General features: G+C 45.3%; 1 protein-coding gene across 7 annotated transcripts; it reads left to right on the top strand.

Annotated features, from left to right (window-relative positions):
- Window positions 1-10679: 10679 nt before the first annotated feature.
- On the top strand, window positions 10680-111981 carry PNPLA4 (patatin like phospholipase domain containing 4). 7 transcript variants are annotated; one of them, XM_043895529.1, is made up of 7 exons: window positions 10680-10837; window positions 13502-13694; window positions 16896-16990; window positions 18700-18835; window positions 33814-33879; window positions 48647-48799; window positions 111839-111981. In XM_043895529.1, exons 2-7 carry the CDS (start codon window positions 13515-13517, stop codon window positions 111896-111898), a joined length of 690 nt encoding a protein of 229 aa, XP_043751464.1. In that variant the 5' UTR covers window positions 10680-10837; window positions 13502-13514; the 3' UTR covers window positions 111899-111981. The 7 variants fall into 7 exon arrangements, with proteins under 7 accessions (XP_043751464.1, XP_043751460.1, XP_043751458.1 ...); XM_043895525.1 differs by lacking the exon at window positions 111839-111981 and adding an exon at window positions 56143-57332; XM_043895523.1 differs by lacking the exon at window positions 111839-111981 and adding an exon at window positions 50930-51389.
- Window positions 111982-144179: the final 32198 nt, after the last annotated feature.

Genomic DNA, 144179 nt, shown 5'->3' on the forward strand with positions numbered 1-144179 from the left:
AGAAATCATAGCTGCCTTTCCCATGTCAGCCTGGGTCCTTTCAAAATTTCACTTTGACCTGCATTTCAGACTTCTGGTCCATTTTGCTTGTTTAATTTGTAGCTTTCCATATAGAGAATGCATCTGTATAGTTTTTAATATTATGTCACTTTCATCCTAGAAATTCTGTGAAGATGTTGTAAAAGATGTTTTTGAAACTTTATGTTACTGGCATTTTTGTTATGGCTTTAAAATATGAAATATGTTAGTGGACACTGACTAAATGTGGACTATACTCTTTCCCAATTGCTCTGAAGTGAGGGATGACGGGAAGACATTTGGGATCACTTCCCACTCTACAAAATGTTCTTGGGAGAAGGGCACTGTCAGTATTTTCACTGAAGTCAAAAACAAACATTTATTTAGCATCTACTTGTTTGACCCTACGTACAGGATGAGATGCTTGGTAGCACACCTATAGAGTCACAGCTTCCTACAGGGAAATTTATCACAGGGAAAAATTGGCATCCATTTATACCGATTTCATCAGCAATAGTCTTGTACCATTTCTAATATCCCAAATAGCCCAGATAATGCAAAAAAGAAAAGAAAAAAAAGACAAAACTATTGTTGACTTCATGCTGAACATTTACACCAAATAGCATGCACAGCTCTTGTAAAGGTATCGAAAATCGCAACTAACTTTTCAATGCACCAAACACCCCTTTTATATTCTTATTTGTTTTGAGGAAATACTCACCGGATGAATGTGTATCGTGAATCTTTATATATCTAGAGGACTGTTTGCCTGTTTTACATAGAGATTGCATTCTTGCTCAGGCACTGGGTTGTGTCCGACACCTTTGGAACCCCATGGGCTGTAGCCCACCAGGCTCCCCTGTTCATGGGATTCCCCAGGCAAGAATACTGAAGTGGGAAGTGGGGTGCCATTTCCTCCATCAGGGGATCTTCCCGACCCACGGATCAAACCCAAGTCTCTTGTGTCTCCTGCACTGGCAGGCAGGTTCTTTACAGCTAAGACGCCCGGGAAGCCCGTATCAGATGCCCGTAATCTACACCATAACTATCTCAGACTGCAATTAGAGGGTTGGGCCTTTGTCTTCTGGGTTTTTCAGTCACACCGTGTTTCAATTGTCCTTGCCTGCCCTTCACTCTACCCACTCCAGTGTTCTTGCCTGGAGAATCCCAGGGACAGAGGAGCCTGGTGGGCTGCCATCTATGGGGTCGCACAGAGTCGGACACGACTGAAGTGACTTAGCAGCAGCAGCTCTTCACTACCCTGGGTACCCCTGATGAGTGTGAGAATTCTTACTTTATTCCAGCAAAGCACTGAGCTCATTTCTTCTCAGTTCAGTTCCGTCGCTCAGTCGTGTCCGACTCTCTGTGACCCCATGGACTGCAGCACAACAGGCCTCCCTGGCCATCACCAACTCCCCGAGTTTACTCAAACTCATGTCCATCGAGTCGGTGATGACATCCAACCATCTCATTCATCCTCAGTCGTTCCCTTCTAACTTAGACCACTACCTTCTCCAGTGCGACTCTCCATAGAGCCTGGACTCCATGGAGATGCGTGAAGGGCCAATACTGAGTGGGACCGGGGTCAAATGTGTGTGATCTGGTTCATGAGCCAGCATGCTACGTTCACAGGAGAGGAAGTCCCAGCTCAGAGACGGCCGCGGTTGCTGCTCAGCCGCTCAGGTGTGTCCGGATCTCTGCGACCTCATGGACTGTAGCCCGCCAGGCTCCTCTGTCCATGGGATTCCACAGGCAAGAACACCAGAGTGGGCTGCCATTTCCTTCTCCAGGGCATCATCCCGACCCAGGGATGGAACCTGCGTCTCTCATGTCTCTTACATTGGCAGGCAGGGTCTTTACCACGGCACCATCGGGGAAGCTGTTATACAGAGATGGCACCTGCAAGTTGGCTTCTTTAACTCAACAAATACTCCTCAGGTACTGCAGAGGCAATCATGGCTGAGACTGCCAGATCTCCTCCCCGGGAAGGCCTGACCGACTAAGTCCATCTGGACTTGGCGATGCTTTCCCTCACTGCATATCCATCCTCTGGGGTACTCGCTCACCCCATCACGGGCCCATGTCATTGTGTCAGGACTGGCTGCTCACACGGACTCTTCAGAGACACGCATGTGAAGGAAACAGAACCAGCAGGAGTCCCTTCCTAAACCTGAGAGGTGGGCAGTGAAAGAACTTTTTCCCCTGACGTGCCGAGAGGCTGCCGACAGCCTCCTGGGAGAGGTCCTGACTGCAGGTGGAAACCCAGACGAGAAGAGAAACCAGAAATGGCCCAACGGTGGCCTTGCGGTACCGACTGGATGCCTGATCCCGCCACCTCTACGCTTGGTCCAACCGCTAAACCTTCTGATGCTTGTCTTTTCATTGGAGGGTGACTGCTTTCCGGTGTTGTGAATTACGGCTGTACAACATGAATCAGTCGTGAGTGAGTGAGTGGGTGAAGTCGCTCAGTCGTGTCCGACTCTTTGCGACCCCATGGACCGTAGCCCACCAGGCTCCTCCGTCCACGGGATTCTCCAGCCAAGAGTACTGGAGTGGGTTGCCATTTCCTTCTCCAAAAGTGAAAGTCGCTCTGTCATATCCGACTCTTTGCAACCCCATAGACTACACAACCCATGGAATTCTCCAGGCCAGAATACTGGAGAGGGTAGACTTTCCCTTCTCCAGGGGATCTTCCCAACCCGGAGACTGAACCCAGATCTCCCGCATTGCAGGCAGATTCTTTACCAGCTGAGCTACATGTGAGTCTGCCATATGCATACATATGTCCCCTCCCTCCTAAGGCTCCCCCTCCTCCCCCCACCCCACCCCTCTAGGTCATCACAGAGCGCTGCGCTGAGTTCCCTGTGCTAAACGGCAGCTCCCCATTAGCTGTCTGTTACGCACGTCAGTCATACATGTCAGTGCTATTATCTCGGTTCACCCCACCCTCTCCTCCTCCACCGGGTCCACATATCCCTTCTCTACGTCCGTGTCTCCATTTCCACCCCGCACACAGGTTCATTGGTACCATTCTTCTATTTAAACCGTCTTGAAGTATGAATAAACATCAAGCAGAGTTGAAACGCGAAGATACTTGCAGCCAAATTTTCTCTTTGCCTCAGCCAGTTAGATATACCAACTAAAGACTGGATGAAACACACAACCTAAAGATTCATAACTCTTCTACACAGTTATTATGCGTTAACTACCTCCTAGATGCTGGCAGCAACCAGTCCGTACGAGACAGTCCCTGCTCCAAATCAACTCTGAACACAGAAGGCGGAGGCAAAACACATCTCTCACCAAAACAAGAGGTGATAAAAGCTGTCACAATGCCCCTTGCGTGGTAGCAAAGAGAAGAGTGGGATTAATATTGATAGAAGTTGTCTGAATTTAATCCAAGAGGGCCCCCTGAGACAGAAGGGTTTGTTTAGGCCTTGAAGGATAAGCAGAACTTAATAGAACAGACAAATGTGAAAGTACATTCCAGCAAGCAAAGACAGTGAGCTAAAAATGGACAGTTTATCCACCAAGATTTGTTTTTTAATTTTTTAATGCCTACTCCAGTCTTTGTCATATATTATACACTACATAAAGTTTATATAAAGAGTGATGAAAGGCAATAAAGACAACTGATTAGATATATGGTATATCTGGAGGTAGGACCTTGGCCAATGACGTGACCTGCTTTTATAACACTGTTCCTAATGCAAATTTTGTTCTCATTACAATAACCAACTTTACGACAACTTCCAAGAAAAGCAGTCATCAGTTACCACCGTAATTGGTAAATGCAGGAAGGGTTGCTTTAGTTAACTGCTACTCTTGACTTTTTTTTTTCCTTTTCCAGCTGTAAGCATGTTTCCCATTAATTAATTAACTAATTAATCCCTTTTACTATTTTGGAGGGCTTCCCTGATGGCTCAGACAGTAAAGAAATCACTTGTAATGGAGGAGATGTGGGTTCGATCCCTGGGTTGGGAAGATCGAAACGGCAACCCACTCCAGTATTCTTGCCTGGGAAATCCCAGGGACAGAGGAGCCTGGTGGTCTACAGTCTATGGGGTTGCAAAGAGTTGGACATGACTGGGTGACTAACATTTGGGTTACTTTACCACTTTTTTGTAAAATTATAAACAACTAATTGTTGCCGGGGTCCAGCCTCGGCAGGATCCAGGGAGTACCCTCGGGATGAACGGCGTCGGCGAGAGAGAGAGAGAAGACACGTGAGACTAGCCTTGATAGGGCCAAGTCTGTGTTTTACTTTTTGACAACCAGTTTTACACCCTCACTCAGAACGTTTTCAAGGTACAAGATGCTTGCTCATGCTTACACAGGATTAGTATTACATCATTTTGTTTTTTAGGAAAAGCAGGATGTTTTTTGCTTTCTAATTCTATAGTAATTCTTAGCACATGATCTTCTGGCCTTGGGGCTTATTAACATTTTATGCAGGTCAGGTGAATGTAAACCTATTTTCCGTTTCTATGGTGACCTTAACTGAAAGGTAGCAGTCTCACAGGGCAACAGTACAGAGTAGAAATATAACCTTGTTAATACAAAAATTAATCCTTCTGCAGAAGTTGTCAGTTGCGTTTATCTAAGAAGTTTACCCCACACTGACTCTGCGACTTTGGTGAGGCAGCCTCTGCCTAGCACTCCTGACTGACAATTAACAACCATCTCATTGTTACCACACTAGGGCTAAGTCCTTATTTCTCTAGATCTTAAACTATATTAACAATGGTTTCTATAACACTACCTTAGTATATAAAAGCAAAACACAGCAAGCAAAACACAGCAAGCAAACGTCAACCCAATAACCACCTTTAGAATAATTTTTCTTATGTTTTCTAATAGGACTCCTTCACCCCTCAAAAAGGCTCTATGTCTATTAGGGCTTTTATATAATCAGGTTCTTTATGCTATTTTATGATTAGGATAATATAAGCAATCATGCATATTAGTACCAAGGGCATAAATGCATTTGGCTAACAAACTACCAGCAAAGGAGTTTAAATTAAAACACTCCTTTCACCCTGGATAATCTCATAAAATACCACCACCTGGGAAACTTACTGATGAAAATTCTAAGTTGGTTCTTATTTGGGAAGAGATCGGGGAAGGCCTTCTGCCTGTGTCACAGAAATTAGGGAGTAGTCTATTGAGGCAGGCATCAGAAAGACAGATATCATCTTTAAGGTGAGTGCCAGGGGCAGCTTTTCGGAATTCCTGAAAACCTGATCTGCCTTGCCTGTCAGGCTTTCTCCTCGTGACCTTGTCATGGGTGGGATCTCGTGAGCTGGCCTTTTCGAAAACCCCTGAAAACCTGATCCGCCTTGCCCGTCAGGTTTTCTCCCTTACGGCCTTGTTAGGGGTAGGGTCTTGTGTGTTGGCTCCCGACAAATTGTGAAGACCATATACAAACTCTGACCAAGGAAAGGACTGAATGGATAACAAGGTTCTGATACTCATAATGGCCAATCAGTGCAATCCTGGGCACATAATGAGAGCCACACATATTTACATATCTCATCATTGAGATTATTTCTCATTTTTGAGCCAATGCAGGGAAGGAGGGACTGTGTACAGGCTTTGGAATTAGGGAGACTGGGGCTGATAATCTCTGCCTCTGGGTGGATGTGGGAAAACCATTTTAGCTCTAAGGTCTCCCTTATCGTACATACCCACTTGTCATCACTGTTGTAAAAGTTACAAGAAGCCTTGGGTATAAAGGACTGACATGGGATAGACAGTCAGTAGGTATAATAATTATTAATAATAGAATTCCAGCAAATAGGAGTACAGGCTAAAACGAAATAGACCAGAATTTTTATTTTCTCTGTTTGAAATGAGGTGATTAGATAAGTGGATGTTTTGGCAATTACGGTATTTCTTTTGATAACAGTGTCAGTAATGATCAGATCCAAATTAAAACAGAGTGGTATTTTGGTGAATCTGATGACGCATAAGTCACCAAAGATGACATTCTGTGTACTACTCAGCAACATCACTTTTCTGACACTGATCTAATTTCCCCAATAATTCCCTCCACTGGAAGATAATTACGTGAAGGATACCAAGAAGGCCTGTTTGCAAACATCTTTACAAATTGCGGATCTCAAACAGTCACGTCAAGGGCAGCGTTGTTTAGCAACAACAACAATGAAAACAAATTTTAAAAAAACAGGACAAAGAATACAGATTTTCTTTTATTGGGCTTTAAAAAATATTTAGGACTCTATCCTGCACTTGGTACCCTTCTCCCACCATCACCCCCAAACACCAACACCTAGCTACCAAAGATCTAAACTCCTTTGGTATAAAAAGATATTTTTTAAGTACGAAAATTTTGAAAGCTTATCTGCTCCATCTCACAGTTATGCAGAATATCAACTGCAAGCGGTATAAATAATAACAGAAACACTTGGAGAAAAAACCTTTCCATTTCTGTTTCTCAGTTCAGTGTATATTGTATTTGGAACCCTTCACCTGTGAAATTAAAACAAAGTTTATACATAAAGGTTACACCTTAAAAATGCTTCTCTAATGGAAAAAGTTTGATATTTAGTTTCTAGGCTATGTGAGGATCTGTACTGTATATTTTCAGATGGATCAAACAAGTAATTGACACTTCTTAAGGACCCCTAGTTTTAAACTGTTTTGAGATGTTACTATCGTCTTCTGTTTTACATATATATACACACACATTAAATACATACATTTGCATATACGCATGCATGCCTGCGTGCTACATCGGTTCAGTCGTATCCCACTTGGTGGCCCTATGGACCTTAGCCCATAATGCTCCTCTGTTCAAGGAGATTCTCCAGACAAGAATAATGGAGTGGGTTGCCATGCCCTCCTTCAGGGGATCTTCCCGACCCAGGGATCAAACCTGCATCTCTTATGTCTCCTGCATTGGCAGGCAGATTCTTTACCATTCTTTACCACTAGCACCACCTGGGAAGGCTATTTATATATATACACATACATATATATGTGTGTATATACATATACATACATATATACCAAAAATACATTACATGTAGAATTCATACATGGTTTGAAAATTTTTTTTTCCATTTAGAATAGAGTCACCGAGTTTTACTTCAAGTGGTCAGTTCTTCTAGCTTATTTCTAACAGAACACAGGTGTAAGGGAAAAGGCACTTATACTATGAAGAACAGTTCTGCTTGCAAGATTTAGAAATTCAGTTTCAACTCATTCAAGAAAACAAAGAGAAAAGGGTGGGTGTGGTATGGGGAGGAACCTCCCCAGGCCTAACAAATGCCATCACACCTCCTAGGCCAGCTTCCCTGTCTGTGTCTCCCAGCGTGGTGCTGTGCTGAGCTATGCTCACTCGCTCAGTCATGTCTGACTCTCTGCAACCCCATAGCCCCCCAGGCTCCTCTGTCCATGGGATTCTCCAGGCCAGAACACTGGAGTGGGCAGCCTTTCCTTCTCCAGGGGATCTTCCCCAACCCAGGGATGGAACCCGGGCGTCCCGCATTGCAGGCGAGCTCTTTACCAATGAGCCCCGGGGAAGGCCCGGCTCTGCGCTAACTCCCTCTAAGCCGCCTTTATTCCCAGGCTGGCTCCCGCCCTGTGGTCTCATTCACCGCCTGCCCTTCCTCCTGAGGGACGACGACCAGTGGGAAGGAACGCAGCCTCCGTCTCTGTGGGTTCCCAGGGCATGTTCTACTCCAGGACTGCAGAAGTGCCTTCCTCAGGACTCCATGGTGGTCTCGACACAAGGAATGCTTTCACCAGGCCATGGCGACCTGCGGTACCACCGTGATGCCCTGGGGCAAGGGCACTGCTGTGTGGGCCAACGCTCTGGCCACAACCCCCAGGAACTGAGGCCTGTGATTTCCTCTTTCAACTCCATCAGGCTCAGCATGCAGAGCTCTGGGAGGAGGTGACAGGGTGAGGAGCTGCCACATGGAGGACCATAAGGGTGTCACACGAATGATGGCATGTCCCACAGACCTCTTCACCTATGCAAAGATGCCAAGGCTGGAACACAAATCCCACCACGTGGGCAGCAGACTGGAACAGGAGAGACTCTGAGATAAGGCCCTGTCCTTGGGGCAGAGGGGTGGCAAGCATCCCTTGCCGGCATCTTTCTCCCTGATGAAAACACGTGATCAAATTTTGTAGGAGGAAGTTGAAGGACTGGCTGGTCCTTCCAGTTAGCTGGTCCAACCAGATAACTCAGCTGGTAAAGAATCCGCCTGCAATGGAGGAGACCCCAGTTTGATTCCTGGGTCGGGAAATCTGCTGGAGAAGGGATAGGCTACCCACGCCACGATTCTTGGGCTTCTCTGGTGGCTCAGCTGGTAAAGAATCCAACTGCAATACAAGAGACCCTGGTTCGATCCCTGGGTTGGGAATATCCCCTGGAGAAGGGAAAGGCCGCCCACTCCAGTATTCTGGCCTGGAGAATCCCATGGACTGTTTATTCCATAGGGTTGCAAAGAGGCGTACACCACTGAGCGACTGTCACTCAAGCTGAGGACAGGGAAAGCCTTGGGCACTTTGCTTCTGTGCCAGCTGCTCTCGTGGGTGCCTCCCAGAGCTGAGGGTTCACTACGCCCCAGTTCAGTGTGGACACGCACAGCATCTCGGCATGGCTGTGTACCAGCGCACGATCATGCCTCTACAATTACACATTGACTGCCTCCCTGCCCACTAGGCTCTAAGTGAGGAAGAATGAATTCCTGTTAACTGGGTGTGCCCGGTACCTGCACTGTGTCTGTTAAACAAATGGATCCTTATTAAATGTTTGATAAATGGCTAGTAAGTAAGCCAGTTCAAAACTAAGTTACTAGGGAAAACGGAGAGACAAAAACAGGCAAAAGATTTACTGAAAAAAAAAAAAAAGACCTTAAAGGGTAATTAAAGTACTATTTACTCACATCACAAGAGTAATTTATTTAAACCCAACAATCACAGCAAATATTTATTAATCATGCACTATATGACAAGCACTATGCTCGGAGCTGAGATTATGAAAACAAATTTGCTTAAATCTGATATTCTTCCTTATCTTAAGGAAAGGAAAGGTAACTGAACCTTTTAATTAGTTGCATGAAAATGAACTTTTTAATTAGTTGCATGTAGGTATGACAAGGGCTATAAAAAGGAGAGAAGAGGGATGTTTCTTTATTTTTTAAAGAGTTTAAATTCTTAAGAGTTATATTATGGAGCCTGTGAACACTTTTCCCTGACCCTTAAATGTGGTGGGATTGCACTCACCGGCAGGTGATCTCCTTTTCCCTTTTAACAAAGGATCTCAAAGTCGTGGTGTTCATCCTTGCTGGCCCAGGGACACATTTCTCATCTGTCTTCTGAGAATCAACGTGCTTGTTTTTGTTGTTGCTCAGCCATGTCCGACTCTGCGACGCCACTGGACTGCAGCACACCAGGCTTCCCTGTCCTTCCCTATCTCCTGGACTTTGCTCAAACTCATGCCCATTGGGTCGATGATGCCATCAACCAACCATCTCGGCCTCTGTCGCCCTCTTCTCAACGTGCTGGCAGTGCCCAAATGCAGGAAGCAGCTGGCCCCGCCACCACAGATTTTGGCCCTGCGGACCTTATCCCTTCTTACATTTGTGATGCCCCCACATCACTTTAAGCCAGACCACCCCAGGCCTTAGGCCAGGGCTTTGCCAACTTTAGCACGCAGAGCAACCTCTGGGGATTCTGCTAAAGCGCAGACTCTGCTTCAGGAGATTTGAGGCCTGGGGTTCCTCCTTTCCAGTAAGTTCCCTGGAAGATGCTCTCTTAGGAAGACCACACCCTACCAGAGAGTTAGAAGGCAGCGGAAGGATGAAAGATTGAACAGCACGTCCTTCTACATTTCCTGATACGCACTCCCCCTGCCCTTCACTAAATCCTAATGGAGTCAAGAATTCAGCATAATGCAGTCGTACTATGCATAGTTGTTAGGATGTCTTCGGGATCGGCTGTTTACAAGGAAAAAAAAGAAAAAAATCGCCTCCTTAGTCATAACATCCGGGGTTCTTGCTTACAGAAAGTGTCCTCGGGCAGAGTGCAGGGCCCTGGCACTTCAAATGGGGGAGAAAGAAGAGGCGCAGGGGAAAGGCCATTTAGGAGAGCTCCCGCCCACTCCCTCTCCTGCTTAGAGACACTCTTGGCATCTTTCAGATTCTCTTCTGTAGCTTCGGTGGGAATAAACCTGTCTTCCAACAAGGGGATCTGTGCCACCTTCCACCACAAAGCCCGCCAATTCCTCCAGGCTTGGTTGTTAGGATTAGACAGGGACGACACTGTTCGGGGACAGAAGGAGCCGCCGCTCCTTTGCCTCTGGATGGAAATGCCAGCCGAGTGCGGGCCGCCACGCTGAGGTCTATCCAGGGGCAGCGGTGCCCGCTGACGAAAACAAGAGGCTGGCCCATTGCAGCCCGGCTCTGCAGCACCAACTTCCACGAGTTAGCGCCAGCTCGCATTTTGCCACCCCGTTTTGTAGAGAAGTCAGCTGGGAAGCTCAGAAAGGTTAACACAACCTGCGTCCACACAGCCTAAGGCGGCCTGAGGAACCGAACGCTGCCCAAAGCCGTAGTTCGGCCTCTCCAATAATGCTGAAGGACAACAAATCACAGGTTGCCTTGCAAAAGCCGAGGGACGGCCCGCCCCAAGGTGGCCTCTAGAGCCCGCCCAAACACTGACCGTCGGAACCGCCTCGAGGCGGAGGAGACGGGAAAGCACTTCCGGGAAACGGCCGGCCGCAGAGCCAAGCACTTCCGGTGCAAGGCACAGGCAGGTGGTTCGGAGGTTAGCGGACTCGCAGGTAAGGGCCGACCCTAGCTATCCGGAGACGGTACGAGCCCAGAATGTCGTCTCCCTTACCCGCGCGAGAAGAAACACCGGGGTGAAGCGGGCGGAGCGCGCGCCGCCATGCTGAGTCCGGCATTTTCAACGGAGCAGGCGGGGCCGAGCGGACGCCGGCGTCAGCGCGATGACGTCCTAGACCGGGCGCCTGCCTTCAGTCCGCGGAACCTTCCTGGGCGGGCCCAAGGCGCGCGTCGCCCCGCCCTGATCGGCGGGGCCAAGTTGAATGACGGCCCGGCCCTGCCTTCCTGTTCCGGTTGAGGGCGGGAGGATGCTGCTCTGAGCGGAAGTGCCTCAGACCTGCGTTGGTAGGGGGAAAGCGAGGGCGGGGCAGGGGCGGGGCGAGCCGCAGGTTCCGGACTAGCCCACGTGTCTCCAAGGGGCAAGCGAGTCTGAGTAGGGGGCGTCCTTATTCCCGCCGCAGCCAGACCTCGGGGGTGGGAGGCTGGGCTTGGGCTTGCTACCGCTGGGCCGGCTCCTTGGAGGCTGAGCACCCAAACCCTTCTCCCCGCTCCATCCTTAAGAAATTAAATCCAAACCAGGGCTCGGCTTCAGTGGCTGAAGGCGCAAGGCCTGGCTCCAGGCATCAGGGCCTTCAGTTCAGTCCCTCAGTCGCGTCTGATTCTCTGCGACCCCGTGGACCGCAGCACGCCAGGCCTCCCTGTCCATCACCATCTCCCCGGAGCTTGCTCAAACTCATGTCCATGGAGTCGGTGATGCCATCCAACCATCTCATCCTCTGTCGTCCCCTTCTCCTCCCACCTTCAATCTTTCCCAGCATCAGGGTCTTTTCACATGAGTCAGTTCTTTGCATAAGGTGGCCAAAGTATTGGAGCTTCAGCTTCAGCATCAGTCCTTCCAATGATCACCCAGGACTGATCTGCTTTAGGATGGACTGGTTGGATCTCCTTGCAGTCCAAGGGACTCTGAAGAGTCTTCTCCAACACCACAGTTCAAAAGCATCAATTCTTGGCATCAGATGGCCAGAGTATTGGAGTTTCAGCTTCAGCATCATTCCTTCCAATGAACATTCAGAACTGATTTCCTTTAGGATGGATCAGGGCCCTAGGTTCCTAAATTCCAGGCCCAGGCCAAGTACCTAATCTGAAGGTACCAAAATCCAGTGTGACACCCAAGAGCATTGCTAGGGTAAATGTTTTATACACATAGTGAAATTGTGCCCCCAGAGGTTTAGGGGCGGGAAATATTTTACAGTTAAATTTATTGCAAACATCAGGTGGTGCAGGTGACATTTCTTTGAACCTTCAATTGCCCTTGACAGTCGCCATCTCAGTTTGTCTTGAGAAACTTCCCTATGAAATACATTGCATTGTTGAATAATTCAGTATTGCATTATGGAATAATTGTGAGCATCAGTTTAAAAACAAAAGCAAAACAAAAAACAAGGGAATGCTCACAAGGGAAACGGGTAGGGAGCCAAGCTGTCTATTTTAAATTTACTGATGCCACTTACAAAGGGCAAATGTGTCTCTAATCTGGAATTTGCTACAAGCTGTAGTGATGTTACTAATGTTACGAATCACCTAGGCCCCCAAATGTTTCAAAAGGTTAATAAAGAAGGCCAGATGCCTTGCCAGTTGAAATTAATCCATTTGCTTTTTGCCAAGTAATTAGAAAGTAGGCTGCATAATCTATGTACTGAACAAATATAAACTGTTGTTAATTTTTTTAAAATTAATATGATTATCTTGGGTCAAGGTGAGCGAGGAAAAAGAAAGTGTTTCCTTGAAAGATTTGGATGTTCAGTCAGATTTTGATTGAAAATATGCTTAGACCAGAAAATTTGCTTTTGAACTGTGGTATTGGAGAAGACTCTTGAGAGTCCCTTGGACTGCAAGGAGATCCAACCAGTCCATCCTAAAGGAGATCAGTCCTGGGTGTTCATTGGAAGGACTGATGCTGAAGCTGAAACTCCAGTACTTTGGCCACCTGATGAGAAGAGCTGACTTATTGGAAAAGCCCCTGCTGCTGGGAAAGATTGAGGGCAGGAGGAGAAGGGGACGACAGAGGATGAGATGGTTGGATGGCATCACCGACTCAATGGACATGGGTTTGGGTGGACTCCGGGGTTTGGTGACGGACGGGGAGGCCTGGCGGGCTGCAGTCCGTGGGGTCACAAAGAGTTGGACATGACTGAGTGACTAAGCTGAGACACATATACATACTCTTTGTGACCCCACAGACTATATATACAGTTCATGGGATTCTCCACGCCAGTGTACTGGAGTGGGTAGCCTTTCCCTTCTCCAGGGGATCTTCCCAACCCAGGTCTTCTGCATTGCCGGCAGGTTCTTTACCAGCTGAGCCACAAGGGAAGCCCAAGAATACTGGAGTGGGTAGCCTCTCCCTTCTCCACCAAGCAGATCTTCCCAACCCAGGAATCGAACTGGGGTTTCCCACATTGCAGGCAGATTGTTTACCAACTGAGCTATATGGGAAGCTCAAGTACATATATATTTGTGTGTGTGTGTGTGTATTTATATATAATTAAACATACATAATTGTATTTATATCATCACTTCTAAGGAATGATGACTATCATCCGTGTGGAACAAACTATACCACCTTACGGACATTTCTTTCTTGGGTTTTGTTTCCCCAGTTTTGCAGCTAGGATGCCACACATCAACCTGTCGTTTGCAGCGTGTGGGTTTCTGGGCGTTTACCACTTGGGGGCAGCATCGGCACTTTGCAAACACGGCCGAAAGCTGCTGAAGGATGTCAAGGCCTTTGCCGGAGCTTCTGCGGGATCCTTGGTTGCTTCAGTTCTCCTCACGGCGCCGCAGAAAATAGAGGTAATTAAGTGGTAACTAGGCTGTGCTGCTCATCAATAAATTAAGAACAAACAGCGAAGATGATTGTTTAACTCTATTAAGTTAACTGCATAGAAGTCCTCCTTTGCCTAGGAAACCAAAAAGGTTAAGACTTCTTTTAAAATGTAACCGTTAGAGAGCTGTGCTCCCCGTTTGGAGAAGAAGATTATTCGGGGGGTGCCAATAAGACAAGGAAATAAAATGCCTTATTTTGCTCATGAGTGTTTCTTTAGTCTTAAAACTCTGGCTTGGTTTCTTTCAAGCCAAGGTTTACTTCTCCGTTAACTGATCATGAGAACACAGGGCCTGTTCTCAAGGCCTGGAACACGCGGCTGATAAAGTCTTTTCTTGCTTCTACTTACAGACAGGCATATAAACTCAAAACGTGACCCTGTAATTTAAGAGGAATGATAGTGGAATTTAATACCTTTTTCATTCCCACGGTAAGAAGCCCTGAATTTCAAGCAGTGTATCTAGTAGTAATAATAATAAGCTTTCACTAAGTGTTTCATTTTTAATGCAGTCTATATTTCTAAGCCTTCCATGGTGGCTCAGTAGTAAAGAACCTGCCTGATGTTCAGGAGACCCGGGTTCAATCCCCGGGCCCAGAAGATCCCCTGGAGAAAGAAATGGCAACCCACTCGAATATTCTTGCCTGGAGAATCCCATGGACAGAGGAGCCTGGCAGGTTATAGTCCATGGGGTCGCAAAAGACTTCAACACAGCTTAGCGACTAAACAATAACAACAAACACTGTTTTTAAAATCTGTTTCTGCTTCTAGACAGTCGGTTAAAGGACAACAACAACAGTGTTTTTAAAATCAATTTTCTCCTTCTAGACCGTCGTGATGCACTCTGTGACTTTGAGAACTGGCCTCAGCGGGTGGAAAATATTCTATTTGTTAATTAAGTGCATGCTCTTAACCACTTGCAATAGTCATCAAATAATGATTAACACTTCCATGCCTGGGGATGAGTTTCAGTTCACACTTAAGTGTTCAAAAGCACAACATTTTAAACACAAGGGGCGTATTGGGAAGGGACGCCTGGGTGGAGAGCAGGTGAGTGAGGGAACCCAGGAGGACTACTCTGACATGTGGCTTGCAGTCTGGAGATTCAGGGTGATGGGATTGGTCTCCGGGTTGTCTCTGGGCAATCCGTCTGACTCACGGGCCTTCCTGTTTGTGCATGCATTGCTCAGTCAAGATGAATGCCAGCAAGGAGGATTCTGGGAGGTGAGAGGACATGTGGTGTCCTCCTTTTGACCTTTCCCGAACTCCTCCAGTTGGTGGAGGCTTGTTAGTTGGACGTTCCTTACCAGGAACCTCCTGTCGTAAAATAACTCACGTAAACAGTTAGTATCGGGCCGAGTTAGGATGGGCGGTTTCGGGCAGTGTCTCCCCTGACACAGGGGCTCTGTGTATCTCGTGAATCCCAGTGCCTAGCCCAAGGCCTGAGGCCAAGTAGCTTGCTGGATGGATGAACTAAAAAAATCAAAGATGGATCTGGGTTCAGATCCTGGCTGTGACACTCATTCTTGATGACATAGTAGGAAAGATGCTTAACCCTACAAACTTCAGTTTTCCTATCCGTCCTGTGTGGCCATTGTATCCACCTGGCATTCTTTTTTTTTTTTTTCCTTTTTTAACCTTTATTTATTTTTAACCGAAGGATACTTACAATATTGTGTTGGTTTCTGCCATACATCCACATGGATCAGGTAGGTATACATATATCCCCTTCCTTTTAAAACTAACTCCCAACCTCCCATCCCACATTCTATTTTTCTTATTTCTTTTTAGTGAAGTATAGCTGATTTACAGTTGTTATTCGTTTCTGTTGTGCAACAAGGTGACTTAGTTATACACACACACACACACACATATGTATACATATATGTATACATTAATTTTTAATATTCTTTTCTATTATGGTTTGTCATGGGATATTTTTTTCCACTGGTGTATAGTTCCTTTCCCGGCTTCCCTGGTGTCTCAGATGGTGAAGAATCCGCCTGCAGTCCAGGAGACCTGGGTTCAATCCCTGGGTCGGGAAGATCCCCTGGAGGAGGGCAATGCAACCCACTCCAGTATTCTGGCCTGGAGAATCCCATGGACAGAGGAGCCTGGCGGGCTGCAATCCATGGGGTGGCAAAGAGTCAGACAGGACTGAGCAATTGCACAGCACACAGTAGTTGTCCAACGTTCTGTTAGTTTTTGCTTTGCCACAACGTGAATCAGTTAGAAGTATAACACGTCCCCTCCGGCTTGAACCCCCCTCCCACCTCCCTCCCCATCCCACCCCTTTAGGTTGTCACAGAGCCCCAGTTTGAGTTCCCTGAGCAAATTCCCACTGGCTCTGTATTTTACTTATGTTAACCCACCTTGCATTCTTTTACGTGGGCACGTGCCAACAGAGGATCCAGCATTGGCTTGCCTGTTAGACCCCACTTAGGGAGCAGGGGGGCTTTTGTTGAGCACCTCTGCCCCGGACTAACCTCCAGAGACTGTGATCTGCTCTTTGCAGACGACAGTCATCACAACTCCTTTCTCTGTTGTCAGGGTTTGTGTTAATTGTCAGCGCTATTGCAGAGCGGCAACTGAAATGTTTCTGAGGCCACAGAATTGTCGTGGGAGAGAGGAGTTGCCTTAAGAGAAGTCCGTAGAAAAAAAGTGCTCAGTTAGCATTGGAATCCAGCCTTCAAGGATTTTCCAAAGGTGATTTAAAAAAAAAAAAAAAGAACAGATTGTAATTGGGGGAACACATAGCTTGCCTGGGGACCAGGAATGGTGGGTAAGGACCAGAAGGAGGATCAGGCCCAGAAGAGATTCTAGCCTATGAAGCACCCGACATCTGGGGTTAGCTTTGTAGGGTCCAGGTAATTTGTTTGGCAGGGTTCCCTGGTGACTCAGATGGTAAAGAATTTGCCTGCTATGCCGGACACCCGGGTTCAATCCCTGGGTTGGGAAGATCCCTTGGAAGAGGGCATGGTATTCTTGCCTGGAGAATCCCATGGACAGAGGAGCCTGACGGGCTACAGTCCATGGAGTTGCAAAGAGTCAGACGGGACTGAGCAACTATCACTTACTTATATAATTACCTTGTGTGGTGGGCACAGAGTTCTGGAACCAGAATGACTTTTTCTGACAAAACATAGGGTGACCTGTTACTTTTCTTTTTCAGGAGTGTAACAAGTTTACCTATGATTTTGCCGAAGAAATCCGAAGGCAGTCTTTCGGGGCACTAACACCTGGCTATGATTTCATGGCCCGACTAAGGTACGTATTTTTATATTTATCAATCAGTTCATTTCCATCATTCAGTCGTGTCCGACTTTTTGCGACCCCTTGGACCGCAGCACACCAGGCCTCCCTGTCCATCACCCACTCCCGGAGTTTGCTCAAGCTCATGTCCATTGAGTCAGTGATGCCATCCAACCATCTCATCCTCTGTCGTGCCCTTCACCTCCCGCCTTCAATCTTTCCCAGCATCAGGGTCTTTTCCAATGAGTCAGTTCTTTGCATCAGGTGGCCAAAGGATTGGAACTTCAGCTTCAGCATCAGTCCTTCTGTTGAATATTCAGGACTGATTTCCTTTAGGATGGACTGGGTGGATCTCTTCACAGTCCAAAGGACTCTCATGAGTCTTTGCCAGCGCCACAGTTCAATACCACCAAAGCATCAATTCTTCAGCACTCAGCTTTCTTTATAGTCCAACTCTCACATCCAAACATGACTACTGGAAAGAAAAACCATAGATTTGACCTTTGTTGACAAAGTAATATCTCTGCGTTTTAATATGCTGTCTAGATCGGTCATAACTTTTCTTCTAAGGAGCAAGTGTCTTTTAATTTCATGGCTGCAGTCACCATCTGCAGTGATTTTGGAGCCCCCCAAAATAAAGTTTGTGACTATTTCCCCATCTATTTGCCAGGAAGTGATGAGACCAGATGGCATGATCTTAGTTTTCTGAATGTTGAGTTTTAAGCCAACTTTTTCACTCACCTCTTTCACTTTCATTAAGAGGCTCTTTAGTTCTTCTTCACTTTCTGCCATAAGGGTGGTGTCATCTGCACAGCTGAGGTTACTGACATTTCTCCCAGCAATCTTGATTCCAGGTGGGAATATACATATTCCCAGGTGGCACAGTGGCAAAGAATCTATCTGCCAATGCAGGACACACAGGAGACTCGGGTTGGATTCAGAAAGATTCCCCTGGAGGAGGGCGTAGCAACCCACTCCCGTATTCTTGCCTGAGGAATCCCATGGACAGAGGAGCCTGGCAGGCTACAGTCCATGGGGTCGCAAAGAGTCGGAAATGACGGAGCAGCAGGGCGTGTACATAGTACGTTTCACCGCAGAGCGTGTGTAACCGGAATGCTGTGGATGAACCGTGGCAAGCTCAATCAACATTGTCGCTCCTTGGATTTTTACAAGGAGGCCAGTAATCAAAGGGGAACCGTGCGGTGGACAGTCAGGCCGCTCAAGATGGCAGTTCTCTTGCTCTCTGTACGTCCCCCGGCCGGACCAGTCCTGGCTACACGGGCAGCCACTCTCGTCTCCTTGCCTGTCTCTGCCCTGTGATCCTCCTCATCTTTAGGCCAGAGGGGCTCCACCTGCTAGTTTCCTGAAGCGGGATGGCTGCCCTCCACGATGGTTGTTAACCTCCAACCTTATGAGCCGCTCCCTGCTGTCACCAAGGAGCCCACCTGACCCAGTGCCCCGTATAAATGGTGACCTCCCCTTCCCGCCAGTCTCGGCTGTCTTGTCCCGTCCACGACACACGGGCGGGGTGTTGCTCCACCGCTTTTATTTTATTTTATTTTTTTTTATGGCTTTGGACGTGTGAGATTCTGCAGCTGCTAAGCTTCTGGCGTCCCTGTCACTGTGCCTGGGCTCTCTCCCGTGGGATTCGGGTGGGGGCCGCTAGGAGGCTCGCAGGCCCGAGGGGGTGCAGTCCTGCAGGCCGCTCCCTTTCTCTCCTCCAGGAGCGGAGTGGAGTCGATTCTCCCCGCCAACGCGCACGAGCTGGCCCACGACCGCCTGCACGTCTCCATCACCAACACCAGGACCAGGCGGAACTGCCTGGTCTCCCGCTTCCCCTCCAGGGAGGACCTCATCCAGGTAAAGGCGGCCGCGTCCCTCGTTGCAGGAAGCCAGCCAGCGTCGGTGTGCGTGCTGATCACAGTGAGCGTGCGGGGTCTTTAAATCGGCGGTATCCAATGTTTCGGGTGCCAGAGATGGGTTTCATGGAACACTTTTTTTTTTATTTTTCCTTAAAAGACTTTTTATTTTGTATTGGGGTATAGCTAATTAATAAACAATGTTGGGATAGTTGCAGGTGGACGGCAGAGGGACCCAGCCACACATGTACATGTATCCCTGTGGCTCAGCTGGTAAGGAATCCGCCCCCAGTGCCGGAGACCTGGGTTCGATCCCTGGATTAGGAAGATCCCCTGGAGGAGGGCCTGGCAACCCACTCCAGCATTCTTGCCTGGGGAATCCCCAAGGACAGAGGAGCCTGGTGGGCTACGGTCCGTGGGGTCACAAAGAGTCGGACATGACTGAAGCGACTAAGCATGAAGCACATTCTCCCCCAAACTCCCCTCCCATCCAGGCTGCCACGTGACATTGAGCAGAGTTCCCCATGCAGGACAGCAGGTCCTTGCGGGTTCTCCACGTTCAATGCAGCAGTGTGTCCATGTCCATCCCACACTCCGCAACTATCCGTCCTCTACATCCTTCACCCCCACCGCGTTACCCAGCCGTAAGTTTATTCTCTGTGAGTCTGAGAGTCTCTTTCTGTTCTGTAAGTTCATTTGTATCACTGAGGACAGTTTTCCCATGGACTGGGGAAAAGTGCGGGAGGATGTTTTGGGGGTGATTCAAGCACGTTACATTTATTGCCCACTTTATTTGTATTATTGCATAAGTTCCACCTCAGGTCCTCAGGCATTAGATCGTGGACGTTGGAACCCCTGCTCTAAATCCGGCTTTGCCTCTCAGGCCTCACAGATAATGGGCGCTCCATCAGTCTTGCGTGGATCCCGATGGATGGATCTCAGTGTTCCTGAGGCCACAGCACAGCAGGCGGCTCCCAGAGGCCTGTGGACGAGCCCAGTGTGTTTCCTCGTGATGTTCACTGTGGACACGTTTACTGTGTGGATGAGCTTGAGTACGAATAACTGTTCTTTACGTGGTTGCACGTTAATGCTCCGCAGTTCACGTGAGACTTTGTGCGTGGACTACCACGTTCGGCCCTTCTGTAAATCAGGCAGGACAGGCGTGATTTACGCCTCTTCTGTTGCTTCTTTAACAGAAGAAAGGGGCGGAAAGATTGTATGTGACACGCCCCAGGGTGTACCGATTGCCAGTGGGAATCCGGGTCTCTTAACCTTTTCATTAGAATGTTCCCTTTCGTTTCTTCTGTTCGGCGCTGACGCCTTTCTGTCCACACACATGTGGAAGCTGGTTGAGAATTCATGATCTCTGGGAGCTATTTCAGCTGACTTGCAAATAGCAATGTATTGGTAAGGGGATACATGACATTTTAAATTGGTAGGGACACAGTAGGGCTTCCCTAGTAGCTCAGAAGGCTCACTTGGTAAAGAATCTGCCTGCCAATGCAGGAGACCTGGGTTCGATCTCTGGGTCGGGAAGACCCCCTGGAGAAGGAAATGGCAACCCGCTCCAGTATTCTAGCCTGGAGGACCCCATGGACAGAGGAGCCTAGCGGGCTACAACCATGGGGTTGCAGAGTCAGAAGGACTGAGTGACTAATGTGCAAGAATGCACTGCTCTTAGAAACGCCAGCCGATTTTTCTTTTCCTTCTGTGGGTATTGTGGGGCTTCCCTCATGGTACAGATGGTAAAGAATCTGCCTGCAATGCGGGAGACCTGGGTTTGATCCCCTTAAGAAGGGCATGGCTACCCACTCCAGTACTCTTGAGTGGAGAATCCCCACGGGCAGAGGAGCCTGGTGGGCTGCAGTCCATGGGGTCACAAAGAGTCGGACACGACTGAGGGACTCACACTTTATCTTTCTGTGGGAAACACAGCAAGCCTCTGGTGATAGAGAACATGTGTGTGCAGATAGCAGCCGGTGATGGATTGAGCGTGAGAGCTAAAAGTCCCACGTGAATTAAATGATAAATGCATTGTGTTTTTTTTTTAACTATTGAATCTCCCTGTTTAAATTTTACGTTTGAATGATACGATTTGAAATACCTAATGAAGTGTTGAGCTGACAAGTTACTCTGCGACTTAAGAGATTAGAATATTTTCCCTCTGTGTACCAATCACTCCTGTCTCACTCATACACTGATGCTCAATCTGTCTTAAGAAAATATTTTTCTATAATGTAATTGCTAAGCTTGTGGAGGTTTAAAGACTAGAAAGGGGGAAGCTGGTAAATCCATGCCTGAGTTGTCACAAATCGTCAACCCCAACCCAGAGACATCAGGCTGGCAGTGGGTCAGAACACCTCTTCTTGTGCGTAAGGGGACAAGATTGTAAACAAGGGACTGTCATCCCATCATAAAACAGGAGGGGAGGGACTTCCCTCGTGGTCCAGAGGTTAGGACTCCGAGCTTCTACTGCAGGGGGCCCAGGTTCCATCCCTGGGTGGGGAACTAATTCCCACATGCTGTGCAGTGGGGCCACCAAAATATATATTATATATATGTTCTTTTTTCTAAAAAGGAATTCTGCCCATGGTTTCTACCTTTTCATTGAGTCTGTGCCTGGCTACTCTATCTACAGAACCCCTGATATTTCCTATCAGTTCAGTTTGGTTCAGTCGCTCAGTCCTGTCCAACTCTCTGCAACCCCCTGGATTGCAGCACGCCAGGCCTCCCTGTCCATCACCAACTCCCGGAGCTTGCTCAAACTCATGTCCATCGCGTGGGTGATGCCATCCAACCATCTCATCCTCTGTCGTCACCTTCTCCTCCAGCCTTCAATCTTTCCCAGCATCAGGGTCTTTTCAAATGAGTCAGCTCTTTGCATCAGGTGGCCAAAGTATTGGAGTTTCAGCTTCAACATCAGTCCTTCCAATGAATATTTAAGACTGATCTCCTTTAGGATGGTCTCATTGGATTTCCTTGCTGTCCAAGGGACTCTCAAGAGTCTTCTCCAACAACACAATTCAAAAGCATCCATTCTTCAGCACTCAGCTCTCTTTATGGTCCAACTCTCACATCCATACATGACTACTGGAAAAACCATAGCCCTGACTAGATGGACCTTTGTTGGCAAAGTAATGTCTCTGCTTTTTAATATGCTGTCTAGGTTGGTCATAGCTTTTCTTCCAAGGAGCAAACATCTTTTAGTTTCATGGCTACAGTCACCATCTGCAGTGAATTTGGAGCCCCGCCCAAAAATAAAGTCTCTCACTCTTTCCATTGTTTCCCTATCTATTGGCCATGAAGTGAGGGGACCAGATCCCATGATGTTAGTTTTGTGAATGTTGAGTTTTAAGCCAGCTTTTTCACTCTCCTCTTTCAGTTTCATCAAGAGGCTCTTTAGTTGTTCTTCACTTTCTGCCGTAAGGGTGGTGTCATCTACATATCTGAGGTTATTGATATTTCTCCCGGCAGTCTTGATTCCAGCTTGTGGTTCATCTAACCCGGCATTTTGCATGATGTACTCCACATATAAGTTAAATAAGCAGGGTGACAATATGCAGCCTTGACATACTCCGTTCCCTATTTGGAACCAGTCTGCTGTTCCATGTCCAGTTCAAGCTGTTGCTTCCTGACCTGAATACAAATTTCTCAAGAGGCAGGTCAGGTGGTCTGGATATTTTCTGTACCTTGCACCATGAATCACTGACCACTGTTCAGCATACATTTGTGACTGCTCTGTTTAACCTGGTTTTTGTCTGTCTGCCCTCACTAGAGTGTAAGCTCCACGGAGGGTCAGGGACTGCTGCCTTCTGTCCCCTGAGTCCCCAGACCTCACACTGTGCCAGCTCCATTAATGTGTGTTCCATGAATGAAAATGAACTAATAAATCAATGAACTGAGGTGGCACCTACTAAAAGTATGAAGAAGCTGTTATCCTTCACGTTCAATGATCTGGACAAAATAAGGGAGCTAGTTTAGTGGCCCCACAGCACTCCAGGTGTCTAACATTCTGCTTGGTGGCCATGCTCCCGCTCCGCCGCTGCTAGATAAAATCACCCTCTTAATTCCTTTCATGTGGGAGTGTGACTAACATCACCCCCTCCCCACTAAAATGTCCATACTATACTCCCTAGGACCTGTGAATCTGGCATCTCGCTTGGCAGAGGAGATTGTGTAGACAGGATGAACATGAGGGTCTAGGTGGTGCTGGGATACGTGGGCGGACCCCAGCTAAGCCTGTGTGGGTTTAGAAATAAGAGACGCTTGCAGATTCTGAGATGCAGGAGACTTTGCATAAGGAGGTCACAGAGGGTGTGCACCCCTTGGACCAGCCAGTGACGCTGAGGGACCACAGTCCTACAGCCCCAGGAACTGCGCCCTCTACCAAGATCCAAATGAGCAGGAAACCCAGTCTCCCCAGGAGCCCTGCCATCACCTTAATTCTTTCGCTCAGGTGGATCCAGCCCATTTTGGATCCCAATCTCCATCCCCTAGGGTCGTCCAAATATTTGTCTTGTTTTCAGACTCTCGTTTTGTGGTTGCTTGTTAAAGCAGCAAACCATGGTGGTGGTTTAGTCGCTCAGTCGTGTCCGACTCTTTGCAACCCCACGGACTATACCCCGCCAGGCTCCTCTGTCCCTGGGACTTCCCAAGGCAAGATGCTCGAGTGGGTTGCCATTTCCTTCTCCAGGATAGCGAACTGTGGCCATACGTAAACTGGACTTTTTTTTTCTTCTGATTTGCTTTGTTTTGGATAATAACTACTCAGAGAACTAGCGTAATTACTTGAGTTCATTGAACGGAAGAGAAACAGTTGATACAACTGCATAATACCTTGTAAGGAGAATAATTGAATAATTAACATGTATCCTAGGTTATACGAGATGCATTTTAAATGTTGAGTAGAATGCTCTAACCTTTTGCAGAAACTGGGAAAAAAAAAAAAAAAGGTGGTTAGTTCCTTGACAGCAGATGGTGGTGATAATAATGTATGAAATATATGCCTGGAATACACATGAGTATGTAGTTCAAAGAGCAAGATTGGTGAAACCTACAAGAGGGAAGAAGAAAAAAGCATCATGACGGGAAAAAAAATAAATAAACCCTCCCGCTCTGGGTGGTGACATGCTGTGTTCTGATGAAAGAGGCCAGTGGGAACTGCTATCTGAGATAGCTGTTCTTTCCTATTTTTTTTTTCAGTCTAAAGCGAAAAGTGAAAGTGAAGGTCACTCAGTTGTGTCTGACTCTTTGCGACCCCGTGGACTATACAGTCCATGGAATTCTCCAGGCCAGAATACTGGAGTGTGGGTAGCCATTCCCTTCTCCAGGGGATCTTCCCAACCCAGGGATCAAACCCAGGTCTCCCACATTACAGGTGGATTCTTCACCAGCTAAGCCACCAAGGAAGCCCTAATTCCAGTTAATATTTAATAAATAATGAAGACATAGTAACCGAAGCCACACTCATCACTGCTCTGCACTCCTGTGTGAGTCTGTCATGAAATTAAAGCCCCAGCTTTTATTTTATTTCGCTGACTTGATAGAATTCACCCTTTCCTAAACATTCTTTTACTCCTATCTTTGTTCATGAGCAAAGTGCTCACGTGCACGCTAAGTTGCTTCGGATGAGTCCAACTCTTTGCGACCCCGTGGACTATATCCCGCCGGGCTCCTCCCTCCATGGGCTTCTCCAGGCAAGAACGCTGGAGTGGGTTGCCATTTCCTCCTCCAGAGGATCTTCCTGACCCAGGGGTCGGACCTGCGTCTCTTATGTCTCCTGCATCGGCAGGTGAGTTCTTTACCACTAATGTCACGTGGGTGGCTCACCTACGTCTATAAAACCTTGGGAAATGGATTATTACTACTGCTTTAGGCATCTGAGTTTTACACCTCTCACCATTGGCCTGGTGCACATTCACCCATGTGCTTTTGTGTGATGATTCACACTTAAATTAACTTCGTTTTTGGCACAGTGGAAAAATTCTTGTTTCGTCTGAGCTACAATGATAGTTTAGTCTTTTCTAAGAATCTCTTTTTAAAAAAAATATTTGACTGCGTTGGGTTTTAGCTGGGGCATCGGGTATCTTTAGTTGCAGCGTGTGGTGTCTAGTTCCCTGACCAGGGATCGCACCTGGGCCCCCTGGATTGGGAGCGCAGAGTGTTAGCCACTTGACAGCCAGGGCCGCCCCTCAGAACGTCTTTTGAAACATATGTGGTCCAAAGACTCATCTTATCTGCGATTGGATTTCCATAGTATTCAGCATCGTGTGTCCCTGGTGATGGAACTCACTGCCGTGGCCTGAATGTATCCCTCCCAAATTCCCGTGTCGAAGTCTTAACCCCCAGTACGATGGCGTTTGGAGGTGGAGGGTCTTTGGGAAGTGATGAGTTCCTGAGGGTGGAGCTGACATAAATGGGATGAGTGCACTTATGAAGGAGACCCCCGAGAGCTCCCCTCACCGCTTGCAGCTGGTGAGGACGTAGCAGTGGGTTCTCAGTAGACACAGAGGCTTGTTCTGCTGAGATTCTAGAACTGTGCGAGGGAAATTCCTGTCGTTTCCTAAGCCTCCCAGTCTGTGGGATTTTGTTGCAGCAGCCTGAATGGACTAGAACAGGGGACTGGCATTGAGAGGCAAGCAGCTGCTATAACAAATACCTAAAAGTGGCTCTGGGACTGAGCTAATGAAACCAGGCAGAGCCTCAGTGAGTTTAGAGGCGCAGGCTAGCAAAAGCCTGCACTGCCGTAGCGGGTTCCCGTGAGCACTCGGAAAGAAAACCGTAAACAGCGGAGAGAGCCTCCGTCTTCTTAGAGAAACCTGGAGCGTGCAGGCCATGTAGATGAGGTCGCAGACGGAAGCGAGCCATTTTGTTGTTGTTGTTAATTAGTTTATTTGACCGCATCTGGCCTCAGTTGCGGCCCTTGGGAAGTTTGCGTTGCATCACGCGGGATGTTTCTTTGCCGTCCACGGGCTCCCTGGTTGTGCTGTGTCTGGTCCGGAGCACGTGTTCTCAGAAGTCGCAGCGCCTAGCCTTCGTGAACAGGATCCCAATTCCCCTACCAAGGATTGAACCCACGTCCCTGGCGTTGCAAGGCAGACTCTTCACCACTGGGACCGCAAGCAGGGTCCCTGGAAACCAGGGAATCTTAGGCAAACGGTGGAGGAAAGGTCATCGTTGTCATGAACTGACCAAGAAGACTCGTGTGTGCGTCTCCCGTGTTTTGTGGATGCTACAACTTGCTAGTGCTCATGTTGGATGTTTGGGGCAGTTTCCAAGCACAGCGTGGAAGGAGCAACCTGGTTTCTCTTGACTACTTAGAGTGCGAGACGAGAAGGGGGAAGAGACTTCAAGATGGAATTGTTCCGCAAAACGGAAGTAGGGCCTAAAGGTTTGGAACGTTCTCAGCCTGGGCGTCCTGGAAAGAAGGAGACTGCCTATTTAGGATACCACGGGAAGGGTGTGGCCATCTGCCCAGGTAACCTTGCGATGACGGGGTCAGGTGAGTTCGGCCGTCTAGACTGAAGTCAGGCCCTGTGGTCCCAGAGCGTGGGAGAAGGCCTTTCAGACAGCGTTGGGGGCTCCTGCCATCAGAGGTCTGAGAGTACCAGGCCCTCGCCAACACAGGGCACAGCAGAGAAGGCGCTCCCACAAAGGCAGTGCCCTGCAGAGCCAGGGGGTGCAGCTGACCCCCATCCCACCCCATGACCCCAGCCCTGGGGAGACTCTACCAGGAGACCCACAAGTGCCCAGTCGTGTCCGACTCTTTGTGACCCCCAACGCCATGGACTGTAGCCCCGCCAGCCTCCTCTGTCCACGGGCCTCTGCAGGCAGGAATACTGGAGTGGGTTGCCACGCCCTCCTCCAGGGGATCTTCCTGACCCAGGGATCAAACCTGGGTCTCCTGCATTACAGGCGGATGCTTTAACACCCAAGCCACTAGGGAAGCCCTGGGGGACCCAGCCACAGAGGCAAATACTTGTCACGGGCCCTTGGTTTGGTTGCTTGTCCAGTCACCCGGTCGTGTCCAACTCTTGGCGACCCCATGGACTGCAGCACGCCAGGCCTCCCTGTCCCTCACCAACTCCTGGACTTTGCCCAAGTTCATGTCCATTGCATCCGTGATGCCGTTTAAGCCTCTCATCCTCTGATGCCCCCTTCTCCTTCTGCCATCAATCTTTCCCAGCATCAGGGACTTTTCCAGTGAGTCTTCTGTTCACATCAGATAACCGAAACACTGGAGCTTCAGCTTCAGCAAAGGTCCTTCTGGGGAATATCCAGGCTTCATCTCCCTTAAGATTGACTGGCTTGATCTGCCGTCATGGGTCCTTGGCAATTCCTTTATCTGTGGGCTCCTTTGCGTTGCATTCCCCCAAATGTCTGAATGCATTCACTTCAGTCCATGCCTTTTACGCTCCAGGTTTTACTGTGAGCTATTTTTCTTCAAAAGGAAACATGCAATCAGGAAATCCAAACACGTTGTAATATTAGCCTTCAGCATAGGATACGTAGAGAAGTAAATCCTTTTTTTAAAACCAAGTCATGTGTTTGTTGGCCATCCATATGTCTTTTTTTTTTTTTTTTGGAGAAATGTCTGTTTAGGTCTTCCAACCATTTTTTGGTTGGGTTTTTTTTGTTTGTTTGTTTGTGTTATTGAGCTGTATGAGCTGCTTGTACGTTTTGGAAATTCCTCGTTTGTCAGTTACTTAGTTTGCAAATATCTTCTCCCATTCAGGGGGTGGTCTTTTCGTCTTGTTTATGGTTTCCCTGCACAGGAAACTCAGCTCTGGGCTCTGCAATGACCTAAAAGGGTGGGGTGGGGAGATGGGCGGGAGGCTCCAGAGGAAGGACGTGTATGTATACCTGTGACTGATTCACTGGCTGTTGTATAGCAGACGCTGACACAACCATGCAAAGCAATTATATTCAAAACAAAAGAACAACAGAAAAAGCATAGTAAATCAGCTGTATCTCAATAAGAGAAAATAATTTTTTAAAAGTCATGTATCACCCCCACAGCTGAGCAGAAACGATTTTGAAATTAACCATGCCACAGAGGGATGGGGATCCCCCGGTGGTTCAGCCGGTAAAAGAATCCGCCGGCAATTACAGGAGACACAGGAGACGCGGGTTTGATCCCTAAGTCGGAAGATCCCCCTGGAGAAGCCAATGGCAACCCACTGCAGTATTCTTGCCTGGAGAATCCCACGGACAGAGGAGCCTGGTGGGCTACTGTCCATGGGGTCGCAAAGAGTCAAACACGACTGAGCTACTAAACAACAACAGCAGAGGGATAGAGCTTTGGCACCTGTCTGAATTGGTACAAATCGTGGAATCCGTGTTTAAAGGCAACCCACTGGGGTATGCTCTGAGATGGTCTCTCGACATCCACGGATGCTCTCTGATATACACACACCCAGGAGGGCGTCCATGCAGAATGGTGTCCCTCTCGGGAAGAAGAACCCCGTCTCCATCACTACGATGCCCTCAATTTCCCCTGCACACAGTGAGCGTGATTGTTTTTTTTTAGGAACATCTCACATTTAGCCTTGCGGAGGTGAAATAAGGACTGAATTTAAGATTGGTCATTATCTTGGAAAGACTGGGGAAGATAAATTTGAGCCTGTCTTTGAATTTCAACTACGCCAGCAGGCTCTGGATAAACAGCCAGATTCTCATTAAACACCACAGTCAACTTTAGGCATAAATGAGACTTGTTGAGAATTTATTCTCCAAGGAGGCCAGGCTACATCATTTTCTAAACACCTCTTTTCTGTGCAATGAAAATGAGAGGAGCTAGTCCTAACGTGCGTGGAATATGCACTTGGCCACGGTTTATACAGTTGTCAAGGGAGTCAATAACTTTTATTCTTATCATGGTGTCCTTGCGATGCATGCGAGCGTGGTCAGCCAGTCGATCATGTTTGACTGTGTGCGATCCCAAGGACTGTAGCCTGCCAGGCTCCTCTGTCTGTGGGAAATGTCCCAGCAAGAATCCTGAAGTGCCATGCCCTCCTCCAGGGGATCTTCCCGACCCAGGGATCGAACCCGAGTCTCCTACATCGCAACTGGATTCTTTACCACTGAGCTACCAGGAAAGCTCTGGGAAACAAAAGCCAAATTAGTGGTTTAACATACATGGAATTCTTTCCTTTTTTTTTTTTCTTTTTCTTTTGGCTGTATCAGGTCTTACTTGTAGCACACGGGATCTTTGCTTTTCGTTGCAACATGCAAGCTCTTTAGTTGAGGCCTGTGAACTCTAAGCTGCGGTGTGTGAAATCTGGTTCCCTGACCAGGAATGGATGCTCCCTGTTCTGAGAACACAACAGTCTCAGCCCCTGGACCACCAGGGAAGTCCCAACACAGGTGTTAATTCTTACAGTGCTGGACTAAGTGATGGGGAAGGAACAGTAGGTTTCTGCCTTCTGTGTCAGTCCTCTCAACCAAAAAGCATCCCCAAGACGTGGCTAAATATCCCCAGAGGGCTCAGACACCCCTACTTGAGACCCCCACCCCCACCCCCGGCCCTAGACGTATCGAGATTTATTAAGAAACATTTCACTGGGACGCCGGTGAGGTTAAGGCAGTAAAAGAGCATATTTACCTTAGTGTTTCATATCTCATTAACCATCTCCCTCCTTAGAAAAATCCTATTTGCTTGCAGTAAGGTGTCAGTAGGAGAAGCCGCTTAGTTCCTCTCTGTCGAAAGCCAATTTTGCTACTAACCACAGTTTGATACACAAATGAGCAGCCAGAATAAACTGTGACAGAACAAATACATTGATTTTGGGGGAAAATGATGGGTATTTTCCAGTTCACTGCACTCTTCAAACCAGTTCAGAGGATTCCTAACTGTTCCTATCTGTGACAAAGTAATTGCATAGCATTTTTTCATCTCTCAATACCTCAAAAAGAGATTCGGGCATTAACTTGTGCACTTCACTGTAAATCTTGACACGAGGGATGGGGGAACCCACAAAATTCAGCTTCTAAAGGTAATGCTGTTTTTTAAATTTTCTTTGTTTTTGCAAGCTATATGTCTGCATAGCATAGTGAAATGAGCTGTTACAGCGAAGTTAAGGGCTTGCTTCCCAGGCAGAACAGTGGTGAAGTTTCCGTCTGCCAAGGCAGGAGACGCAGGTTCGATCCCTGGGTCGGGAAGATCCCCTGGAGGAGGAAATGGCCACCCACTCCAGAATTCTTGCCTGGAGAACCTCACGGACAGAGGAGCCTGACCGGCTACAGTCCGTGGGGTCGCAAAGAGTCGGACACAATTGAGCAATTGAGCCCGCACACACAGTGAAATAAATGACTACAGTCATAGAGTGTCTTTGGTTGTTTAACGGCCCCTGTGGCAGTGATTTAGTCACGTAAGTCATGTCCGACTCTTAACGGCCCCATGGACAGTAGGAAACGAGTCCCCTGCATTGGCAGGTGGATTCTTAACCACTGGACCACCAGGGAAGTCCTGTAATAAATTTTTTCCCCCCAGCACTGCATCCTTTGTACCTTTTTTTTTTTTTTCACAGCTTTCTTTTTTTTTTTTAATTAATTTTAATTGGAGGATAATTGAAAGTGAAGTTGCTCAGTCTTTTCTGACTCTTTGAGAGCCTATGGAGGATAATTACAATCTCGTGATGGTTTTTGCATACATGAATGTGAATCAGCCAAAAGCATACATGTGTTCCCCCACCACCACCAAATCCTGAATTCCCCTCCCATTTCCCTCCCTACCCTATCCCGCTGGGTGGTCCCAGAGCACTGGCTAGAAAGTGTTAAGTCACTCAGTCGTGTCCGACTCTCTGCGACCCCACAGACTATAGCCCGCCAGGCTCCCCTGTCCATGTGGATTCTCCAGGCAAGAATACTGGGGTGGGTGGCCATTTCCTCCTCCAGGGGATCTTCCCCACCCAGGGATCAAACCCATGTCTCGCGCATTGGCAGGCACGTTCTTTACCACTGAGCCACCAGGGAAGCCCCTGTAATTACGTTTTTTAAAGGGAGTGGGCAACTGATTAATTAGGGTGAAGGCCGTGACCATAACTGTGTCCAGTTTTGTTCTGAAAGACCCGAGATGCCCAGGGCAGGGCGACTGGGGGGCTGACCAGGCTGGGCCCGAGTTTGCTTGGTTTCCGTCCTGTCGGCCCCGCTGATGGCTGTGATCATCTGCAGACCACCAGAGAGGATGCCCACCCCGGCTCGCACCTCTCTGGGGAGGGTGCGGGTAGCGGCAGGCATGGCACCCTATCTTGTCACGTCCCCACTGAAGCTGAGATTTTGGACATGAATGCCTCAGTGAGGGCTCGTGGGCGCCGACCCTCCTCAGAAGGCTGCGACCTCTCCTGCAGGGTTCTTTCATGCCTCGGGTCCGTGCTTTGCTCTCGACACCTCGCGGTTCTTCTTTTTTCTCTATGTTTCACTGGAGGATCACTGCTTTACGATATTGTGTTGGTCTCTGCCATCCAATCAACGTGCATCAGCCTTAGGTACACACACGTCGCCTCCCTCTTAAGCCTCCCTCCCACCTCCCACCCCAATTTCTTCTTTTTTTCTTTTTTGTTTTTATTGGAAGTATAGCTGATTTACAGTTGTTGTTATTTTCTGTTGTACGGCAGTGATTCAGTTATACACATACACACATATATATGCACATTCTTTTTAATATTTTCTGTTGTGGTTTATCATAGGATTTTGTTTTTACGTTGGAGTATAGTTGTTTTACACTGTGTGTTGGTCTCTGCTCTACAATGAAATGCATCGGCCATATGTATGCATCCATCCCTCCCCTCACATGGCATCCCTCTTGAACCTCCCCCCGCCCTATCCCGCCCCTCTACGTCATCACAAGAGCGCCGAGCTGAGCTTCCTGTGCTAATGCAGCAGCTTCCCACTAGCTTTCTGTTTTAGACAGGGTCGTGTCTGTGTATCAGTGCTTGACTCGGTGATGCCATCCAACCATCCCGCCCTCTGTCGCCCCCTTCCCCTCCCGCCCGCAGTCTTTCCCCAGCATCGGGGTCTTTTCCGATGAGTCGGCTCTTCCCACCAGGTCGTTATGCTGGTGACTGGGCCTCTCATCATTTGCCCTTCAGAATGAATCAGCTTGTGCGAGCTGGCCGCACAAATCACAGGTACAGCATTGTTCCTTTGGGGGAAATGCCCTTCTGATTTCTAAGTAACTCTTATTGCATCCTGTGTCTGCTCAGTCGCTGAGTTGTGTCCGACTCTTTGCAACCTCATAGACTGTAGCCCGCCAGGCTCCTCCGTCCATGGGATTCTCCAGGCAGGAATACTGGAGCGGGTTGCCATTTCCTCCTCCAGGGGATCTTCCCAACCCAGGGATTGAATCCACGTCTCGTATGTCTTCTGCCTTGGTAAGCAGCTTCTTGACCGCTAGTGCCACCTGAGAAGCCCTAATGGATATTGCACAAGTCATTTTAAAGGCCATAATCCATCTCTGAATAACTCCTGCTGTGGAAAGAAGCTTGATGAAATCTTTCACAGCAAACAGCCATGGAGTCTTGACTTATCAACTGAAGGATTGGAGCGTAAGTATTCAGAATCTAATGCTGTATCTTTCCTGATAGAACACAGCGATTTGCAAACTGCATTGCACAATTGACTTGTGCATGTCAGGAAAGCTCCCCAGAACCCAGCTTTTTCTGTGGGAGGAGACGGTGATATTTGCGACGGCAGTCTCTTTCGAGTTTTTAAATGGAAGGTAAAGTATACTTGGTGCTCCTAGCAGCCGCTGTCTCATTACATATCCAGGGCATGTCCCTGGCATGTAACATGTTTTCTTCCCTCGGTGACGGCCTGGTGACAGAAATGCAAACATCCCTCAGCTGCGAGCTAGTCACTGCCATGACAACCAGAGGGGTTTGTTCCTCTGGAAGATTGAAACGTCCAAATGATTCTCACAATGTGGGATAGAACATCGTCAATAACTGACCTGCAGCCTGTACACACGTGGGAATTTAGACACACCTGGACTTTTATCCGTCTAGTCAACAAAGGTCCGTCTAGTCAAGGCTGTGGTTTTTCCAGTGGTCACGTACGGATGTGAGAGTTGGACTATAAAGAAACCTGAACACCAAAGAATGGATGCTTTTGAACCGTGGTGTTGGAGAAGGCTCTTAAGAGTCCTTTGGACTGCAAGGAGATCCAACCAGTCCATCCTGAAGGAAATCAGTCCTGAATATTCATTGGAAGGACTGATGATGAACCTGAAGCTCCAGTACTTTGGCCACCTGATTCGATCAGATGACTCATTGAAAAGACCCTGATGCTGGGAAAGATTGAAGGTGGGAGGAGAAGGGGACAACAGAGGATGAGATGGCTGGATGGCATCACCGACTCAATGGACATGAGTTTGAGTAAACTCTGGGAGTTGGTGATGGACAGGGAGGCCTGGCGTGCTGTGGTCCATGGGATCACAAAGAGTCGGACAGGACTGAGCAACTGAACGGAACTGGACTTTAATCATGCAATGACTCAGCCACCTACCATTAAAGTGCCAGTGCTTCTCGGGTGAAGTCGATAGTCAGAGGACCATGAATTGTGCCGATGTCTTTAATGTCTTTTCTTATATGAAAAATTGTATCTTCTGTTTAAGTACATCCTGGTGGCTCACTTGGTAAAGAATTCTGCCTGCAACACGGGAGACCCAGGTTCAATCCATGGAGTGGGAAGATCCCCTGGAGAAGGGAATGGCAACCCACTCCAGTATTCTTGCCTGGAGCATCCCTTGGACAGAGGAGCCTGGGAAGACCCCAGTCCACGAGGTTGCAAAGAGTTGGGCATGTCTGAGCTACTAACGCTTTCGCTTTCACTGTGCACATGAAATACATGGACCGTATTTCATTTTTATGGTAGACTTTTGTGTTTAAATGATTGCAACCTGCTAGTAGGTGATGTGTGAAATAGATGGTAGGGCGTGTTGCTGTCTCATTTCACGAGCTGTGTCTTTATTTTGTCCACTAGGTCCTGTTAGCCAGCAGCTTCCTGCCCATCTATGCAGGGCTGAAACCAGTGGAGTACAAAGGGCAGGTAAGAGTTCTATGGCTGACACAGGATCTGTGGTTCCTGGGGTTATCCATTCCCTTTTGGAAGATCCATTATTATTGTTATTATGCTGGTCGCTCCAGCTCTGTTCCTGTGACTTTAGTCTCATAGGTTTGTTTCTGTTTCACAGAAGAAAAAAAGTCCAGTGCAGGGGCCATGGGACCCTAGAGTTGAGATTTCGTGATTGAGAATGGTTGACTAGGGCCCTCCTTTTTTCATCTGGTTTAAAAAAAAAAAAAAAAAAAAACAACTTTACCCTTATTTTTAATATGCAACGAAGCAAAAGACTTTTTAAAAATTTATTGAAGTATAGCTGCTTTGCAGTGTCGTGTTAGTTCTACGCATATGTGTGTGTGCTCAGTCGTGTCTGACTCTTTGTGACCCGCCAGGCTCCTCTGTTTGTGGGCCTCTCCAGGCCAGAATACTGGAGTGGGTTTCCAGCCAAGAATACTGGAGTGGGTTTCCAGCCAAGAATACTGGAGTGGGTTTCCAGCCAAGAATACTGGAGTGGGTTGCCATTTCCTTCTCCAAGGGGTCTTCCCCCATCCAGGGATCGAACCCGTGTCTCTTGCATCTCTTGCACTGGCAGGTGGATTCTTTACCCCTGAGCCATCGGGGAAAGAAAGTCAAAATGAAGTTTGTCAGTCGTGTCCGACTCTTTGCGACCCCGTGGACTGTAGCCTACCAGGCTCCTCCGTCCATGGGATTCTCCAGGCAAGAATACTGGAGTGGGTTACCATTTCCTTCCCCAGGGGATCTTCCCAACCCAGGGATCAAACCCGGGTCTCCCGCACTGGAGGCAGACGCTTTAACCTCTGAGCCACATCGGGGAAGCCCTGTGTCAGTTCTGACGCCCAGCAAAGGGAATCCGCTGTGTGTTTACAGATATTCCCTCTTTTCTGAATTTCCTTCCCACACAGGTCACCACAGAAGGCTGAGTCGAGTTCCCTGTGCTGCACCAGTAGTCACTCATTACTCATCTATGTTAGACACAGTGTCAGGCGTGTAGATCTGTCAATCCCAGTCTCTCAGGTCATCCCACGTTGCTGCCTCTCCTCTTGGTGTGCATACCTTTTTGTTTTCTAAGTCTGTCTCTCTACTTCTGCTTTGCCACATAAGTTCATCGGTGCCATTTTTCTAGATTCCACGTGTAAGGGATCTTATATGTGTTTTTCTCTTCTTGAGGTATTTCAGTCTATGGGACGGTCTCTAGGTCCGTCCATGTCCTGCCAATGGCACCATTTCATCCCTTTTCGTGGCTGAGTAATAGTCCATCGTTGCTGTGTACCTCATCTTCTTTATCCATCCCTCTGCTGATGGACATCTAGGTTGCTTCCACGTCCTGGGTCTTGCAGATAGTGGGGCAGTGAGCATGGAGGTGCATAAGTCTTCTTGAATTATGGTTTTGTTGGGATATGTGCCTAGGAGTGCGGTTACTGCATCATGTGGTAGTTCTATTTTTAGTTTTGCGAGGAACCTCTATGCTGTTCTCCATAGCGGCTGCATCAATTTACATTCTCCACAACAGTGTAAAAGGGTTCCCTTTTCTCCACACCCTCTCCAGCGTTTATTGTTTGCAGATTTTTTTTTTTTTGATATTGAGCCGCATGAGCTGTTTGTGTATTTTAGAGATTAATGCCTTGTCAGTTGCTTCATTTGCAAATATTTTCTCCCATTATAAGGATTGTCTTTTTGTCTTATTTATGAATTTGTTTGCTGTGCAAAAGCTTTTGAGTATAACTGGGTCCTATTAGCTTATTTTTGTTTTTATTTTCTGTCTTCTAGGAGGTGGGTCAGAAAGATCTTAATGTGGTTTATGTCAAATCGTGATCTGCCTGTATTTTCCTTTAAGAGTTTTATAGTGTCCAGCCTTAAATATATGTCTTTGATCCATTTTGAGTTTATTTTTGTGTTTGATGTTAGGAAGTGTTCTAATCTTTTTCTTTTACATGGGGCTGTCCGGTTTTCCTAGTGCCACCGAGTAAACAGACTCTCTTTTCTCCATTATATCTTCTTGCCTCCTTTGTCATAGATTCCGTTCAGTTCAGTCACCTGGTCGTGTCCGACTATTTGAGATCCCATGGACCGCAGCACACCAGGCCTCCCTGTCTATCAGCAACTCCCGGAGTTCACCCAAACCCATGTCCACTGAGTCGGTGATGCCATCCAACCATCTCATCCTCTCTTGTCCCCTTCTCCTCCTGCCTTCGATCTTTCCCAGCATCAGGGTCTTTCAAATGAGTCAGCATCAGGTGGCCAAAGTATTGAACTTTCAGCTTCAACATTCAGTCCTTCCAATGAACACCCAGGACTGACCTCCTTTAGGATGGACTGGTTGGATCTCCTTGCAGTCCAAGGGACTCTCAAGAGTCTTCTCCAACACCACAGTTCAAAAGCATCAATTCTTCGGCGCTCAGCTTTCTTTATAGTCCAACTCTCACATCTGTGCATGACAACTGGAAAAAACCATAGCCTTGACTAGCTGGTGGCAAAGTAATGTCTCTGCTTTTTAATATGCTGTCTAGGTTGGTCATAACTTTCCTTCCAAGGAGTAAGCGTCTTTTAACTTCATGGCTGCAGTAACCATCTGCAGTGATTTTGGAGCCCCAAAAAATAAAGTCAGCCACCGTTTCCACTGTTTCCCCGTCTATCTGTCATAGATTAGGTGACCACAGATGTGTGGGTTGATCTCTGGCTTTCTATCGTGTAGCATTGATCTGTTTTTGGGCCAGTACCATGCTGTCTGGATTACTGTAGCTTTGGAGTATGAGGTTCAGGAACCTGATTCCTCCAGCTCCATTTTTCTTTCTCAAGATTGCTTTCGCCATTTGGAGTCTTTTTTTTTTTTCCCCCATCTCACCCTCTCCTCCCCTCTCCCCGTGTCCATAAGTCAATTCTCTATGTCTGTTTCTCCACTGTTACCCTGTAAATAAATTCTTCAGTACCATTTTTCTAGATTCCGTATATATCCATTAGAATACAGTCTTTATCTTTCTCTTTCTGACTCACTTCACTCTTGTCCATTGACAGATGAATGGATAAAGAAGTTGTGGTATATATAAACAATGGAATATTACTCAGCTGTAAAAAGGAATGCATTTGAGTCCGTTCTAATGAGGTGGATGAACCTAGAACCTATTTGGGGTGTTTTGTGTTTCCATACAAACTGTAAAATTTTTTGTTCTAATTCTCTGAAAAAATGCCATTGGTGTTCTGACAGGGATTGCCCTGAATCTGTGGATTGCTTTGGGTAATATAGTCAGTTTCACAGTGTTGATGCTTCCACACCTAGAACACGGTATGCCTCTCCATCTGTTTGTATCATCTATGATTTCTTCCTTCAGTGTATTCGGCTTTCTGAGTCCAGGTCTTTTGTCTCCTGAGGCAGATTTTCCTAGATATTCTTTTTGTTGTGATGGTAAATGGGATTGTTTCCTTAATTCCTCTTTCTGATATTTTGTTGTTAGCGTGTAGGAATGCGAGAGGTGTCTGTGTATTAGTTTGGTGTCCGGCAGCTTTACCACACTCATTGATGACTTCTGGTAGTTTTCTTGTGGCCTCTGAGGTTTTTCTATGTATCCTATCATGTCATCTGCAAACAGTGACATGATACTTCTTTTCCAATCTGGATCCCTTTTATTTCTTTTTCTTCTCTGATTGCTCTGGCCAGGACTTCCAAAACTATGTTGAATTAATAGTGGTGACACTGGGCACCCTTATCTTATTGCTAATCTTAGGGGAAATGCTTTCAGCTTTTCAGCATTGAGAATGGTGTTTGCTGTGGGTTTCTTGTATATGGCCTTTATTATATCGAGATAGGTCTCCTCCCTGCCCGCTTTCTGGAGTGTTTTTTTTTTTTAATCATAAATTGGTCTTGAATTTTGTGAGAAGCTTTTTCTGCATCCATTGAGATGATCATACACATTTTATTATTCAGTCTGTTAATATTCTGTATCACATTGATTGACTTGCATATGCTGAAGAATCCTTGCATACATGGGAAAGATCCTGCTTGATCATGGTGTTTGATCCTTTTACTGTGTTGTTGGATTTTAGTATTTTGTTGAGGACCTTTGCATCTATGTTCCTCAGTGATGTTGACCTGTTATTGTCTTTTTTTGTGTGGTATCTTTGGTTTCAGTATCAGGGTGATGGCCTCGTGAAACGAGTTTGGGGGTATTCCTTCCTCTGCAATTTTTTGGAAAGGTTTGAGAAGGATAGATATTAGTTCTTCTCTAAATGCTTGATTTAATTTACTCATGAAGCCATCTGGCCCTGGACTTTTGTTTTATTGGTGGATTTTTCAATCACAGTTTCAGTTTCATTCCTTTTGATTGGTCTGTTCATATTCCCTGTGTCTTCCTGGTTCAGCCTTGTACTTTTCTAAGAATTTGCCCGTTTCTTCCAGATTGTCCATTTTATTGGCATATGGTTGCTTGTAGTAGTCTCTTATGATCCTCTGTACTTCTGCATTGTTTGTTGTAACTCTTCTTTTCCATTGCTAACTTTATTGATTTGGGTCCTGTGCCTTTTTTTCTTGAGAAGTCTGGCTAAAGGTTTATCAATTCTCTTTATCTTCTCAATGAACCAGCCTGTAGTTTCATTTGCTATTGTTTTCCTCATTTCTATTTTATTTATTTAATCTTTATGATTCCTTGCCTTCTACTAACTTTGATTTTTATTGTTGTTCCTTCTCTAGTTGCTTTAGGTATAAAGTTAGGTTGTTCTCTATTTTTCTTGTTTCTTGAGGTTGGATAGTATTGCTACAGACTTGGAGAAGGCAATGGGACCCCACTCCAGTACTCTTGCCTGGAAAACCCCACGGACGGAGGAGCCTGGAGGGCTACAGTCCACGGGGTCGCTAAGAGTCGGACACGACTGAGCGACTTCACTTTTACTTTTCACCTTCGTGCATTGGAGAAGGAAATGGCAACCCACTCCAGTGTTCTTGCCTGGAGAATCCCAGGGACGGGAGAGCCTGGTGGGCTGCCGTCTATGGGGTCGCACAGAGTCGGACACGACTGAAGCGACCTAGCAGCAGCAGCAGCAACTACAGGCTTGCTTCTAGGATTGGTTTTGCTGCATCCCATGGGTTTTGGATCATCTTGCTTTTTGTTGTCACTTGTTCCCAGATACTTTTTGATTTCCTCTTTGATTTCTTCAGCGATCCATGGGTTATTCATTTAGTGGCATATTCTTTAGCCTCCACGTGTTTGTCTTTTTTACACTTTTTTTTTTCCCTGTAATTTATTTCTGGTCTCATACCACTGGTATCAGAACAGATGCTCTTGGATGATCTTCTTTAATAACATCCTCTTGGAGGAAGAAATGGCAACCCACTCCAGTGTTCTTGCCTGAAGAATCCCAGGGACAGAGGAGACCGGCGGGCTGCAGAGTCGGACACGACTGAGCGACTGAACTGAGTGAATTCCCGCCTGCTCTCTGCTGTCCACACTGCCCGAAGTCACTTCTGCCAGCTTCCTTCTGCGTCCTGCAAAACATGTTTGTGCTATAAAATTTCACCATCCAGTCTGAAGCTGCTCTTCCGTAGCCTACACACCAGCGCACACATTGATAACCAGACACAGCGTCTACTTAATGCACACCAGAGATAAGCGTTTTACCGTCAAACACAGTGGCTATTTATCTGTGTGTGTGCTGAGTCGATCAGTCATGTCTGACTCTGCAACCCCACGAACCGTAGCCCACCAGGCTCCTCTGTCCATGGGATTTCCCAGGCAAGAATACTGGAGTGCATTGCCATGCCCTCCGCCAGGGGATCTTCCCGACCCAGAACTCGAAACCTGCGACTCTCTAAGTCTCCTGCACTGGCAGGCAGGTTCTTGACCACTAGTGCCCCCATTTTCTTAAATATCATTTGGCTCCTCTGTGTCTTTGTTGCAGCATGCAGGATCTGTTATTTACAGCGTGGGAACTCTTAGCAGGGGTTTGTGGGATCTAGTTCCCGACCAGGGACTGAAACCATCATGGCCCGTGGATTAGGAGCTTGGAGTCTCAGCCCCTGGGCCACCAGGGAAGTCCCAGACACAGTAGCCATGTAACACACACTACAGATGTATATTTTGTAATCCCATGCACTGTGTAACACCTACTCAAAAGCAGGCACGTATTCATGGATTATTAACGCCATGTATTTTGTAGACATTTATATATAATTTGCTCTCGTTGTTCATTTATAAATGTGTACATGAAAAGCGTTTTAATAGCTCCCATTGGTTCATTCACTTTGAAGAGCCTGCAAAAGGCCTATGCTCAGTGAGCGGATGGTCTCAAAACCAGGGAATCGATTTTTACAAATCTCTTGGCTAATGTGTTTGGGGATCTGTCGGTATTTGGACCTTGTGAGGCCTCATGATTTTCTTCCTCTGAGTTTTCCTGGCCATCCCAGCCCTTTTCTGTGCTTCTCACAGGATTCCTGGCCAAACCAGTGTGCCCTGGGATGATTGTCTAAAAGGGGCAGTTGAGAAAAGTGAGGCTGAGTCACGGGATGAGGTCATGGAGAGGCAGAGACGGAGAACCTAGAAGTGGTCTGCCTTGTCCAAGTTGAGCTCTCTTTATTAGCCACATGCACAAGCATTATTGGCAGGGATGGGCTCCCATGCTGTTGGCTAAAACCCTCTCCGTGACCGCTCAGAAACATCGTATACACTGATTTGTTTTTTTTCTCTAAAGCAGCATAAACGAAAGCTCACAGAAAGCCGTTTTAAATATTCATTTATTTGTCTGCCCGGTCTTGGTTGCGTCACACGGGATCTCTTAGCTGAGGCACGTGGGGTCTAGTTCCCTCACCAGGGATTGAACCAGCGCCCCCCACTTTGAGAGCAAGCACTCTGAGCCACTAGCCCACCTGGGAAATCTCAAAGCTGGGTTTTCCCCCCCCCATTCCGTATACTGCCTCTCAGAGGTAGCAGATCCTCAGTTACCAAGGAGCACGCTTTTTTGTTGTCATTTAAAAATGTGAGAAGTGCCCCACTTGACATAACAATTTTAAAGTAAGTTAAGCAGCATTCTTCCGTTAGAGCAGTAAAAATCAACACTTATTTTTACCTATAAATTTTCAACACAGATGCTGGCCAAATCAACTTGACATGACGGTTATGAACTTTAATTTGATGATCTGAAATGTGATGATTTTACTTCAAGTTATTGCTTGATAATATATAATCATGGCAGAAATGGCTAAATGGCAGGGAAAATATATATATATGCAAAGCACTCAGGTGTCTTACGAGATTATATATGATCATGAAAAGGGGATTTGGGATCCGGGAGTCATCAGCATTGCTGATGTGATGGGTAAATTAAGAGGTGCTGCCGGAGAAGGTGGATGTAGCTATAGTAAGGAAGGAAGGAAAGGGAGGATGGAAAGAAGGTTAGAGAACAGAGACCCAGAAGGCCAGTATTGAATTGGCCAGAAGGTCCACTTGGGTTTTCTGTAATGTGGGGAATCCTCAATGATCTTTCTGGCCACCCCAATACCTTGTAAGACTATGCTGAACATGTCCCGTGTTTAAACAGTAATAACTGTATCATGAATTAGGTGCAGGTGATGGTTGGTCCTAGTTTCTTCCAATATACAAATGTCCTCTTCTTCTTGCTCAGTAACAGAACTTCAGTTCTTATGCGGACTTATTGCCGTGTAGCTGAAAGGTCACGTTCACCAGTGTTCCTTGCTGCTAGGTGTGGCCGTCCCCTTAAGTGCTGGCGGTGAGAGGTAGACCACGTTACTGTGGGGCTTATAGGAAGTGAGGTTGTGTATTTTGCTTCCTCCCGGATGCCTGGAACTTAGACGTGATGACCAGAGCTGTGGCAGCTATTGTGGATCATGAGGCCACAGATCACTCCATAAACAGAGACAGATAATGAGTTGGGGAGACGTGGGACCTGCATGACTTGAGGAGGGGGGCCTTACCAATGGACCTTCTATGTTGCTTTCATGGGGAAAAGAAGTAAAACTTCTGTTGATAATTGCTTTCTGTCTGATGCATCAGACTCCACTCCCATGTGCTGTAGGGAATATTACCACTGTGTTTGTTACAGACGAGGAAAGAGAAATGCAGAAACATTCATTCACTTCACTGAAGGCATGTGGCTGAGTTAGGGGGCACTGTTCCCAGGATGGTCTGGGATGTTTGCATCAGTCACGGGCCTCTTGCTCTACTAAGGCTTGTTCATTGCTTAAAACATACATATATTTTATATATATAAAGAAATCTATATATTTATATATAAAGAAATCTGTGTATTTATATATAAAGAAATCTACGTATTTATATATAAAGAAATCTATATATTTATAAAGAAATCTATGTATTTATATATAAAGAAATCTATATATTTATATATAAAGAAATCTATACATTTATATATAAAGAAATCTATATATTTATGTATGTAAAGAAATCCATATATATTTATATATATAAAGAACTTTATATATTTCTGTATATTAAGAAATAGATGTTTATATATATTAAGAAATAGATATTTATATAAAGAAATAGGTATATTAAGAAATATATATATTTATATATATTAAGAAATATATATTTATATATATTAAGAAATATATTTATCTATAAATAAATATATATTTATCTATATAAAGAACTGTGTATATTTACATATATTAAGAAATACATGTTTATATATATTAAGAAATAGATATTTACATATACTAAGAAATATATATTTATATACATTAAGAAATAGATATTTATATATATTAAGAAATAGGTACATTAAAGAATAGATACACTTATGTTTATATATATTAATAAATATTTATATTTATATATATTAAGAAATAGATATATTTATATTTATATAAAGAAATAGATATTTATATATACTAAGAAATATATATTTATATACATTAAGAAATAGATATACATGTTAAGAAATAGGTATATTAAAAAATAGATGCATTTATATTTATATATATTAAGAAATATGTATATTTATATTTATATATAAAGAAATATTTATATTTATATATATTAAGAAATAGATATATTTATATTTATGTATTAAGAAATAGATATTTACATATATTAAGAAATAGGTACATTAAGAAATATATATATTTATATATATTAAGAAATAGATATTTATATATATTATGAAATAGGTACATTAAGAAATATATATTTATATATATTAAGAAATATGTTTTTATATTTATATATAAAAAAATATATTTATATAGAACTATATATTTATATATATTAAGAAATAGATATTTATATAATTAAGAAGTAGATATTTTTATATGTTAATAAATAGATATTAATATTTACATATAGTAAGACATATATTTTTATATTTATAACAGTAAGAAATATATATTTATATATAGTAAGAATACATACATTTATATTTACATATAGTAAGATACATATATTTATATATAGTAAGAAATATATATATATTTATACATACATATTTGGCCTTGGGAGGCGAGGCAGGGCCCTCTGATGGTGGCCTCTGAGCACAGTAGCAGTGTCATAATGGCCTGTTTCTCCGTTTGTTTTTAGAAACCACTCACTAATCGCTTTGTTTTCGGCTGTATTGAGCCTCTGTGGCCGCGCTCAGGCTTCCTCTCGTTGCAGTGAGCGGAGGCCACGCTCCAGGTCTCCAGCGGCTTGTCTCCTTCCGGAGCACAGACTCTAGGGCGGGCGGGCTTCAGTAGTTGTGGTTCAAGGGCTTCGGTAGTGGTGGCTCCCAGGCTTAGTTGCCCCATGGCATGTGGGATCTTCCTGGGCCGGGGACCGAACCTGTGTCCCCTGCCTTGGCAGGCAGATTCTTAATCCGTGGACCACCGTGGCTTCCCTTGGTTGTGTGACACAGCCTAGGAAGAGGGGACCCCACGTACACGCTGGCGGACAGGGTGCTCCTTGGGGCGCTTGCTTGTGTCTGGAGCCGCATGGAGGCCACTGGCCGCTTGCTGAGGACTCAGTCGGGAAGACCCCCGGAGCAGGGAATGGCAGCCCACCCCGGTATTCATGGGCTTCCCTGGGGGCTCAGACACTAAAGAATCCGCCTGCAATGCAGGAGACAAGGGTGCGATCCCTGGGTCGGGAAGATCCCCTGGAGGAGGGCATGGCGACCCACTCCAGTATTCTTGCCTGGAAAATCCCATGGATGGAGGAGCCAGGGCTACAATCTATGGGGTCACAGAGAGTTGGACATGAATGAGCGACTTCTGTCTCTTTCTCTCTACACACATTTATAAATGTTTTTTAATTTACAAGAATTGTTTAAAAAATTATTAGTTTGACTGCACTGGGCCTGTGTTGTGGCACATGGAATTTTTTTTTTTTTTTGAGTTGGGCATGTGGTATCTAGTTCCCTGACCAGAGATCAAACCTAGGACCCCTTCATCGGGAGTGGAGAGTCTTGGCCACTGGGCCACCACTGAAGTCCCACATGTTTGCTTTTCGAAGCACATTTTTCTCCTGGAATAATTTTCTTTTTAACATATTTGGCCTACTCTTTGCTTTGGTGAATGAAGGTGCTGTAATCTGAAACAAAGAAACTCAGGACAAAACTCTCCTGGGAAGAGCCATCCATGGGCAAGATTTTGGAATCCTAGGTTTCACCGAAGTAGGTGTCATGGCAGCTTATGGAATGCTGCCCACAAAGTGGGAATGATTTTGAGGAATATGTTGCAAACAGCCAGAGAAGTCGTGGCCAGACGCATAGGGGATGCAGAATTTTAATCTGTCCATAGCACATGATATATAATGTGTTTGCACTTGGTAATGTTATTGTTGTTTCCAGAAATTTTGCTCACATTAGCATGCCTGGGGGAGGGGTGGGCTGTGTGTGTGTAGGGGGGGTGATGGTTTGAGAGTGGTACAGTTCATGAGAGCATGAATCAGGAGAAAGATGGACTGTATTTACAACATCTGAGCTGCCGGGGTTACGGTTGCAGAGTGGCGAGTGACGCTGAAAATTTAATCAAGCCGCTTGATAAGCTCTATGTTTCCCCGGCTCATTTATCCAATCAGAAGAAGCTAACAAGAGTGAACAAAATTTGGAAAAAAAGATTTTCAATTCCCTTAAGCGGCAGTCATTAGCCCCATGGTAAATTAGAACACTTTGCACGTGAACGAGCCAGATTGCCCTTCTTTTGCTTAAGCTGAATAAAACAAGTGAGCTCTCAGTTAAGTTATATGGCACTTGGTAACATATTTTTTATTTCCCTTGATGAAACCTCTGTGAATTTTTGCATTATTGGTGAGATATTCTACTGAGGGTATGAGAGGTAATTTTGGAAGGTGTCCTTTCTCTCTCTTTCTAGGGATTATCTTATTCCAGAAATTGGTATCTACATCCAAAGCAATGAGGGAAGAGAAGGACCAAAAAAACCCAAAACTCCAGGACAGTAAGGCACAGAACCAGATATCTGGGACCTTCTTTTTAAAAATTAATTAATTTTTATCAAAGTATATTTGTTTTGTTCAGTCGCTCAGTCGTCTCCAGCTCTTTGTGACCCCCATGAACTGCAGCACGCCAGGTTCCTCTGCCCTCCACTGTCTGCCAGAGTCTGCTTAAATATAGTGGTTACTTTACACTGTGGGGGCCTTCTTAATACAAACCTGTCTTTTTTAGACAGTATTTCCATAGTCGTGTGTGTGTATCCATATTTATACATACACGTTATATACAAACATATATAAACGTGTATATATAATAAATAATTATATAATCTGTTTTGTTCTTTTAAAAAATAAGGACGGTAAGCAGATTACCCAGGTCAGGTTCATTTTAATCGAATCCATTTGTGTTTTTTTCCTCCACCAAAATGCAGTTCCCTCAACCAGAGATTTTCAACACGTTTTCACTTTCTGCTTATACACTTTTATTTCCTCTGAGGGGAGTTGGTTGCTGGCCAAGGCCTTTGTAAACAATACCTATCATTTAGTCACCTGCTCTGGAAATCAAAACAAGTTAACAAAAAAATTTTTTAAAAAGATCTAAGAAAAGGTGAATGAAGGTCCTTAACTCAGTTAAGGACACATTATGCTAACCTGTTTCTCGGTCCTCACCTCCTTGCTTTTTTTTTCCCCAAGATAGATTCTTTTGTGGGGTTGCAGTTGTTCTTCAGTCGATAAGTTGTGTCCTACTCTTTGTGACCCCATGGACCGCAGGACGCCAGGCTCCTCTGTCCTCCACTTCCTTCCTGCACTGTCCTTCCTCGCAGAATTTGCTCAAACCCACGTCCATTGAGTCAGTGATGCCATCCAACCATCTCATCCTCTGTCACCCCCTTCTCCTCCCACCCTCAATCTTTCCCAGCACCAGGGTCTTTTCCAATGAGGCGGTTCTTCACATCAGGAGGCCAAAGTATTGAAGCTTCAGCTTCAGCAGTGATTTTGCAGCCCAAGAAAATAAAATCTGTCACTGCTTCCCCTGTTTGCCCATCTATTTGCCATGAAGTGATGGGACCGGATGCCATGATGTTTGTTTTTTGAATGTTGAGTTTCTTGTCAGCTTTTTCACTCTCGTCTTTCACTTTCATCAAGAGGCTCTTTAGTTCTTCACTTTCTACCATTAGAGAGGTATCATCTGCAGATCTGAGGTCGTTTATATTTCTTCTGACAATCTTGACTCCAGCTTGGGATTCATCCAGCCTGGCATTTCGCGTGATATACTCTGCATATTAGTTAAATGAGCAAGGTGACAGTTTACAGCCTTTTTTTAGTCCTTTACCAATTTTGAACCAGTCACTTGTTCCATGTCTGGTTCTAACTGTTGCCTCTTGATCGGCATACAGGTTTCTCCAGAGACAGGTAAGGTGGTCTGGTATTCCCATCGCTTGAAGAATTTTCCACAGTTTTTGGAAAGGCTTTAGTCAAAGGCTTTAGTATAATCAGTGAAGCAGGACGCAGAAGTAGCTATTTTTCCAAAATTCCCTTGCTTTCTCCACGATCCAGTAAATGTTGGCAGTTTGATTTGCAATTCCTCTGCCTTTTCTAAACGCAGCTTGCGCATCTGGAGGTTCTTGGTTCACATAACAGTAACGCCTACCATGCAAGATTTTAAGCCTGATCCTACTAGCATGGGAGATGAGTGCAATTGTCCAATGGTTAGCACATACTTGAGTACTACCCTTCTTGGGAATTGGGAGGAGGCTGGACCTTTTCTGGTCCTGTGACCACTGCTGAGTTTTGGAAAACTCAAATTGGCTGGCATGTTGAGTGCAGCACTTGAACAGCATCATCTTGTAGGATCTGAAATAGCTCAGCTGAAATCTCGTCACCTCCACTAGCTTTGTTCGTTGCGATGCTTCCTAAGGCCCACTTGACTTCACACTCCGGGAGGTCTGACTCTGCGTGAGTGACAAGGTGTTCTCCACTTCTAGCTTTGTATTCCCACATCCATGGCAGGATATTTCCAATCTGGATATAGCTCAGAGCGTTTGAACTTCAGTTTTGTGTGTCTGTGTATTTATTGTTAGAGCTGATTCTGGGGCTCAAGGACAGATTGAAAGTCTTTTTCGCTGAAAACAACATGAGGAATTGCGTCTTTGTGCTTCTCCAGCCTTCCCCCAGTGTCCGGGTGTGCGGAAGCCTGTGGACTTGTCCTCTGTCCTGCTGCTGTGTGTCTCCCTCTCTTTCCTTTGGGCTGAGGTCTGAAAGCACAGAATCTCTTCTGAACAATGTTCCTGTTGGACACTTCATACCCCTCTCCCACCCCTCCACCCCACCCCACCCCGAATTCTTTAAGGCTTGAAGCCCTACGTACTCAGGAGTCACTTTGGAGATGAAAGCGCTTCTAGTGGTCCTTTATTTATTTACTTTTCACTTGGCTACAGACAATGCCGATTTCCAGTTTTGAAGTTAAAAATGGAGCCGCTGTTGTGGGGGATGGTCTGCTCAGTGTCAGAGTCAACTTGGTTTTGTATCCTGATTAGATGGTAAATCCCAAGCTTGTTACACGTGGTTTCTTATGCATCTGCCATCATCAGTAAAAATAATAAGGTCTTAAGTAATCTACTTAAAGCTTTTAAACAACTGGAGAGATTTCCTGATCCCGTCCAAATTTCTTGGTTTGGTTTAGTCGCTAAGTCGTGTCCGACCCTTGCGATCCCATGGACTGAGAACCTACCAGGCTCCTCTGTCCATGGGCTTCTCCAGGCCATACTGGAGCCGGTTGCCATTTCTTTCTCCAGGGGATCTTCCCGACCCAGGAACCGAACCCAGGTCTCCTGCATTGGCAGGCAGATTCTTTCCCAGCAGAGCCACCGCAGAAACCCATTGCCTTCTCCATAACTTCTTACTATAAACCCAAACTTCTTACTATATGCATAAAGGCTGTGTGTGTATGTTCTGTGCTCAGTCGTGTCCGACTCTTTGTGACTCCATAAATTATAGCACAGAAGGCTCCTCTGTCCATGGAATTCTCCAGGCAAGAATCCTGGAGTGGGTTGCCATGCCTTCCTCCAGGGGATCTTCCCCACCCAGGGATCGAACACATTGCAGGCAGGTTCTTTACCATGGAGCCACCTCGGAAGCCTGTGGGTAAATGATATGCATACAAAGATTTGCCTCGCTTCCAAAAGAAATCCGATCCAGCTGGTCCTCATCAGTAGTAACTCTAGAGCGTTCATCCCCAAGGCTCGGATTCTCAGGAGGACAGTGTCGTCTCGGGAAATCCACGCTCACTGTCTTCACGTGGGAGGGACGTGGTCTCCACATGCTGACCGGGGCCGTTCTCTCCGCAGAAGTGGGTGGACGGAGGCTTCACCAACAGCCTGCCCGTCCTGCCCGCTGGCCGCACGGTGACCATCTCCCCATTCAGTGGGCGCCTGGACGTCTCCCCGCAGGATAAAGGGCGGCTGCATTTCTACGTTAGCATCACCAACCAGGACGTACTGGTGAGTCCTGGCGTTCACCGGTCGTCACAGACCCCCTGAAACTTTCCACATGCTCCCCACACTTGGCAACCCCATCGCATGTACAGATTTGCATGCATATTTTATTTTTTTAAATTTATTTTAATTGGAGGCTAATTACTTTACAGTATTGCAGTGGTTTTTGCCATATTTTAAATGAGTCGCAGCATATGTCGTGCATATGGACCTGGGTACCTATAGACTGTGAATGTGTGATCTTTTTTTTTTACTATTTTTGAACTGTCTCAGTGGGACATTTCACATTTCTTCACATATTTTTCAGGTCAGCATACTTGGCAAGTTTTCAATGCAATTTTATTTTTTAAAAAAATACTTATTTACTTACTGGTTGTCTGCATTAGATCTTAGTTGCCATGGGCAGGCTCCTTGTTTCAGCGAGAGGTCGCTAGAGCTCACAGGCTCTCTAATTGTGGCTCGAGACCCGAACTCCAGAGCGCATGGACTCTGTGGTTGTGGCACTTGGACTCAGTAATTGAGGTGCTTGGGCTTAGTTGCCCTGAGGCACGTGGGACCTTGGTTCCCACACTAGGGATTGAAACCTGTGTCCCCTGCATTGGAAGGCAGAGTCTGAACCACTGAACCACCAGGGAATTGTAATTTTATTTAAGATTTTCTTTTTTTTAATGTGGACCATTTCTTTTTTTTCTTAAAGAGTCTTTATTGAATTTGTTACAATATTTTTTCTGTTGTTTATGTTCTGGTTATTTGGCCACACGTGTGTGGGATCCTACCTCCCTGCTGGTGGTGGTGGTTTAGTTGCTAGGTCGTGTCCGACTCTTGCTACCCCATGGACTGTAGCCCCGCCAGGCTTCTCTGTCCATGAGATTCTCCAGGCAAGAATTCTGGAGTGGGTTGTCATTTCCTTCCTCACCTACCTCCCTGACCAGGGATCCAATCGATATCCCCTGCTTTAAGAAGGTGAACTCTTAACCACTGGACTACCAAGGACGTCCACTCAGTACAGTTGTAAATGAGATCATTTAATTGTTTCAAAAGGTGGCAGTAATTAAGTATATAAAGACATTAGCAAAAAACTTAGGGACCTGCCAGCATAAGTTACATAAAAATGTTGATTCCCTCAATCTAGTCAAAAGCTAGTTCTCAACAGGAGGTGATACTATATACAGGTGCGTGTGTGCTAAGTCACATCTGACTCTTTGCAAACCCAAGGACTGTAGCCCTTGAAAGTGAAAGCATTAGTTGCCCAGTGGTGTCTAACTCTTTGTGACCCAACAGACTGTGGCCTCTGTCCACGGAGTTCTCCAGGCAAGAACGCTGGGGTGGGTTGCCACGCCCTCCTCCAGGGCATCTTCCCGACCCAGGGATCGGGCCTGTGGCTCCTGCATCGGCAGACGGATTCTTTACCTTTGGAGCCACAGGGAAGCCCATTGTATGCAGGAGACGCTAGCAAAGTCGGGAATGTGTGGGGCATCTAGGGATAGAGGTCAGGGGTGTTGGTCAGCATCCTACAGTGTGCGGGACAGATGCCCCCACCGAGAAGCATCCGGCCCCAGACGTCAGTGGTACCCAGGCTGAGAGACCCGCACGCAGTCTACATGTGGAGTTCTGTGTTTTGTTATTTTTTTTGGTGGGGGAGGGGAGTATGTTGGGGCTTAGTTGCCCTGTGGGCTTTTCTCAAGTTGCAGAGAGCAGGCTTCTGATTGCAATGGCTTCTCTCATTGCAGAGTACGGGCTCTAGGGGGCACAGGCTGCAGTCAGTGGTGGCACGTGACCTCAGTTCCCAGGCTCTCAAGCACAGGTTTAATCATCGTGATGCATAGGCTTAGTTGCCCTGAGACGTGGGGGCTCTTCCGGGACCAGGGATCCAACCTGTGTCCACCGCACTGGCAGGCAGATTGTTTGCCACCAAGCCATCAGCAAAGCCCGCAGTTCGGATTTTAAGGTTACTTTGTTTATACTGACTGGAAAGCCCTGCAGTTCACATTTTAAGATGATTTTCTTCCTACTGATATTTTTTGTTTGTTTTTGCATTGCTAGTCATATCTATAACAAGCAGGCTTTGCTTACAGAAGTAAAGATTCATTGTATAGCCCTGTCATCCTATGGTTCCCGTGTGTCTTTCTGTCCCAGCTGTCCATGGCAAACTTGGTAAGACTCAACCGGGCCCTCTTCCCGCCAAGCAGGAGGACAATGGAATCGCTCTATCAACGGGGCTTCGAGGACGCCAGCAGGTTTTTACGTAAAGAAAGTTGGTTTGAGTAGGACGCTGACAGCTTGTTAACGGAGAACACACTTCTTCACGGAGGTTTCTAACTAAATCCTTTTTAAAAAGCCTGTCGTCACTATCAATTTTATTATGAGTTTTTATAATGCTTGTAGCTTTTAAAAACTTTCTGTTGTTTTGAGGTATGGCCAACTTACAACGTTGTGATACTTCCAGGGGACAGCAAAGGTACTCAGCCATACTCATGCATGTATCCATTCTCCCCCAAACTCCCCTCCCATCCAGGCTGCCACATGACATTGAGCAGACTTCCCTGTGCTGTCCAGCAGGTCCTTGCTGGTTCTCCATGTTAAATACAGCAGTGTGTCCATGTCCATCCCAGACTCCCTGACTATCCCTTCCCCCATCCTTTCCCCGGGAACCATCAGGTTATTACAGAGTATTGAGCAGACTTTCCTGTGCTGTATAGTAGATCCTTCTTGGTTATTCATTTTAAATACAGCAGTGTGTATAGGCAATCATAAATTCATTCTCTAACTTTGAGAGTCTGTTTCTGTTTTGTGATTAAGTTTATTTGTATCATTTCTTTTTAGATTCTGCATATAAGGGATGTCATACAATAGTCCTCATTCTCTGACTTTCTTCACATGGTGTGATAATCTGTAGGTCCATCCGTGGTGCTGCAGATGGCATTAATTTCTTCTTTTTGATGGCTGAGTCATATCCCATTGAATTAACATCCCTGGCGGCTCAGACGGTAAAGAATCTGCCTTCAATGCAGGAGACCTGGGTTCGGTCCCTGATTTGGGAAGATGCCCTGGAGGAAGAAATGGCAACCCACTCCAGTATTCTTGCCAGGAGAATCCCACGGACAGAGGAGATTGGTGGGCTACAACCCATAGGGTCGCAAAGAGTCAGACATGACTGAAGCGACTTAGCACGCATGCGTGCATAGAGTGGACATGTCCATCCCAAACTCCCTAACTATCCCTTCCACCGTATCATTCACCTTCCGTCCCCCTGCCTGGGCCATCGTAAATTCCTCCTCTAAGTCTGTGAATCTCTTTCTGTTTTGTAAGTAAGTTCATTTGTAGCGTTTCTTTTTAGCTGCCACACCTAAGGGATGTCATACGCTATTTCTCCTCCTCTGTCTGACTTAATTCACTCACTGTGACACCCTCTGGATCCGCCCATGCCGCAAGTAGCATCATTTCATTTTTTTTCATGGCTGAGGGATATCCCATCGGATGTGCATAGAACGTCTTCTGTGTCTGTCTCATCGATAGAGCAAAGGTCAGCATGTTAGACTTGTAAAAAGTGTATCGTCCCCACACTGCACGTCTTTGACCTTGTTAGTGGGAGGATCGTGTAAGATGGTTAAAAGACAGGTCTCGAGGATCGGCTTTCTTACATGTGGGAAGTAAGTAAGTAGTCGCTCAGTCGTGCCCGACTCTTTGCAACCCCATGGACTGCAGCCCGCCAGGCTCCTCTGTCCATGAGATTTTCCAGGCGAGGATGCTGGAGTGGGTTGCCACTGCCTTCTCCAGGGGATCTTCCCAAGCCAGGGATGGAACCCGGGTCTCCCGCCCTGCAGGCAGGTGCTTTATGGACTGAGCTACAAGGGCAGGCACAGGGACATCATACAGCACTTTCACCTGCAGCCCCGGGGTTCTCCTGGTACCTCATCACAGCCCCTCGCCTGAACCCATCACAGAGCGTGGCGTGTGGTGGTTATAGCGCGTCCTCGGGCGCTGTGCTAACATTAACGGATGCTGACGCCAGCGTGGCCCCGTTCCTCAGATCAGCCCTTTGAAGCGCCACGTGGGAGAGGCATCTGGAAACCCTGGAGAGGCTTTCTGACCCAGATCCTGATACGTTTCCATGGTCATTATCTGTGACCGGCAGCTCGATAAGTTCCCAGTTGCCCGCTGGGGCTGTTTCCTACTGTCTTTGAATCTGTCATGTAGAACTTCATCAGTCATTTCTTCGTTGCCATAACACTCTTTACTTTGTAACTATGGTAACCCACTGCTTCCACAGACGATTAGAGAAAACAGATTTGAAGTTAAATAATGTGCTGAAGGAGCAAGTCATATATTCAAAAAAAAGAAAAAAAAATCAAACCTTACATTCTGGCTTCCCAATATTGGACATCATGTGTGCCTACGTGAAGCTTGGAAAGAATGAACCGTGAGGCTCTGGGCATTGAATGAAGATTTTAAACAGACCTGGGCAGTTACAATGGAGCCTTGTGGTCGCAAAGGGACCTGTGCAACTCAATGAAGCTATGACCCATGCCATGCACACGTATGTGCTTAAGTCACTCACTCGTGTCTGACTCATTGCGGCTCTCTGGACTGTAGCCCGCCCGGCTCCTTGGTCCAGGGGATTCTCCAGGCCAGAATACTGGAGTGGCTTGTCATTTCCTCCTCCTCCAGGGGATCTTCCCGACCCAGGGATCGAACCCACGTCTTCTGCATCGGCGGCGGCTTCTTTACAAGCCATGCCATGCAGGGCCACACTAGACGGACGGGTCACGGTGAAGAGTTCCGATACAATGTGGTCCGCTGGAGGAGGAAATTTCAACCAACTCCAGTAGTCTTGCTGCAAGGACCCCATGAACAGTATGAAAAGGTTTCGGTTATGGTGCTTTTTTTTTTCCTGATTAAAACAGATACACATAATTACTTACATATATAAATATTAATCATAGAAAGGTTTTTGGTTCTTGGGCACTACTTTTACAGTTGAGGCACTGATTATTAGGGAAATTCAGGGTTTAGAGTTTTTCTTGCCTAAGTTATGTCTGCACTGTTGCAAAATTTTTTGAAGTGATTGTCTACATAACTTGAAGCAGGAGGAAAAGCAACTACTGCAGATTAGGAAAAGTAGATAAATTTTATTAATGATTTTTTGTTGTTCAGGCGCTAAGTTGTGTCTGACTCTTTCTGACCCCATAGACTGTGGCACGCCAGGCTTCCCTGTTCATCACTGTCTCCTCGAGTTTGCTTAAACTCATGTTTATTGTTTCAGTGACGCCATCCAACCATCTCATCCTCTGTCGCCCCCTTCTCCTCTTGCGTTCAATCTTTCCCAGCATCGGGGTCTTTTCTGAGTCAGCTCTTCGCAACAGGTGGTCAAAGTGCTGGCGTTTCAGTTTCAGCACCAGTCCTTCCAATGAATATTCAGGGCTGATCTCCTTTAGGACAGACTATGGTTTGATCTCCTTGCAGTCCAAGGGACTCTCAAGAGTCTTTTCTAACACCGCAGTTCAAAAGCATCAATTCTTCAGTGCTCAACCTTCTTTTTGGTCCAACTCTCGCATCTGTGTGTGACTACTGGAAATTATATAAGACTGGTAGTAGTAATTATTATTTCATTGTCATTTTATAATTCTATGGAAAGTACTTTTTATTACTGTTATTAATATTTACAGACAGACAGTTTAAGTGGGCTAAATGCACCATGTACTCACTCACCACCGTACTTCATTTTGCTTTTGCTGACTCAACTCAAAGCTTTGCCAGCTGCATGCTTATACATATGTCTGTGTATCCTCAGATACGTCCCCTTGGGATAATTCCTCTGCTGTTCTTTTTTTTTAAATTTCCCTTGCTCTTGACTGACTTCAAAAGGGGCAAGAATATGATTCTTTTCCTTGCTACCAGTCATTTCCTTGCTATCGAAAACCTTTCGACTGTGAAGTCCGGCACAGCTTGGAATAACACATCCAACTTGATCTTGGAATAAGGTAGTTTTCCGAAAGAACAGACAAGGGAAACGGACGGACACAGCCACTTCTCATGGCTGTTAGCACAGGATGCCCAGAATCGATGGTAGGAGATGGGTGATGTCGTCTTCCCTGGAGAGGCATCTTAGTCCGTACAGGCTGTCATAACAAAACCACAAACCTCTCTCCCTGTTGCAGATGCTAGCAAGTCCAAGATCAAGGCCCTAGAGAATTCACCTTTCTCCATGTACTAGATACCAGGAAGTCCAAGATGCAGGCACTAGAGACTTCCCCAGAACTCCAGTGGCTAAGACCTCCCTTTCCAATGTAGGGGGGTGCAGCTTCGATCCCTGGTCAGGGAACTTAAGATCCCGCATGCCTGGGGGCCAAAAAACCGAAACGCAAAGCAGAAGCAGTATTGTAAGAAGTTCAGTAAAGACTTTAAAAATGGTCTACATTTTAAAAAGATCTCTTAATAAACAAACAAGCATGAAGATGCTGGCAGGTTCTGAGTCTTCACCTGGTGAAGGGGTGAAGAAGCTTTCTGGGGTTCTTTTGTAAGGACACTAATGCCGTTTATGAGGGCTCAACCCCAACCATCTAACCACTTCCCAAACCCCTTTCTGTTACCATCACATTTTGCATGTTTGAGTGTTCTGTCCTGCTTCTTGCGACCCCATGGACTGTAGCCCACCAGGCTCCTCTGTCCATGGGATTCTCCAGGCAATAATACTGGAATGATCTCCCCAACCCAGGGATGAAACTTGCATTTCCTACATTGGGAGGCAGATTCTCTGCTGCTGAGCCAACAGGGACCATCGCATTGGGGGTTAGCAATTCAACATACACATTTCTGGGGACACAGCCTGGCATGCTGCAGTCCATCGGGTCACAAACAGTCGGACACGACTGAGCAACTGAACTGAACCGACTGAAGCATGTGGCCTGCAGCTCAAAGGGAGTTAGATTCACAGCTTTGCAGTGAAGGGAGGGTCAGGGTTAGGGAGGCGTGCACACGAAACCCGGGTAATTCCCCTGGTTATCCCCTCTGCTGTCGTCACGAGTGGTCTAGTTAGTGGAAGGCTACCGTGACCTCCTCTGGCAGGAGCAAGAGTAGAGATCATGTCTTTCTAAAGCATCAGGTTGTGAAAGCGTTAGTTGCTCAGTCACGTCTGACTCTTTGTGACCCCATGGACTGTAAGCCCATCAGCCTCCTCTGTCCATGAACTGTATCAGACGAGAATCCTGGAGTGGGTAGCCATCCCCTTCCCCTGGGGACCTTCCCAACCCAGTAGTCGAACCCCAGGTTTCCTGGATCGCAGGCAGATGCTTTATCATATCACAAGATGGGCAGACGCACAAGGATCTCAATTGGGTTGTCTGTTCCAGAGACAGAAACTCGCCACTGGTCTCAGAAGGAGGCGTCTGATGCTTCATCGCAAGTTTTGTGCAGCCTCGAGGGAGGATCCGCACTTGAACTTGATAATTTCAACACCCTGAAGCCGAAGCCAAGTGTACGAGCTTCTCTGGGATCATTCCTCATGTTGCACCATCAAGTTGTCAGCTTAGCAGCTGTGCAAATCCCTGCCCGGCACGTGGCGAACTGGATGCATGAATGGAGTTGAACGGGTTCTCTGCTTTTACAGCCTGACAACTGGTTTGCCAGCGGAGTTAAGATTACTTGCCGGCTACAACCAGCTCTCTGCCATTCTCATCAGGGATTTCCAACGTTCCCTGAATGCCACCTTCCTCACTTGGCGAACCAGCTTTTATAAAACCAGCTCTGCTCCATTCTCTTCAGAAATTTCCAAAGCTCCCTGAATATGACCGTCCTTATTTGGTGACCGAATACCTGTGATAAGTCATTTCAGTCGTGTCCAACTTTTTCAGACCTCATGGACTGCTACTCCCCGCCCAAGGCTCCTCAGTCCATGAGAGTCTCCAGGCAAGAATACTGGAATGGGTTTGCATTTCCTTCTCCACCAATAGCTATATGTGCTTATTTTATGTACATGCATATATATAAATTTTAAAAATGTAAAAATTTCATGAAACAGTACTCTCACTATATGTACTTCTTTCTGATATTTTTATTGCATATTATTAAAAAAACATTGTCATGGCATTTAAATGATTTCAGAACTGCTAATGAGTCAGGATCTAGAGTTTGAAAACGTTATTATAACCCGATATGACAACAGAGTCACTGAAGTTCTCAATTTGTGTTTAAAGTGCCTTTTTAAAAAATAATCAGCCTTCACATACAGCATGGCAGAATACATAATTCATACTGTTCTTAAAATGCTTGTTTCTCCTCTCAGCATAAGTTAGTAAATATATTTTATTTAACCTGGCACTTAGTCACTCAGTCTTGTCCGACTCTTTGTGACCCTCATGGACTATAACTGACCAGGCTCCTCTGTCCATGGGATTTTTCAGGCGAGAAGTACCAGAGTGGGATGTCATTGCCTTCTCCAAATCACGCCTTATGACTACAGAACATCAGACAGAGCTCATTTCTACTCCAAAACCACAGTAATTTTCTATTAATGTTTTAATTTTATTCCCCTGCTGTGACAAAGCTATAAATAATAGTCTGTAGTTGATTTCATCTGTAAAAATCTGCAGTGATGATAGTAATCCCATGATGAAGTCTAATTGATTAATTAGTGAAATGAAGTTGCTTAGTCGTGTCTGACTCTTTGCGACCCCATGGACTGCAGCCCACCAGGCTCCTCCGTCCGTGTGATTTTCCAGGCAAGAGTACTGGAGTGGGGTGCCATTTCCTTCTCCGGGGATCTTCCCGACCCAGGGATCGAACCCGGGTCTCCCGCATTGCAGGCAGCCGCTTTAACCTCTGAGCCACCAGGGAAGCCCAATCGATTAATTACATAGCTCAAAAAGTAACTTTTAATTTTCAGTCGCGCTGTGGATTTTCAGATACTGACTTTAGCTTTAAAGATGTAAACAGTTGGTACTGTAGGTCCTGGTCCCCTTTGAGGCGGGATTATATAATCAGTGGGCTACCTTCTCTCTCTAATTTTTTTTATTAGAGTCTCATTGTCTTACAGTGTTGAGCTACTTTCTGCCGTTCAACAATGTGAATCAGATATATGTGTACATACATCGCTTCCCTCTAGAGTCTCCCTCCCACCCCCATCCCACCCCTGGAGGTCATCTCAGAGCGCCAAGCTGAGGTCCCTGGGCTACATGGAGCTTCCCACTAGCTGTTGATTTTACACGTGATCGTGTGTGTATGTCACTCTCTCAATCCATCCCACCCTCTTCCTTCCTTCTCAGTGTCCCCGTGACCATTCTCTAGATGTAGAGAACCTGCCCTGCAAACAGGTTCTTCTGTACCACTTGTTCCTATAAATGCTCTATATACGCATTAATACATGGAAGTTGTTGTTCTCTTTATGACTTACTTCACTCTGTATGACAGATTCTGGGTCCATCCATGTCTCTACAGATGACTCAATTTCATTCCTTTTTATGGCTGGGAAATAGTCCATTGTAAATAGGTACCATATCTTTTTCATGCATTCAGCTGTCAGTACGCATGTATGTTGCTTACTTGTCCTGCCTATTGTCAGTATCGCTGCAGTGAACATTGGGGTACACGTGCCTTTCTGAATTATGGTTTTCTCAGGGTGTAGATGCTTACTCCTTGGAAGAGAAGCTGTGACAAACCAGGTCAGCATATTAAAAAGCAGAGACGTTACTTTGCCAACAAAGGTCCGTCTAGTCAAAGCTATGGTTTTTCCAGTAGTCACGAGTGGATGTGAGAGTTAGGCCATAAATGAGGCTGAGCGCCGAAGAACTGATGCTTTTGAACTGTGGTGTTGGAGAAGACTCTTGAGAGTCCCTTGGACTCTAAGGAGATCAAACCAACCAATCCTAAAGGAAATCAACCCTGAATATTCATTGGAAGTAGTGATGCTGAAGCTAAAACTCCAACACTTTGACCACCTGATGCGAAGAGCCCACTCATTGGAAAAGACCCCGATGCTGGGAAAGACTGACGGCAGGAGGAGAAGGGGATGACAGAGGATGACGTGGTTGGATCGCATCACCAACTCCATGGACATGAGTTTGAGTAAGCTCCAGGAGTTGGTGATGGACAGGGAGGCCTGGCGTGCTGCAGTCCATGGGGTCACAAAGAGTTGGACACGACTGAGCGACTGAATGACAGGTATATGCCCAGGAGTGAGATTGCTGGCTCATACGATAGTTCTCTGTTTAGTTTTTTGAGGAACTCCATCCTGTTCTCTGTAGTCACTGCACCAATTTACATCCACACCAGTGGTGCAAGAGGGTTCCCTTTTTTCCACACCCTCTCCAGCATTTATTATTTGTAGATTTTCTTTTTTTTTTTATGATGGCTATTGTGACTGGTGAGACATGATTCCTCAGTGTGGTTTTGATTTTTCATTTCTCTTCTAATGAGTCATGTTGAGCATCTTTTCCTGTGCCTCTTGGCCATCTGTATGTCTGTTTATATCTTCCACTCATTTTTTTGTCTTTTTTTTTCTGATACTGGGGTGCATGAGCTGTTTGTATATTTTGAAGAATAATCTGTTGTCGGTTGCTTTGTTTGCAGATATATTTTTCTCCCATTCGGAGTGTTGTCTTTTCCTTTTGTTTATGGTTTCCTTTCCTGTGAAAGGCTTTTAAGTTTCATTAAGTCCCATTTGTTCATCTTTGCTCTTACTTTCATTACTCTGGGAGATGGGCCGAGAAGGATCTTGCTGTGATTTATGTCAAGAGGATTCTGCCTGCGTTTTCCTCTAAGAGTTGTACAGTGTCTGATCTTACGTGTGGGTCTTTTATCCACGTCGAGTCTATTTTTGTGTGTGGTGTCAAGGAGGGTTCTGATTTCCTCCTTTTACACGTCGCTGTCCACTTTCCTCAGCACCACTCAATAGAGGAGCCTGTCTTCTCTCCATTGTATATTCTTGCCTCCTTTGTTATAGATTAGGCGACCACAGGTACGTGGGTTCTGCTCTGGGAGACAACAGGATAGAACCTGTCCTGTGGATCTGTATTTCTGTTTTTCTGCCAGTGCCAGAGATTTTTGTCTTGAACCATTTAGTATTCCAAGCTCATACAGTTTTCTGTATTAAAAAGTACACTTGGTTTCATTGTCATTTCTTATCTAATGCACCAACAATATGCAGTGTATCTGTTATGTTTTACAGTGCCTCTGTTCTCCTTGTGAGTAGCATGTAATCAACATGCTATTAAAAATGAACGTATATGGAGTTCGAATCAACCCCACATGCAGTATGGTGACATCCTTTGCTTAAAGATCTTTCTGTAATTCAAGTTTTATGCTGATCTGTCCCATTTGCTCAGAGGCAATAATTCATTCCTTGACATCCATATTCCTTTAGCGGTATCACTGAAGCACTGGCTATCACCAGGAAGATTGAAACGGGCGCCAGGGTGGTTTTAATGTGCATTTCAGAGTACCAACAGTTTGCAAGATGTTTATACTCATTAGAAGGACCGCATAAGAGATATTTCATCTGTTGCTCTTGGCTCTATGCCATCAGTATTGATTTAGAATTTAATTTTGTGCCAGCATCCAATAGATAGTCAAGCTCCGAAAGTGACCAGAGAAGCTCCCTACTTCCATGGAACGTTTGTTTTACTGAGTAAGATAATAGAGATACTTGTTGCTTGTCTTCTAGTCTTGTCTGACTCTTGTGACCCCGTGGACTGTAGTCCACCAGGCTCCTCTGTCCATGGGATTGCCCAGGAAAGAATACTGGAGTGGGTTGCCGTTTCCTCCTTCAGGGGATCTTCCCGACCCAGGGATCCAACCCACATCTCCTGCATTGGCAGGCTGGTTCTTTACCGCTGAGTCACCAGGGAAGCCCAATCAAAGATAGTATTGCTGTTGTTCACTCCCTCAGTAGTGTCCGACTCTTTGCGACCCCGTGAATGGCAGCACGCCAGGCCTCCCTGTCCATCACCAACTCCCAGAGTTTACTCACACTCATGTCCATCGAGTCAGTGATGCCATCCAACCATCTCATCCTCTGTCGTCCCCTTCTCCTCCTGCCTTCAATCTTTACCAGCGTCAGGGTCTTTTCCAGTGCACTGGCTTTTCACATCAGGTGGCCAAAGGAGCTTCAGCATCAGTCCTTCCCATGAACATTCACGACTAATTTCCTTTAGGATGGACTGGTTTGATCTCCTTGCTGTCTGAGGGACTCTCAAGAGTCTTCTCCAGCACCACAGTTTGAAAGCATCAATTCTCTGGTGCTCAGCCTCCTTTATATAGAAGACAGTAGATGAGCGAATAAACAAGGTTTCAAAAATGCTCATAGTATTACATTACTAAAACAGGTAGAATTACTAAAACACCGATGGCCTCAGATAAACCATCACTGGTTCTTCCCTGGGTGCTCTCCTAGGAGTTCAGAACATGGCTTCCTTTCCTCAAGGGGTTTTATGGTCCTGTGCTGGGAAATTATTGTATTTTTATCATTGTGCTGCTGATCTTTCATGCTTCTGTTATGCACAACACCCGCCCAACCATTATTGTTCAGTCGCTCAGTCGTGTCCGACTCTGCGACCCCAAGGACTGCAACACGCCAGGCTTCCGTGTCCATCACCAACTCCCGGAGCTTACTCAAACCCATGTCCATCGCGTTGGTGATGCCATCCAACCACCTCATCCTCTGTCGTCCCCTTCTCCTCTCGCCTTCAGTCTTTCCCAGCATCGGGGTCTTTTCCAGTGAGTCAGCTCTTCGCATCAGGTAGCCAAAGTATTAGAGCTTCAGCGTCAGTCCTTCCAATGAATATTACAAGGTTGATTTCCTTAAGGATGGACTGGTTTGATCACCCACCCCAGGTGCCGTTGTGTAGACCTTGTTAGAGATGCCGCAGTGCAGGGGTTTGGTTGTGTCTGCTGGTGGGGTGGTGCTATTGTGGTGGATCTTCATGGATGCTTTTCCTCTTGGGCTAACTTGATAAGGTTTTGGCACAGATAATGCGAAATCATGAGTAATAATTATACACTTCTTTATTGTGTTGTGTGCTCAGAAATATTCTGAGTGCTATATTTGATGGGCGTTCTCATCCATACGTCTTTCCTTTGTAACTTTTTATTTTGTAATGGGGTATAGCCGATGAAAAATATGATAATTTCAGGTGGTCGGCAGAGGGACTCAGCCTTACATATACATGCATCCTTTCTCCCCCAAACTCCCCTCCCATCCAGGCTGCCACGTGACATTGAGCAGAGTTCCCTGTGCTGCCCAGCAGGTCCTTGCTGGTTCTCCATGTTAAACACAGCAGTGTGTCCATGTCCATCCCAGACTCCCTGACTATTCCTTCCCCCATCCTTCCCCCTGGGAACCATAGGGTTATTACAGAGTATTGAGCAGAGTTCCCTGGGCTGTCCAGCAGGTCCTTGCTGGTTCTCCATGTTAAATACAGCCGTGTGTCCATGTCCATCCCAGACTCCCTGACCATCCCTTCCCCCGTCCTTCCCCCCTGGGAACCATAAGTTTCTTCTCTAAGTCTGTGAGTGTTTCTGTTTTGTTTCTAAGTTCATCTGTATCATTTCTTTTTAGATCCCACATGTAAGGGATGTCACATGATATTTCTCCGTCTCTGACTTACTTCACTCCGTATGATAGTCTTTAAGTGCATTCATGTTGCTATAAATGGCATTGTTTCACTCTTTTAATGGTTGAGTAATAATCCATTGTATATGTGTACTATGTCTTCTTTATCCATTTCTCTGTTGCATATATCTCCCCTTTCATGGCACAACCCTACCTTTTAAAAACTATATTTAGTTTTAATTGATTGATTGGTTTACATTACTGGTTTGATTTCAGCCATACATCAACATGAATTCACCATAGGTGTACCTACGTCCCCTCCCTCTTGAATCCCCCTCCCACCCCTCTAGCTTATGACAGAGCCCCAGTTTGAGTTCCTGAGATAGATAGCAAGTTCCCACTGGCTCTCTATTTACATACGTTAGTGTGTATGCATCCCTGCGACTCTCTCCGTTTGTCTCACCCCGGCCCTCTTCTCTTCTACCCTTGTTCATAAGTCTGTTTTCACAATATGTGTCCTCGTCTTGTTCCTGATCTCAGAGGGAATGCTTTCAGCTTCTCCCCATTGAGAAACCTGTTTGCTGTGGGTTTGTTGTATGTCTGTCTGTTAGTCACTCAGTTGTGTCCGACTCTTTGTGACCCCAAGGACTGTAACCCACCAGCCTTCTCCGTCCATGGGATGCTCCAGGCAAGAATACTGGAGTGGGTTGCCATTTCCTTCTCCAGGGGATCTTCCCAACCCAGGGATCGAACCCAGGTCTCCCGCATTGCAGGCAGATGCTTTATCATCGGAGCCCCCAGGGATGTGGGTTTATTGTTTATGGCCTTTATTATGTTAAGGTAGGTTCCTTCTGTGCCCATTTTTTGAAGAGTTTGTGTTTTTTTTTTAATCATAAAAGAGTGCTGAATTTTGTCGAAAGCCTTTTCTGTCTCTATTGAAATTATCATATGGTTTTTATCTTTCAGTTAGTTAATATGGTGTATCATATTGATTAATATGCGTGTATTGAAGAATCTTTGGATCCCTGAGAATCCTACCCTTTTTGTTTGCTTTATTTTATCAAAATGACGTTTCCATTAAGAAAATAGTCTATTTGCTTTGATGGTATTTTTCAACACTGGAAAAAGAAAAATATGAAAAGCATTGAAAAAGGACAGCCTCGGGTTTCATGCCTTAATTTGACTGTTGGCAATTAGCACATTTGTTTTGGCATTTTAAAAGCAGTCAAAAATATTAAATTTTAAATCTAAAGCTCCTCTCCTTTTATTCTGTATCTCTCCCGTTTCCCAAGGGTAACAGTTTTACCAAAGTAGGCCTGTACTAAATACATATTCATACATATACAGAAACACAGTTATAACACAATTGAGTAACTCTGAGTGCCTGTTCACATTTGCATATTGTCATCAGTCAACGGATGTCGTTTCATTCATTTTTCTCAGTTGACCGTTTATCTTCACGATGGATCCCTGCTATAAATCTAGGTCAGGCTCAAACATTTCAACCACTGTATCAACCTGTCACGATTTCCTTATCCGTGACTCTTGTCCGTGGACACTTCGGTCATCTCAAGCCTTCAGTCCTTACAGACAAGGTCGGTACGACCTTCCTAGCCGTGTTTGCTGTGCAGCGTGTGGACATCCAAGGGTGCCCTCTGCGCAGGTGGGTTGCTGGGTCATCACAGGTTGCACATCTTCAACTCAAGCAGAGACTGCAAAACTTCTCTCCAATACAGGGGCACCTCTTCCTCACATACAGAACCGAACAGAGTCCTGTCGCCGCTCATTTTTATCATACCCGGTTTCCTCAGACTTACTGATTTTCTTCTCATCAGTATTAGAAGACAGGTTCTTTCCTTTTTGCTTCCATTTCTATTTTTGCTTCCATTTCTATTTCCCTGATTATTAGACCGGTGGATTTTTTAAAAATTATTTTTAAAATTTTTATCTTTTTTTCTAATTAAAAAAAATTTTATATGTATGCATTATAGCTGAGCAGGGTCTTAGTTGAGGCCTGTGGGCTGTTTGTTGCAGTGTGCAGGCTTGTCGCTAGTTGCGACACGTCAGCTGCAGACCACGTGGGCTTGTGGTTGTGGTTGTGTGAGCCTCAGAGAGCATGTGCTCTGTACCTCGGGGCCCCAGGCCTTTCAAAGGTTTTTGCTATGGGCCGTGAACGATGCCGGAATTCTTGGCCTCCAGAGGCCAGTGTGGTGAACCAAGGACGGAAGAGCAGATAAAACCAAGGAGGGTCTTGGGATGCAGGAAGGGGAAAAACCAGACCCTTGTCATCCTTCCCGCCCCCGCCTGTTGTAACTATTAATGGAACGATATAACCTGTCTCTCCTCCTAGCCCACAAGGAGAAGGTATTTGCCCTAGTCTTCCCTCCGCCCAGTATATGGGCCTCATCCAATCAGCAAATGACCCGCGAGACCCCTGTCCCGCTCCTTGTACCCTGGGCATAAAAGTGGACGAAGGACCCCTGTTCAACGTCGGTTCTCCCTTCAGCGGGCCTGCTGTTCCAACAGCGTCTCCTACTCTAATAAAGTCTATTTCCCTCTCATGCTGTCTCGTGTCTGGAAATTCTTTTCCAACCCACGCCCAGCCCAGGACAGAGAGGAATTCAATCCAGGGTCAGTGGCGAGGTGTGATTGCTCAGAGCTTTCTGTGTAATAAAGTTTTATTAGAGTATAAAAGAGAGAGGGAAAGCTTCTGACACAGACATCAGAAGGGGCCAGAAAGAGTGCCCCCTCGCTAGTTTCTAGCAAGAAGTTATATACCTGTTAGTTAAAGTCGCTCAGTTATGTCTGACTCTTTGCAACCCCATGAACTTGGTTCATGGGATTCTCCAGGCCAGAATACTGGAGTGGGTAGCCTTTCCCTTCTCCAGGGGATCTTCCCGACCCAGGGATCGAACCCAGGTCGCCTGCATTGCAGGAAGATTCTTTACCAGCTGAGCCATCAGGGAAGCCCAAGAATACTGGAGTGGGTAGCCTTTCCCTTCTCCAGGAGATCTTCCCAACCTAGGAATCGAACCGGGCTCTCCTGCATCACAGGCAGACTCTTTACCAACTGAGCTATGAGGGAAGCCCTGTTTACCTATTAGCAAGCTGCTAATTAGAGGAAGGAAATGTCTCAAAACTCAGAGACTGGCACCAAGCCCTTCACCCACAAGGTGCATTCTGAGATAACATTGGTACCAGGTGAGTCATCCCGGGCCATAAAACAGTTGACATGAACCTTGAAGAAAGGCAGGTTTCTGAGCAAATACATGGTTTCATTAACAATACTTTTTTTTTAGTATATGTGCTGCCGAAGCGAGCACTCATTAACAATACTGTAAAGTAATTAGCCTCCAATTAAAATAAATAAATTTAAAATAAATGAATAAATAAAAAGGAACACTGCTTAAGAGAACATTTCCCTGAGTCAAACATACCGCTTTGTTGAGCCCTTATGGGTTCTGCGTCTTAGGCGGAACCAACTTGAAGACAGACAGGGTCTAAGGTAAATACAGAGTTCATTAGCATAGCTTCAGAAAAACACTTCCATTAAGAAAAACTCATCCATGAGCTCAAGGTTTGAGAAAAGTGAAGTTCAGGTGGAACCAGTTGTCGTCCTTGGCAACCCAGAATTTTAAAAGAAATGTCCTTTTTCATTTTGTAGAGAGAAGAGAAAAAAAAAAAGTCTGACACTTGTAGTGTATTTCCTCCTGCCGCTTAAGAGACAGAAAAAAAAAAAAACCATCTGACATTTGCAGTCTTATTTCCTTCGCTTGGGGACCCTGATCTTCCTGCCTGTTACCCTCTCACCGCCTAGTTTAGGCACACAGGCTTTAGTTGCCCTGCATGTGGGATCTTACCTCTCTGACCGGGGATGAAACCTGAGTCCCTTGCATTGGAAGGGGGAATATTAACCACTGGACCGCCAGGGACGCACTGAGGTGGACCTTTTTAAGCAACAGCAGCTTCTAAGAGAATCTTAAATATTGGCTCTTGAGTAACAAGCGTTTTCCACAGTCACCTGGAGTCAGTTTCCCCCACCTGACATCCCACCGACCACCAAGCCCTTTCTCCTAGAAAGTGAAAGTGAAAGAGTCGCTCAGTCGTGTCCGACTCTCTGCGACGCCATGGACTGTAGAATTCTCCAGGCCAGAATACTGGAATCGGTAGCCTTTCCCTTCTCCAGGGGATTCTTCCCAATTCAGGGATCGCACCCAGATCTCCCTCGATGCAGGTGGATTCTTTTACCAGCTGAGCCCCCAGGGAAGCCACTTTCTCCTACCCAAGCACAATATGAGAATCAAAAATCAGGTGATTCATATTGCTTGAATGCTAAGTTCATCAGTTGTCCCAAGAATGTCTTTTATGACGAAAGAACTCAGGGGAGAATGGCAAGTTCCACTTGGTCTTCGGTTTCCCTCCATCTAGACCATCTTATATTCCTTTTTTTTTCTGACTTCATGGACCTGGGAGTTTGGAAGATTGAGGGTCATGTTAGTTTCCTAGGCTTGCTGTCATAAGTGCCACAAACTGGGCAGCTTGAAAAAGCACAGAATGGGTCTTTCACAGTTGAGGAGAGCAGAGGACCAGAAATCAAGGCGTTGGCAAGAACCTGGAGAGAACTGTACCCCAGGGTCTCACCCCTACCTCCTTGTGGTTGCTGGCGTTCCTGGGCATTTCTTGGCTTGTGGGAGCATCGCGCTGACGTCTGTCTCTGCCTTCACGGGAGCGTCTTCCCTCTGTGTTGCTCTGTCCGCTCACGTCCCTGCAGGGACACCAGTCAGTGGGACTTAATGTGTGAGCGTCCTCAATTGTTCAGAGTCCGTTCAGCTCTGCGACCCCACGGACTGCAGCCCTCCAGGCTCCTCTGTCCGTGGGATTCTCCAGGCAAGGATACTGCAGTGGGTTGCCATGCCCTCCTCCAGGGGACCTTCCCGACCCAGGGATCAAACCAGGGTCTCCTGCACTGGCAGGCGGATTCTTCACCGTCTGAGCCACCAGGGAAGCCCTGATTGGACTTAGGACTCACCCTCAATCTGTGATGATCCCATCTTGATTTTTTTTTTTTTTTTTTTAATGACTTGTATCTGCAAAGACCTGGTTCTAAAGAAGGTCACGTTCTGAGAGGCTGGGTGGACACAAGTACTGGAGAGGTACTATTCAACCCTCCACAGTTGTTTTATAGGGTTTCCCTGCTTTGGTTTTCATCTGCTGTGTTCTCAGGACTGGCAGGGAAATCGCAGATGTCCTGCTACCTTCTTACTGCGTCTCAGCAGATGAGAAGTGACTCATCCTTGATTAAAAGCCGTGTCTGCCAGGCTTCCTCCGTATGTAGTTACTTTATTCCCTTTTACAGTAACTACCTTGTGGGCAAGTTATTTTAATCCTTTAAATAGAAGAGGAAGCTATGGGTCTGTACAGGTATAAACAAATGAAAATCTTGGTAATGACCATGAATCATGTGGCCAACCGTTCATGGACAAAGACCATGTCAATATCACGGTCTCTACCAAGATTTTCATTTGTTTATACCTGTACAGACCTGTAGCTTCCTCTTCTATTTAATGGATTATTATCTGTTACAATCATCATGTACTCAGATGCTTGAATTTTCCTGTTTGGTCAGTGGGAACCTGTGTCAACTGATTCCTGTGTTATTTTTTTTTTTGTAATTGAAGTATAGTTTACAATGTGGTGCCAATCTCTGCTCTAAAGTGACTCACTTACACACATATAGACATTCTTTTTTTCAGTATTCCTTTCCATTATGGTTCATCACAGGATATTATATATTAGTAGGAGCTTGTTGGTCAGCCATCCTATATATAGCCATATATAACTATGTATAATAGTTTTCATCTGCCAACCCCAAACTCCCAATCCTCCCCCTTCCCCATAACCATCAGTCTGTTCTCTGTGAATCTGTTTCCATTTTGTATATAGGCGCATCCGTGCCAAAGTTTAAAATTCCACATGTAAGTGACCCTAAAGGAAATCAGTCCTGAATATTCATCGGAAGGACTGATGCTGAAGCTGAAACTCCAATACTCTGGCCACCTGATGTGAAGAACTGATTCATTGGGAAAGACCCTGATGCTGGGAAAAGATTGAAGGCAGGAGGAGAAGGGGACGAAAGAGGATGAGATGGTGGGATGGCATCACCGACTCAATGGACATGAGTTTGAGCAAGCTCCAGGAGATGGTGATGGACAGGGAGGCCTGGCATGCTGCAGTTCATGGGGTCACAAAGAGTCAGACACGACTGAGCCGCTGAACTGAACTGAAGTGCCATAGTATGGTATTAGTCATTCTCTTTCTTGACTGACTTCAACTTACTTCACTCAGTATGGTCATGTCTAGTTGCATCCCGGTGGCTGCAAATGGCATTATTTCGTTCTTTTTCATGGCTGAGTAGTATTCCATTGTATGTATGTGCTACATCTTTTTTATCCGTTCATCTAGTTAATGGACATTTAGGTTGTTTCTCTTGGCTGTTGTGATGCTCTGGCCTTTTGACAGATCCTTGTCACTCTGAGCAATTCCTTGCTCTCTGGGACAGTAATCTTGAGGCTTATCTGGTACTGTCTCTGGAATCGGCTAGGTCGCCAAAGGTTCTAATTCCTTATAGTAGAAGATGGTATTTATATTCATGGTATGGATAAACGAGGGCTTCCCAGGTGGTGCTAGTGGTGAAGAACCCACCTGCCAATGCAGGAGACATAGGGGACACAGGTTCGATCCCTGGGTCGGAAAGATCCCCCAGAGGAGGAAATGGCAACCCACTCCAGTATTCTTGCTTTGGGAAATCCCATGGACAGAGGAGCCTGGTGGGCTACAGTCCATGGGGTCACAGAAGAGTCAGACACCGCTGAGTGTCTGAGCATAGCACATGTAGAAACAAAATTGATCAGCCAAATAACAGTATTATTGGCATGATGCCACACCCAAATCTTCTCAATGAATACAGCTATGGAATCTGGACATTTATGTACATGTGCGTGGGCATACCCGCATTTACATCTATGAGTATTTATTTCTATATTCATCTCTGTATTTTTTTATGTAATATATGTAAACTCTCCTTGCTTATCTACTTGATTGTGATGCCAGTCCATTGTTCAATAATTGGATTCTGATAGTTGAATAAAATTCTAAATTAAGTCACTATGCAAATGGCCTAAAAGAACATTAAAGAACTATCTGATGCATTAATTTGATAACTTTCAATAGGCATGCTAGATTAATAAAATAGTGACATTCAGTTTAGAATAAAAAGAGGTTTAAATTAAAAAATCATTTTAAAAAATCAATGATTTTTGAATGACAAGCCTATTCCTAGTAATTAAGTGTGAAAGACATTCCATGTAATCAGGAATAAGACCAAGTAAGTCTGGCATCTCTGCCTCTATGCCAGTGGTTTTGGAAGCTCTAGAAAATACAGAAGCAAACGTAAATCTGAAGAAATATGGGGAGAAATACAAAGCCATTATCCTTAGATAGTTGTGTCCAGCACCGTGCATGTGACATAAAACACCACAGATGCTCAATAGTTGAGGAATCGTGAGTGATGCTATGCTGGGAAACCCACGACAATCAACTGAAAAAGTGTTATGAAAAGGTAAAGATTTCATTAAAAATGGTATAATAATAAATGAAAACTAGTAGTACTTTTGTACCAGGAGAATTTTTAAAAGTTGAGCAATGCATTCACTGTAGCAAAAGATGCATGACGTATTTAAAATGCGGAAGACATACATGAAAAGTGTTCATGTTTGCCTGCTTATGCGATAATGACATATAATCTTCTGAGATGGGAAGACTGCACCCTGTGTGGTGAATAGTCATATTAAGCCACACATTTTACACACTCTGGTCACATGCTCAGTTATTTTTGTTTTCACAATGTGACAAGTGTGGCATTGTTGATCTGGCAGAAGAAATGCTCAATGACCGCCAAGAAAGGCTGTTTCCTTCTTTATGGTTTTTTTCACTTTTTTTTTTTTTAAATAGGAAGAGCCACTTTATTTTTTATCTCTTTATTTTTGGGGGGCTGCAACACTCAGAATGTAGGATCTTAGTTCCCCATCCAGAGATAAAACCCGTGCCCCATGCATTGGAAGCATGGAATCTTAATCATTGGACCATCAAGGATGTCCTATCATTATATATATATTTTTTTATTAGGGTGTAGTTGGTTTATAATATTGTATTAGTTTAAAGTATATGGTCAAGTGCTTCACTTTTATGTATATACATTTTTTCCAATTATTTTATAGGTTCTTACAGAATACTGAAAACAGTTTCCCATGCTATTCAGTAGGTCCTGGTTGGTTATCCATTTTATGTATAGTAATGTGTCTCTGCCAACCCCAAATTCCTGATTTCTCTCTCTCTCCTTCCCCCTTCAATAACCATAAGTTTGTTGTCTGTGTCTGTGAATCTATTTCTGTTAGTGTATAAGTCCATGTGTATCATTTCTTTCACATTCTAAGTGATAATCATGTGATATTTGTCTTTCTATGTCTGCCGTACTTCAGTTTGTATGTTAATCTCTAGGCCCATCCATGTTGCTACAAATGGCATTGTTTTATTATTTTTTATGGCTGTGTAATATTCCCCTGTGCATATATTACCGCATCTTTATCCATTCACCTGTCGATGGACACTTAAGTAGTTTCTCTGTCTTGGGTATTGTAAATAGTGCCGCCGTGAATATTGGGGTACATGTATTTTTTGAATTATGGTTTTCTCCAGTACATGCCCAGGAGTGGGATTGCTGGATCATATGGTAGCTCTGTTTTTAATCTTCTAAGGAACCTCCATACTGTCCATCACAGTGGCCGTACCGACTTACATTCCCAGCAACAGTGTAGGGGAGTTCCCTTTTGTCCACACCCTCGCCAGCATTTGATATTTACAGATGTTTTAAATATGGCCATTCTGACTGGTGTGAAGTGATACCTCTTTTAAGTTTTGATTTTCGTTTGTCTAATAACTAGCAGTGCTGAGCATCTTTTTAATGTGCCCGTCGGTCATCAGCCTGTCTTCTTTGGAGAAATGTCCATTCCCATCGTCTGCCCATTTTTAAAGATTAAGTACATTTTTATGTTTTAAAGTTAATTTTTGTTGAGGCCTAGTTGCTTTCCAATATCGTGTTAGTTTTTTCCTGTTCAACCAAGTGAATCAGCGATACGTAGATATACCTCACCTTTTTTTGGATTTCCTTCCTATTTAGGTCACCACAGAGCATTGAGTGGAATTCGCTGAGCTATCCAGTAGGTTCTCACTAGTTATCTGTTTTATATGTAGCGTTAATAATGAACATGTGTCCAGGCCAATCTCCCGGTTCATCCCACCACCACCCCTTCCTCCCTGGTGTCTGTATATTTCTGCATGTCTCTGTCTGTATTTCTGCTTTGCAAATAAGATCATCTGTACCATTTTTGTAGATGCCACACATATGTGTTAATATACAATATTTATTTTTCTCTTTCTGACTTACTTCACTCTGTATGAGAGACTCTAGATCCATCCATGTCTCTGTAAATGACCCAATTTCATTCCTTTTCATGGCTGAGTCATATTCCATTATATACCTGTATGTATGTATGTGTACATTTATATATGCAAACACACACACATGCACACACACACACACCTTTTCTTCAGTTATAGACATATAGACATTCTTTTAATTCCTTGCCATTATGATTTACCACAGGGTATTCAATATAGTTCCCTGTTCTATTCAGTAGGACGTTGTCTCTTATCCATTCTAGATGTAATAGCTTGCAGCTACCAATCCCAAACTCTGAAACCCTCCCTCCCCTCCTCCCCATTGGCAACCACAAGTCTATTCTCTGTATCTCTGAGTGTATTTCTATTTTGTAGGTAGGTTCATCCGTGTCATATTTTAGATTCCACATATAAGCAATTCCACATATATATAAGCAATGTCACATGGTATTTGTCTTTCTCTGACTTAGCTGACTTAGTATGATCTTCTCCACTTGCATCCATGTTGCGGCAAATTGCTTTATTTCCTTCTCTTTAATGGCTGAGTAGTATTCCGTTGTATACATGTACCACGCCTCCTTTATCCATTCTTCTGTCGATGGGCATTTAGCTTGTTTCCTTATCTTGGCTGTTAGGATCCTGTGTCCTTTGGATAGATACTCATCACTCTTTGAGCAGTCCCTTGCTTTCTGGAACAGTGCTCTCCAGGCTTATCTTATACCTTCTCTGCCCCAGCTCTAGAATCGGCTGTTTCTGCAAAAGTTGTACTTACTTCTAGTAGAAGATGGTATTTATCTTTATAGTATGTGTAAACGAGAATCTAATACATATATGCTCTTCTTGTTGCCTACTTGGTTGTGATGTCTGTCTGTCCATCATTTAATAAATGGATTCTGACAGTTCAGTAGAATTCTGAGTTAAGTCACCATGCCAATTGCCAAAGAGATAAGAAATTGCCTGATGCATTAATTTGATAACTTTCAATATGCATGCTAGATTATTTAAATATGTGACACTCAATTTAGAACAAAAAGAGGTTTGAGTAAAAAAGTCATTCAAAAAAATGATGTTTTTCGAATGACAAGCCTGTGCCTAGTAATAAAATATGAAAGACATTCCATAAAAGCAGGAGTGTGATAAGTAAGTCTGGCATCTCTGTCAAGTTTTGGAAGCTCTAGAAAAATACAGTAGCAAAGATAAATAAAAGCTGAAGACATGTGGAGAAATACAGCAAAACCATTATCATTTGTGGCAGAAAGTGAAGAAGAACTAAAGAGCCTCTTGATGAAAGTGAAAGAGGAGAGTGAAAAAATTGGCTTAAAACTCAACATTCAGAAAACTAAGATCATGGCATCTGGTCCCATCACTTCATGGCAAATAGATGGGGAAACATTGGCAGACTTTATTTTTTGGGGCCTCCAAAAATCACTGCAGATGGTGATTGCCGCCATGAAATTAAAAGACACTTGCTCCTTGGAAGAAAAGTTATGACTGATCTAGACAGCATATTAAAAAGCAGAGACATGACTTTGCCAACAAAGGTCCATCTAGTCAAAGCTATGGTTTTTCCAGTGGTCATGTATGGATGTGAGAGTTGGACCATAAAGAAAGCTGAGCGCCGAAGAATTGATGCTTTTGAACTGTGCTGTTGGAGAAGACTCTTGAGAGTCCCTTGGACTGCAAGAGACCCAACCAGTCCCTCCTAAAGGAAATCAGTCCTGAATATTCATTGGAAGGATTGACGCTGAAGCTGCAATACTTTGGCCACCTGATGTGAAGAGCCTACTCATTGGGAAAGACCCTGATGCTGGGAAAGTTTGAAGGTGGAAGGAGAAGGGGACGACAGAGGATGAGATGGTTGGATGGCATCACCGACTCGATGGACATGAGTTTGAGTAAACTTCAGGAGTTGCTGATGGACAGGGAGGCCTGGTGCGCTGCAGTGTATGGGGTCACAGAGTCAGACACGACTGAGCGAAATGAACTGAACTGATTATCATTTGTAAGTTGTCTCTAGCATGCATATATGCTAAACAGTTGAAGAACCAGCGAATGGTTCTATTCCTAAAAACCCAAGATAATCAACTGAAAGAGTATTACGGGAAGTTAAAGAATTCATTAGAAATGCTTTAATAGTATATGAAAATTAATAGTGCTTTTATATCAGCAGTGGAACAATACATTCACTGTAGCAAAAAAAGATCTACAGCCTCTTAAAAATATTCAGGACACATGCAATAATGACATGTTAACCTTCTGAGATGAGATTACACACTCTGTCATGTATAGTTAAATTAAGGCACACATTTTACAGTCTCTGATCACATGCTAAAATTTTTGTTTTCAGAGTGTGACAAATGGATGGTAGCATTCATCTGGCAGAATAAATGCTCAATAACAGCTAAGGAAGGATAAGTATTTTTTATGTTTTGTTTTATTTTTTTATAGGGAGAGCCACTTTATTTTTTACTTAGATTTTTGGCCTTATTCCCCCAACTGTGTTCTTTCTCAAGATTGCTTTGGTTATTTGGGATCTTTGTGTTTCCATACAAATTAAAAAAAAATTTTTTTTTGTTCTAGTGCTGTCAAAACTGCCACAGGGAATTTGATAGGGATTACATTGAATCTGTACATTGCTGTGGGTAGTATAGTGATTTTGCCAATTTGATTCTTCCAGTTCAAGAGCATGATATATCTCCCCATCTGTTTGTGTTGTCTTTGATTTCTTTCATCAGCACCGTCAAGTTTTCAGAGTACAGGTATTTTGCCTCCTTATGTAGGATTATTGCTAGATATTTTATTCTTTTTGATATGGTCCATAGGAATGCTTCCTTAATTACTTTTTCTAATTTTTCGTTGTTAGTGTATAGAAAAGGAGCATATTTCTGTGTTTTAATTTTGTTTCCTGCAACTGTACCAAATTCATTGATGATCTCTAGTAGTTTTCTGGTGGCGTCGTTAGGATTTTCTTTGTATAGTATCATGTCATCTGCAACAGTGACCGTTTAATTTCTGCTTTTCTAATTTGGAGTCCTTTTTCATTTATTTTTTTCTCCAACTGTTGTGGCTAGGACTTCCAAAACTATGTTGAGTAATATTAGTGACAGTGGACATCCTTACCTTGTTCCTGATTTTAGACAGAAATGCTTTCAGTTTTGCAGGGATTTTGCAAGGATCATTGAGTATGATGTCAGCTGTGGGTTTATCATTCTTTGTTGTTATGCAGTCGCTAAGTCATGTCCAACTCTCTGTGACGCCATGGGCTGCAGCACACCAGGCTTCCCTGTACTTTACTACCTCTCAGAGTTTGCTGAAACTCACGTCCATTGAATCAGTGATGCCATCCGACCATCTCATCCTCTGTCACCCACTTCTCCTTCTGCCTTCAGTCTTACCCAGAAAAAGTGAAAGTGTTAGTCACTCAGTTGTGCCTGACTCTGCGACCCCATAGACTATAGCCCACCAGGCTCCTCTCTCCATGGAATTCTCCAGGCAAGAATACGGGAGTGGGTTGCCATTTCCTTCTCCAGGGGATCTTCCTAAACTCAGAGATCAAACTCAGGTCTCCTGCATTGCAGGCAGATTCTTCACTGTCTGAGCCACCAGGGTATCCTGGTCCCAGCACCAGGACCTTTTCCAATGAGCTGGCTCTGCACATCAAGTGGCCAAAGGATTGGAGTTTCAACTTCAGCATCAGTTCTTCCAATGAATATTCAGGACTGATTTCCTTTAGGATGGACTGGTTTGATCTCCTTGCAGTCCAAGGGACTCTCAAGAGTCTTCTCCAACACCACAGTTCAACAGTATCAATTCTTTGGTAATCTGCCTTCTTTATGGGTTTATCATGCATGGCTTTTATTATGTTGAGGTAGATTTCCTTTCTGGAGAGACTTTTATCATAAACTTTCTGGAGATTTTTATCATAAGTGCATGTTGAATTTTATCAAAAGGCTTTTCTGCTTTTATTGAGATGATCGTATAGTTTTTATTCTTCAGTTTGTTAATGTGTATCATGCTGATTGGTGAATATTGAAAAAAATCCTAGCATCCCTTGGATAAATCCCACTTGATATTTGTGTAAGACCCTTTTAATGTATTGTTGGATTCAGTTTGCTGGTTTTTTTTTTTTTTGAGGACTTTTGCCTCTATTCATAAGTGATATTGGCCTGTAGTTTTTTTTTTTTTTTCTTTTCCTGTGTGATAGTTTTATCTGATCTTGGTATCAACGTGATGGTGGCCTCATAGAATAAGTATGGAAGTATTTTTTCCTCTGCAATTTTCTGGAATAATTTCACAAGGATAGCTGTTAACTCGTCTATAGGTGTTTGATAGACTTCACCTGTGAAGCCATCTGGTCCTGGACTTAAATTTGTTGGGAGTATTTAAATTACAGATTCAGTTTCAGTTCTTGTAACTGGTCCGTTCATATCTTCTGTGTTTTCCTGGTTCAATCTTGGAAGATTATACCTTTCTAAGAATTTGTCCATTTCTTCTCAGTGTCCATTTTATTGACATACAGTTCCTTGTAGTCATCTCTTATGGGCCTTTATATTTCTGTGGCGTCAGAAATAATTTTCACTTCTAATTTTATTGATTAGGGCCCTCTCCCTTTTTTTCTTTATAAATCTGGCTGACGATTTATCAACTGTATAATTTTTTTTCTTTTTTTCTGAGGGTAAGCTTGTCTTAATATAAACTTCCGTCTTCGAATTGCTTTTGCGGCAACCCATAGGTTTCCGCCTGAGGCTCATACAGTATAGAAAGAGGTAAATACTGATCAAAAGGCTTTTGATCAAATAAAATACTGATCAAATAAAAAAAAATTTTTATTACTGGCTTTTTATAAAGAATAAAATTGAGGTTTGCCCAGGAGTAATGCTGTGAAAAAGAATCTCTTCCTCCCCTGACGCCAGGGTTGTACATTTCCATCGTAACCGGTAGTCCACTGTGTCGAATTCAACAGAGAGGTCCAGTTAAAATATGAATGGGGAAGCCCCTGGAAGTGACATAAAGGAATGGGGAAGCCCCGGAAGTGATGTATACGAATGGGGAAGCCCCGGAAGTGACGTCAGAGAGACAGGCCAGCAGTGAGCGCTGGTTCTCCCATCCAGGTACTCACCAGGCCCGACCCTGCTTAGACTTCTGAGGTCAGACGAGGCGGGGCGCGTTCACCGTGGTGTGGCCGCAGACAGTGAGCCGGTTCTGTGGAGGGACGGACTCAGCAAACAAATAGCATCACGCTGAAGAGTCACAAGAGAACAAAATACAAAGTCAAGGTCCTAGTCTTCATCCTCAAGTGATAACTTGTGGGGGAGAAACCCAAGTTGTCTTAGAGTAATGAAGCTTTAGGTCCTTGCGTGTCTTTACCTTTGTATTTTGCATTGGGGTGCAGCCGATGCATAATGCTGGGATAGTTTCAGGTGAACCAGTGAAGCATCTCAGCCATACCTACACATGTAATCCATTCTCCCCCAAATTCCCCTCCCATATAGTCCTTGCCTTTCTAATTGCGATCCGATACTGGGTGTCACCCTGTTGCAGGAAGGGGGCTTGAGAGGGGGCTCACGTGTGACACTTGGAAATGAATTGTTCCAGGAGACACCTGTGCTGACCAAGCAAGAGACTTGATTGGGAAGCCCCCCCACCCCGCCCTGGCCCCGGGAGGAGGGCAGGAGGGTGAGGAAACCCAGGAGGCCTGCTGTGCCGCATGGCTCACAGTCTTAGGTTTTCTGGTGACGGGATTCGTTCACTGGTTGTCTTCAGCCAGTCATTCTGACTCAGGGTCCTTCCTGGGGGCGCCCGCATCGCTCAGCCGAGGTGGATGCCAGTGTAGCCAATTAGACACGTGTGGCATCATCTGTCTCTGTGATGTTACATCCAGGGGCTTTCCCATTCATAGTTTAGCTGGCTATGCCACAAAGCTATGGGGCTTCACTGGTAGTTCAGTTGGTAAAGAATCCACCTGCAGTGTAGAAGGACCTCAGTTCAATTCCTGGGTCAGGAAGATCTGCTGGAGAAGGGATAGGCTATCCACTCCAGTATTCTTGGGCTTCCCCTGTGGCTCAGCTGGTAAAGAATCCACTTGCAATGCGGGAGACCTGGGTTTGATCCCTGGGTTGGGAAGAATCACCTGGAGAACGGAAAGGCTGCCCACTTCAGTATTTGGCCTGGAGAATTTCATGGACTGTATAGTCCATAGAGTTGCAAAGAGTTGGACTGAGTGACTTTCATTTCACTCACCCCAATTCTGGGAAGTGAGTGGGACCCATGGCCAGACGCCTCCTCTCTCCTTTTGATCTTTCATGAGTTCTTCCAGTTGGTGGTAGTTTCTTAGTTCTGCGTCCTGTACTAGGACCTACTGTGGTTAAGATGACTCATATGAGTCATTATTATCTTGCCTGGCCAGGGAGGGCGGTTTCAGTCAGTGACTCCCCTGACAGAAATGAGATGATTTCGTTTTAATGGCTGAGTAATATTTCACTGTATATGTACTACATCTCCTTTCTATGTATAGGTGATGTCATATGATATTTGTCTTTCTGACTTACTTCACTCAATGTGATAATCTCTAGGTCCATCCACATCACTGCAAATGTCATTATTTTGTTCTTTTTTATGGCTGTGTAATATTCCATTGTATATAGGTACCACATCTTCTTTATCTATTCCCCTGTTGATGGATATTTAGGTTGCTTCCATGTCTTGCCTATTGTAGATAATGCTGCTATACATTGGGGAAAAGGAAAGTGAAAGTCGCTCAGTTGTGTCTGACTCTTTGTGACCCCATGGACTATACAGTCCATGGAATTCTCCAGGCAAGAATACTGGAGTGGGTAGCCTTTCCCTTCTCCAGGGGATCTTCCTAAGGAACCCAGGAATATGAACCCAGGTCTCCCGCATTGCCGGTGGATTCTTTACCAGCTGAGCCACAAGGGAAGCCCAAGAATACTGGGGTGGGTAGCCTCTCCCTTCTCCAGCAGATCTTCCCAATCCAAGAATTGAACCCGGGTCTCCTCAGGCGGAATATTTACCAACTGAGCTATCAGGGAAGCCCTGTACATTGGGGTGCATGTATCTTTTTGAGCCATATTTTTCTCTGACTGTATGCCCAGGAGCAGGATTGTTGGATCATATGGTAGCTCTGCATTTTGGTTTTTTAAGGAACTTCTGTACTCTTCTCCATAGTGGCTGCACCAGTTTACATTCCCACCAGCTGTGTAAGAGAGTTCTCTTTCTCCACACCCTCTCTAGCATTTCTTGTTTATAGATTTTTTGATGATGGTCATTCTGGCCAGTGTGAGGTGATGACTCATTGCAGTTTTGATTTGTACTTCTCTAATAATTAGTGATGTTGAAGCAAATTTTCATGTGTGTATTGGCCACCTGTATGTCTTCTTTGAAAAAATGTATACTCAAGTCTTTTGCCTGTTTTCTGATTTTTTTAAAGTACTGTTTCTACTGTAATATGAGAATATTTACATTTTAATGTGAAGCTTTCCAAAAGTTTTCATTGATCTGACTAAAAATGTTACAGTTGGATTCCTGAAGATGTCCCAAGTTGCCTTTTGAGGGCAGTGTTCTTATATTCTCCTTCTAGATGCATTTTCTTTACTTAATTGACCCCTTACAGTGAGTCATTCCAGATATGATGGGAATGGCTACAGTGAGTGGTTTCAGTCAGTGGTTTCCCTGAAACCTTGGCAGCTCGTGAGACATGCAGAATCTCAGGGTTCATCCCCAACGTCGTGAATGGAGTCTGCCTTTGAACTACATTCTCAAGGGATTTATGGCGCTCAGTCACGCAGCCCCATGGACTGTAGCCCATCGGGCTCCTCTTGTCCATGGAGTTTTCCAGGCAGGAATACTGGAGTGGGTTGCCACTTGCTCCTCGAGGGGATCTTCCTTCCCCAGGGATTGAACCTGCATCTCTTGCATCTCCTGCATTGGCAAGTGGATTCTTTACCACTGACCCACCTGGGAACGGATTCACTGGGTATTGAGAAATGGTGTGTCATCGGTGTATTCTACAGTGATGGGCGTAAGAAATGGTTCTGTGAGGGTAATAAGGTTATACAGACAGCATTGCTGTATTTTAGACAGATTTTTTCCCCCCAAGATATTAAAGAGATGGACAGAGGACAGTCAACTTGGAAGCCAGATGTGTATCAGTGGGTATTATTTTTGGGTTGGGTTCAGTAGGGAAGTTGGGAGAGAAGTGTCTGGCATCTTGGAAAACAAAAGGAAGATGCAATCGATGGTGGAAAGAGAGAGAAAGCCTTAAACAGGAGGGCCTGTTTAAGGAGCAGGTTTCTGGTGAAGGTTGGAATGGGCTCTGTCAAAGGCTGCTGCAGGACTGAGGAGGGTCTCCTTTATTTATTTATTTATTTAATTTTTTGACGTGGACCGTTTTTTAAAAGTCTTTATTGAATTTGTTACCATGGTGCATCTGTTTTATGTTTTGGGTTTTTTGGCCATGAGTCATACAATACCTTAGGCCCCCAACCAGGGATTGAACCTGCAACTCCAGCATTGAAAGGGGAAGTATTAACCACCAGACCACTAGGGCAGCCCTGAGAAGGAGCTGCTTTACAGAGACAAGCTCTCACTGAAGGCAGGCGTGGGCTAGGAAAAAAAAAAAAAAAACAGAATTGTTGAGAAGAGAAAGTGAACCGGCTGTTGGGTTCGCTTTCAGAATAACAGACAAAGCATCTATGACTCAAACAGCGATGTGAAAAAATGTTGAGTCTGCCAGGCTAACTCTTGTTGTTCAGTCGCTCAGTCGTGTCTGACTCTTTGCGGCCCCTTGGACTGCGGCACGCCAGGCTTCCCTGTCCTTCACCATCTCCTGGAGCTTGCTCAAACTCATGTCCATCGAGTCGGTGATGCCATCCAACCATCTCATCCTCTGTCGTCCCCTTCTCCTCCTGCCTTCAGTCTTTCCCACCATCAGTGTCTTTTCCAGTGAGTCGGTGCTTGGCATCAGCTGGCTAAACTATTGGAGCTTCAGCTTCAGCATCAGTCCTTCCAATGAATGTTCAGGGTTAATTTCCTTTAGGATTGATTAGTTTCATCTCCTCGCAGTCCAAGGGACGCTCAAGAGTCTTTTCCAGCACCACAATTGGAAAGCATCCATTCTTCAGTGCTCAGCCTTCTTTATGATCCAATTCTCATATCCGTATGACTATGGGAAAAACCATAGCTTTGACTCTACAGACCTTTATTGGCAGAGTGATGTCTCTGCTTTTTAAATACGCTATCTTGGTTTGTCATAGCTTTCCTTCCAAGGAGTAAGGCTAGCTGAGATCATTTATTTCAACTATTTGTGAAACCAATAAATTGCTCTGTACCACAAGGGAAGAGCTTAAAATGAGACCTGCAAAGAGAATACAGACTCTGATGGTGAGAAAGTAGAAACGGGAGAGTGGAAGGTCGTGGCCTGAAGGTGCTATAGTGTCAGAGCTGCCCTGGATGTGGCTAGGTGGAATGATGCATTAAGAGAAGTGAGTTGAGGAAGTCTTTAAAAAAAAAAATAAAAATTTACACATGTACACCCATGGCTGATTCATGTCAATGTATGACAAAAATCACTACAATATTGTAAAGTAATTAGCCTCCAATTAGAATAAATTAATTAATTAGAAAGAAATTTTTACAACTTGTATTAGTTTCCTCCATGTGCATGCAAGTCGCTTCACTTGTGTCCCAGCCTTCTTTCTACAGACTCAGTAGGATCTACCCTTCCTTAAACATTGTATTTACCCCTTACCTTTGTTCATGAGCAAAGAGCTCACCTGCGTGCTAGGTCGCTAAGTCACATCTGACTCTCTGCGAGCCCATGGACTGTAGCCCACCAGGCTCCTCTGTCCATGGGACTCTCCAGGCAAGAATCCTGGAGTGGGTTGCCATGCCCTTCTCCAGGGGATCTTCTCTACTCAGGGATGGAACCTGTATCTCTTGTGTCTCCTGCGTTGTCAGGCATGTTCTTGACCACTCGTGCCAGCTAGGAAGCTTTTTTTTTTTTTTTAAATAATTTTTAATTGGAGGATAATTGCTTTCCAATAATATTGTGTTGGTTTCTGGCATGCATCAGCATGAATCAGTCATAGGTACACATATGTCCCCTCCCTCTAGAATGTTGGGTCATCTCAGATCATCTTGCCAACCCTTATGCTTTCTCACTCATTCTTCCCAGTCGGACAGAGGATCTACAACTGGATTCTGTTGGCTGATGACCCCCAAGCTCTATCTCTAGTCCAGACATTCCATTGTCTGACTGCTAGGCCCATGGGTCCAACCCCCTACTGAATGCCTCAACATGCTGGTTTCTGAGGCACCTTCAAACTTCTTTATTCCCACCATCACTTTGAAACCCTCAGTTATGTTTTTCTGTTTCAAGTGGCTCCCACCTCCCATCTAGATGTAGGGTTAAGCATGAAAGAAAGAAAGAAAGTCAAAGTTGTTCAGTCGTATCCGACTCTTTGCGACCCCATGGACTACATGGTCCATGGGATTCTCCAGGCCAGAATACTGCAGTGGGTAACCTTTCCCTTCTCCAGGGGATCCTCCCAACCCAGGGATCAAACCCAGGTCTCCCTTATTGCCGGCAGATTCTTTATCAGCTGAGCCACCAGGGAAGCCCAGGAATACAGGAGTGGGTAGCCCATCCCTTCTCCAGGGGGTCTTCCTGAATGGAAGGAATGCAACCTGGGTCTCCTGCATTGCAGGCGGATTCTTTACCAACTGAGCTATAACGGAAGCATATATAGGTTTTAATTTTATTTATTGTGCTTCATCTTTTGATTTTTTTCACATTATCTTTCAATTGCTGAGTTATACCACGTACTTTCCTTTTGATGATGCATATCTCCATTAAGCGTGTGCATGCTTAAGTTGCTCAGCTGTGTCCAGCTCTTTGCAATGCTATGGACTATAGCCCACCAGACTCTGCTATCCGTGGGATTCTTCAGGCAAGAATACTGGAGTGGGTTGCCATGCCCTTCTCCAATCTCCATCAAGACTTAATTCTATTAATAACCAACAAATACTTTCATGGAGTGACCTTATTAACTTCCTATTACCTAATTTAAATATTTTTAGATCCCATATTCTCAGTTACTGATGACATCCTCTGTATTTTCCGGATCATGTTTACCATATTCCAGAGAACACTCTATCCTTTACCACCATGCGTTTCTAGAGTTTAATTTTAATCCTGACTGTTTCTACTAGCTAAAGACAATGTGAGATATTGATGCATCTGTCCTTTTTCATTTTGCTAGATTCCTTAACATAAAAAGCAGTTATGTACATGAAAAGTACCACTGTTTCTCCTTTGATACCTGATTCACTTGTATCGCATTCTTCTAAGTAGCCATATTTCATTGATATAATCAATACAGCAAAAGCTTATTAATTAAACTGATTCGATTTCTATAGGCATTTTGATATTGATTATACACCTAATGAATTTTCTGTTTAATTCAAATCAGTCTGACACATCTGATTTTCTTAAATGCTTCTAAGCACTGTATGAAGCACAACACACACAGAATATTAAACTTATTGAAAATTGGATTGGCTCACTTAGGCTAATCAGGCCAAAAGTGCTAATAAATTTAATCGTGTTTCTCTATGGTCTATATTCTTTTTCCCTCCTGTGTGCTGTGCATAGCCGCTCAGTCGTGTCTGATGACTCTTTTCAACCCCATGGCCTGTAGCCTGCCAGCCTCCTCTGTCCACGGGATTCTCTAGGCAAGAATACTGGAGTGGGTTGCCATACCCTCCTCCAGGGGGTCTTCCCAACTCAGGGATCAAACCCAGGCCTCCCACACTGCAGGCAGATTCTTGACCAAGTGAGCTGCCAGGGAGGCTTTTCCCTCTTACTAATTTAAAAAAATAATATTTATGTTCATTTAGGTATTTGGCTGTGCCGGGTCTTAATTGTGACAGGTGAACTCTTAGTTGCAGTATGTATGTAGGATCTAGTTCCCTGACCAGGGATCGAACCCCAGACCCCTTGCATTGGGAGCACAGAGTGTCCGCCACTGGGCCACTTGGGAAATCCCCCCTCTTCCTCCTTTTTAGGGCTGTCTTGGGTTTCATCCATTTTACCTACTGTGTACATGTCCAGTGTTCCGATGGTCCCACACACTGTAAAGATGAGGTGCATTCGAGCTGCCCACAGTTGAAGGATTTGGTTCACCAACCAGAGTATTTATTCCTGATCTAGGTCATGGGGATTGTTTGCACCTTCCAACATCATTTTTCCCAAGTTGATGACTCAACAAGAGAGGTCCTGCTTTTACAGTGCTCTGCCGTCCTTGACATAAGTGAAGGGTCCAAAATCACTGCTTCCGACAGCTGGTCAGTGTTATTTTCTGGTAACCCTAGCTTTTCTCCCAAGCTGTCACCTGATATGGACACCTCAGCTTCTTCATATAATACAGTTCATTATAAGCTTCGTTTAGTACCACGTGCATTCGTCACACAGGCCAGAGTCGCCTTCTCTGCCGTTGTTGGTCCTGAGGGCGCCTTTGTCACGTCCAGTCACAAGAGAGAGTCTAGGTCAGTGCAGCTCTTGGAAATTCCTACCATGCTTGCCCATCTGCCATCTAATCCAGGGTACTGAGTTCTGTCTTCTCTCTGATGCAGGTCCATCTAGTCAACAAAGGTCCGTCTAGTCAAGGCTATGGTTTTTCCAGTGGTCATGTATGGATGTGAGAGTTGGACCATAAAGAAAGCTGAGTGTCGAAGAATGGATGCTCTTGAACTGTGGGGTTGAAGAAGACTCTTGAGAGTCCCTTGGACTGCAAGGAGACCCAACCTGTCCATCCTAAAGGAAATCAGTCCTGAATATTCATTGGAAGGACTGATGCTGAAGCTGAAACTCCAGTCCTTTGGCCACCTGATGCGAACAACTGACTCATTTGAAAAGACCCTGATGATGGGAAAGATTGAAGGTGGGAGGAGAAGGTGATGACAGAGGATGAGATGGTTGGATGGCATCACCGACTCGATGGACATGAGCTTGAGTAAGCCCCGGGAGTTGCTGACGGACAGGGAGGCCTGGCGTGCTGCCGTCCATGGGGTGACAGAGTCGGACACGACTGAGCGACTGAACTGAACTGAACTGATTGAGTTCTGTGACTGTTGACCATTATGATGATGAGACTGTTCTCAGTGTTTGGTTCTGCCAACTAGTACATGCCTGTGATTATCCCTCACGTGTACAAACTGAACATGTGTCCTGCACCATTTTAACTCAAAGTACCGCCACTTCTGTCCCCAGGAGTCTGTCCAAATTTTTGGACGGTGACTAGAAAAATAAAATTATGAAGTTGCATTTTGATTGCCATCTGCCTAGCTCGAGAAATAGTAGCTGAATACCCTCACAGAAGACCACCAGCCGTGACTGGAGAATCAGATTGGTCCGTGGGAAATAAAAACAGGTTCTGTACAAGCCATAAATACAGATAGACAGATGGAAAGTTTAGCATAGTGCAAAAATGCTCCTCACCTACTATTTTAGCTCCCATTATCTTGTCCTTCCCGAATAATCTACAAGTCTGTAGAAGGCTGTTTATGGCAGGACAGGGATGAAAAAATGGGAAGAGACAAACTTTTATTTATGGCTTTTGAAAATGTAAAAAAACTGAATACAGAATGATACCAAGCAGAAGTAATGGCAGGGTACTGAATTTCTGCACGTAGATAATTCACGTGGTTGGATGGCATCACCAACTCAATGGACGTGAGTTTCAGCAAAGTCCGGGAGATAGTGAAGGACAGGGAAGCCTGGCGTGCTGCAGTCCATGGGGTCACAAAGAATTGGATACGACCGATCGACTGAACAACTACCCTTAGTTGCGTACCGGTAATGCCTTTTGATTGTGATGGCATTTTCATAAATGTGGTATCTTCATACTCCTGATGGATTTGCTCATTTCAAGCCTGGGCCACATTCTGTTTCCTTTTACCTTTTCTAACACCAGATAATCTGTGACAACGTTCACAAAAATATTATATTTCTGAAATTTTGCAGATAAGAAGTCGCTTATTTTTACATTGCCCTTTTACATCCAAAATCACTTCCAAACTGTTATTATGTGGGCTGAAGTATTTCCCCCTCAGCATTGTTTGGAAGATAAGAGAAGTTTCTGAGCCTGTCAACACGTCACACGTCACATTTCAGGTGAATTTAGTTCCTTCACACAAGCCAGAAGACTTATTAAGAATAAAACAAAACATACAGGAAAACCTCTGAAACCATGAAGCCACAAATTTTGCAATGAGTAGCTGCCTTCCACAACATGGATTCTGAGTGTTTTAGAACCTTCACGTCTCTGGCACCAAAGCTTACTTGAAAATGTGTGTGGTATTTTCATTGAAAATGGTATAGGCACATAGTAAAAAATGTGTATGTACATTTAAAAACAGAGGAAAAATTATTCAAGTCATCCCCCATATCCATATATTAAGAATAGTCATTACTATCTGTTTGGCATCTGATTGTTTCTTTGAGAGTAGAAATACAGATGCAAAAAGTACACCTTTCTTTTTAAGTAAAAAAGAGATTTGGTTCATACCTTCTATTAGAATATTCCCCATTCAGTAGCAAATCAAAGAAATAATTCTTTTAAGTATTTTTTTAATTGAAGATAGTTAATTTACAGTGTTGGGTTAATTTCTCTTGTACAGGAAAATGATTCACATATATCTACATATTTTCCATATTATTTTCCATTATACTTTATCACAGGATATTGATTATAGTTCTTTGTGTTATATACAGTTGGACCTTCTTATTTATCTATTCTATACATAACAGTTTGCATATGCTAACCCCAACTTCCCAATTCATCCGTCCCCTCCCCCTCCTCCTTGGCAACCACCAGTCTGTTCTTCATGAGTCCGATTCCGTTTCATAGATAAGTTCATTTGGGTCATATTTTAGAGTCCACGTATAAGTGATAATCATGTGATATCTTTCTATTTCTGACTTACTTCATTTAGTCTGATAATTTCTGGGTCCATCCATGTGGATACAAATGGCATGGTTTCATTCTTTTTCTAGGCTCAGTAATATTCCATTGTGATATACATACCACATCTTCTTTATCCATTCATTTGCTGGTGGGCATTTAGGTTATTTCCATGTCTTGGCTATTGGGAATAGTGCTGGGGGGACCTTGGGGTTCTATAATAAAACCTCTGCGCCAGGGTTTAAAAGGGGTGGGTATAGGGGGAAAGGGTTCTATAATAGAACCTTGGGGGACACGTATCTTTTCACATTATGGTTTTCTCTGGGTCTGTGCCCAGGAGTGGGATTGCAAGATCATAAAGTAGTTCTAGTTTTAGTTTTTTTTCTGAGAAACCGCTATCCTGTTTTCCAAAGTGACTGCACCAACTTACATTCCCACCAACATTGTAGGAGGGTTCCTTTTCTCTACACTCTTTCCAGCATTTATTATTTGTAGATTTGTTTTTTTTTTTTTTAAATGATAGCCACTCTGACTGGTGTGAGGTACTACAACTGGTAGCTTGTTGTAGATTTGACGATTTGCACTTCCTTAATAAATAGCGGTACTGAGCACCTTTTCATGTGCCTATTGGCCATCTCTTTGTCTTCTTTGAACAAATGTCTGTTTCAGTCTTGTAATGGCTCAGTCGGGAAAGAATCTGCCTGCAGTACAGAAGACCTGGGTTCCATCCCTGGGTCAGGAAGATCCCCTGGAGGAGCTCATGGCAACATACTCCAGTATTCTTGCCTGGAGAATCCCCATGGGCAGAGGAGCCTGGTGGGCTGCAGTCCATGGGGTCACAAAGAGTCAGACACAACTGAGTGACTAAGCACACAGCACAACCATTTTTCAATTGGGTTGTTTTGTTGTTGTTGTTAAAGAAATAAGTCTCTTGAATTACTACCTTTACGTTGCCCTTATTGAAGAACGTGCTCACTCATAGCATCATTTCCTACTCATGCTCCCTTAGATTGATCTCTTTGCATCCATCTTTGAACACTGCAAGTATTTCCATAGGAGAAAGCATCTCAGGAAGGATTGCTGGCTCAAAGGGAATGCACTGTTGAAACTCTGAAAGATTTGCAAACTGTTGAAACTCTGCAAACTCCCCTGCAGAGAAAGCTGTAATAAGACACACTCTCTTAAGGGCTTCTGAGAACATTTTTCTCCCCACCTTTATCAACAATGGACAGTATCAATCTTTTCAAATTTTGGTGATCAGGAAGGCAAATATAAATGGGAACCGTACCTTGTCTTGATGGGAGAACATATTAATCTTCAAGTGAGTTTGTTTTATCATGGTAGAGATCCACATTGTCCACATTCAGAAACTCATGAGCCAGGGCTTCCCCACCTCTGGGATCTAATGCCTGATGAACTGAGATAGAGCTGATGTAACAAAACCTCTGCTCCAGGGTTTAAAAGGGGTGGGTATTGGGGGAAAGGCTTGACTGCCTCTTTGTTTTTCCTCCTTTCACATATGAGCGAGGTTTCTCCAAGGGGGCCTCCAGGTAGGCATTTGGCGTGGCCCCGGGTTCAGATTGTCATTCCTTTTCTCTCTCTTAGAAGCTCACCCTGCCTGCAAAGAGAGGCTGACTCCTAGCTCTTCCTTCTGAGTCCAGGCACGCGAGGACCACCCCCTTCTGGTTCACTTTGTTGCGTGAAGGAAGTCACAAGGACCGTTGAGTTTTCACATGTCCAGCTTCAGCAGCTGTGTTGGTAACTTCCCCTGCTGGCTCCCGTTTTGCCAGAGGTGGGCTTTTTAAATGGAGTGGGAGTGCTGGGGGGGTGGGGTGCATGGGAAGATTCTTCCAGCCTAAGTCGTCTTCAGAGGCACAAGACATCCTGCAATTCATAGATACAGACTTTATGCGGATCTTCTGTCTGCACTTTAGCATGTATCTCTTGTTCTCTTCATTGCTGTCACCCCTGATCCTGAAAATGTGTGAGTCAAAAACTGTGCTTGTACACGATTAATCTCATCTGTGAGATTTCACAGTATTGAATTTCTTTGTACTCCAAAGGTGGCCAACTGGAGGAGAGTCTCCTATTGGGCTGGCCAAAAAGTTCATTTTGATTTTGCTCTACCATCTTATGGAAAAACGCCAAACAAAGTTCTTGTCCCACCCAATATATTGATTCCGATTGTGTAGATATGACCAAAACTTATAAGCATGATGTGATATTTGAATTAATATTGCGAATTTTAGCTATATTGCTGTTAATAAACCGACTTCCCAGGTGGCGCTAGTGGTAAAGAGCCCAGCTGCCGATGCATGAGACATTAAGAGACCCGGGTTCAAGCCCTGGGTTGGGGAAGATCCCCTGGAGAAGGAAATGGCAACCCACTCCAGCATTTTTGCCTGGAAAATCCCATGGACAGAGGAGCCTGGTGGGCTACAGTCCATGGGGTCACAGAGAGTCGGACACAACTGAGCGACTAATGCATAAAAAGTGAATGAGATGATGCCACCTGCAGCCACACAGATGTACTTGAAAGTGATCAAACCCACTATACACTCCAATATAAAATTAGAATTCAGGTAATTAGTCGTAAGCCCTTGGGTGTTCATCGTGGCCCTTTCTGCTGGGATCCACAACCCAGCAACAGGACTTTCCCCAGCCTCTGGTTCCTCAGGTAACCACAGCAGAGCATTAGGAAATGCTGCCTCTTGTGGCCACTTCCTGTAACAACAACTTAAAACCAGGCCTTCTGGACGCTTTGTATTTAAAAGGCCCACAGGCCTGTCAAAGACACCTGCCCTCAAGAAATGTCCTGGGGAAGGACACCGAGAAAGAATTCAACGTAGGGCCCATTTTCAAGCTTCCCAGGTGGTGCCCGCGGTGAAGAATCTGCTTGCCAGTACAGGAGTCACAGGTTTGATCCTTGGGTCGGGAAGATCCCCTGGAGGAGGGAATGGCAACCGTCTCCAGGATTCTTGCCTGGAGAATTCCAAGGACAGAGGAGTCTGGAGGGCTTACCATGGGGTCGCAAAGAGTCGGACACGACTGACCACACACATGCATGCGTGCAAACTTACTTTGCGGTATATATCAAGAGAAATACGGCTTCCTTGAGGTATTGCCAAACAAATTCTGGATGTGCTACTCCCTGCAAAATAAAGTTAAATATACTGAATCTCCAGGATATAGACTGCCGTTGACTTGTTTTCCGTTTTATTCAATTGCCAATAAAATTGGGACATTTATGTGGCACCCCAGAAAAATGTTTCTACCGCGCAGAGTGGTCTTTAAGTCTCCCTCACCTCCTCCCTTTTACCCGAACTCCATCGGTCAGCACCAGCTGCACCCAGCTCCACGTCTGCATCGTCTTTGTCCTAAGCTGCCTTCTGTTTTGATTTTCTTTCTTTTTCTTTTTTTTTTTTTTTTTTGGTATGGGAGGAGAGTCTTCAAGTAGTGCTGTGTCTCAAAAAAGCATCTCATTACAGTTCTGGGTATTCATAATGGTTCTACAAGTTTCCCTCTGTCCTTTTTATATCTTTAATTACACTTAAGCGTTTCAGGAATCCATTATATATCGTAATCAAACATCATCTTGCCTTGTGCGTCTATTCCTGTTTCTTATCTAGACCTCTAAGACGACTGGTCTATTTTTACCTGTTTTAACTGCATCCTCTCTGGGTTTTCCTGGAAGAAGAGAGAGATCTCAGGGCCTTGGAGCCGGCCAAGTGGAGTGAGTTGCCCAGTTAACCGTAGTGATTCTCTGACGGGAAACAAGAGAGAAGATGGACACAGAAGCCCAGACTCTTATGGACAGACAAACCTAGATGCTAATCCTCTCTTAGCTGGTACGACACTGATGTCCCGAAACAAAGTCTATTCATCTCGTGAATATTAAGAGTTATTTTGAAGTTGTTATGAGGATGACAAAACGAGAAAGGATAACAGCCCAACAGACTTGTTGTTTAGTCTCTCAGTCGTGTCTGAGTCTTTGCGACCCCATGGACTGTAGCCTGCCAGGCTCCTCTGTCCCTGGAATTTCCCAGGCAAGAATACTGGAGTGGGTTGCCATTTCCTCCTCCAGGGGACCTTCCCGACCCAGGGATGGAACCCGCGTCTCCTGCATGTGGGTTCTTTATTCCTGAGCTGCCTGGTAAGCCCCAACAGACTTGTTATCTTTCCCGTAAAACCAGTGAATTGTTCAGGCTCCTCTTCAGAGAGGGGGCACCAATGAGGGCAGACACGGCCTCCTTTGCCTTTCATCCTAAAATGCATGTCAGTGCCTTTGTATGTTTTCCAATCATAAATGCCATCTGGACGTTGAGGGGCCAAAATGCCGATCAACATTCTTCTCTCTTGCAGAAATTAATTATCTATACAGGCATCACTGTTGAAGTCACCTTGGCGTAAGGAGGATAGGAGAAGAATGGAACCTGAAAACAGGTTTAAATTCCTTGAAGTATAAGATGATTTGTAATGGAAAAGGTTTTTGTGACCTCGCAAAACTGATGGCTTTGTTTTGAGATATCTGCAAAGACAAAATAGAGCAGGGATTGTCCCAGAGACAAAGTGTCCTTACATACTTACAAATGAAGTGGGCTTGTCCAAACGTGACTTCAGGAGGGAGACAGACCGGCTTATTAACGAATGTGTGTATGTATGTATTTTGTTATTGTTATGGCTCAGTCGCTCTGTCGTGTCCAACTCTCTGCGACCCCAAGGACTGCGGCACGCCAGGCCTCCCTGTCCGTCACCAGCTCCCAGAACTTGCTCAAACTCATGTCCATCGAGTCGGTGATGCCATCCGACCATCTCATCCTCTGTCGTCCCCTTCTCCCGCCCTCAGTCTTCCCCAGCATCATATGTGTGTGTGTGTGTGTGTGTGTGTGTGCACAGTAGTTCAGGAATCCATTATGTACAATAGTAAGACATCTTGCCTTGTGTGTCTATGAAAGTGAAAGTGAAGTCATTCAGACATGTCCAACTCTCTGCGACCGCGTGGTATGTAGCCCACCAGGTTCCTCCGTCCATGGGATTCTCCAGGCAAGAGTACTGGAGTGGGTTGCCATTTCCTTCTCCAGGGGATCGTCCCGACCCAGGGATTGAACCGTCTGAGCCACCAGGGAATCCCTTGCGTGTCTATACCTATTTTAAATCTAGATTTCTAAAATGACTGCTATTTTTACCCATTTAACTCCATCCTCTCTAGGATTATATATACAAGTATACACACACACACACATACACACAAACACACACACACACAAACATACACGGACACCCTACTCGGCACAAGTATAAGGAATATCTCAAAGAGAAAAGGGAACATAATCTTTTTCCTATGTGGAAACTTTCTTACCAAAGTTAGAGATGAGAAAAGTATATTTTCCTCCTAAAAGAAAAAAAATTCTTGACTTCCTCAAGTGGAGATTCCATGTTATCATTTATTTGCTCCTGTGATATCTTAGGTGTGGGTTATGGTTAAGTCGCTTCAGTTGCGTCTGACCCTTTGCGACCCCAGGGACTGTAGCCCGCCAGGCTCCTCCATCCATGGGATTCTCCAGGCAGGGACACTGGAGTGGGTTGCCATGCCCTCCTCCAGGGGATCGTCCTGAGCCAGGGATCGAACCCGGGTCTCCTGCATTGCAGGCCTGTTCTTTACTGTCTGAACCACCAGGGAAAGACCCATTATTCCAACACCAGCTGCTAAAACAGAGGCAAAGCCCGCACTCACATTTACTCAACACTGTTTTGGAGCTGAGCATTTCCTGCTACCGATAATGTCTTTTCCTATAACACGCCAGAATGAATCAATGGAGTTGTTGTGGTCATTTGTCAAAATCTCAGATCTCAATAATGATATTACATAATATGGTCCAGACAGTGTGCTAATAGGAAATAAACGTGGAGCTTTATAATATTTTAAAATTGTACGAATCGTTTTGACAGGAACTAATTTTTTTTTTTTTAAACAAGAAGATGAGAGATAGAAACACAGAGCAAGAGAAGGGGGTGCCTTGCCAAGCCCCACGTAAAATAATGAAATCATTGATTAAATGAGAAAATTCAATGATGCCTAGAGGAAGTCATTATCTAGGAGTCTTTTTGCCAACTTGAGACGTGCGCTTCATTTGATTACCACCACAGGCTAAAAGAAAATAAGAGAGGAAGCACAAAAATGAAGCTCTTCCCCTGGCCTTTCAGTCTAACCGTGACACGGACGTGAGCAGGCACTGTCAAGGTGGGGAATACAGAACACTGCCCATGAGGCTCTAGAACCTCCAGCTTGCAAAACTGGAATCACGTTAGCTTTTACAAAAGGCACCAGGCTTCCCAGGCACTCTCAAGAGCCTAGTCCCAGGTGGCGCTAGTGGTAAAGATCCCGCCTGCCAATGCAGGAGATGCAGGAGACGTGGGTTCCATCCCTGGGTCGGGAAGATCCTCTGGAGGAGAACGTGGCAACCCACTCCAGTGTTCTCGCCTGGAGAATCCCATGGACAGAGGAGCCTGGCGGGTTGCAGGGTCCACGGGGTCGCGAAGAGTTGGACACGACTGAGCGATTAAGCATACCACACATGGATCAGAGTCCGGCTTCGGTGAGGACCAGAGTCAGGCTTTACTGAGGTCCACAGGCTGTAGTGTAGACCAGAGCCGTCTTTACGGGGGAACATCGCAGGTTTTATTCAGGACCCGTCAGGCGTTAGAAAAGCTCAGAGTCAGACAGTACTGAAGACTAGGTCAGACTACTGGGGATAATGGTTCAGACGTATGGTGGACCAATATCTGGCTATACGAGGACCAGAGTGAGGCTTTGGTGCGGGCCAGATGCAAGCTTTACTGAGGACTAGGGTCAGGATTGTATGGACCAGAGACAGGCTCTACATACGGGACCAGAGTCATGCTTTAGGACAGACCAGAGTCAGGCTTCAGTGTGGACCTGACTCAGGCTTTATTTAGGACCAGTGTCAGCCATTAGGAGGCGCCAGAGACAGTTTCATTAGGGCAGGAATGAGGCTTTTATGGATGTGAGAGTTGGACTATAAAGAAAGCTGAGTGTTGAAGAATGGATGCTTGGGAACTGTGGTGTTGGAGAAGATTCTTGAGAGTCTCTTGGACTGCAAGGAAGTCAAGCCAGTCTATCCTAAAGGAAATTAGTCCTGAATATTCATTCAAAGGACTGATGCTGAAGCTGAAACTCCAATCCTTTGCCCACCTGATGTGAAGAACTGACTCATTGGAAAAGACCCTGATGCTGGGAAAGATTGAGGGCAGGAGGAGAAGGGGACAACAGAGGATGAGATGGTTGGATGGCATCACCGACTGTATGGACGTGAATTTGAGTAAGCTCTGGGAGTTGGTGATGGACAGGGAGGCCTGGGGTGCTACAATCCATGGGGTTGCAAAGAGTCAGACACGCCTGAGTGACTGAACTAAGCTGAGGCTTTAGTGAGGACTGGAGTAAATTTTATGAAGACCAGTTGAAGCTGTAATGAGTACCACAGGCTATATTGCCTCAGAGTCAGGCTTTAGTATAGACTAACAGTCGGGCTTTCGTGAGAATAAGAGCAATGCTTTAGCGGGGACCAGACTGCGGGTTTTGTGAGGACCAGATTCAGGATTTATTATGGAAGAGAGTCTACCTTTAGTAGGACCAGAGTCAGGCTACAGTGAGGTCCAGAGTCAGACAGTGACCAGACGGAAGCTGTTAGTGAGGACCAGAGCTGGTCTGCAGTGACGAAGAGAGTCAGGACGCAGTGAGGGCCACAGTCAGGCATGAGTGTGGACCGCAGTAAGAGGGTAGTTCAGTCCGGAGAGATTTAGTAAGGAGGAGAATCGGGCTTAAGGCAGGTTCACTGAGGACCGGAGTCAGGCCTTACTGAGGAGCACAGAAGGCTTCATGAGGACCAGAGTCAGGCCTTACTGAGGACCAGAGTCAGGCTTTACCCAATCCGGTACTCAATAAAGCCTCATTTGGACATTACTGAAGCTCGAATGTGGTCCCCAGTAAGGTCTGGCTGTGGGCCACAGTGAAGCCTGATTCTGGTCCTCAGGAAAGCCTGATTCTGGTCCTCAGTAAAGGCTGACGCTGGTCTTGAATAAAGCCTCAGTCTGGTCCTCAGTAAGTGTGACTGGAACCCACAGGCAAGCTGGACTGTGCTCCTCAGGAAAGCTTGAAAGCCAGAGACACTCCAGTCTTCAATCAAGCCTGCACTGGGCCTGAGAAAAACTCAGGTCCCGAGTAAACCTCAACGTTGGTCCTCAGAAAGTTTGAGTCAGAAACTCAGGAAAGTTTGCTGTTAGTACTCAGTAAAACTGACTCTAGCCCTGTGTAAAGCGTGATGCTGGTCCGAAAAAGGCTGGATTGTGAGCCTAAGTAAACCCTGAACACGGTCTTCACTAAAGCGTGATTCTGGTCCTTGGTAAAACCTGACACTGGTTCTTGGTAAAGTGTGACTGTTGTCCTTAGTAAAACCTGACTCTGGAACTGAGAAAGTGTGACTCTGGTACTGAGTAAGGCCTGACTCTGGTCCTCAGTAAAGACTGACTCTGGACCTCAGTAAGGCCTGACCATGGTCCTCAGTAAAGACTGACTCTGATCCTCAGTAAGGCCTGACTCTGGACCTCAGTAAGGCCTGACTCTGGACCTCAGTGAGGACTCACTCTGGTCCTCAGTGAGGCCTGACTCTGGACCTCACTAAAGACTGACTCTGATCCTCAGTAAGGCCTGACCATGGTCCTCAGTAAGGCCTGACTCTGGACCTCGGTAAGGACTGACTCTGATCCTCAGTAAGGCCTATCCATGGTCCTCAGTGAGGCCTGACTCTGGACCTCAGTAAGGCCTGACTCTGGTCCTCAGTGAGGACTTACTCTGGTCCTCAGTGAGGCCTGACCCTGGACCTCAGTGAGGCCTGACTCTGGACCTCAGTAAAGACTGCCTCTGATCCTCAGTAAGGCCTGTCCATGGTCCTCAGTGAGGCCTGACTCTGGACCTCAGTAAAGACTGACTCTGATCTTCAGTAAGGCCTGACTCTGGACGTCAGTAAAGACTGACTCTGATCCTCAATAATGCCTGACCATGGTCCTCAGTGAGGCCTGACCCTGGTCCTCAGTGAGGCCTGACTCTGGACCTCAGTGAGGACTCACTCTGGTCCTCAGTGAGGCCTGACTCTGGACCTCAGTGAGGCCTGACTCTGGACCTCAGTGAGGCCTGACTCTGGTCCTCAGTGAGGCCTGACTCTGGACCTCAGTGAGGCCTGACTCTGGACGTCAGTAAAGACTGACTCTGATCCTCAGTAATGCCTCACCATGGTTCTCAGTGAGGCCTGACTCTGGACCTCAGTGAGGCCTGACTCTGGTCCTCAGTGAGGCCTGACCATGGACCTCAGTGAGGCCTGACTGTGGTGCTCAGTGAGGCCTGACCATGGTTCTCAGTGAGGCCTGACTCTGGTCCTCAGTGAGGCCTGACTATGGTGCTCAGTGAGGCCTGACCATGGTTCTCAGTGAGGCCTGACTCTGGTCCTCAGTGAGGCCTGACTCTGGTGCTCAGTGAGGCCTGACCATGGTTCTCAGTGAGGCCTGACTCTGGTCCTCAGTAAGGACTCACTCTGGTCCTCAGTGAGGCCTGACTCTGGTCCTCAGTGAGGCCTGACCATGGTCCTCAGTAAGGCCTGACTCTGATCTTCAGTAAGGCCTGACTAAAAGCTCTGGCTGGTCCTCAATGCACGTGGAACATTCTTCAGGATAGATCACATATTTGGCCACAAATGAAGCCTTGGTAAATTTTAAAAAGGTTGGTACCGTTTGAAGCACGTTTTCTGTCCACAGTGCTTTAAGATGAGATAGCTACTACAGGGGGAAAAATTATAAAAGCAGAGACACACGGAGGCTGTATAATATGCTTCTGAATAGCCAAGGGGCCACAAAGAAATCAGAGAGGAAGAATAAAAATACCTGGAAGCGAATGACAAAACACGAGCACTCAGAACCTATGAGATTCATCAAGGCAGTACTAAGCGGGCAGCTTATATTTTTTATCTTTCTTAAAATCTCTTTTAAAATTCACAGAGTGAATGATCCAAGTCTTTACCCAATTCATCTGCACAAACAGAAGTTTTAAGAAAGTCTCTTAGCTGGAAGTAGGCTTGATTTGCTGAAACATTTGATACTGAAATATGTCAAGGACAAAATTTGAAAGCACTCATCAATTAAGATAAAATGTCAATGGAGGCATCACAGTCATGCATATGTATGAGGTGAATGAGAACGCATCCGAATACATTTGAAATGTACTTACAAAGTGTATTCTGAAATGCAAAGATCCTGTTTGCCTTCCTAGTCTTTGACAGAATGAGTCCACAGAAATAAATGAAAATGTAGAGAATACGTACACAGTGATCAATAATCTTTGTTAATAGATAAAAATTTACTTGTCGGCCTTTGAAGCTGAAAATATAGTTTCCGTTTTTGCAAGTGTATGCGCATAGACTCATCAAAAGGATGATGCATTAGGTGGTAAAGAATGTTATAGTCATTTTTTCAACTCATTTTTAGGAAGAAATAATTCTGAAAATATTCTTTGATCCGAACATGCGCACACACACTTTGATGACAATATAGTAATAACAAGTCTACCATCATCACATTCAGCAGAAGCAAACCAAATCCACCCCCACCCCAAAACAGGAATTGAAATACCCTTAGAAGTCTTCCACGGAAAATACTTGAGTGGGGTGGTAGGGACGCCTTGCAGAGTGGGTAAGAGATGTGTTTCTTGTTACAAAGCAAAATTATAGGCTGAAAATTTGAATTCCAGGCTGCCTGACGCTCCTCTCCAGTTCCATTACTTTCTCTGCTGTCGAAGCGAGAATAAGCCAACACAAGATGATTAAGGCAGCAGATACTATGAGGCTAATTCACATACACATAGGCGGATTGGAAAATCCCGTGGACGGAGGAGCCTGATAAGCTACACAGTCCATGGGGTCGCAAAGAGTTGGACACGACTGAGCGACTGCACTTGGGCGGATGGTATCTGTACATACAAGCATAGGAAACAGGGGCCTCCCTGGTGGTCTGGTGGTGAAGACGTCCCCTTCCAATGCAGGGGGCATGGCTTCTATCTCTGGTTGTGGACCTAGGATCCCACATGGCACGTGGCCACACACACACACACACACACACACACACACACACACACACAATAGGAAACATCTTTGCAGACAGCGATCAAACGTCACACAGCCACTCTCTAATAACTGCTGGTCACTCCTTGTTCCTACATGTACACTGTACTTTGGGCACTAGAAAGATGCTATATATAATTTTTAAAAATTTCATAAAAACGAAAGAGAAATCTGAATAATTGTAAACCCGGGAAATCCATCTTTGAATCGATCAGGAAAACAGACAAGGCTCTGCAAAACTCAACGGGAAGGCCCAAAAAAAGGCAGAAGAGGGCGGCAACAAAATTAGGCATGAAAGTGTGACCAGGGCAAACCCAGAGATCAGATTAAAAGATTTACAAGGCAGTACGATGCACACACCCCTATGGATAAATTGCGAAATTTTAACAAAGTGGAGAATGTCCCTGAAAAATATAAATGACCAAAATTAACTGAAGGATTCTAGAGGAAGTGGGAAATCTGTGCAAATTTTTTTTTCCATTTATTCTTATTAGTTGGAGGCTAATTACTTTACAACATTGTAGTGGTTTTTGTCATACATTGACATGAATCAGCCATGGATTTACATGTGTTCCCCATCCCGATCCACCCTCCCACCTCCCTCTCTACCCAATCCCTCTGGGTCTTCCCAGTGCACCAGGCCCGAGCACTTGTCTCATGCATCCAACCTGGGCTGGTGATCTGTTTCACCCTAGATAATATACATGTTTCGATGCTGTTCTCTCGAAACATCCCACCCTCGCCTTCTCCCACAGAGTCCAAAAGTCTGCAACCTAGATGCCCATCAGCAGACGAATGGATAAGGAAGCTGTGGTACATATACACCATGGAATATTACTCAGCTATTAAAAAGAATTCATTTGAATCAGTTCTAATGAGATGGTTGAAACTGGAGCCCATTATACAGAGTGAAGTAAGCCAGAAAGATAAAGACCAATACAGTATACTAACACATATATATGGAATTTAGAAAGATGGTAATGATAACCCTATATGCAAAACAGAAAAAGAGACACAGATGTGCAAATTTAAAAAAAAAAAGGGGGGGGTGGAGGGAAATAAAACCAAAAGGTGGGGGGGGGGATAATGGTTAAGACCCTGGGGTCACATAGATTTACTGATGAGGCTTTGAGTTCCTTCAAGTTCAAACAGTAAATAAAATCAGTCCCCTGACTACATGTAATAGACACACACACACAGAGGACAGGGGTATTCCACTATATTATCAGAGGTTTGCATATCTCTGATGGGAAAATCGGATCAATAGAGAGGAGAAAGCAGAGTTCAAAGCAGTATATTCAACTCTGGGGAAAAAAAAAAAAGTCCTTTTTTATCTTCTTCAGAAAACTAAAGAGCAGAACAGCTACAAATGGAGCTATTCCCCTGGGAAGGGGAGAGAGAATGCCAAGGAGCAAGTGGAATCCCACCCCCACCCTGTTTTCAGTTACTGGGCAGAAACCTTAAGTCCGTTCAGTCCACGTGATTGTGTATTCTGCTCTCCAGCCGCAGAAAACCCACAGTGCGGCAGAACGGTCCGTTGAAAGCCAGGGTCATTCCCCTCCGTGGGCTTTCCCCGAGCTCATTCACTTGCCTACATACCCAGAACCCTCCGTCATCACAACTGGTTTCATGCGACGGTCCTCTGGGGGCCTGGAGAGCGTACCGATGCTGGGATCTCACCATCGAAACATTCTCATGGGGAATAACCTGGAGTGTGGTGTGGTCTGGAGAATGGACATTCTCCAGGCAAGAATACTGGAGTGGGTTGCCATGCCCTCCTCCAGGGGATCTTCCCCACCCAAGGATCGAACCTGTGTCTCGTTGGCAGGCGACTTCTTTACCACTGGCTTCCATGGTGACTCAGATGGTAAAGCATCTGCCTGCAATGCGGGAGACGCGGGTTCAATCCCTGGGCCAGGAAGATCTCCTAGAGAACGATATGGCAACCCACTCCAGGACGCTTGCCTGGAAAATGCCATGGACAGAGGAGCCTGGTGGGCTACAGTCCCCGGGGTCGCAAAGAGTCAGACACGACTGAGCGACTTCACTTTCTTTTCACCTGGGAAGCTAAAGAGGGTGGTGATAAGTAAATAACTCCCGGCTCCTACTGATGCTGCTGTTCTGCAGACCACATTTCCGAATGGCAGGGGACTTGGAGATCCGACCTTGTCCTCTCTCCTGCGGGGTCCCATAGTGACATTCCTTCTCTCCAGCCTGGGTCTCAGTTCATGACAGTCATACCTGAGTGGCAAACACAGGCTCTCAGTACAAAGATTCCACAAGCTTCGCCTGGCAATCTCCCCACTTAACCAATACCAGTCTTCAAGCCTACACATCCACGCTTCCGTCTTGTAGCCGCACACCACCCAAAGAAGTCCCCAGGATGGACTTATTTGCCACCCCCACAATTATCCCCCCTCTCTCAATCATTTTATCCACAGCCATGGCTGAACTAAACCCTTCCAGGCAGGAGTAAGCTATGTCTCGTTACAAAGAATGAAATAATGCCATCTGCAGCAACATGGGTGGGCCCGGAGATTGTCCTACTTGAGTGAATTAAGTCAGATACAGAAAGAGAAATATCCTATGACACGCTTTACATATGGACTCTAAAAAGACATGATGATACAAATGACCTTCTCACAAAACAGACACTCCCAGACTTGAGAGAATGATCTCATGGTGGTGAGGGGGGAAGGATGGGAGGAAGGGATAGTCAGGGAGTCTGGGATGGACATGGACACACTGCTGTATTTAACATGGAGAACCAGCAAGGACCTGCTGGACAGCACAGGGAGCGCTGCTCAATGTTACGAGCCAGCCTGGATGGGAGGGGAGTTTGGGGGGAGAATGGATACATGTATATGTATTGCTGAGTTCCTTTGATGTTCACCTGAAAGCATCACAAAATTGTTAATTTGCTATACCCCAGTACAAAATGAAAAAGTTTAAAATTAAATGGAAGTAGGCTATGTGTCTCCCAGCATTACCCACCGCCAAGGAGGGAAAACATAAATCTCTATTTCCATCTTCTCTTTCAGGGACTGCCCCCAAAGCTCCCTCCTGGCATTAAAACACCTCGGGAAAAATCAGATTCACTTTCTCATCCTTCAGTTCTTCTTCTGCGTCTTCCTCTTAAAGCAGGATTTCTTCACATGTCTGTACTGACAATGGCCTTTTCTAGGTCCCCGTTGACATCTGTGGTGCTGTTGGCAATGGAAAACTCAGCCTGCAACCAAACCTTAACACAGACGCACGCATGGAAAAAAGTCCTTGCTTCTCTTGCATTCTTCTTAAGCTTTCTTCATCTTACTCAGTGTCAGGTGCACTCAGACCAAGACTCAGGACCTACCTGGATGCTCCAGTCACCCATCCAAGGCATGGATGTGGGCTGCTGGCTCAGAAAGCTCTTCCCCAGAAAGCCACGTGGCTGCCTCTTCACCACCTTCCCGGGTGTTGAAACGTGACCTCCTCTGTGGCCCGAGGACAGGCAACCACGCTTTCCACCAAGTATGCCCCAGTCTTTTGAATTTAAGAAAACCGAAAGAGGTGTTAGAGACATCAAGAACGTCTTTTTTAATGGAGACACATTTTACGACATATTCAGAAAAGTTACAGCCGTTATGGAGAAAAATATGGAGGTTCCTTAAAAACTAAAACAAAACAAAACAGAATAATCATATAATCCAGAAATCCCACTATTGGGCAGATAGCCAGAGGAAATCTTAATTCAAAGAGACGCAAGCACTGCTATGTTCAATGGAGCACTACTTACAATAGCTAAGACATGGAAACAATCTAAATGTCCATTGAAAGATGAACGGATAAAGAAGCTGTGGTGTGTATATATATATACACACACATACATATATATACACGTGTATACACACACACACACATATACACTACATCCTTGTAAAGACCAGACCTACTCCCGTAATTTATGTTTTAAGATAACAGAATTAGCCAGAAGGTTTAATCCAGAGACTGTCCTCAGGCAGGATACATCATCGTTATATAATCCTAAGGAATGTAGAGGAAGAAAGTAAAAAGTTTGTCCTTTCTTCCTCCTTGACTATGCCAGACCTCTCTCTCCTTGGGGACCCCTAGACGTCTTACCAACCTGCCTAGGAAATGACTCTCTCAGGAGGAGAGTGGGATGAACTGGGAGAGGTTGTCACTGACGCATAGACAATATTGATGCTATGAATGAAACGGATCACTCATTAGAACCTGATGTCTAGCATAGAGAACTTTACTCAGTGCTCTGAGGTCACCTAAATGGGGAGGAAATCCAAAAAACGGGAGATATATGTACACGTGTAGCTGACTCACTCTGCTAGATAGCAGAAACTAACATAGCATTGGAAAGCAACTATACTCCGGTAAGATGTTTTTTTTTAAAAAATAAAATCTGTTGGAGTGATGCTTCTCAAACTAATGGTTCACTGCCCTATCCTGTATGGATAGGGGTGCGTAACTAGCCTGTGAGTTAGTTCCCCGAAGGTCAGGTAGTTATCTGTCAGTTATCTGTCCCCTAAGGTCAGTTAGATGTCCGTCCCCTTTGTACAGGGCTTCCCTGCTGGCTCAGTGGTAAAGGGCCCACCTGCCGATGCAGGAGACGTGAGTTTGATCCCTGGGTTGTCAGGAAAGATCCCCCAGGAGGAGGGCATGGCAACCCACTGCAGTCTTCTTGCCTGGAGAAATCCCACGGACAGAGGAGCCTGGCGGGGCTACGGTCCAAAGGAACGCAAAGAGTCAGACACAGCTGAGTGACTGAGCTCAAGCACATGAGTCTATAAAAATAAGTGGAGACTCAGTTTCCCTGATCAGTGCGTTTAAGATGTGAACCAAGGAGGGGAAAGATGGAGCATTAATAGTTCGGCTCCCACTGCTAAGACGAGACGGGCACGGAACTCCACGTAAACAAGCACGCTTTTATCACCACTCAACGTTCCCTTCCACCCATTAAAAAAAAAAATCAGACAGTTTGTCACAATAACTCATACCAACTGGAAGAACTTTGCACGTAATTTCCCTGTTAACGTTCAGAAACGATTTCTATCAGTGATATTCCATCTCTGTAATGAATAATTATACGGCGGAGACGGAGCAACTGTAAAGGCACCAAGTGATGTCTCAGGAAAGGTATTCCGGGAAGTCCAGTCTCAGTGAACACGCACATCTTGTGGCATTTTCTTTGATTTCCGTGACAGAAACGATTTCATTCTGTGGAGAGACACAATTACTTCAACTGTGACCACCATCTCATTATAAGGGCATGATGTTTTAGCAGCAAACTGCATCTTTTGAGAATCGATTAAGGAGCTAATTTATTTCTGTGTTTGTAAGAACAGTCTTTGATGAATGGTTTGTGAGTGTCTTTGTAGCTTTTTTTTTTTTTTTTTCTTTTTTCATGTTTTCTTTCTGGACGCTGCCTGGATAGAATTACAGGTACAAGAAGAGTCACAACCCCTCTCTTCTTACACTATGTGGAGCCTGGTCATTTGGCCACTCACTTGCTTATCGGATACAGACTTACTCTGTATTCACTGACTACACTTCTGCTCAGAGCCTGCTACTGTGCTCCGCTGAACTTGGGAATACAGAGATGGCAAAGGCTGCTGCTGTTTAGATGCAAAGTCATGTCGAGTCTTTTGCAACCCCACGGGCTGTAGCCCACCAGGCTCCTCTGTCCGTGGGATTTCCCAGGCAAGAATACTGGAGTGGGCTTCATCTTCCTGACCCAGCGATCAAACCCACGTCTCCTGCATGACAGGTGGATTCTTTATACCACGGAGCCACCCAGGAAGCCCTTATGACGAAGGCTGTTGTGGACTGGACAACAGCCTCTTGCACAGAATCAAACCTGTGTCCTCAGCAACATTTGAATCCCCGTGTCATCCTGAACCACTGGGCTGGTTCTCCCCAGACGTGCTATATACCTTCCACCCCAATATTTTTCTTCACAGTAACTCTTAGAATCCCTTTCACTTCTCTGTCATCTTGGCATTCCTATAACTTTACCAGCCATTGCTTCTCTTTGGGTCGGGCACAGTCTTCAGGACTGTCTTCAGAAAAGAGGTGCATTTTGGAGATTTTCAGTATCTACAAATATTAGTATTTCACATTCATAATTGATTAATAATTTTGCTCAGTACTGCACTATATGTGATGCATAATTTTCCCAAAGGTTATTATTATTATTTTTTTTAGTATTTATTAGCCTGTACTGGGTCTTAGTTGCGACATGTGAACTGTTAGTTAAGAGCATGTGGGATCTAGTTCCTTGACCAGGGATGGAACTCGGGACCTCTACACTGGGAAGGAGGAGGCTTAGCCACTGGGCCACCAGGGAAGTCCCCTCACATAGTTTTGGAATGTGTTGCTCTATTGACTTGTAATCTCAAGCATTTCTGTTGCAAAGTTCCAATATGATTATTGGTTATTTTTATCATCAACGTGGCATTTCTTGACCTTGAAATAGTGAATTAGGCTAAGTCATTCATTCAAAACTCTTGAGTTGTCCAGTTCTTTCCCCACCAGCTTCCAGTGTCTCCACTGCAGACGGCCAGTATTCCTTTCTCAAGAAACTGACCAACCCACAGGGGGAAGAGCTTGAGATTCTGTGCGTGCTAGTACCCCCAGGGAAAGTTCATGGTCTCTCCTGAGTTATCGTATTGTAAAGTCCACTGGTGGCTGTTGTTCCCCTGTTCAGTTGTGTCCGATTCTTTGCAACCTCACGGCCTGCAGCACGCCAGGCTTCCCTGTCCTTCACTATCTCCAAGAGTTTGCTCAAACTCATCAAGTCGGTGATGCCACCCAACTGTCTCATCCTCAGTCGTCCCCTTCTCCTCCCGCCTTCAATCTTTCCCAGCATCAGGGTCTTTTCTAATGAGTCAACTCTTCACATCAGGTGGCCAAAGGATTGGAGTTTCAGCTTGAGCATCAGTCCTTCCAATGAATATTCAGGACTGACTTCCTTGAGGATGGACTGGTTGGATCTCCTTGCTGTCCAAGGGACTCTCAAGAGTCTTCTCCAGCACCAACAAGAGCTACCAGCTGACATTTTACTGTGTCACTCTCCAAATGAATTGGACAGTTCAGAATGACTCAAGAGTTAGCCCAAGTTTTAACGTGATGAATAAACCAAGGCAAGCAAAAAGGAGATAAAAAAGGAACTCTGAGGAAAGTGAGATGTACTCTCAGAGAAACATGTCTCTACTATTTTTTCGATCTTCTAACGTTGGGTGCTCTGTGCATTAATTTTTAGTCTCTTTTACAAAAAAGAAGAAATATGACAGAACTGAGTGAACATTAGGGATTCCCCTGTGGCGCTAGTTGTAAAAACTCACCTGCCAATGCAGAAGGTGTAAGAGACACAGGTTTGATCCTTGAGTCAGGACGATCCCCTAGAGGAGGAAATGGCAACCCATTGCAGCATTCTTGCCTGCAGAATCCCATGGACGGAGGAGCCTAGCAGGCTACAGTCCATGGGGTCGCAAAGAGTCAGACACGACTGAACTGACTTAGCATGCAAGTGAACATTATGGTCTGAAATATTAAAATTACACATACCTATGTTTATGGACAACACTGAAGAAGGAATACTGACTAAAATAATATCAGCATAAATATAGGATGCATTGAATTATCAAATGAGAATTCATTCTGAAATCTTCAGTTCAGTTCAGTTCAGTCACTCAGTCGTGTCCGACTCTTTGCGACCCCATGAATCGCAGCACGCCAGGCCTTCCTGTCCATCACAAACTCCCAGAGTTTACTCAAACTCATGTCCATTGAGTCGGTGATGCCATCCAGCCATCTCATCCTCTGTCGTCCCCTTCTCCTCCTGCCCCCAATCCCTCCCAGCATCAGGGTCTTTTCCAATGAGTCAACTCTTCGCATCAGGTGGCGAAAGTATTGGAGTTTCACTGTCAAATTTCACTGATCATTTCACACAGGCAAAGCAGGTCTCAGATCGTTAACTCCTCTAGAGCCCTTTCTTGTTTCACTTGACACTCTGACCCAGGTTGGACACATGAGGGCTCTAAGCCACGTTTGTGAAAACAACCTTGATACAGGAGGGAGCAGCTATGTTCATCAGCCATCTCCACTTATACTGAGATATTTACACCTCTGGCTTCCCTGGTGGCCGAGTGATAAATAATCCACCTGCCAATGCAGGAGATGACGGTTGGATACCTGGGTTGGGAAGATCCCTGGAGAAGGAAATGGCAACCGACTCCAGTGTTCTTACCTGGGAAATCCCATGGACAGAGGAGCCTGGGTGGGGGGGGGGGGCGGGCTACGGTCCATGGGGTCACAAAGAGTCCTACACGACTTAACTACTAAATAATAACAACAACAAAATTTACATCTCTTACACAACATCTTCTGGGGAGCCGTGTCCCGAAACCCATAAACAATACCAGGTAGACCAGTTACGTTCTGCTGAAGATCAATGGATGGGGACCCTCACACAAGGAGCTAGTATTTGCCAAGAGGTCTGACCTTGACAAGCTCACAGGGAGAAATACCCTGATCACCTTTCTTTCTGATTTTGAACCAGCAAAAAGAAGAAAAGGGATTCCCAGACTGCCACTAACCCTTCTTTATCCACTTGTGTTAAGATTTTGACTTTCTTTTTTTTACTGCAGTATTTTAGTTTTATTTATTTTTAAGTGTGCAGACATCAAAAAATATGAAATGAGCCAAGATTCTAGTATTCAGATAACTTTAGGAAGATAGATGAGCTACTGTATTTTAAGACCAAAGAATTGATGCTTTCGAACTGCGGTGTTGGAGAAGATTCTTGAGTGTCCCTTGGACGGCAAAGAGATCAAACCAGTCCATCCTAAAGGAAATCAACCCTGAGTATTCATTGAAGGGACTGAGCTGAAGCTGAAGCTCCAATACCTTGGGTCCCTGATGAGAAGAGCCGACTCACTGGAAAAGACCCTGATGCTGGGAAAGACTGAAGTCAGGAGGAGAAGGGAGTGACAGAGGATGAGATGGTTGGATGGCATCACTGACTCAATGGACGTGAGTTTGACCAAGCTCCGGGAGATAGTGAAGGACAGGGAAGCCTGGCCTGCTGCAGTCCACAGGGTCGCAGAGACAGATACGACTTAGCAACTCAACAACAGCAACAAATGGATGTCTCAGTAAGGAATAGACGTTCTCTAATACAAAGAGATGGGACATACTTGTAGATGTATCCTATTTCTTTATCTCCATGGTCAAAAATTCTAGAAACACCTACAACGCCTTCAAATGTCTTCATGTTGGCACTGGTGAGGAAATCATTTGTTTCTCTCTATGTATCTAGATCTATCTCTTTATCGATTCGTGAGTTGTGGCATGTGGATAGTTGATGGAAGTATATGGGATCTAGTTCCCTGACCAGGGATCAAACCCCAGGGCCCCTGCATTGGGACCGCAGAGTCTTAGCCACCGGACCACTGGGAGAGTTTCTATTTCTCATTCTTTTTCTAAGCCATTTCACTTTTTAATAGTTACCGTTTCTTTTCAGTTCTTCCCCATACCTAGAGAATGGATTCGCCAAACCATCCACTCTTGCTTTGGGCTATTATACCTACATAGCATTTGTGTTTGGCCCAACCAGATAAAACCCAGTACAGCAGTTTCAGGCACGGGGAAACACTCTTCTTGCAAATGGTACCTCTTCCTGTGGTCAGACTGAATATGGGGCCAATGAATCACCAGACTTCTAACCTAGGAAAAGTTGTATAAATCAATGGTACCCTGTAAATAATATATGAGACTGGAGGCTCAATAAGTCTCACGGTGAGCTCTGGGAAGAGAAGGGCCCTGGGTCAGGCAGAGTGGAGATTAATGAGGCTGTGTATATTTCCTGCTCTGCGGGTAAATAACTCAATATTTGCCAAGGAAGCCGTCGATGGGAAACGGTAGACCCTGCATTGATGTGCTGGCTGTTCTGAGACCACAGTCAATAGAAATTAATTAAGTGCTACAATATCTATGATTAAATACGTCTGTAGGGAGAACTAGAAAAGTCACGAAAAAAGGAAATGGAAGAAAGAGGAAGCAAATTCTAAGAAGCAGTGGCTGAAACAATGCTAGACAAAGTTGTAAATAGTAGCTGAAAACAACAAAAAAGTCAGTTGTATGCACAGCCCATCCGAGGCATGGGAAGGAGAGCCCCGAGTCCCTTAAGATTTTTCACATTCATGTATCATCTGGTCAACATTTGTTGGGGCTTGTTCCTGTGAGCAAGGACCTTGAGTCTTCAAGTAGGGGAGCGAGTTTGTTAAAGAGAAGTTCCAAGGCTTCTAGGATGGGGGTCTTGGAAGAGGGGAGCAGTGATTATCCAGTGAGAGTGATGGAGGCATGGTAAGAGGCTGGTGAAGAGGGGTGAAGTTGTTCCTGTTTGGAATGCTAACAGCATGGGAGAAAGAGATTCTTATAAAGATATTGAGTGATGGGTGTCTGAGTGGAAGTCTATGTGGATTCACTCAGAGGCCCCAACGTCAGCTTACAGGCATGAGCCAAGTGTGGAGAAGGCCAGGTCCGTCTGGGATGCACCAGGAATTTGAGAAGGGCGAGATGGAAGTGCGTCACAGGAAAATGAAAGAGGTTCCCCTCTCGGGGAAGATGATGCTCCATCGAGACAGGAAACAGGAAGCTGGCGTGAGACGTGTGACAAGGCAGAGAACAGGAAGGAGTGAATGAAGACCGGAGCAAAGACGTCTAGACAAAGGGAAGACCTTGTTCAAGGGTCTCGCCCTTCAGGGCAGCGGTTCCCGACTTGAAGGATCTCGTGTCTGATGGTCTGCGGTGGGGCTGATGTCATAATAATCAAATAACATGAACAACAAATGCAGTGTGCTCAAGTCTTCCGGAAACCATCCCCACCCTACTCCTGGTCCGTGGAAAAACGGTCTTCCATGAAAGTGGTCCCTGGAGTCAAAAAGGTTTGGGACCGCTGCTCTAGGGTGAAGACTGACTTTAACTGAATATGACCCGTGGGCGCTCCAGAAACTAGACCCTGCCAGGCTCTCAGCATCTGAGCATCCTCTCTCATGTCCCACCCACCTGCCCAGTCTGAGCTTCAGCCACACAGCCCTTCCTGACTGTGGTTCCACATCCACCAATAGGACCTCGGCAGTTGCTTGGTGATGGCCAGAGGGGGCGGGGCTTCAGCGGAATCCCCACCCCCCACCCCACCTTCACCCCCACCCGCACCCCGTGGCCCAGGAAGGCTGTCAATCACCACTGCTACTTGGAAAGGCATTCTGCATTACAACATGGCAGAAAGTGAAGAAGAACTAAAGAGCCTCCTGATGAAAGTCAAAGAGTAGAGTGAAAAACTTGGCTTAAAGCTCAACATTCAGAAAACTAAGATCATGGCATCCGGTTCCATCACTTGATGGGAAATAGATGGGGAAACAGTCGAAACAGTGGCAGACTTTATTTTTTGGGGCTCCAAAATTACTGCAGATGGTGACTGAAGCCATGAAATCAAAAGATGCTTACTCCTTGGAAGGAAAGTTATGACCAACCTAGACAGCATATTAAAAAGCAGAGACGTTACTTTGCCAACAAAGGTCCATCTAATCAAAGCTATGGTTTTTCCAGTAGTCATATATGGATGGGAGAGTTGGACTATAAAGAAAGCTAAGCACCAAAGATGCTTTTGAACTGTGGTGTTGGAGAAAACTCTTGAGAGTCCCATGAAATGCAAGGAGATCCAACCAGTCCATCCCAAAGGAAATAAGTCCTGAATATTCATTGGAAGGACTGATGCTGAAGCTGAAACTCCAATCCTTTGGCCACCTGATGCGAAGAGCTGACTCACTGGAAAAGACCTGATTCTGGGAAAGATTGAGCGCGGGAGGAGAAGGGGATGACGGAGGATGAGATAGTTGGATGATATCACCGACTCAATGGACATGAGTTTGAGTAAAGTCCAGGAGTTGGTGATTGTCAGGGAAGCCTGGTGTGCTGTGGTCCATGGGGTCAGACACGACTGAGTGACTGAACTGAACTGAACTGTGAAGTCTTTTTCTCCCTGTCCCGCAGAGGATGGAAAGGCAGTTTAGGGAAGTAAATGGGTCAACTTAAAGGCCCACCATCAGAGCTCGCTTCTTAACCACACCTGCCTAGCTCCCAAGTTCCTGTTTCTTTGCACCTCCCTCCCACCAAAGCCGAGAGACAAATATAAACTACACGGTGTTATCAGGCTTGAGGTTTGCTTATATAAAAATGGGACTTTTTTATCATGCAAAAACTAGGCACTAGAATGCACATCTATTTTTAGGAATAGCTATTATATACCAAAATAATATAAAATATCATGGTCTGTATTCATCTAAGAAATGATAGGGCTTCCCAGGTGGCTCAGTGGTAAAGAATGCATCTGCCAATGCAGGAGATGAGGGCTCAATCTCTGGGTTGGAATACCCCTTGGAGAAGGAAATAGCAACCCACTCCAGTTTTCTTGCCTGGGAAATCCCATGGACAGAAGAGAATGGTGTGCTGCATTCCATGGGTTCACAAGGACTTGGACACAACTTAGTGACCAAACAACAACAACAAGAAATGACAACGTTATGGGGAGGTGAGTGTTGTCATGACATTGTGATTCCTTGATAATAATGCTTTCTGTTATTAAAATGTGTTCCATAGACGGCGTTTGCATCCCTGCCCCCAGCCAAATCCAAATGTTGAAATCCTAACCTGCTATGTATACAGGGATTAGGATATGGGGCCTTTGGGAGGTGGTGAGGCCAAGAAAGTGGGGCACTTATGAATGGGATGAGTGCCCTTAATAAATAGACCTTGTTATTGAGGGCCTTGTTTAATGAGTGTCCTTAATAAACAGAAGAATAAATCTTCCCACACAGTAAGAAGGTTTTGAACTTGGAAGCAGGTTCTCATCAGACTCTGGGTCTGCTGACAATCTAATTTTGGACCTCTGCCTCCAGATAACTGAAAAATAAATGTTCATTGTTTATCAGCCACCTAGTCTACGGTATTCTTTCATAACAGCCCAGATGAACTAAGACAAAGGGTTTGGGTTTTTCATAGGTTAGGGTACAAACCATCTGTGAAGAGGTTTAGACCTACACTGGGCTCATATGTTCCAAATGGACTTACTTTCTCTCCATGTCTAAATCCATATTGGAAAAGAAAGGCACAGATTCCCGAAAATAAAGCTAAAATGGTTAGTTCTCTAAACACTTATGCCTGTGGAAAAATGTATTTTCACTTTTGTGAGACTTATTTCTTCATCTGTGTGAATCATGTACCCCAGTTTAAAGATGCACAAAAAACAATGCAGGGAGAATGGTAAGAAAAAAAAAAGTAGGTGGAAAATAGGAGGAGAATGAATTTAGCTAAAGGTGGGCAGTTGATGTAGTGAGAATCTGGTTAAATAGTGAAAGTGAAGGGCCAAACTAAAAATAATCAGCCAACATACACATTAACTGGGACAGCGAGTTAACTACACATCTTGCATGCAACTCAGGTCAGGTATATTGTGTTGGCAAACGGGAGGACGTATTCGAATATCACACAGTAATAAAATTGATCGTTCTAGCTCCAAATCATAGAAGGTTACCTCTAAGGATTTCTATTTTGGGAGATAGAGAAAAAGTGGGGGGGAAAGTCATTTTATGAGAGTCAGTGGTTATTTTATACCACAGGTTTTGAAATTCTGTCTCAAAACACCGTACTATTATTCATAACTGTTTTCAAAATATTCATTTCTCTTACTGAATAAAAGTATTTGTCTACATGAAGCAAACGTAAAATAATTTTTTTTTTTTTACCTAAGGAATCAATATTGAAGCCAAATGAACGTGATAATGGACCACATACAATCAAAACCGAATAAAACAACTATAGAATATCACCTTCTCATTTGGTTAGCTTTAGACCTTACAGATGGTACAATCAATATGAGCTTTGCAGCAATATCATCACTGGATGAGATATGGGACCTTCATGGCAGAATTATTGCTCAATTATTAGGTGTGATTTGAAAGAAGTAAATTCAAGCTGCTAGGCATAACATAAATAAGATACAAGGATGTAATATACAATGCAGGTCATAGAACTAATACTTTATAACTTTAAGTGGAGTGTAACCTATGAAAATGCTGAATCACTGTTATACACCTGAAACTAATGTCATGTTATTAATCAACTGTACTCCAAGAAAAAAGTTCCTATCCTTGATAATATGATACTTAGTATTAGCCATTTATTGAAGGCTCTGAGTACAAACAAATGTATTGATTGCCTGTGTGAATACTGTTTTAATAAACTTATGTGTATGAACTCCTGCAGTCCCGAGGGTAGCTTTTCTTCTCCCCCGCTTCTATTTGCCATGAAGTGATGGGACCAGATGCCATGACCTTAGTTTTTTGAATGTTGAGTTTTCAGCCAGCTGTTTCACCCTCTCTGTTTCACCCTCTTCGCGAGGCTCTTTAGCTCCTCTTCACTGGGCTGGCTTTTGGGGAGTGGACAAAAACAAATGCAGGAATCAGACAGGTGGACGCACTGAAGAAGACGATTCCAGGCAGAGGAAGCCCCTAGTGATGGGGTCTATGCACGGGAATCAGTGTGACATCTTGGAGCAATGAGTGGAGTGAAAATGTCACGGTGGAGTGATGGGCTTGCAGAGGTGAGTTCAGGTAGGTCCCGGAAGGGCTTTTAGGATGAGAGTTTCCCTTGCGTGGAAGTGTGAATGAAGTATCAGAGGGTTGGCAGCAACAGTGATACAGTCATCCCAATGGTAATTTTTGGTAAACTGATACTGGGTTGTGTAAGCGTGTTGACAAGAGACCCCCAGGGAGCTCTCCTAACGACAAAGATGGAAACGAGGCTGGCCTGGAGAGAGACGCCACTGGAAGGAATGAAGAAACCCAGGAAGAGTCTGAAAGTAGAGTGGACAGGGCTGGTGGATGGAGTCTACGGATGGGTGTGGCAACAGACAAGGAAAGGAATCCAGCGTGTGAGTCTGGGTTCCCACCTGACACACGGTTTCCGGGGAAAAGAGCGCTTGAGTGTCTCTGAGTTACGGAGTCCCGTAGCTTTGTTTCGGACGTCTTCCTGTTGAGTTGCCCCGTAGGCACTCCGAGGGTTGAGATCAAATAAGTGGCTGGATACAGGATGTGGGAAACAGAGACGAGAATTTGGGCGTTCTCACGATGTCAATACTATATATAACACTGCCTGCAGAGACAGAACAGACAAAGGGGAAATGATGCTACCTGGTGTCTCAGACAGTAAACAATCTGCCTAGGATATAGGAGATGCAGATTCGATCCCTGGGTAGTGAAGATCTCTGGAGGAGGGCATGGCAACCCACTCCAGTATTCTTGCCTGGAGCATCCCATGGACAGAGCAGCCTGGTGGGCTACAGTCCATGGGGTCACAAAGAGTCGGACATGACTGAGTAACACTTTCACTATCATGATAAACGCTACGCTATCACAGTAAATGTTCTGTCTCTGAACACCCAGACAAGGACAAAGTTGAAGCACTAAGAAGTCCACCATGAGAACTCAGACAGAGGAAGAGATGGCAAAGGACTTGAGAAAAAGCTATGCAAGCATGTGGTACCACTGGAGTTGAGAAAATGTGTGCAGGACAGAAAAGGATTCATGAAAAGAGGATTAAATGGAACTGCAGCACTGGAGAAGGAAATGGCAACCCACTCCAGTATTCCTGCCTGGAGAATCCCAGGGACGGGAGCCTGGTGGGCTGACGTCTATGGGGGTCGCACAGAGTTGGACACGACTGACGTGACTTAGCAGCATAGCAGCTGAAGAGTTTAAGAGGACTTCCCCGATGGTTCAGCAGTTAAGAATCTGCCTCCCAGCGCAGGGGACATGCGTTCGATCCCTGGTTGAGTAACTAAGATTCCATACACACCTGGGGACAGCGAAGCCCGTGGGCTACAACTATTGAACTCACATGCCACAACTACCGAAGCCCTTGCACCCTAGAGTCTGTGCTCCACCACAAGAGAAGACACTGGAATGAGAAGCCCACGCAACACAATACAGAACAGCCCTCACACAGCAAAGATGACCCAGCACAGCCAGATAAGTAAATATTGAGGGCTTCCCAGGTGGTTCAGCTGGTAAAGAATCCGCCTGCAATGCAGGAGACCCTGGTTTGATTCCTGGGTTAGGAAGATCCCCTGGAGAAGGGATAGGCTGCCCACTCCAGTATTCTTGGGTTTCCCTGGTGGCTCAGCTGGTAACGAATCCGCCTGCAATGCAGGAGACCTGGGTTTGATCCCTGGCTTGGGAAGATGCCCTGGAGAAGGGAACAACTACCCACTCCAGTATTCTGGCCTGGAGAATTCCATGGGTTGAAGATGCTTTTTAAAAATAAATTCCCTTGATTTAACCAAATAGAAGTTAAAAGTATAACATTAAAATATATATACATCTCTGTTTTGGGTTGGTGTTTTGTGTGTGTGTGTGTATGAAAGAAAAGAATCTCCACTATTTGAAAAGCTCTTGAAAAAAGTCTCTCCCACTGGGGCAGCATGAGGAGTCTAATTTTCCTGGTAGCTTTCCAAAGAGCGAGATTGAAGTTATGAAACGGGTGTCTTTATTTTCTGGAGCTGACAGAAATAAGTCAAGGGCAAGGTCATCCTTCCAAAGCCACCCCCCACCCCATCGTCTGTACACCTTCCAAGTTCATCTTTCTTTGCTGCGAGTCCAGAGAGGCTACCTGATCGCTAATGGTACCCTGTTACCCTATTCACTGCCAGGTGGGTTGTTACCTTTGGTTTCCCGGGTGACCATGTCAAACGAAAGCCAGATGGCAACTCAGTCTGCTGGAAGACATCACAGAGGGGCCCCGAGAGGGCCTGCCTGACAATTACGCATTTGCTAAAGTCTCGTCAACATCGTCTAACTTTCCTGCTAAAGCACCATCTTGGGATAAAAAACTGTACTGATCAGCACAAGCTGTGTAAGAACAGAATCCTTTGGGCACGCCGTTAAGCCACAGATTCAACGACCGGTATTTACCTGATGCTGTTTAACCATCTCATCCTCTGCCACCCTCTTTTTCTTTTGCCTTCAACCGTTAGACTGACTCAGTGGTCATGACTCTGAGCAAACTCTAGCAGATAGTGAAGGACCCAGGAGCCTGGTGTGCTGTAGTTCGTGGGGGGTTGCAGAGAATCTCAGTCGACTTAGCAACTGAACAACAATAGCAACGTTTTCCCGACACGTGTCCCCAAGTGCACGTGGCCATTCTCCCGGACAGACGGGAAATCAGGCACTTCTCGGGGAGACATAGAAGGACACTACATCATCGGTGTGCAGGAATAATCTGGTCTACAGCAGCGGTCACTGGATTTGAAGAAGTGAAAAGTGAAAGTCGCTCAGTCGCGTCCGACTCTTTGCAACCCCGTGGACTATACAGTCCATGGAATTCTCCAGGCCAGAATACTGGGGTGGGTAGCCTTTCCCTTCTCCAGGGGATCTTCCCAACCCAGGGTTCGAACTCAGGTCTCCTGCATTGCAGGCAGATTCTTTACCAGCTGAGCCACCAGGGGAGGACTCACCAAGAATACTGGAGTGGGTAGCCTTTCCCTTCTCCAGGGGATCTTCCTGACTCAGGAATTGAACCAGGGTCTCCTGTATTGCAGGTGGACTCTGTACCAACTGAGCTTTCAGGGAATTCCTCGCTGGCTTCTTAACAGACCAAATGTCCCGTCTACACTGAGGTGGGCTGGTGTCATTCTGGGGCCGGTTTATACTCTGACCTTCTGGGCCTCCAGCCTGAATACCAGGAGCTTGCAGGGGACGCAGGGGCCAAGCTCGGCCCCCAGGACACGTGGAAAGGAAGCCTTAGTCCCTAACCGTGATGCTTAGATGGAGCGTGAGGGTCCTGCACTCGATTGCGGAGAGAGCGAGGGCAGAAACTGTAACCCGGTCCCCAACGACCCGTGTCATACCAGTCACGAAACCCCGGCGCTCTGGTACGCGGGACGGGACTTCTTCCCCAACAGGCTTCTCACAACTGTGGAGTTTCAGCACTGTTGTACACCTTAGATGTTCCAAAGTAAGAAGCCACACGATATCTAACTGTATCGCCGAAATCCCGAAAGGCAAAGAAGGCAGTAAAAGGAGCCTATGATATCTTTACCAGAGATACTTTGTTTTCTTGCTGTTCATCCAGTCACTCAGTCGTGTCCGACTCTCTGCGGCCCCGTGGACTGTAGCCCGCCAGGCTCCTCTGTCCATGGGATTCTCCAGACAGTAATACTGGAGTGGGTAGCCATTCCCTCCTCCAGGGGATCTTCCCGACCCAGGAATCAAACCCAGGTCTCCTGTACCGCAGGCAGATTCTTTACCGTCTGAGCCACCAGGAAAGCCCATATGCATGCTCATGTTTTGAACCAGTGCTCACTCTTAGGAAAAAAAAAAAAAAAAAAAAATGAAGGATTCTCAACAGCTCAAACCCGCGTCAATCAGATCTACGATTAAGAGGAAGATTTAGCGCATGGGAAAACAGCAAGGCTTGTTTAGAAGTCAGGGGCAACTGAGAGCAGCTTAATTTACAAAATACACAAACAGCTCATACGACTCAACAATTAAAAAAAAAAAACCTAAAAAAAAAAAAAACCCAATAGAAAAGTTGGCAGAAAACCTAAAGAGAAATTTCTCCGCAGAGGACATACAGATGGCCAATAGGCACATGAAAAGATGCCCAATATTGCTATTTATTAGAGATGCGCAGATCAAAACTATAATGACATAACCACCTCACACCAGTCAGAATGGCCCTCATTAACAAGCCTGCAAATTATAAATGCTGGAGACGGTGTGAAGAGAGAATCCTCCTACATTGTTTGCGGGAATGGAAATTGGTGCAGCCACTATGGAAAACAGTTTTGAGGTTCCTCCACAAACCAAACAGATTCACCATATGATCCGGCAGTTCCACTCCTGGGCGTATATCCAGATAAATCTATGATTCAAAAAGATACACGCATCCCTATGTTCATTTGCTGTTCAGTCACCCAGTTGTGTCCGACTCTACGACCCCACGGGCTGCAGCACACCAGGCCTCCCTGTCCATCACCATCTCCCGGAGCTTGCTCAAACTCAGGTCCATCGAGTCGGTGATGCCATCCATCTTGCCCTCTGTCGACCCATTATCCTCCTGCCTTCAATCTTTCCCAGCATCAGGGTCTTTTCCAATGAGTCAGCTTTTCACATCAGGTGGCCAAAGCATTAGCACTTCAGCATCAGTCCTTCCAATGAATATTCAGGACTGATTTCCTTTAGGATGGACTGGTTGGATCTTGTTGTTGTTCAAGGAATTCTCAAGAGACCACCACAATATTGTAAATTAATTAGCCTCCAATTAAGATAAATAAATTGATTTTTTTTTTTAAAAAAGAAGAATCTTTTCCAACACCACAGTTCAAAAGCATCAATTCTTCTGCACTCAACTTTCTTTATGGTCCAACTCTCACATCCATACAGACTACTGGAAAAACCGTACCTTTGCCTATACAGACGTTGGTCGGGAAAGCAATATCTCTGCTTTTTAATATGCTATCTATGTTTGTCATAACTATTCTTCCAAGGAGCAAGTGTCTTTTAATTCCGTGGGTGCAGTCACCAGCTGCATTGATTTTGGAGCCCAAGAAAATGAAATCTGACTCTGTCTCCACATTTTCCCCATCTATGTGCCATGAAGTGATGGGACCAGATGCCATGATCTTAGTTTTTTGAATGCTGAGTTTTAAGCCAGCTTTTTCACTCCCCTAAGTTCATAGTAGCGCTATTCACAACAGCCAAGACATGCAAGAAACCTAAATGTCCATTGACAGAGGAATGCATAAAGATGCTGCAGTATATATATACATTGAATATTTCTCAGCCACTAAAGAGAACAAAATAATACCATTTGCAGCAGATGGCTGGACCTAGAGATTATCATATTGAGTGAAGATATCTCAGAGAGAGACAGATACCATATGATCACTTATAAGTGGAAACCAAAATATAACCTAAATATGAATAACCTAAATATGAATATAATCTAAATTTTAAAAGAGTAGCCTCCGCTCACCCTAACTAGAGAGAAACCCTCACGGGAACAAAGACCCGGCACAGCAGAAAATAAATAAATCAATGCAATTATTTTTTAAATTATTTATTTTAATTGGAGGCTAATGACTTTACAATAATGTAGTGGTTTTTGCATACACTGACATGAATCAGCCATGGGTGTACATGTGTTTCCCATCCTGAATCCCCCTCCCGCCTCCCTCCCCATCCCATCCCTCTGGGTCATCCCAGTGCACCAGCCCCGAGCACTTGTCTCATGCATCCAACCTGGGCTGGCGATCTGTTTCACATATGATAATATACATGTTTCAATGCTATTCTCTCAGATCATCCCACCCTCGCCTTACCCCACAGAGTCTGAAAGTCTGTTCTTTACATCTGTGTCTCTTTTGCTGTCTTGCATATAGGGTCATCGTTACCATCTTTCTTAAATTCCATATATATGTGTTAGTATCCTGTGTTGGTGTTTTTATTTCTGACTTACTTCACTCTGTATACGAAGTTCCAGTTTCTTCCACCTCATTAGAACTGATTCAAATGAGTTTTTAAATAGCTGATTAATACTCCATTGTGTATAAGGACCACAGCTTTCTTATCCATTCGTCTGCCAATGGACATCTAGGTTGCTTCCATGTCCTGGCTATTGTAAACTGTGCTGTGATGAACATGGGGGTACACGTGTCTCTTTCAATTCTGGTTTCTTTGACGTGTATGCCCAGCAGTGGGATTGCTGGGTCGTATGGCAATTTTTTTTTTTAAAGAATGAATCAGGATGCAATTCATCAGAAACCCCTGCAGAATTCAGTGCTCCTAAGAACAAAGATTCAGTTACCTGAGAAGCTTGGGTTCTGAATTTAGGCTGACATGTGTGAATGATCTGTGGACTGCTAAGCCAGAGAGAGATTACAGCACAGTAGATTGTTAGTTGCTCAGTCGTGTCTGACTCTTTGTGACCCCGTGGACTGTAGCCCACCAGGCTCCTCTGTCCATGGGATTCTCCAGGCAAGAATCCTGGAGTGGGTTGCCATTTCCTCCTCCAGGGGGTTTTTCTGAGCCAGGGAATGAACCTAGGTTTCCGGCATTGTAGGCACATCCTTTTCCATCTGAGCCATGAGGGAAGCCCTAAAGAGAGGCTCATGGAGCTCATATTTGGTTTTGCTCATAAGAGGAAATATACATGTCTGTTTAAAGACACCTATCTCTTCCTTCCCCTCACCCCCTGCCACCTTCCAAGCTAAAATTCTAGGAATGTTTTATTGTGTGAGCTTTTATGAGTGACAGATGACCTGGACACGGATTCATTGGCAAAGTTACAAGAACTCCACTGAAATAGGGATCTCGCTGGGAAAGAGACGGCCGGAGGAGAAGGGGGCGACAGAGGATGAGGTGGTTGGATGGCACCACTGACTACATGGACGTGAGTCTGAGCAAACTCCGGGAGATGGTGAAGGACAGGGAAGAAGCCTGGCGTGCTGCAGCCCATGGGGTCGCAGACAGTCAGATAGCACTTAGCGACTGAAGAACAAGATAAGACACGTGTAGAATATCAACCTCTCTGTTGACACATTCTTGACGATCCAGGAAGCGTGCATTGGTGAGATCCAGAGACAGCCTGCTGACTCCACAAAAGATGGCACACTTTTCCCCCAATCATCTGCAATGTCTCACCCTATTCCTTTTTTGTTTGTTTGTTTTTTGTCTATTTTTTTCAGTCTCCAGACACACCTGTCTAACCAGGTACAACATTCCCCTGGCAATAACAGAGTTCAATCTTTCCTCTGTTTCAGCACTTTCTCTATCTGGTATTTGGGTAAGCCGTTTGCCAGGGAGGAAGGAGAGTAACAGGACAACTTCTGAGTGCCTTTCTTTCTTCTTTAATCCCTTCGGAGAGACTCCATCAGCAGTGAGCTGGGTGACTCATTCTTGACAACTCCACGTGATTGCCAGGGGGGTTGATTTTCTGTCCTTGCTCCGAGGAGCCCCTTCCTTATTCAAACTGCTTTTCTCAGCCAGGGCCAGAGAATTAATGATATTCACCGCCCCCCCCCAAACGTCCCCTTCTGTGTGAATACAGAACATAACGAGGACACTCTTATCCACATCTTCTGTACACGTTCTGGGTTTCATCAGCAGCCCCGCAATACTTCCTTGTCCTTCTTTGATGCTTTAAAAAAAAAAAAAATTCTTATGGAAATGACTCATTCCTCAAGCTCTGTCATTGGCGTGGCCCCCCGGAGCCCACAAGAGCATTAATATCAGGAACAAGGATAGACATGGCCTCATGCAAAGCACATATTATTAGTCTGTGAGAGACCAGACTCTCTAAGCCTCAGTCAACTGCCTTCTGGGAAGAACTGATTAAAAAAAAATTTTTTTTTAATTTTAAAGAAGGGCAAAATTGGCACAAATCTCTGCCTCCAGACCAGGCGGTAGGAAATCATTTTACCGTAGCTGAATGCACAGAACCGAACACTGTTAAATGTGGAGTGGGGAATGACAAATTGGAAATAAACTTTGGGACTTGAGCCCACTGCAGGAAATGAGCTGACAGACCGCTATGTAATGACTCCAGGAATATCTGAGCCTTTCTTTAGCATATGGAAAGAAAGGGGGAGTGGCTGGCCGCAGTGACACCCTGGTGCATTCATAGATGACGAGGAAGACTAGAGTAATATTCAAAATGTAACTGACAGTGGGGGATCTGGCGGCTTGCTGCTCAAAAGCCGATAAAGAGCAAGGCTGGTGGAAAGGACACTTAGCTATATTTTGGATACCAGCAGTGGTGGGGTTGGGTGGATAGAGAAATGGACTTCTATCCAAAACCTGGCTTCCGGTCACTGACAATTGGGGGTAAGAGCTTTTACAGACAGGGAAGGGGGCTTCATGCGGAAACACCACAGTCAGCTCTGACAGTCATCCTGAAATGGGTCATCGGTGGTTTGCCCGGCGTCGTCTTTCTTGTCTCGGGTACAGTTAATCTTGAGTTCCTGGAGGAGGGCATGGCAACCCACTGCAGTATTCTCGCCTGGAGAATCCCACAGACAGAGGAGGCTGCCGGACTATAGTCCATGGGGTTGCAAAGAGTCAGACAGGACTGCAGCGACCGCGCATACAATCTGCAGTTCCGAGGTCACGTTGTTCCCATCTCTTTGAGGCCACTTCTCGGAAATGAGGCTACTGACATCGAGGCTACAGTCTGATCATCGTGGAATTCACTTCTCCACCCTGTGGGGCTTCAGTGTCTGCAACGCAGCTCAGAGGATGATCTACAGCCCGTGAATAGCAACCCAAGCTCCTTGATTTTGCTTAATGACTAACCTATTATTATTTGGTCCCCTTTGACTGTTTTCCTTTGTTTCTGCACGTCCTCATTTCTATGATTACACTTTTTTTTTTTATCTCCAGCTCAAGAGCAGACTCTCCTCTGCATCTCATCTGCGGGTTGCGAGTTGACGGCCATCCTCATCTCGGTCCAGAATGCAGCTAAGTTTTTATCTGAAATAAAAGCTATTCATCCAAAAATACAGCTGAGGTTCCTTCCCCCCCCCCCCACCCCCGCCTTGCTCTTCATTGGCTTTCGAGCAGCGAGCCGCCAGAACCCCACTGTCACGAGCTGTGAACCTGTGCCTGGGTGTCGATGAGAAGAGTCATCGCCCTTTCTCCATTAACGCATGTGTGAGTCTGTGAAAAGGCATTTTAAACTGCAGGCACTGTGTCCACACGAGAGGGTTCAAGGGTTTCAGCCGTAGGTATACATATGTCCCCTCCCTCTTAAACCTCCCTCCCATCTTCCGCCCCATCCCACCCTTCTAGGTTGATACAGAGCCCCCTGTTTGAGTTTTCCTGAGACATACAGCAGAGACAGCTGGGCATCTTTAAGGCACTTCTCGAACGTTCAACCTGTCTCAGTCTGTGGATGAATCTGGCAGCCGAAGAGCACTTCCAGACGCGGTGACCATGTTCATGGAGAGACCTAACCTGCTATTTTAGATGAGAAAAATCGCAGCACTTTTTCCGACAGGCTGTCCCAGAATTCTCGTATCATCCTTTCTAGAGACATATTCGTCCTTTATTTTCACTATAAGCCTTTTATTTATTTTTTAAAAGATTTTTTTTTGATGTGGACCATTTTTGAAGTCTTTATTGAATTTGTTATGATATGGCTTCTGTTTTATGTTTTGGTAGTTTAGATGCAAGACATGTGGAATCATAACTCACTAACCAGGGATCGAACCCACACTCCCAGCATTGAAAGGTGAAGTCTTAACCACTGGACCGCCAGGGAAATCCATGCAGGCCCTTTAGACCATGGTAATACTCTCAGGAACATTCCATTGTGGGGCTTCCCTGGTGGCTTAGTGGTAAAGAATCCGCCTCCAAATGCAGGAGACGCAGGTCCAATCCCTGGGTCGGGAAGATCCCCTGGAGGAGGCAATGGCAACCCACTCCAGTATTCTTGCTTGGGAAATCCCATGGACAGAGGAGCATGGCGGGCTAAAATCCATGGGGCTGCAAAAGAGTCAGACACAATTTAGCAACTAAAACAACAGCAATGACAAAGCTCTGTTGCATAGATTAGATCTAGTGCTTGGAAAATTACCCACATTAATGCTTGAGGAAACCCCATCTTAAAGTCATTTCAGGTACCTTGACTCCATCCTGAGGCTCTTGGCTTGTTTATAGCCAGTCTGACTGGTCCCTTCACGGTAGCACTTTTAATTATCACTGTTGACACTCGAGCCTTACGGAATCATCTTTCATCCTTCTAAACAGGCTTCCAGCCTCACCTGATGGTTCTGCCCTTTACCTCTGGAACTGGGAACCCCTTGGCGACGCCGGGGTCGGAAGCTCACTCTTCTACCTCTGCGTGGACCTTCGTTGAAGATTTAATTAATGTTTATGACTTTGACCACCATCAGGGGTGTTCTTAGGCCAAATGAGAGAGGAGAAATTTTACAGCGTCTCCATCAGCTTCTCTGACCTCTCTTCTTAGCGGTACCCAATCACTGGCTTCTGTGAAGCTCTCAGAATATTCTAGTGCCTCATGAACACCCTCCCTGTGGAACTCTTAGGATTTACTTCTGTTTTATGGTCAAATTCAGTGTTCAGCTAGATGCACGGTCAGGTGGCAAAGCCAACCCAAAACAAAAATTTTTTAAAAATCAATTGATTTTCATTGGAGGCTAATTGCTTTACAATCTTGTGGTGGTTTTTGCCACAGGGACATGAATCAGCCACGGGTGTACAAAATAGCTTTAATATCATTGGCATATTCACAAATGCAATTTTTTGCCTAATTTTTTTTTTTTTGCCTCACCTTTTGGCTTGTGGCATCTTAGCTCATTGATCAGAGATCAAACTGGTGCCCCTTGCAGTGGAAACATAGAGTCCTAACCACCGGACTGCCAGGGAATTCCCTTGCCGACATTTAAAGTAGATACGTCTCAAACAAGAAGAGAGAGAGACCGCTAACCAGGAAACTAAGAAAGGTGGCTTCCCAGATGGTTTGGTGGGAAAGAATCCACCTGCAATGCAGGAGACGCAGTTTTGGTTCCCAGTGGGGAAGATCCCTTGGAGGAGGGAATGGCAACCCACTGCAGTCTTCTTGCCTGGAGAATCCCACGGACGGAGGAGCCTGGTGGGGCTACAGTCTATGGGGTCACGAAGAGTCGGACACGAGTGAAGTGACTGAGTGAACAATCTTGATTTCCGAGGCCACTTTGCTCCCATCTCTTTGAGGCCAGTTCTCGGAAATGAGGCCACTGACGTCATGGCTACAGTCCGGTCATCATGGAATTCACTTCTCCACCTGATGGGGTTTCCAGCACGCACGCCTGCACATAAAACATTTTCAATACAGACGAATTCCAGCTTCTCACTTCTCTGAGAAATGTCTCAGCTAAAGGAAATCCTGGGGCGGGGGGAGGGAAGCTGAAAGAACCTGCAACCTTGTCCAGGACGAGGAGAGTCTGTCAAAGGCATGGCTTCGCCCAGGAGGCTGCAAACGCATCAATTCCCGGTCTTCAAACGAAGCCACTAAAAGAGCGTGCAGAACAGCCACACTCACCCACGTTCTGGAAGGGTCTAGACACTCCCCCAGTTCATGAGCTACCCCCCGGGGGGCATTCAGCGGTTCAGCCTGGGTATCCCACGTCCCCCTTGGACTCTGCAGCAAACATGTCAAGGGAAGGCTTCTAAGCTTTCCTCCTTCAGCTCCTCAGCCCAGGCAGCCCACCCCATTGCCCACGCTTGAAACCCGCCATCGTCACAAACCGCCCCCAGCTCTGTCTTCACTTGGTCTCCGGAAATGACTTTCCAGTTTCCTGTCTCCTAGGGCTTCCCTCGTGGCTCAGTGGGTAAAGAATCCGCCTGCAATGCGAGACCTGGGTTTGATCCCTGGCTTGGGAAGGTCCCCTGGAGAAGGGAAATGCCACCCACCCTGGTATTCTGGCCCAGAGAATTCCATAGACTGTATAGTCCACGGGGTCGCAAAGAGTCGGACACGACTGAGCGACTTTCACTTTCCATTTACATTCTTGCACACTCAGAGTTGTCTCTTCATTTCAAATGCAAGGAATCAGTACTACACGCCGGTTTCATTAATTCAAACACTGCATTTGTCCGGAGGGAAAGGCAGGTAATAAAAAATAAGGTTAGGACGGGTATATTATGAGTCTGTCTCTTTCCTGTGTGGTTGCGAGGAGCCACGGAGGGTACAAATAAATAGTTAATAGAAATTCATTCTGTTGTTTGTAAGATATTACTTCATTAAGTTTTATTGGATTTTCAAAACTGTGCTATTAACATAAGACAATCTCCAGTGTATAAGACAATCTCCAGTGGATTTCTGCTGTGTATTAAGGGAATTAAAGCTTAAAATCATGGACCACTTTTAAATTCTGTGACTGGAATGTACTCACTGTTTATTCATTTAAACGGTGAGTCTTTAAGTAAATTATGTACTTGTTGTTCAGTTGATCAGTCGTGCCTGACTCTTTGCAACCCCACGGACTGCAGCACGCCAGGCCTCCCTGTCCATCACCAACTCCCAGAGCTTGCTCAAACTCAGGTCCATGGAGTGGGTGATGCCATCCAACCATCTCATCCTCTGTCGTCCCCTTCTCCTCCTGCCTTCCATCTTTCCCAGCATCAGGGTCTTTCCCAATGATTCAATTCTTCGCATCAGGTGACCAAAGTATTGGAGCTTCAGCTTCAGTCTTTTCAGTGAATATTCAGGGTTGATTTCCTTTAGGATTGGCTGGTTGGACAGTATAAATTTAACCCTTTATAGTCCATACTAATGGTGCTCTTGCCTGGAGAACCCCATGGACGGAGGAGCCTGGTAGGCTGCAGTCCATGGGGTCACTGAAAGTCAGACACGACTGAGCGACCTCACTTTCACTTTTCACTTTCATGCATTGGAGAAGGAAATGGCAACCCACTCCAGTGTTCCTGCCTGGAGAGCCCCAGGGATGGGGGAGCCTGGTGGGCTGCCGTCTATGGGGTCGCACAGAGTCGGACATGACTGAAGCGACTTAGCAGCAGCAGTCCATACTAATATTGGTCATAGCTTCCTGGTGCCATATAACTTAAAATTTTATCATGTAGTATATATGTATATATAATTTTTCAAGTTATACAGATGTCCTATGTGTATGCATATACATACATACATGTTTATTTACATAAGTATGTACACATACCTACATATCAAGGAATTAGAATCATTAACTCACATATGCAAAATGGTATTTTAAATATGTTTAAATGCAGTTTTACTGGTGGCGGTGTTTTATTATTCCCTCAGTTGTGTCCGACTCTTTGAGACCCGGTGGACTGTAGCCCACCAGGCTCCTCTATCCATGGGGATTCTCCAGGCAGGAATACTGGAGTGGGTTGCCATTCCCTTCTCTGGGGGATCTTCCCGACCCAGAGATCGAACCAAGGTCTTTTGCATTGCAGGCAGATTCTTTACCGTCTGAGCCACCGGGGAAGCCCTAGTTGTGTTACAAGTCGATGCATATTCAATAAAGGTATATTAAGTATGTCCATTATCAACAGTGCATTAAAGTAAGCTAATAAAAATATAACCGGATTCCTTACTCCAGGGCACAGGAAAAATGGTATCATAATAAGCAAACAAGACATAAGTCAACAGAGGCAGTTATAACAATGCTCTGACACACACATCCGACAGCACAGTATTAAGTCCCATGATTTATCTTGGGGTTTTTTTAAACACAAATCTCTAATAGAGGAACCCTAGATTGCCAAAGAATAAAGGTTCACCGACATGTATTTTGTGTGCTGCATATGTTTTCCCTGGAGGTTAAAAAGTATGTTTTCACTGAACACTACATCTGAAATATGATTAGGCAAAAAGCTGTCAGCCAGTTTTACGGTCATCAGTAATAAAATCGATAAACGCTTGAGACAAGTACCTGTAATTCTTGCTTAGGGCTGCTCGGGTTGATCAGCCACCAGATAAGTTATGAATTGCAAAAGGCAAGCCATGATGATTCATGTTGATGAGTGGCAGAAACCAATGCAAATTCTGTAAAGCGATTATTGTTCAATTAAAAAAAATAAACTAAAAAAAATTAACTAAATTAAAAAAGAGACAACTATGGTATACTAGAAGATGTTATTGAACAGTACAAAGAAAGGTGGTAGATTGTTTGAGGAAAGATGCTGGATTGTTTAAGGAAAGTCAAACAAGGTCTTTATTGGTTGATGGCTATGAGGAGTGTGTGAATTACTCCTAATTAAAGAAAAAAGAATGTAATCAAATAATGCCTTTAGTGGAGCCAGAGAAGACTATTAAGAGTTCTTTGGTCTGCAAGGAGATCAAGCCAGTCCGTCCTCAAGGAAATCAGTCCTGAAAATTCATTGGAAGGACTGATGCTGAAGCTCCGATACTTTGGCCACCTGATGTGAAGAACAGACTCATTGGAAAAGACTCTGATGCTGGGAAAGACTGAGGGCAGGAGGAGAAGGGGACGACAGAGGACGAGATGGTTGGATGGCATCACCCATTAGATGGACATGAGTTTGAGTAAACTCCGGGAGTTGGTGATGGACAGGGAGGCCTGGCGTGCTGCAGTCCATGGGGTCGCTAAGAGTCAGACATGACTGAGCGACTGAACTGAACTATTTCATACGTATTTTGGGGTCATCCACCTGGGACTCGAGGCCATCAGCATGGCAACTCAAGCCTGCAAGGAGCTTGTCTAAATCAAGTATTGTCCCCCTAAGGCACATCGCAGTCTTCTCGGGCTTCCTTCCCTACAGCAGACAGCATTAAAACACCATGATTAGGGGCCATTTCTCACAGGGACACGATTGCTAAAAGGCACATAAATGAGAAAAACGCAGCCCTACATAAGTCTACAAAAAGACACCGGTTTACAGCCTGAAAGCTGAAATCAGAAGGCAGGGCGTTGCAATGTCCAACCCCCAGCTGAGCCAAGTCCAGGAATGACCCCCAAAAGAACCTCCAGGATTGACTTAACGGTTAAGAACAGATTGTAACAGAGTGGATGAATTTGCAAATATAGAACCCAAGAATAACGAGGTGCGATATGCAGTCTGCTCCCTGGTCTCCCCGTTTCCTTCCATTCTGGTCCAGCCACCCTGCACCCGGCAGTCAGGTCATCGCTAAGGGACATCCAAGAATCACTGAGACGCTTGCCTGTAACACTTGCCAGCCGCGCCCTCTTGGAATCACAGCAATATGATTCCAGAATCTTTCCAAAGCCTGGAGGGACCCCAATAAAGTTTCCTTGCCCAGCTCCTTCCCTCAATTCCTACCGCTTTTGTTCCCCCAAGTCTCCCTGCTCCACTGACCTCCCTGACTCATCCCAGCGCTCAGGTCAGTTCGGTTCAGTTCAGTCGCTCAGTCGTGTCTTTGTGACTCCATGAACCACAGCACGCCAGGCCTCCCTGTCCATCACCAACTCCCGAAGTTTACTCAAACTCATGTCCATTGAGTCGGTGATGCCATCCAGCCATCTCATCCTCTGTCGTCCCCTTCTCCTCCTGCCCTCAATCTTTCCTAGCATCAGGGGCTTTTCCAGTGAGTCAGCTGTTCGCATCAGGTGGCCAAAGGATTGCAGTTTCAGCTTCAGCATCAGGCCTTCCAATGAATATTCAGGACTGATCTCCTTCAGGATGGACTGGTTGGATCTCCTTGCAGTCCAAGGGACTCTCAAGAGTCTTCTCCAACACCACAGCTCAAAAGCATCAATTCTTCGGCGCTCAGCTTTCTTTATAGTCCAACTCTCACATCCATGCATGACCACTGGAAAAACCATAGCCCAGCGCTCAGCAGTTCCCAATATACAAGTGTTGGAAGAACAGCTTGCAGAGTGCCCCTGGGTGCTACTTTATGGGGCTAATTTATGCCTATGTCCCATGTTCCTTTTAAGAATGTCAGCTCCTGGGCAGCGGGAATGACTTAGGCTCCGGTTTCACGCCAAGATGTTTATACTACATCTCCTTTTCCTACTGCATCATGGACAGTCAGTAGGATATGGTGGCAACAAAGCCACATGTCCGAGGAGCTTTTGTACTGTATAAGCTAGAAATACACTTATTGAGTAAGTGGCCTCCTTTCTGGTGATTCTGTGTGTGTTATGTTTAACTTCCCAATGATCAGCTCTGATAGGAATGGGCTGAAAGCAACAGACATCATTTATTTTTTTGCTATGCTGCAGTCAGTCATGTCTGACACTTTGCAACCCCATGCACTGTAGCCCACGAGCTTCCTCTGACCGTGGAATTCTCCAGGCAAGAACACTGGAGTGGGTTGACATTTCCTCCAGGGGATCTTCCTGACCCAGGGATCAAATCCAAACTCCCTGCACTGGCAGGCGGGTTCTTTACCACTGTGCCACCCAAAGAGGGGAGAGGGTACATTAACCAGACTGAATGTCAAGAGAACATTACCGAAGACAGTCTGTGTCAATATATCACAAGACAGTGTTTACTTCCACCCGGACAAAAAGGTGTTCAATCAGCGCTTTTCTTCTTTTCCGTCTGGTTTGTGTATGTGCGTCTGGCTCATACGAGGCAGAAGGGAAGCTGAGAGAAACAATAATCGATTCTGACCTCCCTTGAACCAAAGCGGTGTTTGAGAGCGGAGCAAAGGTAAAATGCAATGGACTGCAGACTTTCATCTCAGAATGCGACAGGGCCCCGACAACCCACACATTCACCCCTGAGTCAGTTTTCTGGAGATCTGCACCAGAACGCTGGTATATTGTAAACACTTCCCAGTGACTCTCTGGATACTTAGATGTGTAATCACAAGCCAGATTTTTACTACCTCCAGAAATTCCCTTTGTTCTTTTGCTGGGGCTTCCCAGGTGGCACTAGTGGTAAAGAATCTGTCTGCCCATGCAGGAGACACAAGAGACCTGGGTTCCATGCCTGGGTTAGGAAGATCCCCCAGATGAATGCCTGGCAACCCACTGCAGCATTCTTGCCTGGAGAATCCCATGAACAGTGGAGCCTGGCGCTACAGTCTACAGGATCGCAAAGAATCACTGAGCACGCACATGTGTGTGTATGTGTACATGTTGGAGAAGGAAATGGCAACCCACTCTGGTATTCTTGCCTGGAGAATTCCATGGACAGAAGAGCCTGGTGAGCTACAGTCGATGGGGTCACAGGACTCGGACACAACGGAGCCATTAATGACACACACACATGTATGTATAAAATGGCTACGCTGAAAGAATTATTGGAATTGGGCCATATCTATTTCCATAACATTTTCTTCTTGGGTAGAACTGTCTTACATCTTTAGGCAAACACTTCCATGAAAATTCAGGTGGATGGGCATTTGGCCCCATCTCTGGCAGCTTTCTTTAGTTGTTCTGCTTTGATAAACCATCACCAAGCTTCTAGATGAGCACCCATCTTTCGAACTAATTGAATATGTTAACTTTCTTCCTCTGTAGAGCTGGTCTGTCATTATATTTTCCATTCTGTGCCTTGCTTTTCATGCATTTAAAGTGCTGGAGCAGCTGTTTATTTGGAAAGTTTCCACTATGGCCATAATAATCTCCAACTAATTGCACATCAAATATTTATTTCTTGCACGTTAAATTAATGAAGCGGCTTCAACAAGAGAAAAATTGGATCAGGTTGGCAAACGGTGCCTATAAATTCATGAAAGATTCCCAGTTCTTTTTTGGCAGGACTCCTTTGATACAGATTAACAGTTTTTAAATGGGAAAAAAAAAAGTCCCATTATCTGGTTGAGAGTTTTTAAATAGGCAAGCTCTCTTTATTAAAATACTTTTCCCAATGTTTCCTTGAGAGATCATATTATAGCTTTCAGAAATGAAAGAAAAAAAAGTCCATGCTATTGATTTTCATATACATTATTTGGTATCTTTTGTTGCCTTGAATTTAATATGCTGTTTTTCATTCTACTTTTTAAAAACTTGAAGTAGAGTTAATTTACAATGTTAATTTATTATATGTTAATATATATTTATTATGTGTTATTTATTATATGTTTATATTTATTTATGTTTATTTATTTACATGTTTAATTTATTATATGTTAATTTGTAATATGTTAATTTCAAGTGTACAACAATGATTTATACATATGTATACATATATAGATATGCATATATATATTATTTTCACATTTTTTCTATTCTAGCTTATTACAAGATATTAAATATAGTTTCCTATATAGTAGGTCTTTCCTGTTTACCAATTTTATGTATGGTAGTATATATATGTTGATCACAAATGTATAGCAAAACTTATATTTCAGATTCTTTCCATTATACTCTATTACAATATATTGACTATAGATCCCTATGCCACACAGTGGGTCCTTGTTATTTACCTCTTTTTATAGTCCCCCAGTCATGTCCAACTCTTTGCGACGCCATGGACTGTAGCCCGCCAGGCTCCTCTGTCCATGGGATTCTCCAGGCAAGAATACTGGAGCAGGTTGCCAATCCCTTCTCCAGGGGATCTTCCTGACCCAGGAATCAGACCTGGGTCTCCTGCATTGCAGGCAGACTCTTTACAGTCTGAGCCGCCAGGGAAGCCCTAAATAGAGTCATGTGTATATATTCATCGCAATCTCCTAATTAATCCTCTCCCAAGTCATTCTAGTTCTGATACTCTAAATGCTTTCAGTGGATGAACTCCTCCCGGTGTATTTATTAATACATGGCTCACACACAAACACCTCCACATCCCGCAAGTGTATAATTTGATGAGCGTGGACATATGCAAACGCCTGTGATATTATACACACAATCAAGGTAACAGCCATGTTGACCTCCTCCTATTTCTTTGTGTCCATCTTCTGTCTGCTTTTGTGGTAAGAGCACTTGACGTGAAATCTCCTCTCAACGACTTTTGAGCGCACAATTCCGTATTGTCTACTGCAGGTGCTGTATTTTACAGAGGATCTGTAGAACTTACTCATCTTGCACAACTGCAACATTATTTTTCCATTTCCCCAGCCTCAAGCGTGGCCACCACTACTGCCCTCTCTGCTTCTATGAGTGTCACTACTTAAAATACTTCACATAAGTGGAATGGAGTATTTGTCCTATAACTTCGGCTTATTTCAATCCAACAGACATTTGTGCAAGGAAGAGATACAAAGAGCCAGCTGGCTGAAGCTGAAACTCCAATACTTTGGCCACCTGATGCAAAGAGCTGACTCAGTTAAAAATACCCTGATGCTGGGAGAGATTGAAGGCGGGCAGAGAAGGGGACGACAGAGGATGAGATGATTGGATGGCATCACCGACTTGATGGACATGAGTTTGAGCAAGCTCTGGAAGTTGGTGATGGACAGGGAAGCCTGGCGTGCTGCAGTCCACCGGGTCGCAAAGAGTCGGACATGCCTGAGCGACTGAACTGAATTAATATGAAAAGATGCTCACCATCAGTAACTGTCACAAAAATAAAAATCGAAACTACAGAGAGATATCATCTCACCCCTGTTAGGATGGCTAATGATCCAAAACCAAACCAAACAATGACATGTGGATGAGAATGTTGAGAAACTCAACTCTTGAACACAGCATTGGGAATATATACTGGTGGACACTATGGAAAACATACTATCTTCAAAAAATTAAAAAAGGGAACTACCATAGTACCCAGCATCCCCCTTCAGGATATATCGGAAAGAATTGAAATCAGGATCTCGAAGAGGTAGTTACACTTCCACTTTCTATAGACATTGTTTGTATGTGCATGAGAGCGTTGGGTTGAGTCCGACTCGTTGTGACCCTATGGACTGTAGCCCGCCAGGCTCCTCTGTCCATGGGATTCCTCAGGCAAGAATACTGGAGTGGGTTGCCACTTCCTCCTCCAGGGGATCTTCCCGACCCAGAGATTGAACCCAGGTCTCCTGCGCTGGCAGGAAGATTCTATGCCACTAGCATTACCTGGGTAGTCTCCATGTGTCTGACTCTTTTCGACCCCATGAACTACGGCATGCCAGGATTCCCTGTCCTCCACCAGCTCCTGGAGCTTGCTCAAACTCATGTCCATCGAGTCGGTGATGCCATCCAACCATCTCATCCTCTGTCGTCCCCTTCTCCTCCTGCCCTCAATCTTTCCCAGCATCAGGGTCTTTTCCAATGAGTCAGCTCTTCGCAGCAGGTGGCCAAAGGATTGGAGTTTCAGCTTCAGCATCAGTCCTTCCAATGAACATTCAGGAGTGATTTCCCTTAGGATGGACTGGTTGGATCTCCCTGCAGCCCAAGGGACTCTCAAGAGTCTTCTGCAACACCACAGTTCAAAAGCATCCATTCTTTGGCGCTCAGCCTTCTTTATGGTCCAACTCTCACAACTGTACATGACTACTGGGGAAATTATAGCTTTGACTAAACCGCCCTTTGTCAGCAAGGTGATGTCTCTGCTTCTTACTACACTGTTTAGGCCTCTATAGATATTACTAGGTCTTTTTGCAGGTGGTGCTGCCCAGTATCTTGAGACCAGTTCCATCCGGCACCCTTTGTCACCTGCTTGTCTTCCAGGGGACTTAGAGAGGCTTCTTTACTTTAATTTCAGCATAGCAGGTCTCGACTTGATTTCATTTTTATTAACTTCGCCTGAAACCCAAATGAAGCCATTCAAGCTAGAACCATGTCCCTTTCTCACTTGGCTAAAATTTTCTTCTGTGGACGAACCTTGACTATTGTTTCTGCCCCATTTGCTTTCAAATGATCTTCAGGAACGCTAATTAGAAGCTGATCCTTTCCTTTCTCATTTATAATTTTAATCTCTCACCGTTTACATCTATTTCTTCCAATTGTTCTGCATTCTGGGAACGTGTCCCATCTTCTTACATGCCAGAAAACTGATTGTTTTCTTTGGCAGTTCCATTCTTACATAATCTTGCTGCAAATTTAAATTTGGTCATCGAGTTTTGTGTTTTCGTTTGTTTGTTTTTAAGCTATGTCCATGTTAATCTTATTCTGTTCTGTTCTTAGATTCCATGAACGCCTTTGTCTTTGCACAGCTGGAAGAATAAAATAAGTCTAAATACTTTAAATTCCCAAATAAAAATCCCAATTACTTAGGAAGCTCAAAACCTAGAACATTTTCCAAATGATACTTTAGGGAGGAAATCTCTTTTAAATGCCTCTCTTTTTCAAAGTCAAGGTGTGTGTATCAGTTGCTCAGTTATGTCCAACTTTGCAGCCCCATGGACTATAGTCTGCCAGGCTCCTCTGTCCATGGGATTCTCCAGGTAAGAATAGTGGAGTGGGTAGCCATTCCCTTCTCCAGGAGATCGCCCCAACCAGCGATTGAATCTGGGTCTCCTTGATTGAATCTGAGTCCCTTGGAATTCAAGGAGATCAAACCAGTCAGTCCTAAATGAAATCAGTCCTGGATATCTATTGGAAGGACTGATACTGAAGCTGAAGCTCCAATACTTTGGCCACCTGATGGGAGGAACCGAGGCATTGGAAAAGACCCTGATGCTGAGAAAGATTGAAGGCAGGAGGAGAAGGGGACAACAGAGGATGAGATGGTTGGTGGCATCACCGACTCAATGGCAAGCTCTGGGAGTTGTTGATGGACAGGAAAGCCCAATGTGCTGCAGTCCATGGGGTCTCAAAGCGTCGGAAGCTACTGAGTGACTGAACTGAACTGAAGCATTTAACAGGGTGCCAGGCAGTGAGAAGCCTGTGTGTTGCGTGTGTGCATGCTCATTTCTGTCCAACTCTTTTCAACCCGCATGGACTGCAGCCCGCCAGGCTCCTCTGTCCATGGGATTTCCCAGGCAAGAATACTGGAGTGAGTCGCCATCTCCTCCTCAAGTGGATCTTCCCAATCCAGGGTTAGAACCTGCATCTCCTGCGTTGGCAGGCAGATTCTTTACCACTGAGGCACCTGGGAAGCCCCCAGAAAGGGCTGAATGTGTAATAAAACCAGCTCCACAGCATCGGAAATTTCAGCTCAATGTGGTAAAGATTAAGAAACACATGTAAGCTTGTAAATAAACCCATAAAAGCACCATATCGTGCTGTGAATCTTGACTTGGGCGATAGGAACGGATTGAGAAAAATAGATTTGTTTGGGGAAAAAAGAAATGGGCAAGGTACAGATCCATCTGAAGCCTGGCTAGTATTCCCTCCAAAAAATAGATTCACCTCGGCTCTGTCTCTCTTTCCTCCATGGCTCCAACGCTCCTAGAAAGTCTTGACTTCTCCTTCGATCATTAGGGACAAAAGGAGACAGTGAATCACGTGTTGACTAAATAGGGTGCACATACCTTAGCCCTCACCGGACCTCACGAGATGCTTTCAATTTGGAAACCACGAGGTTTCGTGAGAATGATACACCGGACCACCTGTTGCCCACCTGCGACAGGAAACGTGGTGGAATCTTGTTTTCTTAAGAAAATGAGAACACGGTTGCTCTTCACACCTAAGGTGGCATACGGGGCTATGGACGCTAACAAAGCCACCAAGATGTCACCTGGTCACAAGATGACCAAGAGTACAGTCACGTCGTGATGACAGGCTAGACCCTGAAAACTGGCAGCTTCTTTCCAAGTCCCCCTGCCACTGGCTGTTTGAAAGGCTCAGATCCACAACCTTGGCCACTCAACAGCTTGCGTAAGATTTTGAAGCAAAATTATCAGGTTGGTGCAAAAGTCATCGCCGATTTGCACGGTTGACCTTTGCCGTTTGATACTGGAATACATTCTTAAATAAATGCGGTTATAGCATATTGTCATTTGAATGCACATTCTTGCTTTATGGTGGTTTGTTTGTTTGTTTGTTTTTCGGCTAATGACTAGCTGTTTATTTTATATTTATCTTATTTCATTTTTTAAAATTTATTTTAGACTACAGAAATGATGGTAGACAAAAAGCAAAATCAAGCAATTTTTTAAAAGCAGTTATTTGTTTATCTATCTATGTATCTATCTATCTATTTTTCGCTGTGCTGGTCTTCACTGCTGCTCACAGCTTTTCTAGTCGTCGCCAGTGAAGGCTACTGTCTCGTTGCAGCCACGGGCTTCTCACTGCGGTGGCTTCTCTTGTTGCTGAGCATGGGCTCTAGGCAGGCAGGCTTCAGTAGTTGTGGCTTGTGGGGCTCAGTTGCCCCGTGGCAGGTGGAATCTTCTGTGACCAGGGATCGAACCCATGTCCCCCTGCATGGGCAGATGGACTCTTCACCAGTGGACCACCAGGGAAGTCCCTGAGTGCATTTTTTAATTCAAGTTCAAAATGGGTCATTGACGCGGCGGGGACAACTTGCAACATCCATGATGCCTTTGGCCCAGGAACTGCTAACGGATGGACAATTCAGTGGTGGTTCGAGAGGTTTCGCAAAGGAGATGAGCGCCTAAAGTGTTTCATCAGTAGACAGCTGGGCTCTGTGAGGCATTTTGCTAAAGTTCACGGGCTTACACAAAGGTGAGACACAGTGAAGACACTTGGCCATGGAGTGGCACTTAGCTCAGTTAATCGAGGATCCACCATCGTTTATAATACCTATTCAGATGTCAGCCTCAGCGTTTGACTAAACTAAAAGCAATGCTTTTTAGTTTCTCCCTCCAGAGGCACAAGTCCCTTGCTGGAAGATTTCCTGTTGAAAGAAAGCTTTGGGGATGAAAGGCTGGTAACGGTGTCAAGCGTGAGTCACTCAGTCGTGTCTGACTCCTGGTGACCCCATGGACTGTCATGCACCCACCTTCCTCTGCCACGCAATTCTCCAGGCAAGAACACCAGAGTGGGTTGCCATTCCCTTCTCCAGGGGAGTCTCGCAACCCAAGGATGCAACCTGGGTCTCCTATATTGCAGGCATCTTCTTTAATGTCTGAGCCACTAGGGAAGCCTAACTGTGTATGTGTGGACAACTCATGAATTTGAAAATTTGATGCGGGTAGTAAGGGAAGGTTTCGAAGTGATGTCAAAATAAAATATATCTTCTCCTGGTTTAAAACAGTTATATTTTGAGACTGTCCCAGTGGAGAGTTTAATACTCTGCCTTCCAATGCAGGGGGCATGGGTTGGATCCCTGGTTGGGGAACCAAGGAACCACATGCAGTGATTGTTGCTGTTCAGTCGCTTAATCGTGTCTAACTCTTTGCGACCCCATGGACTGCAGCACACAAGACTTCTCTGTCCATCACCATCTCTTGGAGCTTGCTCAAACTCATGGCCATCAAGTCATCCCTGAGGCCACCCAACCATCTCATCCTCTGTCGCCCCCTTCTCCTCCCGCCCTCAATCTTTCCCAGCATCAGGGTCTTTTCCAGTGACTCAGTTCTTGGCATCAGGTGGCCAGAGTACTGGCGTTTCAGCTTCAGCATCAGTCCTTCCAATGCATATTCATGACTGATTTCCTTTAGGATGGACTGGTTGGATCTCCTTGCAGTCCAAGGGACTCTCAAGAGACTCCTCCAACACCACAGTTCAAAAGCATCAATTCTCCCTTGCTCAGCCTTCCTTATAGTCCACATGCAGTGTGGTGCAGCCAAACATTTAAAAAAAAAAAAAACAGCTGTACCATTAAAAACTTAATAAAACAGATACATTTCCAAGCTCTTCTGGGCAGTCAGATCAGAGCCAAGTGTTATCCCTGACCTTCTTTTGCGACTGCAAACCTTAACCTTACTCGGTTAAGGTCTTCATGTGTTTGGTCATTCAGTCGTGTCTGACTCTTTGCGACGCCATGGACTGTAGCCTGCCAGGCTCCTCTGTCCATGGGATTCTCCAGGCAAGAATACTGGAGTGGGTTGCCATGCCCTTCTCCAGGGGATCTTCCTGACCCAGGACTCAAACCCACATCTACTACATTGCAGGTGGATTCTTTACCGACTGAGCTACCATGGAAGTCCACATTTATAAAGAAGATGAACTGGCAAATATTAAAAAAAAGAAGTCACTGGTTTTGAGCTTGCTGGTTGGGGAAATCAAACCTACTTCATCTTTTTTATGTTTTGCTCAAAATCCAACCAACCTTCCTTCTTTCTTTCCTCCTTCCTTCCCTCATTCCCTACAGAGCAACACTTAGGATCTTTACTGTCACAAGCTGTATCTTTTTTAGTTGCAGCATGTGGGATCTAGTTCCGTGACCAGGGGTCGAACCCTGGCCCCCTGCATTGGAAGCACAGAGTCTTAGCCACTGGGCCACCAGGGAAGATCCCCTAAAACCTTTCTATAGCCTACTTATTTTACTTATCACCTGAATGTGTGATGCTATCATTTCTACGAAACACTCATTTAGTTGCTCAGTCGTGTCTGACTCTTTGTGACCCCATGGACTGTATCCCTCCAGGCTCCTCTGTCCATGGAATTCTCCAGGCAAGAATCCTGGAGTGGGCTGAAACACTGAGATAGTATATTTCTACCTATTTTATTGTGATCACCGAGTATTCAGTTAAACGTTTATCAAAAGGCTATAACGCGCGGTTCAGGAGAAATTGTACGAGGTAAGATAAAAGAAGAAAGTTCTCTCTGCGGAGAACAAGCCTTGACCTCAACGGTCGCCCTTATCATAGGGCAGACACGTGTTTTTGCCTGGACACTTCACACGCTCAAGATCAGAAAGAGAACCGTTCCTGTCACTTAAAGCGGAGGTCAAGTGAAGAAGTTGCTCCCAGACACAGCAGAATGGATGATGAGGCACGGTATCTATATCCACAAAGACCTTCTAAATCCAGGCCAAAACGGACGGCTTTCCTAGATCCCTCCCTGTGTAACCCCGGCCCACGTGGTTGGGGTGAGCTGCAAGCTAGCCACACTGCTGGAAAACAAAGCTGACGGGATTCCTTCTCAATGAGGAAAGAGCCTGTCATTGTGGGAAATCCCACTTTAAATCTGGTGGTGTACATACTTCTGAAGGGGAAGTGGTTTAGAAGGTTGGATGTCATTCATTTCTTTCCTCCAATGTCTTTTGTTTGATCATTGAAATAGTCTTGAATGAGGGTCACACATCAATACATAGATGGATATCTGAACATGTGCTCAAGGGTATAGTTAACATGGAGAACCAGCAAGGACCTGCTGGACAGCACAGAGACCTCTGCTCAATACTCTGTAATAACCTTATGGTCACTAGGGGGAAGGATGGGGGAAGGGATAGTCAGGGAGTCTGGGATGGACATGGACACACGGCTGTATTTAACATGGAGAACCAGCAAGGACCTGCTGGACAGCACAGGGAACTCTGCTCAATACTCTGTAATAACCTTATGGTCACCAGGGGGAAGGATGGGGGAAGGGATAGTCAGGGAGTCTGGGATGGACATGGACACACGGCTGTATTTAACATGGAGAACCAGCAAGGACCTGCTGGACAGCACAGGGAACTCTGCTCAATACTCTGTAATAACCTTATGGTCACCAGGGGGAAGGATGGGGGAAGGGATAGTCAGGGAGTCTGGGATGGACATGGACACACTGCTGTATTTACCATGGAGAACCAGCAAGGACCTGCTGGACAGCTCAGGGAACTCTGCTCAATACTCTGTAATAACCTTATGGTTCCCAGGGGGGAAGGATGGGGGGAAGGGACAGTTAGGGAGTCTGGGATGGACGTGTACACACTGCTGTGTTTAACATGGAGAACCAGCAAGGACCTGCTGGACAGCACAGGGAACTCTGCTCAATACTCTGTAATAACCTTATGGTCACCAGGGGGAAGGATGGGGGAAGGGATAGTCAGGGAGTCTGGGATGGACATGGACACACTGCTGTATTTACCATGGAGAACCAGCAAGGACCTGCTGGACAGCTCAGGGAACTCTGCTCTATGTCACGTGGCAGCCTGGATGGAGGGGAGTTTTCGGGGGAGGGTGTAGATACATGTATATGTATGGCTGAGTCCCTTCACTGTTCAACTGAAACTACTGCAATACAAAATAAAAAGGAAAAAAAGAAAAAAAAGAAAAAATTTACATGTACCCTAATGTTCAGAGCATTGCTGTTTTCATTCTGTCGCTCAGTCGTGTCTGACTCTTTGTGACCCCATGGACTGCAGCACACCAGGCCTCCCTGTCCTTCACCAACTCACAGAGCTTGCCCAAACTCATGTCCATCGAGTCGGTGATGCCATCCAACCATCTCACCCTCTGTCGTCCCCTTCTCCCGGCTTCAATCTTTCCCAGCATCACGGTCTTTTCCAGTGAGTCAGCTCTTGACATCAGGTGGCCAAAGGATTGGAGCTTCAGCATTAGTTTTTCCAATGAAGATTCAAGACTGATTTCCTTTAGGATGGACTGGTTTGATGTCCTTGCCATCCAAGGGACTCTCAAGGGTCTTCTCCAGCACCACTGATAGAAAGCAGTCTTAATGAACTAAACCTCTGACCGTGATGGCACCATAATGTCAAACTTCCAAGTGTGAGGAACAAGCATTTGTTGTTTAAGTCTCTGGTATTTTTTTAGACTAAGAATCAGCGAGAGAAGCCGCCTCTGGACCAAAGAGACCAGGGAACGGTAATCTGAGGGAGCCAGTGTAGGCTGGACCTGGGGACCCAGAACCAGTATGCTTATCTACACATGCGTGTGCTGTGGGCTCAGTCGTGTCCGACTCTTTGTGACCCCATGGACGGTGGCCCACCAGGCTCCTCTGTCCAAGGGAGTCTCCAGGCAAGAATACTGGAGTGGGTTGCCATGCCCTCCTCCGGGGGATCTGCCCAACCTAGGGATCAAACCCACGTCTCCTGGACTGATACAAGGATTCTTTACCACTGAGCCACCTGGGAAGCCTCACGTGTGCACGTGATAACAGGCACATTTAGTTGAAACATATTGCACGCTGGGTAATTTTGTTGAACACATTCCCGGAATCAGATTTGTAATCTGGAATTCTCCCTTGAGCTTTCAACCTTCACATGCCCAAATCTAATATTTTCAACTTGAGGACAATTCATGATAAGGATAACATTTCTTATTACGCATGATCACTTCAGAAGCTTTTGGAACAAGACATGATGCTATAGATAAATCAATGACTTAGATAGAAAATTGGTAGACAGGTAGCCAAAAATAAAGCACCGGTTCATCACTAACAAGTGATTCAATCTTACAAGAGAAATAAAAAGCCTTTCAAGGATGAACCTAAATCTTTCCACTAATTCCGTCCCCAATATAGGAACCGTATAAAAAAAAAAAAATGGAAATCTACAAGTATCAAAAAAAAAAGCTACTTTCATGTCACCAAGACTCATCTTTTCTATATGAGACAATATCGCCTACTTAAATCTGAAGCTATTTTTGCATTTGCTTCATCTGCGCAGGTACTATATTTAAGGCAGACGTGGGATGGAGGAAACAGCTCTGACACCAATGGATTAATTTAGAGGTTTCACTTGAAAAATAGCCTCACCTTCCTCTAAATTAAGAAATATTTACTCTGACTCTGCAGATGTCCAACGGGGAAAGAAATGATCGGGCCCTAGGTTTCGAGAGAAAAGTCTCTTTATAGTGTTATAAATTGTGCCTTGCAAATTAAACTTCTACAAGCAAAAGTTCCCTTTCATTTAGGGAAAACAGACGTCGTTAATACAATGCCTTTCTTTCCCAATTGTAGCGTTTCCGCCTACACTTACGAGAAGTTAAAAATAGCCAAATGTGACTGAGAACCCTCAGAACACAGCAATGACAAAAGAGAAAGCATAGTAAATCTGTCAACGATTAAGAAAAACCGGACTGCGAAAGTTGCAGTAAAGAATAAAAACCCTTGTTTTCTTTTGCAGAAGCATGCTAATCCTTCCTCGGTCTATTTATATTACCGAGTGGCTCCAAATAAAATCTGCAGAAAAGACTAAGTTTTAAGCAGACATTTTCCTTTTGCTTTGAGTGTTCTGTGTCACCAGATGGATGACTCTGGTTTCTCGAAACTAACAGTTTCATTAAACTGCAGATGTTTAATTAAAGAATGGTGCGTTTAGAAAAGTCAAGTCACTCACAAATGAACAGCATCACTGTATCTGTCATCCGGGGACGCATGCATCCGGGGATGTATCTGGGGATGCAAACGTGAACCAAATCCATTTTTTTTCCAACCTCACTGAGGGTAACTGAGGATGCAGGGAACAGCCCCGAGGAACAGTGGGAGGCAGGGTTGTAGAATAAACAACTCTGCCTGGAGAGGAGACCCGTTGTGTCTGCCAGAAAGGTTGGAGGACATGCAATCTCAGCTCTGCCCCATTAGGACCTGCAAACAACCACCTCTACAAGGCAGGATACATAACTCAAGGAACTTGAAAAAAACAGAAAAAGAAAAGCGATACTGCTAAATAAGAAGAATCATTCAATAAGGGTGGGGTGTGACAAGGGTGCTGGCCGAGGTGAGGAGGTTGGGCTTGAAATCTAGCTTCCAAAGAAGAGATTGTTCAGACTGCAAGAAAATGGACTGAGGGGCTTCCCTGGCGGCCCAGTGGCTAGAACTCTACACTTCCAGTGCTGGGGGCCTGGGTTCAATCCCTGGTCAAGGAACTAGGTCCCACAGGCTGCAACTAACTGTACATATGCCACGACCAAAGACCTTGTGTGCCTCAACTAACATCTGGCAGAGGCTAATAAATACACTTTTCTTTTTAAAAAAGGAGAGAGGTGACGTAGCTTCCTGGGTTTGATCCCTGGGTTGGGAAGATTCCCCCTGGAGAAGGGAAAGGCTACCCACTCCAGTATTCTGGCCTGGAGAATTCCATGGACTGTGTAGTCTGTGGGGTCGCAAGAATACTGGAGTGGGTTTCCATGCCCTCCTCCGGGGGATCTGCCCAACCTAGGGATCAAACCCACGTCTCCTGGACTGATACAAGGATTCTTTACCACTGAGCCACCTGGGAAGCCTCACGTGTGCACATGATAACAGGCACATTTAGTTGAAACATATTGCACGCTGGGTAATTTTGCTCATGACTGAGCAACTTTCACTCATTCAATGTAGCTTATAAAAAAAAAAATAATAAAACACTAAGAGACTTCCCTGGTGGCCCAGTGGTTAAGACTTCACCTTCCAATGCATGGAATGCATGTTCCATCCCTGGTCAGGGAGCTAAGATCCCACACGACTCTCGGCCAAAAAAAAAAAAAAGAAAATTAAAACATAAAATGGAAACAACATTGTAACAAATTCAATAAAAGATTTCTGGTGGCTGAGCAGGTAAAGAATCCACCTGCCAAGCAGGAGACCCGGGTTCGATTCCTTGGTCGGGAAGATCCCCTGGAGAAGGGAGAGGCTACCCACTCCGGTATTTATGAGCTTCCCTGGTGGTTCAGCTGATAAAAGAGTCTGCCTGCAATGCGAGAGACCTGGGTTCGATCCCTGGGTTGGGAAGATCCCCTGGAGGAGGGCATGGCAACCCACTCCAGTATTCTTGCCTGGAGAATGCCATGGACAGAGGAGCCTGGTGGGCTATAGTCCATGGGGTCGCACAGAGTCAGACATGACTAAGCAACTAAATACAGCACAAAAAAAGTTAAAAAAAAAATAAAAAAGAAGATGGTCTGAAACAACACTAAAAATTGAGTCAATGTGTATATTGCGTGCCTTCAGTCAGATCTGTGAAACAGGCTACCCGCTTTTTCACTAACGATTTCCGTCATCTTCATCTGTGGGTTTATCTGGGTGGTAGCATCATGATGAGAAAAGGACAGAAAAGCATTAAAGGGGCTTCTGTTGAGGGGAGAGCCATGTACCACAGATGCAGTAAGCTCAGCTGCAGCCTCCCAGATCTGCGACAGCTATAGCACAACCCTCGGGTACCACCATCCCGGACCCAGAGAAGGGAGCGGGGCTGGGGAACAAATGAATGAATGAAAACACAGTAAAGGCAATCACCTCCTCAGCCTGCTAGGAGCTCGTCCACGGCCTCCTTTCTCCTAAGCTGCCTGTTCCCAAATCTGGTCCCTGCCTGCCTCCTCCATCGCTGAGTGGGACGGGCAGGACGAGGATGCTGGGGACACGTCCCCTGAAGCCATCAGACTCGGCCGTGACGGTGGGACATGTTGAGAGCATGCCACCGTGAGCGTGTGTGAGCATTCGATGGACACTCGGCACAGGGGACCCGCAGATACACGTCGCCGCAAATACAGTGAGTGGAGTGAAAGTCGCTTGGTCGTGCCCAACTCTTTGCGACCCCATGGACTGTAGCCCGCCAGGCTCCTCTGTCCATGGCATTCTCCAGGCAAGAAAACTGGAGTGGGTTGCCATGCCCTTCTCCAGGGGATCTTCCAAAGCCCAGGGATCGAACCCAGGTCTCCCGAACTGCAGGCGGATTTTTTTTACCATCTGAGCTGCCGGTGGTCGCTGCAAATGTGATCTGGTAGAAAGCAGAACTCAAAACATCCTTTTGAAAATTTCTTTCAAAACCCCGAGCGCCAAGTGTTTTTCCCCCATACAGGATGTACTAAATAATACATAGCAAGCAGAGTCGTGAGCACGGTACACAGTGTGAGAGTTCCAGACGCCTTTCTGTAACCAGATATTTTCAGCTCCCTGTTATCAAAAGAATAATAAAAAAAGAAACAAACAGACCAAAACACACACACACAAAAAAAAAACTTTTGTGTCTTTATTGCTTAAA

The sequence above is a fragment of the Cervus elaphus genome, chromosome X (assembly GCF_910594005.1).
Source record: "Cervus elaphus chromosome X, mCerEla1.1, whole genome shotgun sequence".
Taxonomy (NCBI): Eukaryota; Metazoa; Chordata; class Mammalia; order Artiodactyla; family Cervidae; genus Cervus; species Cervus elaphus.

Bases quoted from the DNA above. Each gene is read 5' to 3' on its own strand.
- PNPLA4 (XM_043895523.1), top strand. From the start codon at position 13,515: ATGCCACACATCAACCTGTCGTTTGCAGCGTGTGGGTTTCTGGGCGTT. The intron at 13,695-16,895 runs GTAATTAAGTGG...TTTCTTTTTCAG, and splicing joins CGGCGCCGCAGAAAATAGAG to GAGTGTAACAAGTTTACCTA. The intron at 33,880-48,646 runs GTAAGAGTTCTA...TTCTCTCCGCAG, and splicing joins CAGTGGAGTACAAAGGGCAG to AAGTGGGTGGACGGAGGCTT.